At 36.3% G+C, this 133,893-nt stretch overlaps 1 protein-coding gene and 1 pseudogene across 1 annotated transcript; both read right to left on the minus strand.

Moving 5' to 3' along the window:
* Nucleotides 1-885: 885 nt before the first annotated feature.
* LOC105878174 (A disintegrin and metallopeptidase domain 3) lies at nt 886-119,595 on the minus strand. The gene is made up of 21 exons (XM_075997194.1): nt 119,460-119,595; nt 118,944-119,026; nt 113,802-113,857; nt 96,383-96,461; nt 86,739-86,815; nt 86,085-86,262; nt 64,415-64,480; nt 60,448-60,519; nt 60,054-60,220; nt 58,821-58,902; nt 51,741-51,877; nt 48,959-49,145; nt 40,579-40,677; nt 37,800-37,995; nt 37,216-37,303; nt 36,764-36,944; nt 19,438-19,524; nt 17,612-17,726; nt 4,995-5,151; nt 3,623-3,673; nt 886-1,056 (listed from the first exon to the last, which is right to left on the minus strand). Exons 1-20 carry the CDS (start codon nt 119,512-119,514, stop codon nt 3,631-3,633), a joined length of 2,205 nt encoding a protein of 734 aa, XP_075853309.1. The 5' UTR covers nt 119,515-119,595; the 3' UTR covers nt 886-1,056; nt 3,623-3,630.
* Nucleotides 26,076-27,102, minus strand: LOC105878173 (insulin-like growth factor 2 mRNA-binding protein 3 pseudogene; annotated as a pseudogene).
* Nucleotides 119,596-133,893: the final 14,298 nt, after the last annotated feature.

Consider the following 133,893-nt stretch of genomic DNA (forward strand, 5'->3'; position numbering starts at 1 on the left):
AGTCCTATTCTGGACATTTCATGAAAATGAATAACACATGGTCATTGTAACTGGATTTGTTCACTTACCATAATGGTTTCTAGTTCCATCCATTTCATAGCATTTTCAGTGATTCATTTCTGTTTATGGCTGCTATTCAATTGTTTGGATATACCACATTTTCTTATCTATTTGTCCCTTGATAGACATTTCGAAAAAGAAACTCTGGGCCTCTATGGTGCGGTTCTTCTACTCTTGTTCCATGAGAATATTTTTTTTTTCGATGGGGGCTCTGTAGGTCCAAAACAGACTCCAGACGGGCTGATGTTTCCCTGACCCATGTGTAATCTTTGAGATGTGTAGAAGTGCATCCATCCCAGCAAGAGGGAGATGGGAAGACAGAGACAGAAGTAAGAAAATCAAGCCTAGAACACATCAGCTTCACTTAAGATAGTGCTGCAACTTTGAGTTTCCCCAAAAGACAAATAAATATTCTATATATCAGTTTATATATGGCCAAGAAAACATATATACCTGACAGAACAGGCATATATGACCAGAAATTCAGTTTGATCGATTTCCTTAAGATAAAATAGATGCCAGGGACTATCTGGGGGCCCTGGGAATGGACTTATCTAGAAATTCTTCCTCTCAATATTCCCAAGCCCAGGACAGGCAGGGCAGGGGAAACAGGAGCGACTGGGTATGTGCAGGCTGCCGGTGTCTTCTGCTGAGCCGGGAGCAGTCAGCGTGGCCATGGGCACCTGTGAGCAGACAGCAGCAGTGGATAATGGAAGGTTTTCAGCTTGGGATGTAACAAAAATTCTGAGGTTAAAAGAAGCAAAGCTGCTTATTTCACACTAAAAGATCATGGTGGGTAGAAGAATGGATAGACACAAGCTTGCATATTTTCAGTCATAGGATTTTATTTTAGCTCGTGAAAATGAAAGCTTTTCGCCACAACAAAAGGAAAGCAACACAGGTTTTTTTCCATTCTTGGATGGGGCCACTTTACAGTGAGTTTCTTGGTGATATCCTTTCTCCATCTTATGGCTTTTCAATACTATCATTTAATTGCTATTGTAGAAGAAATATAGAAAAATTAAAATGCTAAATTTTCATCATTAATAAAAGCTATCTGCATTTACTATGCAACTACAGGTATGACACTTAATTTACATAATAAGACATTGTTTATACTGTTGCTATCTGTGACTGTGATCTGGGAAATTTGTTATTCTAAGTTTGTATTTCATGAGTAGTTTAAGATAGCTACTTTAAATGGAAATATTACAAATTGATGTTTATACGTTTAATTTGCACAGTCTTGAAACTTCATATGAGCAAACGAAAACCACGGAAAGGAAAGAGAAGAACAGAACAATATAAATATGTGGAAGAAATAGAAAACAGTTAATACTAATTGTGTATTTCTATCTGCAGAGGAAGAGCACTTTCAAAAACGCTCTGTGCATTTCCTACATACCCATGTCAAATTCAAACTCATTCTTCACTCCCCTCCGCTTCTTCACCTCCACCCAAATTAGTTCTTTTCCTACTATACTGTATGTCCTTGGTAAAATCTGTCACTATTCATTCTGCCCAAAAGTTGAGGTCTTTGTAGATCTCTCTTTCACTGTAATGTAAATACATCCACCCAGTCACCACTCCAGTCGATTCTACCTCTGTCATTTCTCTCAGAACATTTTTGTGCTTTTCCTCTCATCCATCCCTGCCCTCATCATACCTTTCCTGTGCATTTAATAGTATCTTAGCTGTGTCACTAGTCTCCAGTTCTGACAAAATCCATTTTCCCTACTTTATCCCAGTGAAATTTGTAAAATACAAGCCATATGGAACCAGATGTCTCTTACCACCTCAAAAATATTATGTCCTTCATATAGAAGAACATTTAAACTCCTTATCACGGCATATCAGACACTTGTCTTGGCTGATGCTAACCTATGCAGATTTTATCTCTCAATATTTATAAACTTAGGATGAATTTTAAAAACTGTTAAGAGATGAACCTTGGAAACAGAGAGGCCTAGTTTTACATTTTCAGTCTTGCTCTCTTCCTGCTTTATATCAATAATCATATTATTTAAGTACTTTTTTTACACTCTACATCCAAACTGTCAATGTATTCAGTTGGTTAGCCTTCAATTTATGCAGAAAACAATCCTTACCACCCCTGACTGTCTCATGGATATTGCAGTAGTTTCTCCATTCAAGGGTATCTATCTGCACTTCTACTCTGGCCATCATACAGACTATTTTCAACAAATTAGCCTTTTGAAGTATAAGTCATGTGCTGGGAATCTGAACTATGCCACGATGCCTCCCTTTCACTCGGAGTAAATGACAAATGGTCTCCAAGAGCTCCAAGACGCTAGGTGAGTTCTGACCTCATCACAGCTGCAGCCCTCTTGCTAATTTGGCTCAAGACAAACTGACATTCCTGGTGTCACTCAAGCATTCCAGACTTAAATTTGCATTAGAGCAGTAATGTGTTTGGAAAGGTAATGCCCAGATATATCTGAAATATATCTGAAAGAATGATAGTTCTTTCAGGTACATGCCCGTGTAAGATGAAGTTGACTTGCAGCTGGAATTGAAAAGCTCTATCTTTACCTCTGGGAAATCCTGGATGTTGCTTTTGTTTTTTTGTTTTTTTACAGGATAAGGGAAATGCAATTCATAATAGGCTTCTTAAAATTTAAAATAAGGATTTTGGGGACTTTGGGTCTTTCTCATCCCCAGTGCTTAATGACAGATGAGGAAATGGAGACCCATTGACTTAACTATAAATCAAAGACAGATAAGGAGGAATGGCAGATAAGTAATTGGATGAACTTTTGATGTTACTCTTGGTTGGATTTTTAATTTTTCCATTTGCTCCCAGTGATATAGGCCTTATTTCTTCACACATGTGAACTACAACTTTGAACCATATTTACGGATGCCTATTGTATTCCATATTATAATAAAGAATTGTCTCTCTGCCTTGAAGGGAGGATGCATTTAACATTTTGTCTGATATTTAATACGTACTTAATCAATGTAAATTCCGTTCTATATCCCCAGTCATACATCAGGCTCTGTGTGTTAAGACTGTGACATTCTTAAAAGTTTAAACTCTGGATGCAACCAGTTGCATTAAGTTAAACCCCAATTCCAAAACTCATAAAAATTCTATGCTCATGGGAAATCATTTAAATTCTTTATGTCTATTTCCTCATTTCTAAAACGAGGATAACAATACCCATGGAGTCTTAATGAGGAAGAATATAAATGTGAAGAGATACTGTGTGTAAATCTACCAATTAGAACCACTGGAACCTTAAATGAGTGAGCAGGAGGTATGATCATTCATAGATATTTTAAGAAAATATTTACAATTCATTTAAGGTCATTTCTTATTACAAAAATTCTGCTCAGTAAGGTTCTGGCAAATATTACTTAACATTAAATATTTCTCAAGCATAAAACAAAGTTAACATCAAGTACTTCAATGCGATATTAACAAATGGACTCAGGATGAGGAAATATGGCCATGATAGTTTCTTATAGTGAAGTATTATTAAACAAACTACTTCACGAATTATGTCATTTTAATAATAATTTAATTCTTTCAATTCACCTTTAACTCTATGACTGACTGCTGTTACTATTGCTGACTTCTGAGAAAGATCTGTAAAAAATAGATAGCATTAGGAAACAATACAATCTTAAGGCAAATGAAGACAAATTTAAACAAGATAGATTTGTGCTAATTAATCAATTAATATGTATGAAGTGAACAAGTGCAAGCAGAGCAGTCAATTTGGAGAGAATGGACAGAGATACAACGAGGTGTTATTCCTCACAAAGCCTTTGCGTGAAGACAGAATGACCTAGTTCCCAACCATCCCGTTCATTACCACCCTTTTGTGCATCAGCTCTATTTCATTTCTTATTCTTGCAGCCCTGAAAGCATGTATTGCTGTGAAATTTAGGCTGTCTTGACCAGATTTTGTAATTTTTGACTAATGATCCCTTAGTATAACATTTCTTCCCAAAGTCAGATTTATTTCTTGCAGTTGATCTTCCAAGATATCAACTGAAAGACATGTTCAGATATTTCCAGGATGTCTTAAGTAAGAGCACAGGAAGAGTCATGCTAGCTATCATTCAACATTCAATTAAGTCAATTTATAATAATTGGATGATTATGTAAATGTCTGCATAAATCACCCAGATTATTACTCTGAATTTAACTAGTTGCTGCTAACTTTTTGATAAATAAAAAAAACTAACCAGAGAAATAAAAGTGCTGATGAAAATTTTACATCAATGTCTTATTTCCATGAACATAAATGAGAAACAGAGAATCTCTCTCTCTCTCTTTTTAGCATAGAACAACACGATTCACTTACTTATTCTTACTTCTGCATTCTTATATCTCTCAATATTCACTGAGCAGCTTTTATTGGTTTTATGATAAGGAAAAAAGCTATGCAAGTACCTTAATTCTAATTTCAGAAATGCAGGAGCAATATTATGTTTGAAATATGGAGTATATTATCTGTGCTTTTCCCCTCATTCTGTGACATCTATTTTCTTACCTTCTACATATTCTAAGCATAATATCTGCCTCCATGACTATCTTTTTTTATCTCTTTGGCACAACTTATTGTCAATGCAAGGAAAATGGTGTTTCTTGGGAAGTCAACAGAACTTCTTAAAACATTTATAGAAAACTTAACTTTCTATGTGAAAGGCCCTGAGGATTTACTGAGTAGCTTTAATTGTTCTTGGCCTTGTAAGAATGATTAGGAAATCTAACTGCATGAAATGTGAAAGAAAAAAAAAAAAAGATTTGGCATATACTGAGATCTTCTTATTCAATATTTCTAAACATTAACCTAATCCATCTCAATATCCCTATTTGTAATATTCTGAATTACAGTCAAATTCTTCCCATAGATAATACATTTATAATATTAAGCATAAAAAGTAATAAGTTTACTTACCCCGTACTTGCAGTTTCTGCTCTATGCCAAAATTCCTTCATTTTTTTCCATTTAAGACCAATAATGGCAGTTAAAATGAGGAAAGGTAGAAAAACGTAGAAACTTATCAAAAGGCCATTTTTTTGAGGTCGTTTTACCAATAAGGGCATCTTTCTACCTGAAATATGAGAGTACTTTTTAGCTTTTTCAAAAATATGTATAAATCATACCACTAATTTGAATTATTAAAATTTCAATTTAAATAATATAGTCAGAAAATTAATACATTTGAATTTAAAAGTGTTTTTCAATCTTCTATGACTATACCCAAAGTGCATTATATATTTATGTCAACTCAATATCCTTATAAATATCATTGGCAATATATTGTCATTGACATAATAATACAATATCCTTACCATAATTTATCATCTCATCATAGATATTTAATCTTTACTTATATTATAATCTCTTTTAGTCTATCATATCCCCTTCTGTGGCCTGCATTACGTTCATTTATGTTGTTGTACAACCATCACAACCATCTAACTCCAGAACATTCTCCTCCTGCCAAGCCGAAACTTTCTATTCATTAAATATTAACTCACCATTTCCACCTCTCCCCAGAAGAACCACCCTCCTATAATAGTTTGATTTTATGCATTTGACCACTCTAAGCACCTCAAAATAAACAGAATCATAACCTATTTGTCTTGTTCTAACTGGCTTACTGAACTTTTCATAAGGTCTTCAGTTCATATCCACATTGTAGCATATGACAGAATTTTATCCATTCTTAAGAACGAACAATCTTCTATTATGTGTATATAACACATTTTGTTTTTCTATTTATCTGTTGATAAACATTTGGAATTTCCACACTTTGGCTATTGTGAATAATACTGCTATAAATACGGGAGTAAAAATATCTTCTCAAGTCCCTGCTTTCGATATTTCACGGAATATATCTAGATTGGAAATTCTGGATAATATACTAATTATATGTTTAATTTTTTGAGGATCCATCATGCTGTTTTCCACAAAAGCTAAACTATTTTACATTTCTACCAGCAATGCACAAGGGTTCCAATTTTTTCATATTCTGACCAACATTCGACATTCCATATGTTATGAAATTTTCTTTATAATAATGACCATCCTAATAAGTATTCATTGGCATTTCATTGTAGCTTTGACTTGCATCTCTCTAAGGATTTTGATGTGAGAAAATTATTTTTTTTCTTGTGCTCACTGGCCATCTCCACATCTTCTTTGGAGAAATGTCTATTCAACTCCTTCACCCATTTTTAATGTGATCATTTCTTTTTATGTTTTTGACTTGTTCTTTACATATTCTGGATATTAATCCCTCATAAGATACATTATTTCAAATATTTTCTCCCATTCCATGTATTGCCTTTTTACTAGGTTGATAGTTCTTGATGCACAGCAGTTTTTAATTATGATGAATCTTAATTTATCTATTTTTTTCTTTTGTTGACTGTGCTTTTGGTGTCATATCAAAGAAATCATTGCCAAATCCAATGTTACAATAATTTCCCCTTATATTTTCTGTCCTGAGAGTTTATTTAAGCTCTTACACTTAGATCACTGATCCATTTTGAGTTAATTTTACATGTGATATAATCAAGGATTCAACTTTATTCTATTACATATAAATATGCAGATATTTCAACACCATTTGTTAAAATGACTGACTTTCCCCCAATTAAGGCTGTAAGCATTCTTGTTAAAAATCATTAGACTATATAGGCAAGGATTTATTTCTAGGGCTCCTTTTCTTTATTCTATCAGAAAATTTAAATTCTCTTATTTTATTGCCCAAGATAATCTATTAACTATCAGAAAAGGTACAACAGTGTCCTGGGACAGCTTCTGTCTTTTTATTGTAGCTTTTGTAGAACACATTCAAAAATTCAGAATTTGTCTTTTATTGACCATAATAATATGAAGAACAATATTGATGGATTAAAACATTATATAACTATTAATCAGACAAATGCAAAGAAACATAAAACAGTAGCCTAGCCTGGAAGAGTGATTGTTTTAGTCTTTTCAGGGTGCCATAACAAAAATACTACAGACGCGGTGGCTTACAAACAACAGAAATTTCCCACAGTTCTGCAGGCTGAAAAATCCAAGATCAAGGCTCTGGCAGATTCATTCTATGATCTGGGTCTGCTTCCTGGTTCACAGGCAACCATCTTCTTGCTATAAACTCACATGGTGAAAAGGACAAGGGAAGGAAGTCTCTTTCATAAAAACACTGATCACATTTATGAGGGCTCTACCTTCATGACACAATCACCTTCCAAAAATGCCACTACCAAATACTATCACATTACAAATAAGATTACAATATATTGATCACGTAAATGAAATGTCAGACTACAAGTGTTTAGATGATATCCTAATTTTTTCCAAGTCAATGACTCAAAAGTATATTTCAAAAGACAAAATGGAGATATGGAATCCTCATCCAGTTAGTCACATAATAGGAAGGACTTCATCAAGCAATACTTTGTCACAAGCGCCTGAGACTTCCTGTATTATAAAGAAGACTTAGGATAACATCCTTTCATCTTCTACATTTGGACATGAACATTTATTTGATATGGTTCACAAGTAGAAAAATACTGAAGTTAAATACATATGCAAAGTCTATTGAAAGGATTTAAACACAGTAGGAGTAAAAAATTAAGATTACTTTAGTTGATGTTTATTAAGATATTTTAATTATAGTACAAAGAAGATAACATCAGGAAAATTGTTACCATCAAAATTGTGCTTTGAAGATATAAATGCACACAAAAAAAGAGAATCATAAGTAATAGTCAGTCCTGACTTATTAAAGATTTATTTCAAATACATCTGGTAATTATAGGAAAGATATGTACCAGATACACGTTTAACAGCAGGGAGTTGAATCAAAACACATAGGGCATTTTAGTTAGATATCCTTAAAAGCCTAGTAAAAATATAGGTTGAAAAAGTTGTGTTTTCCATTTTTAAGTTTATATAAAAATTTTTAATAAAGATTATTTTCACTATTTTTGATTCCTACTTCCTAAATTTATTTATTTATTTTTGAGGCAGAGTCTCACTCTGTTGCCCAGGCTAGAGTGAGTGCCATGGCATCAGCCTGGCTGACAGAAACCTCAAACTCCTGGGCTCAAGTGATCCTCCTGCCTCAGCCTCCCGAGTAGCTGGGACTACAGGCATGTGCCACCATGCCCAGCTAATTTTTTCTATATATTTTTAGTTGGCCTTTTAATTTCTTCCTATTTTTAGTAAAGACAGGTTCTCGCTCTTGCTCATGCTGGTTTCGAACTCCTGACCTTGAGCGATCCACCGGGATCGGCCTCCCAGAGTGCTAGGATTATAGGCGTGAACCACAGAGCCCAGCCACTAAATTTACAGAAAATATGATTTTTAAAATAAAAAAAATGATTTGGGGGCATACAAATTAGAGATAACTATTGAGGGTTAATTTCAGACAACGTAAACTTCAAGACAAAAACAAATGAAATATATTACAGAAATCATAAAAGCAACAATTCACCAGAAACGAATCTGAACTATACATGTGACAATTAGCAAATAATCAGAATGGAATGAAATACATATTGGCATACTAAAATGGAAAAACAAATATATACATAATTATGATTAGAGATTTTAAAAACTACTCTCTCAGTAATTGATAGAAGTGGAAAAACATTCGTTGGGTGAATTCCTTGAAAAATATAAACTACTTTAATACATTTAAGATGAAATCAGTAATATGAATTTCTACATGCTAATTAAAAAAATAAATCTGTATTTTAAAAGCCCTCCAAAAAGGAAATCTCCAGGCCCTCAGGAATTTACTGGAAATAGCTACCAAACATTTAAGGAAGAAATAATGCCAATTTTAAGCAATTGCTTAGAGAATATAGATGAGGAATATTGAAGAGGAATTCATTTTATAATACCAGTTCTAGTTGACAACAAAGCAGGACAAAGACAGTACCGGGAAGACAAAGAGACAGAGGGACAGTGAGGCAGGTGATATTTCTCAATAATACAGACACAAAAATCCTCAACAAAATATCAAATTTATTAAAGTATAAAACACAATAAATCATAATCAAGGAAAATTTATTCTAGATACTCAAGATTAGTTCAAAATTCAAAAATCGGTGTAATTGAACATATCAACAGACTAAGAGGCAAAATCATGTAATCAATTGACACCAAAAAACATTTGCAAAATTAACAATATTAATAACAAAATATATTAGAAATTAGGTATTAAAAAAATTTCCTCAAATTCATAAAGACTATCTACAAAATCCCTACAGCTAGCACAGTACTTAATGGTGAATAACTGAATTCTTTCTCCCTAAAATCAAAAGCAAGGTGAGATGTTAACTCCCCCAACTCTTACTCATCATAGGCCAAGAGGTTCTACCAAGAACAATAAAACTTTTTATTTTTATTTAAAAAATAAAATAAAATATAAAAGACATAGATATTGGAAAGGACGAAAGAAAATAATCTGTATTTGAAGATGACATGATTGCAATTGCCTACAGGGAAATCTCAAAGGATTTCCCAAAATTCTCAGAACTAAAAATGAATTCAATTATATTGCCGAATATAGAAAGACATGGAAAAAAAAATGTACATCTATATATTAACAATGAATAAATGGTGACCAAAACAAACAAAAAAGCCATAATATCATTATAATTGCTCTAAAGAAAATGAAATAACAAATAATTAAGTACATATACAGTACATATACAGTATATAGTGAGAATTACAAAGGTCTGATGAAAGAAATCAAAGCAGACTCAAATAAACACGGAGAAATACTGTGTTCATACATTGGATGATACAATACAAATTCTCCCTAAATTAATGTATATAAATAACAGCAAGACTATTTATAAATATAGTCATGCTATTCCTAAAATATATATAGAAAAGAAAGACTCTAGAATAGCCGCACAACATTGAAAAAAGAAGAAAGTGGCAGAAATCAATTTTCTTCAATGTTAAAGATTACCTTGAAGCTACAATAATCAAAGGAATGTGGTATGGGTATAGGGAGTGACATGCGGATCAATGAAACAGAACAAAGAACCAAATAAAATATCATAAAAAATATTGCCAATTAATTTCTGACAAAAGCCAGAAAGCAATTCAATAGATGGGTGATAGCTTTTTCAGAAAATGGTGCTGAAGTACATAACAAATTTAACTTTGAGTTGAAACCTCCCATCCTTTATAAAAGTTAACTTGAAATGCATTATGGGCTTAATGATGAAGCCTAAAATTACACTTTTTAGAAGTATTACAGCATACCATTGTCAGGTCCTATGACTGAAAAGAGTTCACATACTTGACACTATAAGCATGATTTAGAAAGTAAAATAGTAGACCGAAATAAAAATTGGAGCCTACTGAAGACAGCAGCCCAGAGACACCAGCTGACAGATAGTCTCAGAAAGAAGGAAAAGCTTTTTATTTTGAAAAAGATAAAACAAACAAATGGACAAGCATAGACTGGGTGTAATTCCGAGAGAACAAGTGCCAGAGCCTACAAGAGATTCCACTGGAAGAAGCTGCAGAGCAGGATAAGAAGGAGCAAGACATCAGCAGAGGTCAACGCCCTAGTGGCTTGGAGTCCAGTGAAACGGGCAGGTGGAGTGGTTTGTTTCTCTTTCCCTCACATCTCGAGCAGTCAATAGGCTCCCGAGCTACTGGAGAGCCTTTCTACCCTCACGAGCCCAACAGCTGCTGCTGCCAGTGAACTGGGATCTTCTTGAGGACAAAGCACCAGGCTGCCAACACCCTCAGGGGTGCATCCCGTCACCACAGACCTGAGGCTACAGTTGGTCACAGGTCCTAAAAACAACACTGCAGTTTGTTCCTTCTGGCAAGCACCACCTTACTTGCAGAGAGGTCAGTTTACATACACCTTACAGCGTTTGCTGGGGCAATCGTACAGAGTGTGGTTCATTCTTACAGACAGGAAACACTCACTGTCTCAGAAATTAAACTTGGCGTGCCAGTACAAGTCACACTGTTGAGAATACCACAGGTCGGGGAAAGAGAAAGCATGTCAAAAGCCTCCTTCCTCCCTCACCAAACAGAGACAGGCGATATGCCACACACACAGCTCACCAGTGCTACAGCCTGCAAACAACCAGAGACTGAGAAAACCACCACACTGAGGATATCTATAGTGAAGGCATCTACCTACAACCTAGACCACCATCAAAGCACTCACAAGCAAAAGCAAAGATTCTTACCCATCATATGCTACAGGAATGCCCTTATGAGTGAGGGGGGAAAGAGAAACCTCATCTAAACAAAAGAAAATCCAAAAATAAGAAGTGACAGCTGTTCCAGGTGAGAGGCAAAAACATCAAGGTACACTTACATAGGAAAACCCACCGAGCTAACTTCAGACTTCTGAGCCTTACAAGCCTAAAGGGATTGGGAACCCATATTCAGTCTTCTTAACCAGAGCAACTTCCACTTAGAGTCTGGTATTCTGCAAAACTAAGTTTGATATGTGATGGAGAAATAAAGACTTTTCCAGACAAGCAAACACTAAGAGAATTTGTCAAGATCAGACCTGCCCTGCAGGAAACATTGAGAACTGCATTATATATGGTTCAGGAAAATAGATACCCACCAGTGTGAAATGACCCAAAAGATGAAACTCAGAGTTCGTATAAAACAATACCATAACAGAATTGTAATTGGTGGGGACTTCAACATCCCACTGACAGAACTGGACAGCTTATCCAAGCAGAAAATAAAGAAAGAAACACTGGACTTGTTATAGAGGCCAATCTCACTGGGGTAGGTGATTGCGGTTTTGATTTGCATTTTTCTAATGATTAGAGATGTTGAGCACTTTTTTATATGTTTGCTGGCCATTATTCTGACTTCTTTTGAAAAGCTTCTATTCATTTACTTTGCCCATTTATTGATGGGGTTGAAAAATCCTAAAACAACAAATGCTGGCGAGGATGTGGAGAGACAGGAACACACTTACACTGCTGGTTGGACTGCAAACTAGTGCAACCTCTGTGGAAAAGAATTTGGAGATACCTTAAATAGCTAAAAATAGAGATACCATTCTATCCAGCAAGAACACTATTAGGCATCTACCCCAAAGAGCAAAAGATATTCTATACTAAAGACATCTGCACCCGAATGTTTATGGCAGCACAATTCACTATTGTAAGAACGTGGAAACAACCCAAGTGCCCATCAGTTCATGAGTGGATTATTAAAATTTAGTATATGTATACAATGGAATATTACTCAATTCTAAGAAATGAAAATGATCTAGCACCTCTTATATTTTCCTGGACTGAGCTTGAGCCATTATTCGAAGTGAGATATCACAAGATCGCAAGAATAGGCTCCACTTGTACTTGCTATCAAATTGGTCCTGACTGATTAACACTATGGTGCTCACATGGTAGTAACATTCTTCGGGGATTAGGGGATTGCGGGGAGTAAACTCACAACTAAAGGACTCGGTGAGCATTGTAGAGGGGAGGGGCATGCCTCTAACCCTTGCTTGGGTGAGGCAAAGACATAAAATGTAACCAAAATGTTTGTACTCTCATAATACTCAGAAATAAAAAAAGAAAAAGAAAAGAAAAGTAACATTGGACTTAAACGTGACTCTAGAATAAATAGGCCTAATAGACACAGAATATTTTATCCATAAACAGCTGAATATATTGTTCTTATCAGAACATAGAACATTCTCCAAGGTTGACCATATTTTAGGCTACAAAACATCTTTCAGAAATTCAAGAAAATAGAAATGATACTATGTATCGTCTCAGACCATAGTGGAATAAAACCAGAAATGAACGAAAAGAGAAACATTCAATTCTACAAAATCACTGACCTGCTTCTGGATGATTATTGCATGAATAATTAAATTAATATGGAACTCAAAAGATTCCTCTAACTGAATAACGAAGGGGATAGAAGCTATCAAAACTGTAGAATGCAGTAAAAGCAGTCCTAAGGGGAAAATTCATAGCCTTAAAGACCTATATCAAAAAGACAGCAAGGTCACATTTTAACAACGTAATGACACATTTCAAGGAACTAGAAAAGGAAGAGCAAAACCAACTGAAAGCCAGCAGAAGAAAAGAAATAACTAAGGTCAGAGCAGAACTAAACAAAAATAATACAAGGTGTCAATGAAACAAATAGTTGGTTCATTGAAAATATAAACAAAATGGATCAACCTCATCCTAGATTAGGCAGCAATAGAAAAGAAAGGACCCACATGAGCTCATTCAGAAATTAAATATAAGGTATTACACCTGATACAACAGAAAAAGAAAATATAATCTATAAATACTATGAAAATTTCTACACATATAAATTAGAAAAAATAGAGGAAACAGAGAAATTCCTGGAAACATACCATCTCCCAAGACAATGAGTAATAAATAGAATTCCTGAACAGATTAATAACAATCAGTGAGACTGAAGCAGTAATAAAAAATCTTCCAACAAAGAAAAGTCCCAGATCAGATGGATTCAGGGCTGAATTTTACCAGACTTCCAAAAAACAGCTGGTACACATACTGCAGAAATTATTGCATAACATTGAGAAGGAGGGAATGCTCCCTAAATTATTCTATAAACCAATATTACATTGATACCAAAACAAGGTGAGGACACAAGAAAATAAGAAAACAACAGGCCAGTACATTCTAAATTCCTAGAATATTACTATCAAATTGAATTCAAAAGCACATAAAAAAGTAATAATCCACCATGACCAAGTGGGCTTCATCACAGTGATACAAGGATGGTTCAACATACATAAATCAATAAATGTGTTTCTCCACATAAGAATAAGTGAAAACAAAGACCAGATGATTATCTCAATAGATGAAGAAAAATGATTTGTCAAAATTCAGCACCATTTCATGATAAAAAACCCTTCAGAAAACTAAGCATAGAAGGAACATATCCTGAAATTATAAAAGTCATGTATTACAATCCCACAGCCAACATCATATTGAATGGGAAAAGTTCAAAGCATTTCCACTAAGAACTGGAACAAGACAAGGGTACCCACTGTCACCACCTTGATTCAACATAATGCTGAACGTTCTAGCCTGAGCAATCAGACAAGAAAAAGAAATAAAGGGTGTCCAAAGAGGGGAAAAGAAGCTCAAACTGTAGTTTTTTGCTGACAACATGATCTTATATCCAGAAAACCACAAAGACAACTCCAAGAGACTCATGGAATTGATAATAAATTCAGCAATGCCTCAGTTACAGAATCAATGTACACAAGTCAATAGCATTCCTATATACCAGTAATAGTCAAGCCTAGAGTCAAAGAAAAGACTCAATGCCATTCACAATAGCTACAAAGAAAATAAACAACCTAGGAATATATTTAACCAAGGAGATGAAAGATCTCTATAAAGAGAACTATGAAACACTGAACAAAATTGCAGATGACACAAACAGATGGAATAATATATCATGCTCATGGATCAGTAGAAACAACATGGTTAAAATGTCTATACCATCCAAAATGACTTACAGATTCATGCAATCTCCATCAAAATACCAACATCATTTTTCACAGATCTAGAAAAAATAATTTCCAAATTATTTCCAAAATTACACTTTGTTTGGAACCTGAAAAGACCCCAGATAACAAAGCAACCTTAAGCAAAAGGAACAAATCTGGAGGCATCACCTTTCCAAACTTTAAACTCTACTGCAAGGCTATAGTAACGAGAGCAAGGTGCTAGCACAAAAATAGAGACATAGACCAACAGGAAAGAACTGAGAACCCAGATATAAAACCATCTACCTATAGCCAACTGATCTTTGACAAAGCAGACAATAATATACCCTAGGGAAAAGAAAACCTATTCAATAAATGGTGCTGGGAAAATTGGGTAGCCACATGCAGAAGAATAAAATAGGACCCCTATCTCTCACCACTCATAAAACTTAACTCAACATGGATAAAAGACTTAAATATAAGGCATGAAACCATAAAAATTCTGGGGGAAAATGTGGGAAAAAGTCTTCTTCTAGATATTGGCCTAGGCAATGAATTTACAAACAAAGAGCCAATGGCAATCACAGCAACAACCAAAGTAAATAAATGGGATTTACTTAAACTAAAAAGCTGCTGCACAGCCAAAGAAATAATTAACAGAGCAAATAGACAATCTGCATAATGGGAGAAAATATTCACAAGCTATGCCTCCAATGAAGGACTGATAACAAGAATTTACAAAGAATTCAAGCAAATCAGCAAGAAAAAATCAAACAACCTCATTAAAAAATGAGCAAAAGACATGAACAGAAGCTTTTCAAGAGAAGTTAGACAAATGGCCAATAAACATGAAAAAATGCTCAAAGTCACTAGTCACCAGGGAAATGCAAATAAAAATTATAATGAATTATTACCTTACCCCAGGCAGAATGGTTTTTATCAAAAAGTCCCCAAACAATAGATGCTGGCATGGATGCACAGAGAAAGGAAGGCTCATACACTGTTGGTGGAATTGCAAATTAGCATAACTTCTATGGAAAATGGTGTAGAGATTCACCAAAGAACTGAAAGTAGACCTACCAGATGATTCAGTGATCTCACTACTTCATATTAACCCAAAGGAAGCGAAGTCCTTTTCTCATGCATGTTAATGTTTATTGAAGGATAATTCACAATTGTAAAGATCAACCAAGATCACAATCAACCAAGATGCCCCTCAATTCATGCATGGATCAACAAAATCTGGTCTTTGTATACCATGGAATACCAGGTGACCATGAAGAAACATGGATTAAGACCTTTTGCAAAAAGTTGGATGGAATTGGAGACCATTATCCTAAGGAAAGTAACTACTGAATAGAAAAACAAACACTACATGCACTTTCTATTAAATTGAAACTGACAGATGAACACACATGTGCACAGAGGGAAGAAAAACTCAGTGGAAATCAAGCAGGGGAAAGGTGGTTAGAGGGAGTGGGCAAAAATCTACCTAACAGGTACAATGAACATTATCTTGGTGATGGGCACACTTACAATCCTGACTCAGCATAATAAATTTGATACACAGAACCAGAAACATTTGTACCCCTGTAATAATTTGAAATAAAATAAATAAATAAATTTTATAAAAAGAGAAATTTTGTTCTGAGAAAAAAAAAAAAAAACTACAGACTTGGACAAAATATATGCAAATCACACATCCAACAACACACATGTATCAATAATACATAAAATCTCTCCAAACTGTATATTTAAATGACACTTTCACTGAATAGGATATATAGCCAAATAGTCACATTAAAGGTACTCAAAATCATCATCCCTGATGAAGTGCAAATTAAAACTACAATGAGATATTAATATAGCTAATAGAATGGCAAAATTTAAAAATAGTGTTACCATGAATTGTTGGTGAATGTGCAAACACGTCGGTTATTCCTATATTATTTTTGAGAGTGTCAAATAGTATAGCCACCTGAAAATAGTTTGACTCTTGCTTTTAAAACTATATATAGCTTGCAATATGTCCCAGCAATTTCACTCTTGGGTATATATCCCAGAGAAGTAAAATTTTACTTTCATACAGAATCTTCTACATGAATATCATCACTGACTTATGTAGAATAGCTTAAAATTGGACACTGCCCAAATGAGTGAAGGTTAAATTACCCTTCTTTTAATTTATGTATGTATATATTTGTTTCAACTTAAACTAACTGAAACTTTACTTTTTTCAGTAACATCTACTATCAAAATACCCAAAATTCTAAATTGTGGGAGCAAGGAAACATATTCCAACAAACTTTCTGAGATATATTTTGTTCTTAACCTTCAAGCCTTTAGCTCCTGTGTCTCAAGCTGCTGTATTAATTTATTCATACATCTACAGTTAATTAGAAATATAATTGTTGCCTCAGTATATTTGACATACAAATCCATATCTCAAGTATTTATTCAGATATATAGTTCTAACTATAAAAATTATGTTTAGAAAATGCAAATATTTTATATTTGCTCATGACTTTTCACCAAATAAATATAAAAATAGTTCCACATACCATTAATATACTGTGGGTGTGGAAGATTTAATTGTTTTTCCCTTTTGATATTACAGTTAAATTCAGAGATTCCATTTGGCTGTGAACTATACAGCACATCATAATAGGCAATGTCCTTGCCATAGACAGATTACATAGTAAAACTATCACCTTTTCTATAAGTTAACTATGCCTATGTACAAAACTCTGAGTTATAAAAAGAAATATTCTGGAAACCATGGTTAAAATTAAGAGAGGAAGCTTTAAGCTTTTCACTTCTTGATTAGAATTAAAAGACACACAATTTTGGTTGGAAGTATGGCAGTCACCAACCACAATGGCTATTTAAATTTAAATTAAATAAAGTAAAATAAAGTTGAAATTTCAATTCTTTCATTGCACTATCCACACGTCAGGTGTTCAATAACTACATGGGACAGTGGGGATATAGACCATCTCTATGAAGGCAGAGAACTTTATTGGAACACACTGTTCTAAAGACTAACCTCCTGGAGACCAATTCCCATCATCTATGCTTCCTCCTGGTGATTGTGGGTCTAAATCACACTTTGGGGGAAAATATCCAGCATCACAATGACAATTAAGGACATCGTTGCAAATCTAAAACCAAAACAAAATGAAATAAGAACATTTTATATACAACATAAAAATTAAATGCATTATTTTGATTGTTAGTCAATGTAAATTATTAAAACATTATAATTTAGTATAATGAGTTTTTAATTTAATGTGGAAATAATTTTCAACATAAAAAGTAGTACAATAAATGTCCATGTAATATATTTTTAAATATCATAGAGACATTGTCTTATTTGTCTCTTTTATTTCCAAATAAAGGTAAATAACATCCTTGATTAAATTCAAATGTCTTCTAATAGAAAGCATAGAGATTATGAAGCTAAAATATAGAATGATAATTTAGAATGATATTATTATTCTAAAATATAGAATGATAATAAAATATAGAATGATAATTGTGCTAGATTTAAAAATATAGCTGTGATAATAGCCAAACTTTTATGAAAATGAGAAAAAAGCCAAAAGTTAGAAGTTTGCTTAATGAGATTCACATAGCAAAATGTATGTGGAAGGTGAGAAAATTTGCATAATTGTGATGTGGCAAATGACTAGGAAAGGGCTAGTAGAGAATTCAGAAATAAGTTCATACATAAATAAGAAAGTACATTAAAAGTAAATAAGAAAGAAAAGAAATAAAAATATATTGCAAATAATAGGACATATTGGGAGAAAAAACTGTTTGAAGACACAGAGACATGTCGCTTTTTATCGAAATTACAACATAAAATAAGAATCATCAGAATGGTAGAAAACATTGGCCACAAAGTTAAAGCAAAAAGCATGCTTGGAAAAATCTACAAAGTTAACAAAATTTCTATAACCTAGTAGGTAAATTTATAATGGATAGACAAATAGAAATGCCAATGAAAAATATGACCATATATACTTAAAAACTGTCAAAAACTGTTAAAAATTATCAAATAAAATCAAATTCCTAATGGATTCAGCATGTTAGAAGAGAATAAAAAGACTAATAAACTAGTCTGGCTAGAATATAAGGAAATACACTTTTGTACATGATTGATGGGAGAACAAAATGGCATAATGTTTCTTGAAGCCAATATAATGCTTATGAAAATTCAAATAGTGCAAATATTTGGTCCAATCAGATTACATTGCTAATTATTTAAGAAATCAGATAAGTGTGCAAAGGTGAATTTACAGCAATGTCTACTTTACCACTATTCACAATAGTTAAAATCTAACATTATTTGAAAGGCCATCCAATAAATGACATTTCAAATATTGTATTTGTACTGTATGGGGACATAAATTGAAGCCTTTGAAGGATGAAACAGATCTGAATGTATAGAAAACTTTGATCCCAGAAAAATATTAGATTAAAAGCAATGTGTTTAATAGTTTGTGAATGTTTATAAATTTATACGTAAAATTATAAATAATATAAACATGTATGTATAAATGTATATGTATAATCCTTAATAAACTCATTTCCAAAATTTCACAATCTTAATCAAACATTATAATAATGTTTCACATTGCATATTTGTATAAAGTTCATAGTTATTTGCTCATGAAAACTCTAGCAATCTGATTGATTATAAACATAAATAATGTACATGTATAAATGATGAAATCTACTCTCCTCATTTAATGGCAATTTTCCAAATGAAATTTTCACAACAAATAATTGTGAACTTTATTACTATGGAAAATGTCATTGATGTGGATTAAAACATTTATACTTAAGAAGAGAGTAACAGTTACTTACCCCATGTCCTTGGCAATGGTTATTTGCATCACACAGTGTCCAATTCCTTAAATGTAAAACTTCTCGACATGAGCGCCCAATACAACCCTAAAATATTAAGTTAAAATAATAAGTTAAAATAAATAAAATAAAATATATAAAAATATAAAATATATATAAAAATAAAATAAATAAAAATATATAAGTTAAAATAATAAGTTAAAAAACAACAAAAGCAAAATGCAAAGTCAAAAGATGAGGAATAAAATTTGTAAAAAATTTATGCACACATACTTTTATGGAATAAACACAACAGATGAATCTGACTTTCATAACATCTCTTTATTTTTAATAAAAACATGGAGTCAAAATCAAAATAGTATGTTATTACTCAATAAAATGTGAAATGTTGCGAATGAGATACTATTTTTTCTTTTAAGAGAGCAGAGCTATACTTTTTTTGTTACAAATTGGTGCAGCAAAAAATAGCTAAATTGTATTAACAATTTGTAATTTCTAGGACCCATCTTAGCACTTTTTATGCATTTTATATTATATATTCCCATATACCCTGAGGAGATATTTTTATGTATTTTATGTATTTTGTATTTGCCTATTTTATGTATTTTGTATTTGAGAATAGTTAAGCTTACAATTTTATTTATTTATTTTTCTTTTTTTTTCCAAACAAGTCAGTTGTCTGAATTTTTTTTTTTTCTTTAGCTTACAATTTTAAAGTCATGTCATGAGTTATTGACATAGCAATTTTTCAAAGCAAGAACTGCTTTACTCATGAGTTCTCAGTTCTGTTCCACTGGGGTATGTCCCTGTTCTTGTGCCAGTGCTATGCTGTTTTAGTTACTATAGTCTTGTAGTATAGTTTAAAGTCATATAGCTATCTAATCTTTGACAAAGCAGACAAAAACATACACTGGGGAAAATAATCCTTATTCAATAAATGGTGGTGGGAAAACTGGATAACCACACATAGAAGACTGGAACAGGATCTGCACCTTTCACCTTTCACCAAAATCAACTAATGGTGGTTAACAGACTTAAACCTAGGGCGTGAAACTATAATAATTCTAGAAGAAAATATTGGAAAAACTCTTATATACATTGGCCTAGGCAAATAATTTATGAAGAAGACCCCAAAGTCAATCACAGCAACAACAAAAATAAATAAATGGAACCTGATCAAATTAAAAAGCTTCTGCAAAGCCAAAAAAACTATTATGAGAGCAAATAGAGAACCTACAGAATGGGAGAAAATATTCGCATGCTACATATCCGATAAAGGGCTGATAACTAGAACCTATATAGAATTCAAGAAAATCAGCAGGAAAAAAATCAAAGTACCATAACAAATGAGAATAAAGTATATTATTAATTAACACTGAAGACACAGAAGTATCCCCATTCAAATCCACAGAGTTGGCATACACAGAAAGCCCATATTTTCTAATAAATGAGAGTAAATGATAGTCAAAAAGATGTAATATGAAGATGAGAGATTTTAAAACTCTCTGGGATTATGAAATAAAATGGAAGGCCGCTGGTGGATGAAATGAACTGAGAAAGCTACCAAACTGAAGACAATGGCAAAGGAGAGAGCCTAGCTGATCAGCCTTACAATGCTCTGGAAGTGCTGCAGCCTCAGAGTCCTAATGAAAAACTGAGGAATAAGAATGAAAAAGCAGGAACGGGAAGGGTGGCCAAAATGTTGCATCATGCATGGAAATGTGTTCACAAAATCACAAATGGTTTGGGAGTAAAAAGTCATGCCAACTCAAAACTCCTACTGCACCAATGAGTAACAGCCAGATAAATTATCAGAATCATACTTTAAGGACACCAGAGTTCTTTGAATGCAATGAATATTGCATCATCTAAAGCTTTCTTTACCATGAATCTTAATTTTGTTCATTCCCCTGCCAACACAAATTTAAAAGCATATACTTGTGGCATGAATTTGTAGCATTCACTATACTTGTGTCAAACCTGAATGTTTGTGTTTATGTATAGTATTATAAAAGAATTAGATGAGATGATTAATGAGAAGTAGATCATAAAAATCATAAATTATGGCCTTCTTGGACAGAAAAAGAGGGTAAACTATTCATTTTTCACTATTTATAAGACTGACTACATAATATAAAAGCTGATCATTGCCCTGACTGTAAGAGAGTTCTTGAATTAGCCAGTTTGCAAGGTTTATGTCTGAGTCCATTTTTAACCCAATATAGCTAGGACTGAACTCCATATGCAAAGGGTTTCCATTCACAGCTACATTCAAACACTAGCCAAAACCCACATCAGAACTGGCTTCATCTTTTGTATGGTGGAGCCCAAAGTAAGCTGTGTGCACCGTACTATAGTCTTCACTTGGGAATCAATGTTCACTTACCAGATGCAGCAGTTTATACCTGTCATGTTTAATCCACTGCATGAGCAAGTGCTAATAAGTGTGTTAAATATTTCCAAGAATAGCTACAAAAATACACGTTTGTTTAACACCTTTCTATGATAGAGGAGGTATATACTATGGCCATCTTTTCTGTGGTATGTCTTTTAATTTTGTTCAATGTGGTAACAACTGCTTTAAAGAATGGTGTTTGAAATGTGTGTGCAAACTGATATATACAGAACTCTGGAGGTAACACAGGTGCCTGGCCATATTGTGTGAAAATACATTTGAACCTTTCCTGTTTATGCAAATACTTGCAAGTAGAGGTGCATAAACCAACTGAAGACCTTTAGGGGGTCATACTCCTTGTCTTTCCTCATTTTTAAAGGACTTTTCCCCCTCCATTTGGATGTGAGGGCGATCTGGCTGCCACATCTGTCACCCCACTGATCGCCAGGGTTGATTCCGCTGATCTGGCTGGCTGGGCGGGTGTCCCCTTCCTCCCTCACTGCTCCACGTGCCTCCCTCCCAAAGCTGTGCGCTCGATCAAAGAGGACGACCTTCCCCGCTAGAGGAGGACCGGTCCTCGGTCAAGGGTATATGAGTAGCTGCGCTCCCCTGCTAGAACCTCCAAACAAGTTCTCCATTTTTCTTTAAAAGCAGCAACCGAATTGTAGTCCAGGGTTTTGTGTCATGGATGAGAGACTGCTGATTGTGGGTAGGGGCTCCTCAATGTTTGACCAGTGAGTCGGTCCCACCCTCTTACACGTCTCAGCTTCTCTTTTGGGGGTCTAGTATTTCCAAGAAAGCTCAAAATGTGGAGTGATTAGCTCATACCTATGTCTCCTGTATGAGCCTTCTTTTAATTAATTTGTTGGAGGCTTTCTCTGTTTGGCCACTTACACCTCAATGAATCACCCCAGGCAACTCCCACTGAGGACCCTAGTTACCCAGGGGTGCCTTTCACCTGGGAAGAGAAAAATGCCCCTTTCTCTTCGGAGCTGAGGAACTCAATCTCTCACTTATCTACAAACAAGACAGTTTGGGTTCCTCTTTCACAAATGCACAGAAAAGCCAATTGAGATTAATTTTATTATGAAAATGTGACGGAGAAGACACTTCAGAATGTACCTCCAAATCTCAGTTAGGATCCCAAATAACAATTTCTAGGAAAAGAACCAGCTGAGAGTAAACCAACCATCAAACAAAAACGGGAGATCCAGAGCTCAGGAGGACTTATCAGTTCCCGACAAAGGAGAAGCTCAGAGTCGGAGGGCCCAAAAGGGTTGGGCCGGTAGCTGGCACCGAGTTCAGGCTACTCCTTCAGGGGTCCTGCGTCTTCTCTGAGCTCTATGTCTTGGCACCAATCTTGTCAAAGGAAAAGAAGCCAAACTCTGTAAAATAATTTAAAGAGGTTTATTCTGAGCCAAATTTGAGGACCATGACCTCGAGCCACACCCAAGAAGCCTTGAGCTAGTGGACTCGCTGTGGCTGGGTTACAATTTGGTTTTATACATTGCAGGGAGATAGGGGTTACAGGTAAAGTCATAAATCCATGCATGGGAGACATGCATTGGTTCGGTCTGAAAAGGTGGGCCATCTTGAAGTGGGGGCTAACAAAGGTTATGGGTGGGATTAAAGATTCTTTGACTTTCAATTGGTTAAAGACAAGAAGCCTTGTCTAAAGGCTTGGGATGTTTTAAGATAAGGAGGTCTGTTAATCAGAGACAAGGCACCAGGACATATATTTGTTGTGTAAATCTAGGACCTGCAGGTTAGTTGCATAGCCTTAGACCTGTGAATGAATTACAAAGGATATCTCCAAGAAGGGAGGGGGCATGATGAGGCATGTCTGACCTCCCTCCTGGTGGCAGGCAATTTAGTTTTAGGATATCCCCTTGGCCTGGAGGGGGTCCACTCAGTCAGCCGGTGGCAGTGGGGAGCAGGTGGGAAAGTCTTATGATTTTATTTTAGTTCATAAAACAACCAACTTCTCTGGTAGTATTAGCCTCTGCTTTTAATAAATTGTGAAAAGTTTCTCTCTACCTTTAGGTACCTGGCCTACGTATTATCTTATCAAGATAATTTCTTATGCTTTCAAGTTGTCTTTATCAATGTATTTGATTATGGGGGAAAATTGAGTCGTTTCTGTTAAATGTGTAAGGCGTTTTTTCTTTTTAACTATGTGCCTCTGTACTCACTTTTTAAATGTTTTAATTGTTGCTCTGGCTATGTGAACGGCATTATTTTATAATGACCTGTGATTCTGTTATAATTAAGTGTTATAAGCTTTTTTCTTTTAATGAAAAACTTTATTCTGCATCAAGGTATTGGGAAATGAAGCTGCATTTGGGGCACATTACAGAGGGGGGAATGATCCATATATGATGAGTACAGAACTCAATTATAGAATTATTCCTTAGCTAGTACCAAATTACCAATGCTTAAGTAAAAGTAAAATGATTTTCCACACTAAAAGGCCTGAAGTGAAATGACAGCATTGAAACCAGCAGATTTAAATGCAGCACCTTTGTTTTTAAAAAAATCAAATATTGGAAAAAATCAAATATTGAGGAAGAACTCTGGCCTTAAAACACATCTCACCTGAATTCCAACCAGAAAGCCAGTCTGTGATGTTTTTTAGCAATTCATTGTATGGAAAAAAATTATGACTGCTAAGCAAATCCAGTGACAAAAATGATAAAACTACAAAATAAGCTGGTTTTCGGAAAAAATTTCAAATAATTTCCAAAATGCCTAAATGATGTGATCTTCATAAAAATTTATCTAGTATGTGTAGAAATTCATCTTGAAATATGAAAGAGGTGAACTAATTTAAGAGTTATTATATATGCCCTTCAGATCAGTGTTAATGACTGTGACCATCCTACTAACAAATGCAACACAAAAACAATTCAGAGAGCAGCATGGCCTTGGAGACCACCCACACCCACACAATTGTACATAACGGGGCTTTGCCATCAAGTTAAGGAATGGACAAACAAGTTCAGTCTCAAAGGTCAGATGTTTTCACAGTCATTGAAATTATATTCCAAAAACTGTTTTCATGTATCCTCTACTTTTTGACTTACTTGCAAATAACTGGTTGCAGAGTACACAGAAATCCTACTACATTTTATGTAATATTTTGGGTGGACTTCCCTTTATCATTGCTTAAAAATCTTCAAAATAGCCTAGTGAGGCTCATGTCAGTGCTGGGCATGTGAAGATGCAGCCCTTTGTTGCCTTCAAACACTGTCATACCCTCTCTGACTGTCCCGTTGGTCTTCACAAAGCAGTTGCTTTCGGAGTCTGCTCTAAGTGGAGACCATCTGGTCTGAAGTGTATTGGCAAACTAAGCATCCTGTAAGACAAGCTGAATCTTGCTTTTTCCCAATCTGTTTAAAGTCTTGCATCTCTTCACTGATGCACTTTCTTGGGGTAGTGATAGTCAAAAGCACAAAGCATTTATGCACTCAGTCATGTAGCTAAACAAAAACCCCGAAATCTCCTAAAGCCATTTAAACCAGCTGTTCGAAATCCTCCTGCCACCACTTTGCTCTGTTAGCGCCATTGAAAACTTTCCCAACTATAAATGAAAGAATAAATGGTATCGCTGCTTTCCAAATATAGGCACTGCTCCATATCCTTGGACATTGATTGGATCTTTCAACTAATAACGGTGTTGAAAGCCTCAAAAAACCTGAAATTAATTTTCTAGCTTAAGTGTCAGCCGCCAGAAGTAAACTTCTTTCTCAATTATTTGCCTGTTAGCTGATAGGTGCTAAATTTTAAATTTATTTTTTAAAAAAGTTGGACTTTCATCTTTATAAAGTATATAAAATTTTCAAAAAAAGGAACAATTTTGCTTTTCATTGTATTACTGAATACCTGAGGTGGCTGAGTACAGATCCACGTTTAATACCCCTGCCGACATCATTCAGCACTTCTCTTGGGGGAAAAATAAAGTGTTAGATAAAAATAAAACTGAGAACAGTTTTTCTATGCTTATGGCTTAACATTTAAGTTCCTGTGATCATTATTGTGATCCAATTTTACCAATTGGATTTAGGAGAAATCTATTTATATCTGAGGAATTTACTGAATGTGTCATTAAGCCAATTTCTTGCATTATGGGGGAATAGTAAGAGAAATTAAAATATTTGTTATGTTGGGAGACTACAAAGGGAAGTGCAGAGCGCTCCTCTCTTTCCCTCCCCTCCCCCCCCTTTATTTAAAGCTGGGTGTCATACATTTCAGAGAGCATAAAGTATACATTCTCACAGAGACAGGAGTTCAAAAGTTGCCTGGTCCTTAGGAACAACTGGCTAGGCAAAAACTTGCACATGTGATTCTGGATAGGGGTGAGCGCCCGTCTGTTGGTTAAGCAATCTGTGCTTGGTTTGGCATCTGCCTCTGTGGAGGGCTGTTTCCTGAGCTTTTACTTCCACCTTGGCTGGGGTAGTCCACTTTGCAGAGCCTCCTGCTGTTGGTGCTGCCTTACCTGAGTCAGAATTTCCTAAATTTTTCCCTGGGCAACCTGGCAAGCATGGAAGTGACCAGTTATTTTGACAGCCCCTTGGCCAATCTCATCAGGCGTCTGGTCTCCAGGGACAACAGCTTCTGCGCCTGACAAACATTCATCGTTCTGCCTCCTGTTCCCATAACTCTGCCAGCAGCAAAGGACGGTGCTCTGATGTGAGCTTCAAGTTCCACTTCTTTTTAGGACTAACAAGCTCTTCTTCTTTAATTTTCCCATAAATTCTTCCCTGAGCCTTGAACTGAGCCTCTGGCGGTCCGGTGATGATCACCATCCTCACTTTTGCACCTGGCACTTCTGCTGGGGCAATACTGACCGACGCCCCTGCAAAGCGAGAGCGCTGTTCCACGTGCCGGCCCTGCTTGCCCGTGACACCTCGATGGGCAGGGCCCTGCTTGCCCATGACGGCCCCGACAGGCAGGGCCCTGCTTGCCCATGATGGCCTGATGGGCAAGGCCCTTCTTGTCCGTGACACCTCAATGGGCAGGGCCCTGCTTGCCCATGGTGGCCCTGACGGGCAGGGTGCTGCTTGCCCATGGTGGCCCCGACAGGCAGCGCCCTGCTTGCACATGACGGCCCCGACGAGCAGGGCCGTGCTTGCCCATGGTGGCCCCAACGGGCAGTGCCCTGCTTGCCCATGGTGGCCCCGATGGGCAGGGCCCTGCTTGCACATGACTACCTGATGGGCAGGGCCGTGCTTGCCCATGACGCCCCTACGGGCAGGGCCCTGCTTGCCCATGGTGGCCTCGACGGACAGGGCCCTGCTAGCCCGTGACGCCCCAAGGGGCAGGGCCGGGATAAACAGGCGGACCTCTCCACCAGGAAGGGTCCCGACCTGGAGTTTTGGCGCCCTTGAAGACACTTTCTAGGTCCGAGAGGGCAGCGTTCTCGCTGAGGTTTCCGATGCACAATCTGTTCATGGTGCAGATGGGTAGTTTAAAATAAAAAGAAAATTAACAAGAAAAAGGAAAAATTAAAACCACCCAAGGTGATGGATGGACCCGGAGAGTTTTGTTCCACTCGTCTTCTGGCATTGAAAACACACAAACCCAGTAAGAACCGAGCGCTAGGACGAGGAGCTAAAAATCAGACTGGAGGGTGCATGTCCTTTTTTCTAGATACTTAAAAAAAAAAAAAGAACAAAAGAAAAGAAAAAGCCTAGCTACAACCCAGACGCATCAGAGAGTCTTCCTAACCTTAAGTGTTATAAGCTTTTTGAAATCTCTGGCAAAATTCTTTAAAATCAAATTCTAAATTAAGTCTTTTGACCTCAAACTAACTTTAGGAATTTCCCAGGTGAGGACTTAGAAACCCTAAAGGATGTATTTTTTACCTTGTAAAAGAGAGATATTAAAATAATTAAACTTGTTTGATATGTTAAATTATATGGGAATAATTGACAAATGTTTAAAAATAAATGATGGTTAATCTTCTTTAAATTATATTCATGTAGATATGTTGTTGGTGGTAGAGTCCTAATTTATAGAAGTCTGATGATCCTGGTATGACGTCATCAGTCATTATCCTAGTTGCTACTTTAAAATGCTGTATGTAATAGAAATAAAGTTTCTTGTCAATTCTATCACTATTATGATGAACTCTTATCAAATTTATAGATACAGCTATTCTAAGGTTTTGATATCTATAGTTCTTAATACTTCTCTAAAAGTATTTGTAATGTGCTACAGTCCAAAGTTCTTCTAAGGGAAAAGACCCTGACAAGTACTCTTGGATACAGGTTGCTGATAACTTTTAGATCAGTGGACTAAGTTAAAATGTCCAGAACCCTAATATATAAAATGATGGAATCATGGAACTACTATCCAAGATAAAGTAAAATAAGCATTAATTACATAAGGCTAAATTAGCTGATAAAAGAAGAATTATGGGTGTTCACGACTTTCATTGGAAACATAGCTCGTTTATTATTATAATATTTTGTTTTCCGGATTTTAAGAAAACCATTTTTCTCTTTTAAGCTACCTATAGTAGCTTAATTACAATAATTTAGTAAGCAGAATTAAGGCACAGTTTCCCCTCAATATCTGTGGGTAATTGGTTCCTTCAGAGTCCATTGATGCTCAAGTCTTTTACATAAAATGGTATATTATTTGCAAGTAACCAATACACACCTTCTTGTATACTTTAAATCATGTCTATATACTTATAATACCTTATACAATGTCGATGCTAGGTAAATAGTTGTCAGACAATATTCCCTTAGGGAATAATGAAAATTTTAAAAGCATATACATATTCAGTACAGATACAACCATCTACTTTTTTCCTCTATATTTTTTATCCAAAGTTAGTTAAACATATAGATGTGGAACCCACCCATGAATGTGGAGGACTGACTTTATTTATTTTGCCTGTTCAGACCAAAATTTAGAAAGCTACTTATGCAAATTGTTATTTGTGGTCAATAGTTTTTTGAATATGTTCAATAAGAGTCTGCTCTCTTTGTAGTAAGATACAGTTAGAAACAGTGGCTATACTACCAATCTCTGATGAGGATGCCATATATTAAACTATTTATAGGTACTGCAGACAAAGTCTGAAATCTGCCTTTGTTTGGCTTTCTAGCCTCAAGAAATTTTAAAATCTGAGATCCCTATGTGGTCAAACACTATTCTTTATGCACTTAGGTAAAGAAATCAAATTTGAAACAAATAAACTTATATTGCAAAGAAATCAGTCTTGCTCTGGTTATCACTGGTAGAATTCTAGATGACTACAGGGAGAAAAAATGTTTCTAAACAAAAACCAGAGTATAACACTGTGCACTTGTTCAGTTCTTAAGATTTGTGACTGAGGTGTGGGCCACTCATAGAGTTCACCAAAATGCCCAATGCCATAACCAGGGACATTCAAAGTGTAAACCAGAATAAAAAGTTGCCAAATTCATGGTGTGGACAGCTTTTCCCAAAAAACCAGAACCAGACTCCTTGTCATAATGAGAGTCTCCCTCTCTTAATTTTTCCTTGCTTGTGGTTAATTTTTCACCTGGCAGAGTAACGGTATAGTTAGAATTTCACAATCAGTAGCTTCTGTGAGTACCTTGTCAAAATGTTAAAGCTGTCATGCCAAGCCTAGGTCTACACATCAGTTAAAAAAGCTCCTTGATCGACTCAGTATGTGACTTTAACAGCATCCCTAACACAAATGTTGCTCACTCTCTGCTTTAACTCAACCCAGTCATGGGATGCTAGATGATAAAATAGCTCTGGATCATCTACTGGATAAATAACAAATGTCTATGCCATCAGTAATACAACATGCTGTACTTAGATAAACTCCTATGTGGAAATTGAGATCTACAGTTTCACAAAATAAGAAAACAAGCCACAGGGCTACAGCCAGTCGCACCTAGTTCCCCATGGTTATTTTGACTTGTTTACTTGGATAACCTTAGGCTTGGGCTCTGGATTCAGAACCATTATACAAAAGGGATTTATTATACTCCTTTCTGTTCTGTTTTGTATCAATTCCTTTAAACTTTGTACCTGTTGCCTGCCAATAATCTACAGAAGTATATATCCTAATAGAATAATGTTCGCTCAGTGGTTTAAGATGCTAGCCAACATCTATAAAACAGACAAACTTGAATCTAACAGTGGACTCTGGGTAGATCTACCCTGAACCATTGCTTCTAAACCTCCTGTTGCTAAAATGTGGCTAAAAGGGTTTGTTTTTTTTTTTTTTTTTTTCAGGAAATTAGAGTACAAACATTTTGGTTACATTTTATATCTTTGTCTCTCCCTAGTGAGGGTTAGAGGCATGCTCCTCCCCTGCACAATGCTCACCCTGTCCTTTAGTTGTGAATCTACCCCCCCAACCCCCTAATCCCTGGAGAACACCACCACCATGTGAGCACCATAGTGTTAATCAGTCAGTACCAATTTGATGGCGAGTCCATGTGGAGCCCATTCGTCCGATCTTGTGTCACCTCACTTTGGATAAAGGGCTCAAGCTCAATCCAGGAAAAATATAAGCACTGCTAGATCACTGTTGTTTCTTATAATTGAGTAATATTCCGTTCCTTGTCACTTCCCTTCCACACTGGACCAGACCAACAACTGGGACAAGTCTGTCCGGTACTGAGGAAAAATCAAAACCTAGTAACAAAATGGTTTATCAGTGATAACTTTGTGGAGGAAGATCTTGATCAAAATGCAATGTGAAAGTTGTCAAAATAAAAAATGTGGTCATTTGTTTCAAATCTTAACCAAAAAAAAATTTTTTTTTTAAAACAAAGCCAGGAGGTTGTGAAGGAGGACCCTCATGCAAACATGTCTATGATAAAAAGTATTACAAGATACCCTGAAGGGCTCTTACGCACGTATGCCTGTAAGCAAAACTTTTGCCAAAGGCTTTTCAAAGTGCACCTTGCTACAGGAGTCACAAGAACAGCTAGCCCGAGGTGCAAGAAAACTTGCCTGATACATTGTCTCAAATAACAAACTAATGTTGATTCTTGAAATAAACTCTTTTAACCATTGTTCTCTTTAACTCAAAACAACTTACTTACATACACTGTTTTTTGTTTTGTTTTGTTTTGTTTTTGCTTCCCCTTGCCTCAATCTCCTCGAATGTACCCACGGTTGTTACAGCACACTCATTCCTCATCGCAATGCTTCTGCTTATCGCTCATTCTTGTAAAAATTCACTGTTTTTGAAGAATATCACTTATTATTTAGGTTGATCTGGTTTTATTTCAATTGCCAGTGTAAAAGTGTTTTTCTTGTACATAAGATACTTTTTCAGACTCATTACTTCAAAGATTCCTTTCCTTTGTCCTTAATTTTTAGAAATGTCATTATGGTACATCCCACTGTGAATTTCAATGGGTTCATCCTATATAGGTTTTGCTTGGCTTCTCAAATCCGTAGTAGGCTTTGCCTTTTTGCCAAATTTGGAAAATATCCACAATATTACTTTTCAAATAATTTCTCATTCTTAAACTTTTTCTCCTATTCCTCCAGGATGAAAATTTCATAAACATCATATCTTTTTGTTATAATCCCATGTCACTAAAGGTTTATTTTTTCTATATTGTCACTGTTGCTGAAATTTGTTTCTTATAGTCTATTCATAACTGCTGCTTCACTGATTCTGTTGTCTGTTCTTAATTCTTCTCCTGAGCCCATTATTGAGTACTACATTTTGATTGCTGTAATTTTTACTTTTAAATTTTCTGATTGGTTCTCTATATCTTCTATTTCTTTGCTGCTGAAACTTCCTATTGCTTTATCAGTTTCAAGCATGTGTGACTGCTCATTGAAACATGTTAACGATGACTGTTTTAAATTCTTGAAGGATAATTTTGACATCTGTGCCATCTCAGTATTGATATTTGTTAGTTGTCCTTTCTCATTAAAGTTGCTATTTTGGGGGTTCTTGATAGAAAGAGTGACTCTGATTGAAACCTAGACATTTTGATTATTGTGTTATGAGACTCTGAATCTTGTGAAACCTTTCTTTTAACAGTACTCCTCTGTTAAAACTCTGGCAGGAAATCAAGGGACACTGCCTCATTATTGCCAAGTATAATTGGAAGTACAGTTTCCATTAGTACCTGGGGTGGGAGGGGCTCCCAAATACTGCTCAGGTGAGGGAAGGACAGGCCCTCCACTAGGTTTCTGCTAATGGCACCCTGGCAGGATTGGATGTGAGGCAAATTTTTTCTGTGTAATTTGGTAGAAGTAGAGCAGTTATAGTTTAAACATGTACTATATTGCTAGACTCTTCCTTTGCCTAGAGAAGGAGGGATTTCCTTGAGGATTTCTTTTTGTCTGTGCCACTTGGCTTTTCTCAATTGCTGGCTTCTCTGACACCCAGTTTGGGACATAGGAGGCAAAACAAAAAAAATAACTCACTGCTGTGTTGTTTTTGGTGTTTCAAAGTCCCCAACTGGTTTGCCTTTTTCTCTTTACTTTTCAGTCTTCTCAGGTTTTTTTTTTTTTTTTACATAATGTTCAGGGATTTTTAGTTGCATATCATGAAAGGAATAAGAAAAAGTATGCCTAGTCCATTTGTCTGGAACCTCAACTCTTTATTTGCTGGTTTGTAATCATAATATAATGCATTTACTAATATTTTCCTTGCAACTCATTGTATGTCTATTTAAAAAAAATCTTTGAGCATATCACTTACTTCACTTAAGTTTTCTTTGAAAATATTTATTAAAGCATTATGATCTGCAATTCTTCTGAAATAATATTTTGTATTTTAGTCTATAGGTCAGTTAACTGCTCCTTGTACTAATGGTGCACTTTCTTAAATTCTTTTATTTTACAGTAGTCCTTGATATTTAGTGGAGTGAATTTCCAGCTTCCATTTTCTTCTTTGAAATTGCATTGGCCATTTTGTATGAAAAGGAAAAATACAAAATGGCCAATTATATTATTATATGAACTAATATATCTCTAAATATATATAATATTTATTATATATTATTATATAATATATAATACTAATATATATACTATATATATACTGGTCAAGTATATATATTAGTATATATATACTATAATATATATACTAATATAATAATATATAATAAATATTATATATATTTAGAGAGAGAGTCTTGTTCTGTTGCTGAGGCTGGAGAACAGTGGTTGGATTATAGGTCAGTATAACCTTGAACTCCTTGGCTCAAGGGATCGTCCCACCTCAGCCTCCCAAAGTGCTCGGATTGATTAGAGGTATGAACCACTGCACCTGGTCCCTTATGAATTTTTTAAAATCTGCATGCCAGCATCCTCCCGATATAAAAAGAAATTTAAAACCTCCTGAGAATTTAAATTTGACAACATGTTCACAAATTAAATTTGAGAACACTGACATATTTACAATATTGAGTCTCCAATTAATGAGTAGAGTTCATTCCTTCATTTACATAAGCCTTTTTGATTCTCTAATGTTTCACAGTTGTCAGTGTGAAAGCTATCTTGCATGTGTTTTATTAGATCTTCCCAGGTTTTAAATACTCTCGAATGCTATTTATGCTGCATGACTTGATCCCAGGGCTTCTTCTGAAAAGCTTTAATTTTTACTTTTCATAAATCAATAATGATTGAGCCTTAAAACCACAGAGTTGCTGCAATCTTTTGTTGGGGAGTTTCAGCAAGACAACTTGACCCAAGGATATGATCTATGCTTTAGTAGAAATTGCAACCCATAGAATTTCCACGTATCCATACAATCCAAAGAGTAGAAATGCATGTTTGGCAAGTTGTGCTCTGTTTTTACACTTAACATAATATTACAAATATACTTCTGTTACAGTAGGAGACTAAGAGACAGGGCTGAGACCACATGCAGGGGCTTGAGGATCAGGTACAGGTATTAAAGTAAACAACTCTTAAGCAGAAGCCAACTAGACGGGCTGATAACCTTAGACAAGAACCGGTTTTGATTGGCTTGTCAGCTACCTCTGCCACCTTACGTGAACTTTGGCTACTTACAGTATCATTTACACTGTGGTTTTAAGATTTCTGCACACTTGAAATCAATACAGCAGTTCCAAAACAACCATGCGCAATATAAAAGTGGGAGGGAATCCAATTCTTGGAATTACTACACAAATTCTTAGTAAAAGCCAACCCCTTGGCCTTGAATATTCCTCCACTTAATCAATATGACCACAAAAGATCTAAAGCCACCTCCTCTCTGTACAGCTGCTCTTTTGGACCATGTGCACTCTCTTCTCTGAGAGTGTACTTTGACTTTCAATAAAATATGTCACTTGCTTGGCTTAGGATGTGCATCCTGAAATTATTTTTCCAACTAACATCAAGAACTTGGAGAAACCTCCACTCAGAGGCTGGAAATGCTTCCAACTCATTAAAAAGTCTTTGCAAATGTCATTTTAAAGAGAAATATTGTATTCCATATTGGATATACTATAATTCATCTGATCAACCATAGTAAATTGGCATTTACTGTGCCTTGATTTTTTTCTCTACTATAACTCATAATTGTTCTATGCTAATGTATATATTAATATCTGAAAATCAATTTAATATTATTATATTATAAACAGATAAAAATATATAATACTATATTTGACTCCCTACACATTTCTAAATCATCTTCCAGAAAGTATATGCTTAATTTTACTTGGTTGGGGATGATATTAATAAGATACACTTCTCAACATCATATATCATTTTTAATGCCAAATTGACAAGACAAAGGCAATATCTGGATATTAATTTACTTTGTGTTTATTTAATCACAAATTAGGTGACAAGTTTTCATATTCCTTAGTCATATGTACTGTTTTATAAAATTTTTCTTTGCATACACACATATATGCTAACACACAAGTTTATGTGTGTTAGCATATATGCACAATCAGTGGATGTTTTCTCTGACATCAATTAATTCTCTAATATCAACTTGGCATCCAAAAAATAAATTCAATTCTAACACTATCTATCTGCATGGAGGTAGCAGCATGCTATACTTTGAATATTTAATCACCCAAACCTCATGTTGAAATTTGATCCCCAAAGTTGGAGGAAGTAGGTCTGATTGGCCATGGGGGTGGATCTCTCATGATTGGTTTGGTGCTGCCCTTGGTTAATGAGTGTGTTCTCTTCACACTCTGCTAGTTCCCACTTGGATTGCTTGTTTAAAAAGGAGCCCGGTACCTCCCTCCCTGCCTCTTTCTTACTTTCTCTCTCTTGCCATGGGATCTCTGCACAGACCAGCTCCTCTTCATCTTCTCCCATCAATGAAGGGGGCATGAGGCCCTCTCCAGAAGCAGATGCTGGTGTCATGTTTTTTGTGCAGTTTGAAGAAACATGAGCCACATAAACCTCTTTTCAAGTTACCCTGCCTCAGGTAGTCCTTCATAGCAAAACAAAAACTGACTAAGTCACACCACATCCCACAAGTTAAAAAGCTCAGACTCTAACGACTATCCACACCACAGATGCCAATAGCAAGTCACAGGTAAGCCAGACGTCTGACGGACCAGGTATGAATTGGGGGTTCCCATCACTCCCTCCACAAGGCAATAAATTGTGAAAAGGGCTTATAGAACTCAGGGAAGCACTTTACTTATGTTTACCAGTTTATTATAAAGGATGTAACTCAAGAACAGTTAAATGGATAAGACACAAAGGATAAGGTATTAGAGGAGGGGAAAAGACTTTCCATGCTTTGTGCTTTTGGAGAAAGTATTAACGGAGTAGGTTAATCAGCAAATAAATGAGTCATTTTAATTATAACCAATTAGTCTTCTTTGTCAACTACTGGTCTAACTGTCCATATTAAAATAGTGTAGAGCCACAAGGTATAAATAGTTATCAAAGTCTGATTTTTATAAAAATATAGTATATAGCCAAGAGTTAACCAGCCATTGTGCCCTAACTTCCTTGCTCTGTCATTGGTTACACTTAATGGCACTATCCTCCCTGACAGGCACAAGACTTGTGACTCCCACCACACGTCTATAGATAACACTGCTGTCAGAAATCCCAAGACTTGAGATTCTATAGATAACATTGCTGTTGAAAATGCCCCAAGACTTCAGATTCTATAGATAACATTGCTATTGTAAATCTTAAGACTGGTCTTTGAGGTGTTTTTTCAGACTCTGCATCCTGGAGACCCTAAAGATGCCAACCAGACCTGTAGACAGGCATGAGAACGGAGCCAACAGCCCTGAAACCCTCTACACAGGAACCCTTCAGACTGAGAAGATAATTTCTGTGCGTCCCAACCCTGTGAGCTCATCCCCTATCAATCAGCAGACCAAATTCCCTTGCCCTTTGCTGATCAAGCTAAAAACTTGAAAACTCTTTCTCTCAAATTCTTGGAGAAATGAATTTCAGAAATTACTCCATCTCCTTGCCTGGCACCTTGCAAAATACTACTCTCCACTGCAGCACCTGCTGTCCCAGTGTGTTGGCTTTCACTGGGCCAGGGGCCCAGCAGGGCAGTAATGCTATGAAACTAAATACTTGGCTCTTTTTCTGGTTATATTAAACGTTCTTATTATTCAGGTTGTTCTGACATTTTTCGGTGTATTATTTTATTCTTTTAGTTCCTGGTCCACACAAATTATTTGAAGACCAGACCCTGGTCTAACAAGGAGGCTTAGATTCTCTAGTGGTGAAAAACAAGTTTAAATACCTATAGTAAAAATTCTAATAAAACTAATAAATAGTAAAGCAAGAGTTCCTTTAACCAACAGAAATTGTGATCTTTGTATTTTAATATCATGCTGGAGTAACCAAAATTTATAGCTAAAAGAAGGTAAGATCTCTCTCTCTCTCTCTCTCTCTCTCTCTCTCTCTCTCTCTCTGTCTGTCTGTCTGTCTGTCTCCAGACACTCACATACAAATCCACCACACATAGTTTCACATAAAAATTATATTTACCTTGTATGGACCACAAAAAGTACCAGATTTCATATAGGTCTCATCACTTCTTGAAGAATTTCTTAAATGTGCAGACAAACATACAAAGCCTTCAATATAAGTATATTGCACATCATGGTCAATGATTGGTACTATCTGTGAATGTGACCAGTGACAAACCATTTTTCCACAAAAGACATGTCTGGAACGATGAGGTACAAAAAATTATCCATTTTTCACTAGGCACACAATGTGTTAGGTAAACAACAATTCAAAATATGAGGATAATTCAAAATACCACTCAGATAATAAACACTAAAGCTATTCAGAACGTATACTGTCTTATGGACGACAAGATATAAATCCATCTGTATATAATGGGGCTATCTCCCATTTGTAATGAGTGTGCTCTGTAGTACATACACAACCCATACACATGCATTCAGGAAAGGTATAATTTCCTAAATACCCACCTGAAACTACAACGTCCACCACAGTTTCCAAATTTGTCATTTTGAAAATTCACTTCTTCTATACACAGTCGAGGACCTCCTTTAGCAACTGAAAACATAAGGATTTCCAATTATTAATAGTAAAAAATATTAGAAAAGCTTTAAAAAGTGTGGCAAATCAGTATAGAGACATCCAGACAACAATGCCAACTCAATGTCATCAGCTAAAAATTTTTGATGTCATCTACCTGACACACAAAAAAAGAAACACTAAAAACTACCCACTTGAAAACAGAAAAAAATTGTATTATCATGCAGATATTATTGATAAATAAAACAATATTTTACTCTGTTATCTACTATTCAAATAATCTATTCTCTTTCCATCAAACACCTGAGATTTATCTGATGTCCTATTATTTGTATCCTGTACTTATTAGACCCATGTTACCTCTTGACAACATTCAAAGCTGTTTTGGTTTGCAATTTTTTTCCAAATTTGAACGTAAAAGATGACATTTTTTAGTATGGCTATAGGGTGGATTACTGACTTTAGAATAACTACAACTTAAAAATGAAGCCCAGAGAAAAGGTAAAACTATTACATTTTCCAAATAAGTTTGAACACTGTAAATCTGAATCTCGGCATATTCCTTTATAGCAATAGGCGCTCTTTTCATTGCAGAATTCCCAATCAGCAGCATGGCGATCATTTACACAAAACTCAGATGTTCCATTGCAATATTCTGGTAAATCACACAGATCTCTTTTTTTCCTACATAAATGTCCTTTATCATATATCTGTGAGACAAAGAAAATCAAATATGTATCTATTTCACTCTCAGTAAAATTTTCCTCCACTACCAAGAATGAAGGTAGGTGTTAAAAATGAATCTCTCTACTCTTCTGAAATATTGTACACTATGTACTACACAAAGCTAAAGAGCCACGATGACTTGTATATATCACATATTGAGAATCATCAGCTAAAAAGCAAAGATACCTAAGAAATACAATAGAAATTCTGTAGAGACTCTTTGAAACAAAGATGTAACTAAACATGAAGCCAGATTAATCTTCACCTTAAGCTTCTTAAGTCTGTGTTTGCTTTTCTTTGCTTGGCTGCTCATCATCAAGTTACAACTGATGGATACACACTTGGTATTATGTCATTCAAATTGAAGTTTTTTTGTTTTGTTTTTTTTTTCCAAATTACCGATGGGAATATCTAAGTAATGGTTAGAAACATGTTAATCAATTTAAGGGTTAGCAAAACAGCTGATTAAACTGTGTTTTGTGTACTTGCACTTGGAGTTGTGCCTACCGAAGCTAAATATGTATAAGAAAAATAATTGAATCAAATCTCTAAATTTTAGACAAGCTTTGGTAGAAATTGGTTGATTTGAAAGTAGACCAAAAAGAAAATTGGAACCTTTTACACTCACGGTAAATAAAAATGAGAGCAGAGTATAAGACACTTGTGAGTCTTTGAATGACAACAAAAGTCAAATTCTATGCCATAATTCATGAGAAAATTAATGTGAACTAACATAGTACAATTTAGCTATGATCTCTTAGGCTCTCCCTGGCAACTTGTTCTGTGATTTTTAATTATACTAAACAAAGCAATTATCTCTGTTTTAACAAACTACCCTTTAGGATGTAGACAAAGGGCAGTGGATTGTTTAGAAAATTCTTAATACTCAATCCCAGTGTTTAGAGACAAAAGCCAAAACCAGAGCTCTGGTTAAGGGAAATGCAGCAGGTCTACTGCTATGAAGTACTAACCCTACAGTGGCCTTTACATTCCTGCAACTTGAAAACAAACGATCACTGGCTTTAATTATTAGTCCATAGAGTAGAAAAGAGCACCTTGTCAAAGCTACACATCAGTATTTGACATGCTATATATTGCTGAATATTGATCCCTTCTTATAATATATTCAAAATGAGAATTTTAAATAGTTTTGTCTCTTTATCTAAACATTGCATGCCAAATGTGTGTGGTTTTCTTGTTTTATAATATTTTATAAGTTATTTAAACCTTAAATAGCTACATTCTGTCATTACAAAAGTAATTCATACCACCCAAATAATTTGGAATTGCTATTGAATGTAAAAACCAGATGGGTCTCCAAAAGTGATTAAAACCACACAGTGAAAAGCAGAGATAAGAAGGTTGAAAGAGACCTAAGGATATCCCATGAATCTTGAAATCAACTATATTTGAATTAGATTTGTTACTTACCAACACAATAGGTAATCAACTTGAAAACAAATACAATAGTATAAATAATAGAATATAGGTTTAATACCTAAACCTTTAGGGAACAATGAAACTTCCTATATTAAAATAATGAAAATCCATGAGGTAATCCATGATTTCTGTAAAAGTATAGATAGATCCAGAAGTTAACCCACCATTGTCCCCAAAGCTCCTCACTGCTGCAACAGCTCAGTGAATAATGGCATGTCTTCTTCCTGATGGGTGCATGATGTGTGACATCCCCAACTGCTTCTATAGATGGCATTGTTACTGTAAGGCCTGAGACTGGTCTTTGAGGTATTTTTCAGACTCTGCACTCGAGGGGACACACTGATGTCAGTCAGACCATGGACAGGTAAGCAAGAGAGCAAATGGACCCCCAGAAGTTCAGGTGACCACCACAAGCACCTGGATTCCCAGGCACAGAAGAGCCCCACGGTTCTCACAGCCCCCGAGCCCAGTTTAGGGAGATGCCTGGAGTCCAGGAGGTCGCACTGCTCTAGAGAGGAAACCCATGCTGGATCCCTCACTCTCCCTCACACACAGCTGCTAGGGCATAACACCATTTTGAGAACAGGGTCCCCACCACCGTGCAGGGACCCGTGGACAGGCTGAGAATGGATCCCACAAACCTGGAGACCGCTATCTAGGAAATGTCCCAACTGAGAAGGTGATTTCCGCTTCCCAAAGCTACAAGTTCATCCTTAGCCAATCAGCAGACACAATTCTCTAGCCTTTTGTTTGCCAAACCACCTCTAAAAAATCTTAGCCCTCAAATTCTCAAGGACACGGATTTGAGAAATCACTCCCATCTTCTCGCTGGGCGCATTGCAAAATAACACTCTTTCTCCACTGCAATCCCTGCTGTCTCAGTATACTGGCCTTTACCGGGCGGTGGGCAGGGCACCTGGCTGGGCTGTAACGATACAGATATCCTCTGAAACCATGCTCTACAAAATATTTGAGATATAAAATAAATGTTCATATGCTATTAGGAAGTAGGCCCCAAACTAAAAGCTGACCACAGATAATATATAAAGTAAAATATTTGAAAGATGAAAATGAAAAAGACAACAAACATTTATTTACAAAAATAATGTAATATTTTGAAATCTTACCTTGCAAGTGTTTACATTACAGCACAGCCCAGAGCCACACTCTGCACGTTTCTTTAGAGTGCAAAGTTTAGGATTACAGCATTTTTTATGGGTGCATTTCTAAAAGCAAATATAATAATATTAAGCACTTTTAATCAAATGAATAATTTTATTTCCTTTCAAAATGTACTGAGTATGTTTCTATCTTAATTACAATCACAGCACGACTTTTGATTTTTTTATTTATTTTATAACACTTTATTTAAACTTCAGATATTTTTCCTATAGGAAAAAAAGGTGATGATAATGAAATTACTCACAATTTCATGCTGAAGAATTTGACCTATTAAAAATTTAATGCAATTTCAGTCCTAATTTTATTTATAAAAACATGTACTGCAAATTTGTATATTTTTATTTATTATGTGATAGATTTTTTTCATATAAATTGAGTCTTACTAAGGCATCATTTGGGGAATAAATAACAATGTATGAATATGAAAAAAATAGAGGTTTCTTAATATTACCAACAGTTTATTATTATAAATGAGATTTCAAAGAAAAAATTTTCAAACAAGGAGACTGAAAAGAGGGGTTCCATGCTGACCTGGTCCACAAAGGACAAAAATTACAAGTAGATGACCGCATTAGGGTAGCAGAACAGAGCGATGCAAAACACCTGGCTGGGTGTGCTCAGGGAAAACAGGGAATCCATATCATGGGGAAAAGGTGAGCAAGAGAGCAAATGGACCCCCAGACTTTCACGTGACCACCACAAGCACCTGGATTCCCAGGCACAGAAGAGCCCCGCGGTTCTCACAGTCCCCCGAGCCCAGTATAGGGAGATGCCTGGAGTCCATGAGGTTGTACTGTTCTAGAGAGGAAACCCATGCTGGATCCCTCACTCTCCCTCACACACAGCTGCTATGGCATAAGACCATTTTGAAAACAGAGTCCCCACCACTGTGTACCAAGTTCTGGTACCCAGTAGCCCCTGCATCCCCACAACCCTTGGGCCTAGCCGCCATCCCGCCATGTCTGCAGGAAAGGCTGCAACAACATGACCCCACTTCGACCCAGTGGAACAGTCATAATCCTGGCCCCCCAAGCTTATGCAGCACTCTGTACTCCAGGCAAAAGGCAGTCTAGCACATTCAGGATATAGCCTCCAAGCCCAGGAGAGCCAACTTCGTTCTCTCCAGGGCCTCAGAGCTGGCTGCATGGCACCCAGCATACTGGCAATTTCATCCCTTTGACCACTGGAACTTCCATGCACCATGTATGCCCCTAAAAACCAAGGACTAGACTGCCTGGCAAGTGCCCCTGGCAATGCTGCCTCCATGACCACAAAGCAAGACCACTATACCCAGTGCCTGCCCTCCCAAAGGGCCTGATTACTAGCTCAGTTTTGGGGCTTCAGCTTAAAAATATCCACACCAATGCATTCAAAAATACTGACAATGTGGACCACCGAGGCACTCAAGACAACCAAAGAAATCAAACAGAGACTACACCATGGTGCCCAACCAGAACCAAAGATAAATCACCCTGCCCAGCTGACACTGAAGGACACACCTACAGGAAAAGGTTTTTCGCTGTGAAAACTATTCTATAAAATTGGAAAAGGTGATTGTTCCACCAGATGTGCAGATATCAACATAGGAAAAATAGAAACATGAAAAAGCGAAGATACATGACACCCCAAAATAAACACAATCATTCTCCAGTAACAGTGTTCCTCCCAAATCCATGAAATGTCTGAAAAAGTATTGATATAAAGGTAATTAATTCATCAGGGTTCAAAAAAATACTGATAGGTAATTCACAAAATCAGCAAAATAATTCAAGACAAGAAATTACTATTGAAAAGTGGGGTGTTGCTGATAACAAATGCCTAAGAATGTGGAAGTGGCTTTGAAACTGGGTAATGGGTAGTGGCTGGGAGAGTTGGGAGAAGCAGGATAGAGGGCTAGATTCCGGTGAGGGCTTGGAATAGAAAAATACTGGGGAAAGTGTGGTACTCCTTAGAGATTAGTTAAGTAGTTAAGACTGGAATGCTGGCAGAAATACGGCAGTAAAGTCTATTCTCACGAGGTTTCAGATGTAACGGAGGGAAAGGTATTGGAAACTATGGTAAAGGATATCCTTGTTATAAACCAGCCAATGACTTGGCTGACCTGTGACCATGCCTGGAGGCTTTGTGGAAGAGTTAACTTGAGAGTGATGAACTAGGGTGTCTGGCAGAAGAAATTTCTAAGCAGCAAAATGCTCAGGTTTCTGTGTGTTTACTTCTAACTGCTTGTGGTGAACTGCTAGAGAAAAGGGAAACAGTGGAAAAAATTTGGAAAATTCATAGCCTAGCCATGTAGTAGAGAATGAAAGAGCATTTTCAGGAAAGGACACCAAGGATGTACCCAGAAACTTGTTTAAGAGACTACCACAGACAGAAGGAAGCCAGGTGCTATTCCTCAAGAAGTTGGAAGACCCAAAAGCATTTTAGAGATATCAGAGGCTTTGCCTCCCATCGCAGGCCCAGAAGCCTAGGAGGGCAGAATGGTTTCAGAAGACACACTGGAGTGCTCTTCATGGGCTCACTGACCAAGGTTGCCTCAGGACACTGCTCCCAGCATTCCAGCACAGTGCTCCCAAGCTTTGCTCAAGCAGCCTCAGGTACAGCTCCCGCCAGAAGGTGCAAGTCATAAACCTTGGCAGCATCCACATGGCTCTAATTCTGCAGGCTTGCAGAAAGCAAGAACTGTAGAGGCTTGGTCGCGTCCACTCATATTTCAAAGGATGAAAAGCCTGGAGGCCCAGGTACAGACTTGTTGCAGGGGAGAAGCCACCAGAGAGAGTCCCCACTAGAGCAAAGCCTAGTGGGACTGTGAGAGTGGCACCACCACTGAGAGCCCATAATTGTAAAGCCACCAGCATGCAATGCCAGCCTGGGAGAGCTGGATGAATTGAGCCCAGCCAAACCATGGGGTGGGGCTGCCCAAGGCCTTGGACCCACGCGTGCACCTGTGTGTAAAAGACACTGGACATGCAGTCAAAGCAGATTATTCGGGAGTCTGAATACCTCATGTTAGCTCTCTTGGGTTTCAGACTTGCTTGCAGCCTGTTATCCCTTTCTTCTTGCTTATTTCTCCCATTTAAAATGGGAATATTTACCTATGCTCATAAGTAGATAATTTGCTTTGACTTTACAGGCTCATAGATGAGACTTTAGGCCCACGCATGCATCAGTAGATGGGAGATATTCTGAGATGGCACAAGACATACAAGAATTAAACTGTCAAACTACATAGGGATGAACCTAGCTTTTGGTTTAGTTTGATGTAATGAAGGACAGAAAAGGGTAAAGAGATTGCTACAAACACTATTCATGCTGATCACACGGCCATGGGACAAGAGCAACCATGGCAGGTGAAGAAGGTAAACCTTAGACTCTAGGAGGTCAAGAGTAGAAGGTGAGAAAATTAAAACTCTTTGCTCTCACTTACAGGACAGTTGGCCCAGCCCTGTCAACTCTGAATGATCATCTTGTCTCAGACTATCCCCACTACCCTTACTCTGTGCACTGAATACTCATTCTATCAGGAAACCTCAACCTGAGACCTGGTAACATTAGAGGTAGACAGCTTCTACCCAAGATAAAGTTCCGAACACTGATGTGATTTCCTCTAGCCACATTTTATCAGATTTGGAGGTCTCTGCTATTGCCTAAGGAAGAATAAAACTCTCCTGTGTACTTGTCTCAAGCCCATAGCTATTGCTCTGAATTGTATGGCTTCCTGGATCTGCCATCTCGCTACCCTCCTGACAAAACCATTAGCTGTTACTTTCAATACTTCAGAAGATAGATTCCCACCTGTCTCTTCTGGTACTTAAATTCCCCTCCCATTAACAATCCCTATCTTCAATTTAATAAGAATTGGACCTTGACTTCATATCACCAAAATGTTGCTGCTGAAATAGCCACAAAAGTCTTGGCAGAAATAAGTTTAACCAAAGTAGGCCAATGTATTGAATGTAGGCTTCTACGATACTCAAATTGTTATTCTCCTCAGAAAAACTGCAGCCTGCTTGGCAGGAAACATTTAAATCTGTTAAAGGAGTTTGTTAACCTCCAGGGACCAAGAGTCAACTCAGTCATTTTCTATTTCTGCGGTAACAAATTACCACAAAGTTAGTGGCTTACAACCACTAAATGTATTTTTTATAGTTCTAGACAAGAGACTTACTACACTACAATCATGTATTGGAAGTTTTGCATTCCTTTGAAGGGTCTAGAGAGAATCTGTTCCCCTGCCTTTCCAGCTTCGAGAGACCACCTGCACTCCCTGGCTCATGGACCCTTTCTCCATCTTTAAATCCAGCAGTACAGAATCTTTAAATATCATTGTCACATCTCCTCTAACTCTGACCCTTTTGCATCAGGCTAGTAAGAACCCTTAGGATTACACTGGGCCCACCTGGATAACAAAGAATAATCATTTTCTCTCAAAGTATTTTACTTGGTCACACATTTAAAGTCCCTTTTGCCACATCAGACAACATCCTCAGAAGTTATGGGGCTGGGCACGGTCACTCGTGCCTCTAGTCCCAGCCACCCCAGAGGCAGAAGCAAGAGAAGCATATGAGCCCAGCAGCTCAGCTTGGGCAGAGGAAGAAAAAAAAAGTCAACCCTCAAAACTGCAGTCTCTTATTCACTTTCATTTGATATGCGAAAGGATGTATTAATCCTAAATTAGTTAGAAGGACATGGAAATTAATTTTAGACTAACGTATAACCCTTTTATTAAAAAATAACAATATATTAGAACATTTTAATTCATGTAAAAGAAAAAAAAATTAAAAAAAAAATAACAATATGCACTGTATGGAGGAAGGGCACACTTGTAGCTCTGGGCTGGACAAGACAAAGGCATTATATGTATCCCAAAAATGTTTTTACCCCATAATGCTCTGAAATTTAAAAAATAAATATAAAATTTTGAGAAATTAAAAAAATAAGAACCAGCATGAAGGTGGGACAGCTTTTGAGAACAAAGTTGTTGTTTAAGAAAGAATAAACTACTTTCTCACTGTTGAATAAATACACCAGAATTCTGAAAAAAAAAATAATAAAAGGTGTTATGATAAGTAGGACATGGGTAACTTTGGGGATTATTCCATCGACCACATTTTACTATCTGGTCCCCAGTGATTCATGTCCATCTCATATGCAAAGTACGTGCATTCCACCCCAACATCCACAGAGTCAAAACTCTCCACTGCATTAACTCCAAGGTGCGGATCTGCTGACTCATCCCTTGGAGGGAAGGAGCAGTTGGGCCTGCAATTGGTCTCTTTTCCTCCTGAATCTTGCTTCAGTTTGTCTGACTCCTAGGCCTGCTGCATATGTGTTCACCTCCATGACAAAGGCCCTGCAAATGTGTGAGCTAATTCCTATAATCTTTGTCTTTCTCTCTCTCTCAATATATGATAAATGTATATCTGTATGTGTATGTGCACATATCTTTAAATATCATTGTCACGTCAATCTAGATATTAACACATATAGATATTAAAAACAGCAAAATTACACAAATAATTTTATATATAGATTACATGCTAAAATAACACTAAATTGCATATATTAAGCAAAACTATATTATTTACATTAATTTCACCTGTTTCTTTTACCTTTATAAAATGTTGGTGCTATAAAATGTAAAATACCACTGTGCTTAACATTATATTATTATTGATAGCACTGGTTAGTGTAACAGAAGTCAGCAAGGCTGAGAAATTCAAGATGAAAATATAAAAATCTGGAGTATTTTTATATCCTATCAACAAAGGGAAAATTTTTTAAATGATATGATTTATAGTAGAATCAAAGTATCGAAAACATAGCAATAAAAATTTAAAAATATATCAGTGCAAGATCTTTACACTGAACATTAAAAGATACTGCTCAGAAAAAAGTTAGATATAAATAAATGGAGATGTACACTTCTAATTTATCTAACCTCAAATTTATCTTAAGATTCAATGCAATGTCTTTCAGGAAATCAGTCTTCTTTTGTGGTAGATACCAAAAAGACAAATTGGAAATTTACAATAAAATGCAAAGGGCCAAAAATACTCAAGACAGCCATGAACTAGAAAAGCAGTGCTGGGTAATATAGAATACCTTAGCCCACAAATTGATGGAAATGTGGAAATGTATACTTATGAAGATCATCAATATTGGTACAAGACGAGGCAAAACAGAAAAATTCACAAATGTTCACTAGATAACAAAAATTATGATTCAGTGTAATAAGGGAAGGACACACTATGAATTATTGTGAATATTTGATATCCTTATATATATATATATATATATACAAAAATAAATTACAGATTGATTGCATAGCTAAATGTAAATGAGAAAAAAGATATAAAATATTTTTAGAGAAACACATATGTGAACATATTTGTGACATACTGAGCAACACATATGTGCTGTCTGTTGCTGCACAGCAAATATTTAGTGGCTTAAAACACCAAGAGTCATTTATTATTTTATGTTTTCTTTGGGTCAGGAATGCAGGTCTGCTTGGAGGAGGAATGGCCAACTGTGGTTTATGGTCTCCCACAGAGCAGTTTCAAGACAAACCTCTCCTGGTTCTGCGTGTTGGTCAATTTACAAATCACACTTTGCTCTAATAAACTGCTATATTTAATTTGTCAAATTATTCTTTCAGCAAATGGATATGTTTTTAAAAAAGGACTAAATGGAAATTTTAAGGATAGAAAATATTTGAATGAAAAATTCACTAGCTCTCTTAACAAAAGAAAATTTAGTGGTTTTTGATTTATAACAATCAAATATATCTATATCGAAGCACAGAGAGAAGACTAAAAAAAGAAAAGAACTTCATGAAGGAAAGAGAAAAGCTTTCACCAGTTATACAAAGACATAACACTGACATAATAAACAGATTTTTCTATGAAAGTGCATTAATTTTTAAATAAAAATATTGTTTATAACAGAAATTATATTGAAGAAAGTGTGAAGATATGGAAGACATTTAGCATATTAATGATCAGCATAAGGGATATATAAAGAATACAAAGGAAAAGCAAATACGTAATAGATGGAAGTACAAATCAAGTACACAAACATTTCACAGCAAAGAAAACTTAGATGGCTAGTAAAACTATGAAGATATAATTAATTTTAGTAGTAACTGAGGAAAGTCCAATTGAAAGCACAATGAGATATCATTCTGTACATATACAATCGGCAAAAATTACAGTATGCCAATGCCACATGCTAAATAGAGTATGAAATAAACAAAACCATCAGAAGTGTAAATTAGCACAACTATTTTTGAAAAAAACTGGCCATTATTCAGGCATTATTCACCTACTTGATAATCCAGAAATGCCTTATCTAGATGTGGCATCTAGATATAGATGATGTGTACGCACACAATGCTTATAGACAGGAGACATTTGTGTACATCGGGATTTAAGTGCAAAACATAACAAAACTCTTTAGAAGGAGAGAAAAAAGCCTACGAACACTCTAAGTGGCCATAAATAGTAAAGATCAGTAATTGTATATACATAATGGATTACAACACAAAAAAGTGAATACATGAGCTACACTTACACAAAATAACATAGATATTATCAGTCGTATAGGGGATGTAAACTTAGTCTAATAAAATTATGTTACATTTTTTAAATGTTCTAAAATTGAAAGCTAATAAAAATTATGATAAAATTATGAAATTTATTATTAAATGAAAAATTCTAGTTAAGATTTAATTCTAGGAGAGAAGAAAGTGTGAGGAATTACAAAGAGTTGGGCCATGCACGTATCATTCTTGAGTCACGTGTATTATCATGAATGATAATGAACCAAGGATTATGATTAATCTAATTGTTTAGAAGCAAGTGAAAATAAATGATGCCTTGAACCACAGAGGCAAAGACTGAAATTAGGAGATAAGGAAATAAATGACAACACACATTAAATAACTTAATGAACCAATGCAATCACTTTTGAAGAATTCAAGAGATTAGGATGATGGTTATATTATTAATGCTACTGATACATATGGTAGTAAAAAGTGATATCACTATTAATGGTTAGATGATGAAAAAATCTCTTTCTTTAATGTCTGACACTCTTATCCAGGTGTTGAACTCTACAAATGTTTTAAATTCAGGCTGAGTTGTTATCACATGGCCACATCTCTCCATCTTAAATATTTGATAAAATGGTGCAGCATTTTTAAAAAGTCCTCTCCTTTTATATCATATCTGTATCTATAGACTCCATGAGAAACAAATAGACATAAAACAAAACACAACAAACAAAAAACACATCTGTGAATTAACTACAAAGTTTCTCACTCACCTCTTCTGTGCCACAATCACATTCCTCTCCTGATTCCACAACTGAATTGCCACAAGTTGCACTTTGTTTTGGGGAAATCACTCTTGAAATTGTTTCATTCTGAAGACACTCAAGTTCAGACTGCGAAATTATCTGTTTAAATTCATCCATGCTGCAACTGCTAAAAAGCTTTACACCATGCAATAGTCTAAAATTAAATTATATTCCTCAGATAAATGGAATAAAAGTATCAAAGTAACACTCTTAAATAAAATGCTATGAATTCTGACCTACTTCACTTAGAGAAGAGCCAAAGGAGTGCAGAGTGATTTTACTTTTAATATATGTTATAAAGAAAAGAAATAAGTCTATTTCTATTGTAATTTGATACAATAGACATCTAGAAAGTAGAGACAGTGTAAAGTGGCAAAATACTTAACATTTGGGGCACAATAAGCCTCATTCCAGTATAATATTATACTGTCAATGTTATCATTATTATAACAAGCTCCAATAATCATTAAGAAAATAGAACATAGTATAACATTTATGTGGAAAACTTCAAGGAGATGATTGTGTTAATGAAAAGTCATGATTATTCTTTGTTAACAGAATTTACCAAATAAATTATTTCAACATTGAAGTATATAAAGTGTAAAAGCTCTAGATTCCCTTTTTTAACTTTTAACTTTTTGTATTTCTTTACTTTTAAGAAAGTACTGTTTAATGAGTTTTTGTGTAATTTTGAAATGATCTCGAATTTTTAAAAATGACACAAATATAGTGCAAAAGTAAGTTTTGCTTCCTGAAAAGTTAAGGGTAAAATGGTAACATAATATAATGATAACTGTAAATACTTTAACATGTAAATTTTCCACAGAAATAAATTATTCTACATAAGCACTCTTTCTTCTTCAAAAGCAGGAAAAAAATCATATATTACTAGTATCTAATCCTCAGACTCTATTCAAATTATCACAATCCTGGCATTTGATAGCAAAAAGATTCAGTTCAGTATCAAGCATTATTGCATTTAGTTCTCATGTCTTCTTAGTTTAGTTGCCCAAATTTTTGTTAGCTTTAATGACCATGAAAAGTTCTATAATTATAGGCCAATTATCTTGTAGAATGTCCCTGAATTCAGGTTTATGAAATACTTCCTTATGGTTAGATTTAGTTTATGTATTTTGGCAGCATCATCACAAGATCATAGCTATGTTTGTCTCATTGCAACTTGAAACGTGGCACACAATTTCAATATGTCATATTACTGATTCAATATGTCATATTACTGATAAAAACGTATCAGTTGATTAAGGTGTGTCCACAAGTCTTCATTGTTAAATTACTTATTTTTTATCATTTAATAATTGCATAGAGAGAAGTACTTTGGTTTTATGTAAATATTCTATTCCTTAATTACACTTCCAATCTATATATTCATGTATTTATATTAATATGAAATCATATTTTTTATTTTGCTTAGTGGGTTATAATCCATTACTACCATTATTACTTTTGGCATTCAAAATGTCCCAGATTTGGCAAGTGAAAATCCCTTCAAGCCAGCTTTTATGTCCCTTCCACAAATTCTGTCCATACTTCTCTGAACTTCTCTTATTTTCTTACACAAGATGTTCCAGGCTCATTTGTATTTTCTCTGCCTTAGCCTGGAATCAATCATTTCTCCAAGGTTTCCCTGTTCATTTTATTAAAAAAGAGTATTTTAAAAACATGATCTGGGTGACACATGTGCTCATTGTTTGCAGATTTTTTAGGACAGAGACCAAGGACACAAGAACATATTAGGATGACTCCAAACATTATCTTAAGCCACCTCTTTTCACCCAATATAAGTACTTGCAAAGTTAACTGTTCGACATTTTTATTTCCCATCCACATGCTGATGGCTTGCACATTTTAGATCTCTAGTCCTCTGAGGCTGAGACCTATATAACTAACTCTCCCTTAACTCCAATCCATTACTCAGAATATCTCTGATTTAATGCTTACAATCTATCTTCAAGATTTCCCCCTATTTTTCTACTTTCCTAAAATATTGTCCTTTTTCAATATTTGTTATTAACTTGTGATTTCCAAAAACATATGAATAATTCTTGACATCCTCTTTCTCAATCTTAATGAACTTACGTAGATTAGTATGAAAATCATCTCTCAAATATTAGTATATTGTAGATCCCTCTGATTCATTTCACAAGATAAATTTTTATTACCCATACTTTGTAAGTTTATTAAAATGTTTTTGTATTGATAACATTTATTATATAATCCAAGCCCTCACATCATGAATGCATGATCATGATCATTCTTACATTTTCTATATTACTTTCTTTCCCTTACTAATGGCTTTTAAGCCTATTGCATTTTATTTTCTTTTTCCTATGCCCAAAATAATCTTTTTAGTCCCAATTTTTTCTTACATTTCTAAATTTGTTGCCCCCCCCCCACCTACAAATCTTTTTCTAGGTCTGTTGAGCTTTTCAGACTTCTTGCTACACAGGTATCGTTTCACTTGCTGACACTGAGAAGTTTTTCAACAAATCCAAGACTTCTGTAAACCTTATAAAGTTATTAGTATCCACTTTCTCTCTATCTAATAATATTGAGTATAGTACAATATAGTTCATTCTCTGCAACATTCCACACTCATACACTTTAATGTTTTAAGTAATCATATTTGTAGCCAATAAAATATTTTTACTCATTATACTGCAAGAAATTATACATCAAGGAATAAGACAAATCTGTAGGAAGAGAAGATTTGATAAAAACTACATCTTACATTGCTTCCGGACTCATTATGCATGTAGCTCCTTGACAGTAACAATTGTAGATGTTATCATATGTTAATCCCAGATTAATTCCAAGCAACTGTACCAGAACCACTGAAAAGGCCTCTAAGGTTATTCTCTTTGAATACTAAATAGAAAAAACAAGCACACAAAATAGAATTATTGCCTAGATTATTTCTTCACCCTTATGATCTTGTCAACCACTTTTGGCTTTACTACCTAAAATGAAAATGAAAATTTTAAAAATTGCTATACCAAAGCTAGTCATTTTCTTAGAAATAAGCATTTTTTAAAACAACAGGTAAAAGGTGTTATTCTTTTTAAGCAATAATATTTTGATCTAAATGGCATGGACATATAATAAAATCAGATTAATTGAATATATGTTTTACATCTTAACACACCATTAAATTAAATTCCAATGAGCTTGAGAAAACATTTTGAGAAGTAGAATCATTATTTTAGTAACTATATTATTTCTCAAGTGAACACTGGGGAAAAACATACATTTTCTGAAAAATTGAAATGGCAGCCAGTTTTGACTTCAGACGTAGTTTGAGAAAAGTGAAATTAATTTTTTTCTAAAAGCATAATAGTATAATACTTTGTAACATTTCTACATGCCCTCAAAAACCAATGATCATTTTACCATCTCTATAGTTTTTCCCATTTCTGAACACCATGTAGTTAAAATAATATGAGTACAGTATGTAGTTTTTCATATTGACTTCTTTCACCTAGAAGTATACATTTGGGTTTTCTTCATGTCTTATTGTGGCTTAATAGTTCATTATTTAAATCACTGGATAATATTCCCTCGTATGGATGTACTAGTTTGCTTATCCACTCACTTATTAAAGGACATCTTAGTTATTTCTAATCTGTAGCAATTATAAAAAAAGGCCACTAGAAACATTTACATGCATGTTTTTGTGTGGATATAAGTTTTCAATTCATTTAGGTAAATATCAAGAAGGATGACTGCCATATCACAGGGCAAACGTAAATTGAGTAGCATAAGAAATTGCCAAACATGCATCCAAAGTGGCTGTACCATTTTGTAATCTCGTCAACAATGAGTAAGCATTTCTGTTGCTCCAAATCCTCACAATTTGGTGTTGTCAGTGTTTTGGACTCCAGTAATATGTTGAATAGGAATAGTGAGCTACATTCTTGCCTCATTCCTGATCTTAGCAATAAGGCATTATTTTCTCAAAATATGCATGGTGTTAACTGTTTATTTTTTGTAGATGTTCTTTATCAAGTTGAAGAATTTTCATTATATTCCAAGTTTGCTAGGAGGTTTTATAACGATAAGCTTGGATTTTGTGTTCTGCATCTACTAATAGAATCATATAATTGTTCGTCTATTAATATAATGGATTATATTCTTTGATTTCCATAGTATAAACTAACTTTATACATCTGGAATAAATTCCATGTATAAATATCAACAAGGAGATAGAAACTGAAAAAAAAATCAAAGAAATTCTGTAGCTAAAAAATTCAATAAATGACTGAAAAATTCACTAGAGGAATTCTAAAGCACATTTGATCTGGCATAAGATGAAATTAGTGAACCTGAAGACAGATAACTTGAAACCGTCATGTTGGAAGGAATAAATAATGAAATAAATGAAGAGAGCGTATGGTCTTATGGGTCACCATTAAGCAGAGCAATATATGCATAATGGGAGTCCTGGAAGGTGAAGAGAGAGAGCAAAGGGCATAGACTTGAGAACATAATGGCCAAAAACTTTGGAGATATAAAAAAGGAAATGGACAAATTGAATCAAGAAATTCAATGAACTTTAATGAGGATAAAACCCAATAGGCCCTCATGGACACATAGTACAATCAAACTGTCATAAGTCAAAGACAATGAGAGAAATTTAAAAGCATCAAGGAAAAAGTAACTTGTCACATGTAAGAGAGCTCTCATAGGACTATCGGTGGATATTTCAGAAGAAACCTTGCAGAAAGAAAGGAATGGGGTGATATATTCAAAGTATTGAAATAAATAAACAATCAAGAATTCTGTATGTAGCAAAGGAAATCTGTCATTCAAAATTGATAAAGAAATTAAGAATTTTTCAGATCAATGCCACCTGTAGGTGTTCAGGACCAGTAGACTTCATCAACATGAAATTCTAACAGAGTCTTTCAAATTGAAAAGAAAGAACACTATGTAGCAATACAAAGTCATATGAAAATTATAAAGTTCTCTGATAACTGTAAGTATGTGAACAAAGTATCATAATTTTGATGCATTAATTCACTTTTAAATCTTGTATAGAATGTTTAAAAAAGAAAAGGAAATACTTAGGCTGTCTGAAAGTTCTAAAAAATAAAAAACATAAAATGAATAAAAAATAAAAATCCTAAAATGTTATACACTGAGTGTTCAATATAAAACATTTATTTTGTAACATAGATAACATAATACTTGGGGTACAGCTATAAAGAGTAAGAGTCTCTGTATGCAAGTGAAGTTGTTATGCATCTAAAATAGACTGTTATAACTTTAAGATACTCTATGTCATTGCAATGGTAACCATACACACCAAAATCTATAGAATATATACACAAGAAAAAGATAAGCACATCAAAATATGTGACCATGAAACATCAATGCAACACAGAAGGCTGCAAGAGAGGAAAGGAGGAATAAATATACAGGATATACAGAAAACAATTAACGAAATAGCAATAGTAAGTTTTTCCCTAGCCCTAATTATATCAAATATAAATGGATTAAACTTTCTGAATAAATGCACAAGTTGGCTAAATGGATAAAAAAAAAAAATCAAAAACCAGCATCAAATATATGCTAACTACAAGAGAATCACTTTACTTATAAAAGCAGGTGGGAGGGGGAAGAGGAGATGGGTATATACTTAAATAAAGAGTTCAATGAGTGCGATGCACACCACCTGGGGGATAGACACGTTTGAAGCTGTGGCTCAAGGGGCAAGGGAGGCAGGGGCAATATATGTAACCTTGTTAAGGTTACATTATGAGGTTAAGGTTATACCCCCACAATATGATGAAATAAACAAACAAACAAACAAAACCACAAATTGCTTAAAAGGGAAGGATTGGAAAGAAATATTCCCTGAAAATAGTAACCAAAAGAAAGTGAGGGTGGCTATACTGACTGCAAGTCAAAAAGTTGAAAGCATTAAAAGAGACAAAGAAGGAATATATTTGTATCTATTCTATGTCAATTCACCAAGAAAGTACAATTATAAATATTTATGTACCAAATATTGGAACTCCTAGATATATGATGAAAAGTTGACAAAAACTTAAGGAAGAACTAAATAGCAACAAAATAATGGCAGGAGATTTCAATCCTCCACTTTTAGTAACTGATATAACCAGATGGAAGGTAAACAAGTAAATATAGGACTTGAATAACAGGACAGGCCAAATGGATATAACAGATATATACACAACATTCTATAGAGCAATAGCAGGATACATAATTTTTTTTCATGCCCATATGGAACATTCTCCAGCACAGACCACCTTTTATGCCACAAAAAAAGTCTTAACAATTTTTAAAATAATTGAAATTATGCCAAGGATTTTCTCCAGTCTGTATGAAATGCAATTAGAAATTACTTAAAGAAGAAAAACCTGACTATCCACAAATCTGTGAGAATTTAAAAATACAATATTAAACAATAAATGAGTCAAAGAAGTCACAATAGAAAGCACCTTGAGAGAAATTAAAATGAAAACAATGTATACCCAAACTTGAGGGATCCATAAAAAACAGTGCTAAGAGGAAAGTTTACATGTGTAATACACACATCAAAACTATGTAACAAAAAATCTCAAATCACAACCGAACTTTACACCACAAGGAACTAGGAAAATGGAGAAGAAACTAAACCTGAGCAAGCAGAAATAAATAAATAAATAATAAAAATTAAAGCAGAAATAAGTTAAATAGAAAATAGAAATTCAATAGAAAAAAGTAAAGATTTGGTTCTTTAAAAAGTTCCTTAATGAATATTGATGCAAAATTCTCTAGCAAAAACTAGCCAAGCAAATCTAATAGCACCTTAACATGAAAACACACCATGACCAAATGGGATTGATTCCTAGAACACAAGGATTGCTCAACATAGGCAAATCAATGTAATGCACCATTTCAACAGAATGAAGAAAAATTCACACGACCATCTCAATTAAGGAAGAATATGAATTTCACATGATTCAGCACCTTTTCATTATAAAAATATTCAACAAACTAGAAATAAAGCAAATTACCTCAACATCATAAGGGACATATAGCAAAAGCCTACAGCTAACATTATACTCAATGATGAAACCCTGATAATTTTTCCTCTAAGAGCAGGAACAGGACAGGATGCTCACTGTCGCCATTTCTACCCAACTTAATGTTGGAAAACCTAGCCACAGCAATTAAGCAAGAAAAAAAAAAAAAAAAAAAAAAAGGAGGGGGACAGTAATAAGTTAAAGGCCTCCAAATTAGAAATGATCTTCATTAAAATTATCTCTGTTCCAGGTGGCATGATCTTATCTGTAGAAAACCTCAAGATTCCATATGGAATAAACTGCTAAACTTATAAATTCAGCAAAATTGTAATATATAAAATCAACACATAATAATAGAATGTGTTTCTATACATTAAAAATGAATAATCCAAAAATGAATCAAGAAAACAATTATAATTCCTAGGATATCAAAAAGGATGAAATACTTAGAAATAAATCTAACAAAGGTGGTGAGAAGCCCTGTACACTGAACATTGTGAAACTCTGACAGAAGAAATTACAGAAGATGTAAATAAATGGAAGAACATCTTACATACATGGGTTAGAACACTTAATATCAAAAGATTTCATTACTACCGAAAGCAAACTGCAAGTTTATCTAAATATCTACTATAAATCATGAGAATATTTTTGCAGAAATATTAAAAAAAATATTCAAAATTTATATGGAATCTTAAGGGACTACAAACAGCCATGATGATTTTAGAAAAGAAGAAAAAGTTTGGAGAAGTCATATTTCCTGGTTTCAAATCAAAGTTACAGTAATCAAAACAATGTGTTACTGGCATTAATAAAAACATAAATATGTGTGGAATAGAATATAGAGCCTAGAAATAATTCCTCATATATACAGTCAAATGATATACAACAAAGGTGCCAAGACCATTCAATGAGAAAAGAACAGGCTTCTTAAAGGTGTTGGGAAAACTAGATAGCCACATGGAAAAGTATAAAGTTAGACCCTTATCTCACACCATATAAAAATATTAACTCAAAATGTATTAAATACAAGGAAGAGACCCATAATATAAACCTCCTAGAAGAAAACATTAGAGAACATGTTCATTGACATTGATTTGAACAAGATTTCTTAGAAATGATTTCACAAGCACAGGGAAAAATAAAGGAATATTAGACAAATGAGAATACATTAAGAACTTTTCTGCTTCAAATTACACTACAGAATGTAAAGGCAACCTATAGAATAGAATAGAAGAAAATATTTGCAAATCATATATCTGATAAGGGGTAATATCTAGTGTGTAAATAACTCCTACAACCCAATAACAACAAACAAACCAAATAACCCAATTAAAAAATGGGCAAAGGACTTGAGGAGCATTTTTCCAAATATACGTGCAAAATGCCAACAAGCATATGAAAAGATGTTTGACATCACAAAATATCATAGAAATACAAATCAAATAACAATGAGATATGACCTCGCTTCCATTAGAATGAATGACTGCTATTAAACAAACAAACAGAAAATACTAGTGTTGGTAAGAATGTGGAAAATAAGATGGGAAACGTTGGTAGGATTATAAAATGGCACAACCACTATGGAAATCAGTATGGCCATTCTTCGAAAAAAAAAAAAAAGAAATGGTCTACCATATGATATACCAGTACCACTTCTGGGTATATTCTATGGCTTAAATGTTTGGTTGGCTAGAATGTTCATCTCCTTTAAAATTCACGTTGAAATTTAATATTTAATGTGTTAGTGGTGAGAGGTGGGACCTTTATGAGGTGATTTGGTCATGAGGACTCTTCCCTCATGAATGGATTAATATATTCATGGATTAATGGGTTAATGGGTTACCAAGGGAGTGGGAATGGTGGCTTTATAAGAAGAGGAAGAGAGACCTGAGCTAGCACACTCAGCCACCTCAGCAAGCAGTGCTGCCATAACCTTGCAGAGAGTCCCTATCAACAACAAGGCCCTCACCAGATGAGGCCCATAGGTTTTGAACTTCTCAGCCTCCATGACCATAAAACATAAATTTTCTTTTTTAGAAATTACCTAGTTTTTATAATTAGTAGTTTATAATTACCTAGTTTTGGGTATTCTGTTATAAGCAACAGAAAACCAACTGCGGCAGTACATATCCAAAAGAAATGAAATCAGAATCTCAGTGTTCATTGCAGCAGTATACACAATAACCTAGATATGTAAATAACTAAATGCCATCGTCAGATGAATGGGTAAAGAAAATATTGTATATACTTACAATGGAATATGTTTTAGCCACAACTGGAAGAAATTCTTGTCACATTAGGTACAACATAGATGAACCTTGAGGGCATCATGTTATGTAAAATAAGCCAGTCATAGAAAGACTAATACTGTATGATTCCACTTATAAAGGAATCTGAATTTATCAAATTAATGTGAACAGAAAGTTGAATAGTGGTAACCTGGGACAGACGTGGAGTGATTTAACAGGTGTGGAGTTTCAGTTTTTCAAGATGAAACATTCTTGAGATATGTTTCATAACAATGTGAATATATTTACTACTACTGAACTGTACACTTGAAAATGATTGGTAAGTTTTATGTAATAGTTTTTCCCCTACAATAACAAAACACTTTGAAAATTATACTATTTGAGTTATAAAATCTAAAAAAAGGGACCATTTTGATAAAGATCTGTATAAACAATATTAGAGATCCATCATATGTATTTTTGATCATTGAAATGAATATTAACTTTCAAAACTTTGTTATTACTAAAGAGATGGGAAGAAATGCATACCAGAGCCACTCCTGCTGCAAACTTGGGATCACACGCCATTCCATGATAAGTTGCTCCCACATGAATAAGATGGTCCCTATAACTAAATAATACAATTTTTCTTATGGATACATACATTTTAAAAAGGTAATAACAGCATTTTATGAATTGGATTCCTATATAAAGTTATGCTTTCTTTGAAACATGAATATCACATAAACTATCTTATACTTTCAATCATTTATGATTGTTGTAATATCCTATAATTCACAGAAAGTTAAGTTCTAAAGGCTGTTCAAAAGTATGTGAGACAAAGTCTACAATGCCTAATCCTTTCAAAAATTAATAATCACCATTGTAATCACTAGATGGATATAATTCTAAGATATACAACTGAAGATTGTTTATTGCCATGAATTTTAGGTAGTGATCCAATTCTAAAAATATATGAAGTGCACTGAATTGGAAAACAGGGAGAGAAGGAGAGAACGTATGCAGCTGATTCATTAAGAAAAAGGGAGATATGATGTAGAAACTGTCCTCTCACATTTTAGTCCCACCTTAATGTCGCTCTGGAATCCCAGAAGCTCTTTGGACTCCTCAGAGGATATCAATAAATTTATAAATAGATTCCATATTGCTTAAGATCTTTAAATTTGTGTTTTCAATTTTTGCATACAAATTAATCAAACTATTAAAATAAAAATCTGTATAAAGACTCTTGAAAGATGCAGAGCAAGTAGATAAATAGCCACCTCACAGGTCACTGCAGAAATATCATGAGGTAACTAACTACAGGGAGAACAAAGTGGTCGATTTCGGTTATTTATTAATTTTACGTTTTGTGCTATAACCAGCAGTCCATGCAATTATGGCGTTCTGTGAACCAATTTGCATGCGATGCAATATTAAAATGACAGTTACAATTGTTTACCTCTGAGAAAATCTTTACAACCATAGAGGTGTTCCATGTTTAGCGCAAGGCTAAACATGGTGACCTGGGGCAGACGTGGAGTGATTTAACAAGGCTAACATTCTGTAGCTCTTGCATTTCCATAAGAGTGTACTCTGAGAATAATGGCCTACTATGATTTAATAATTGTCTTACATCATTATAAGACTTTTATATTTTCTATTTTGCCCAAAGAATATTCACATATCTGTAAATATTATGCATAATTTGTATACAATTTTGATAGCTAATACATCAAATAATTTGGTGAAAGGCTTCATCGGCGTGAATATAGTGCTTACATTAATAAGTATGCCATATCACGGAACCTCTGGAAGGAAAATTTTTGTTTCCAAGACAAAAATCTTTGTAGTAATTCATCAACATCCCCACTTGTTGAAATTTTACTTTGATCTGACCACACCTCCAAAGAAGATAGCATAATTGTCATTTTAAGCTGGGAAAACATCTGAAAACAGAAGATACATGTTACACAAGTTTGGGTAACCATAAATATAACCAGTATGCCTCAATACATAATGCTAATATACTTAATTTACTATTTTTTGGAGATAAATCCATTGGTGGATTAAACTAGTTAGTTGGACTACACTTTTTATAAAAGTGTAAATGCTATTTATGCAACGTTACTGCATTAATGGATATGTTGCCTACATAAGTATGAAACATACTTACAGTGTTGATGAAACCAAAGATTTGGGTAACTTTCTCAACTGCAATTGCCACTTCAGAGCCCATATAGTCATACTGAAAGACAAATTTTGTTTCTTTATCACTAGTGAAAATTACTAAACTATTATATTTAAATGGATTTAAATATAAAAGTTAGAATAATTTAGTACTCAACTGAAGAGGCCAAAGTAGAATTAAGATATATCATATGCTAAAGTTTAGACATGAACCTAGAGATTTTATAAATTAGTCAATAAAATTAAAATAAGATGGTTGTGATTATTTTCCTCTTTACAGATCTAGAAATTAAAGAGTCAAAGTCTTGAGGTACCAAGGGTGCATAACAAACAAGGAAAAGAACCAGAACTCAAATCTAACTAGCTAAACTACTAAGTCTATTATTTCTATTATAGTATGCTGTCATTATTTGTCTTCATCCTAATAAAACAACATGACTATGAAAGCATACCTCATTTTATTGCACTTCACCTTATTGAAGCAGATATTTCCTTTTCTTTTCTTTTTTTTTTTACAAATTGAAGGTTTGTGGCAATAATGCACCAAACAAGTCTACTGGCGCTATTTTTCCAACATTGTGTTCTTACTTCATGTCTCTGTGCCAAATTTTGGTAATTCTTGAAATATTTTAAAATGTGTTATTGTTATTTTATCTGTTACGGCAATCTGTCACCAGTGATCTTTGATGTTACTATTGTGGTTATTTTTGTTTGCCAGGAAATGTGTCCATATAAGATGGCAAATTATAGCATTTAATCTATAAATGCTGTGTGGTTTCTAACTGGTCATTCCTGTTTCTCTTGCTCTCACTGGAAGGAAGCACTGTTAAAATTAGGCCAATTAATCACCTTACAATGGCCACTAAGTGTTCAAATGAAGGGTAGAATGGCATGACTGTTGCTTTAATTCAATGTCGAAAACTGAGATAGGCTAACAGCTAGGCCTTGCACCCAGCAGTTAGCCAAGCTGTGAATACGAAACAAAAGTTCTTGAAGGAAATGTATGTATTTATTTATTTTCTATTTAAGAATATTACGAGGGTACAAACGTTTTGGTTACATAAATTGCTTTTGTACCGTTTGAGTCAAAGACACAAGTGTGTCCATCCCCCAGATAGTGTGCATTGTACCCATTAAGTGTGAATTTACCCATCCCCTCCCCCCTACCTGCTTGATTTCCAGTGAAATGTTATTTCCCTATGTGCACAGAAGTGTTGAGCGATTAGTTCTGATTTAATAGTGAGTACGTGTGGTGTTTGTTTTTCTGTTCTTGTGATACTTCACTTGAAAGAATAGGCTCTAGTTTCATCCAGGTTAATACAAGAGGTATTAGTTCACCATTTTTGAAAGCTGAGTCATGCTCCACGGTATACATATAAAGTGCTACTCCAGTGAACACATGAATGACAAGAAAGTGAAACAGCCTTATGGATGATTAGAGAACGTGTTAGTGGTTTACATAAAAGATCAAACCAGTCACAACATTTCCAGTAAGCCAAAGTCTAATCCAAAGTAAGGCCCTAACTGTCTTAAATTCTATGAAGATTAAGAGGACTGAGGAAGCTGCAGAAGAAAAGTTAGAAGCTAGGAGAGGTTGGTTCATGAAAAAGTGGTGCTTGGGATCTTCAGTAATGCCCAGTAAGTCTCAGAAGATTCCTTATAGAAAATAAAATGCAATGGATGAAAATAAAATGCAATGGATAGAGTTCCACTCTGATATAGACAAAAGAGATTTATTCTTCTAACTCTTTGAAGTCCATATCTTTAGAGACAGTTTTGCACATTGTTGGTATTTCTCTTTATGTAACATTCTGCAGTAAACCACACTGTATATTTAAATGATGTAGCATGTATGGTATGAGTGAAAGTTCTTCTTTGCAAAGCTAAATATATAAAAATCATACAAAAACATAATACAAAAATATCATATAAACAAACCCAAATACATCAATAATCATAAGACCAAACACTATCCAAACAGACAATAAAAAATCCATTATATGCACACTAATTTTTTTTCAGAAAACATAATTTATAAGGACACAAAAATACTGAATCAAAAGATGAAAAGATATCATGTAGTTTCAGGAAAATAATAGACAAAGCATATATTAAATTCTGTAATAGTTATATGAATTTAGTAGTTATGTTGATAAGAATAAATCTTGGAACACAAAAAGAACAGGATTATCACAATACACTGATAAAATATTCAATTATTAGAAAGATGGAGAGTTTCTAAAGTTGCATATAACAAATAACAAGACTATAAAATATATAAAACAAGATTTAACAAAACGATAAATAGAATATAATATTGAGATATTTCACAAAGGTATCTTAATAACTAAGATTGAGTAGACAAATTAACAGTAAGGGTAGGCAAGATTTTAAAAACCTAAGCAAATTTGGATATAATATATGTATATAGAAGCTTGTCTACAAATATGAGAATACATATTTTTTCAAACACAAATAAAAGTTCTATATAAATTGACCCAGATTAGGTCATAAAACAGTTCTTTGAATATAAAACACAGTATCACTTAGATCACGTTATCTAACCACAGTGAAATTAATTTAGAGTGGAAGCGACAAAAGTATTTTAACAACACTATTTTTACTGAGATGGACAATTCTGTTGTGGTTGAAGAGATAATGGTCTTATTCTAGGTAAATACACACCACAGTATTTTACAGTTAAGCTCCATGATGCGATTTACAACTTACTTTCTAATTCAAATGGAGACAGCACAAGTGATATGGGATAGAATATTAACAATAAATGTGGGTAAAGAGAATAAAAGTGGTATTGTATTGTTCTCCTTCTTGTGACTTTTCTGAACATTTGAAATTATTTCCAAATTAAATGTTTAAAAAGTGAGGATGAAATAAAGACAATTTCAGTTGAACAAAATCCGGAGAGAATTCAGCAGGCTAAACAAAAATATCATAAATTAAGACCTATTAGAAGGAATGAAAAGCTTTGTAAATGGCAAATACATGGCGAAAAATGAAACTTTTAAAATGTTATTAATTTCATTAAAAATAACTGAATATTTCATTTCACATCATTTATTCTACAGTTCACAACACATGGGGAAGTAAAATATGACACTGTTATAATCACTGATTAAATTTAAATAGAATTTTGCTGTTATGAGGCTCTTATAATATTTATAAAGTTGTATAACATTAATTTCATATCACGAGATATTAAAAACACTTACTAGAACATGAGAGAGACCACTGAGGCTGGGGACTAGAAACAGTGGTACAGCAGAAAAAAAAAGTGTTGGCGATAAAAAGAAATTCTAAAACTAAACCAATTATGCAAGAGTAGGAAAGAGAAAAAAAGGAGTCAATAATTAATAGGGCATAGGCACACTAATACCAATTACTGAATCTATATCCATAGTTATCAATACTGTTGACAAAAATAAAATCAAAATCAACTAAACATTCTAGTGAATGATTCTTCCTAGTTTTCAATACAGAACTTCCATCATGAAAACTAAGCAATTATCAAACATAAAATTATCTTATAAATAATAATATTTAGTAACAAGAATATCCATTTGAGTAGTTAATAAAATAGTTTTGTTAAAATGGAGATAGATTTACTGAAGAGTTGCATCAAGAATTGGGGTGGATCCAGAAGTATCTAAAACTAGTTATAATCCAGTAGATTACAGTGTAGTAGTACCTTTCCATATTAAGTTATACATTAATGCTAAAGTCCTATACTAATTTGGAAAACTGAAACACTAGTGTTTATTTCCTTATGTCAGTGTAAAGGCAATTCACAACATTTCTTTCTGTCCTGCAAGACTAAGACATATTTTAATCAGAATAAAATATATCTGAATTGAAAATAATAGACGTTTCATATTCATATTCCCCCTGAATTTAAACACAAATGAAGATGCAATAAATATATTAATATCACATACCATGGATTTATCCACAATAACATGTACTTTCATAGTTCTTTTCAATAATGCATCGCCTGAAATTTTCTGTGAAATAGAAAAAATGAATTAAGTAAAATATTTTTAAAAATTTATATAATAATTATCATGGACGATATATGCATACATACATACATATATACACACATTCATGGAGTAGATATAGAATATATATATACACACATATAAAAATATATATACGGAGAGAGATACAGAAACAGATATGCAAATATAGACATAGGTAGTAAGAAAATGAGAGGATTGGAGACCACCGAAGAGGTGAGAGGCCAAATAAAAATTTTAGGAGCTTTTTAATTTGATCAGGTCCTCTATACTTATTTTTGTCGTTGCTATGATTGTCTTTGGGATCTCCTTCATCCTTTTTTTCCCTAGACAGATGTCTATAAATAAGTGTTTTCCAATATTTTCTTCTAGATTTCTTATAGTCTCATTCCTTAGGTTTAAGTCAGTTATCAACTGAGAGTTGAATTTTGTGAGAAGTGAGAGGTGCAGATCCTGTTTCAGTCTTCTACATGTGGCTATCCAATTTTCCCAGCACCATTTATTGAATAAGGATTCTTTTCCACTGTGAATGTTTTTGTCTTCTTTGCAAAAGATTAGATGGCTATAAGAGGATGGTTTTATATCTGGGTTTTCAGTTGTGTTACATTGCTCTATGTCTCTGTTTTTGTGCTAATGATATGCTGTTTTAGTTACTGTAGCCTTGCACTATAGCTTGAAGTCTGGTAAATTGATGGCTCCCAATTTGTTCTTTTTGCTTAAGATTGCCTTTGCTATACAGGCCTTCTCCGGTTCCATATGAAGCATAGAATTATTGTTTTCTAGATCTGCAAAAAATGACGTTGGTATTTTAATAAGGATTTAATAGGGATTGTGTTGAATCACTTTGGGTAATACAGACATTTTAACAATGTTGATTCTGCCAATATATGAGCATGGTATGGTTTTCCATCTGTTTACGTCCTCTGCTATTTCCTTCCTCAGTGTTTTGTAATTCTCCCCATAGGGGTCTTTCACCTCCTTAGTTAAATAGATTCCTAGGTATTTTACTTTCTTCATTGCTAGTGTGAAGGGTATTGAGACTTTGATTTAGTTTTCAGTGTGACTGTTGTTGGCATATAGGAATGCTACTGAGTTGCGTATATTGATTTTGTAACCTGCAATTTGCTGAATTTATCAATTCCAGCAGTCTCACGGCAGAATCTTTGGAGTTTTCTAGATCTAAGATCATATCATCAGCAAAGGGCGATAGTTTGACCTCTTCTGCCCCCATTTGAATGCCTTTAATTTCCTTCTCTTCTCTTATTGCTCTGGCTAGGACTTCCAGCACTATGTTGAACAGCAGCGATAACAGAGGGCAACCTTGTCTGATTCCAGACAAGGGAATGCTTTCAATTTCCCCCTGCTCAGTATGATGTTGGCTGTGGGTTTCTCATATATGGCTATTATCATTTTTAGGTTTAAGTCCAGTCTATGCCTATTTTGTTAAGTGTTGTTATCTAAAAGGGTGCTGAATTTTGTCAAATGCTTTTTCTGAATCTACTGAAAGGATTATATGGTATTAGTTTTTGCTTTTATTTACGTGGTGAATTACATTTATAGATTTGTGTGTGTTGAACCATCCTTGCATCCCTGGGATGAAGCCCATATGGTTGTATTGGATTTTTTTTTTTTTTGATAAGCACCTAAATTTGGTTTGCTAGGATTTCATTGAGAATTTTTGCATCTATATTCATAAGGGATATTGGTCTGTTGAGTGCGTTCTGGGTTTTGGTATCAGGGTGATGTTGGCTTCAGAAAACAAATGGGGAGGATTCCTAAGCTTCTGCACAGCCAAGGAAACTATCATGAGATCAAACAGACAACTTACAAAATAGCAGACATTATTTGCATGCTGATTCTAGTTATCAGCTCTCTATTGAACTAGAATCTCTATAGAATTCAGGAAAATCAGCAAGAAAAAACCAACCCCATTGCAAAATGGGTAAAGGCCATGAACAGACACTTTTCAAAAGGAGACAAACTACTGGCCAACAAACATATGAACAAATGCTCAACATCTCTAATCATAAGGGAAATGAAAATCAAAACCACAATGAGATATCACTTATCTTCAGTGAGAACTGCCTTTATCAAAAACTCACAAAACAATAAATTTTGGTGTGGATGCATGGAGATAGGAACACTCATTCACTGCTGGTGGGACTGGAAACTAGTACAACTTCTATGGAAAGTAATATGGAGATACCTCAAAGAGCTACAAGTGGAACTACCATTTGATCCAGCAATCTCATTACTGGCTCTACCCAAAGGGAAAAAAAAAAAAAAGACATTCTATAAAAAAGAAACCTGCACTCGAATGTTTATAGCATTACAATTTACAATTGCAAAGATGTGGAAACAATCCAAGTGCCCATCAATACATGAGTGGATTAATAAAATGTAGTATATGTCTACCATGAAGTTCTACTCAACCACAAAAACAATGGTGGTCTAGCACCTCTTGTATTATCTTGGATAGATCTGGAGCCCATTCTACTAAGTGAAGTGTCATAAGACTATAAAATTAAGCATCACATGTGTCGGGGTAGTTTAGAAATGTTAGAGTGATCTAGGGATATTGCTGGCGTTGAACCTCTGCAGATGTGACAGTCTGCATGCATGTGGCTGTTTCCTAAATGGTAAGGACATTCGAAGAGCAGGATGAATTGAAAACAGTTTCTCTCCTGGGCAGAAAACTGTTCCAGGACTGCAATTAGGAGCGTCCAACCTGCTGGAAAACTAGCCTGGCCGCAATCCCAAATTTATGTTCTTGTTTAGTTTTAGGCTAGAAATAGCTTTGCTGAGATTATGTATACTCAGATATTTTAATCTTTATAAGTAATCCTTAAAGTTTGCCTGTGGGATATCTTTAGAACATGTAACCTCTATGGAAATCTTTAGAACTTGTTTGCCTGTGGGATATCTTTAGAACATGTAATCTTTATGGAAATCTTTAGAACTTGTTTGCCTGTGGTATTGTTTGCTTTTATGATTTAGAATGATCTTTTGTTCTTGAAATGAATAAATATGAGTGAGGAATTATTAAATATGAGTGAGGAATTATAAATATGAGCGAGGAATCTTGGGACTCTTGGTCTGGAAAGCCTTGAGTCCTCAGACCCCACTCTTTCTCCTCTATTGTCTCTCTTTTCTTATTCCCGAGGGCACTCTGTTATCAGCCCTGGTGGCTGGGAAATTCCCGGCACACATGTACTCACCATCTAATTGGTATTGATTGATCAACACTTATGTGCACACATAGTAATAACATTGATCAGGTGTCAGGCAGGTGGGGGGAAGGAAGCAATGGGTATATTCACACCTAATGGGTGCGGTGTTGCACTGTCTGGGGTATGGACGCACTTGTAGCTCTGACTTGCGGCCAACAAGGGCAACACATTTAACCTAAACATTTGTGCCCCCATAATATGACAAAATAATACAATAAAATAAATAATTTAAAGAAAAAAATTAGGAGCAGACTAGCAGCATGTTTCTTTATATTGTTGATAATTGGTATCCTCAAAAGGTACTGAAATGAGGGAGAATGCTCTGCTTCCTTCGTTTCATTCTGTGTACCCTGTAAGATACCACTTCCCCACCAACCTTCAACCTAAACAAACCTTCATAAATATTCCCCCCAAATGATGCCTCTATGTTCATATTTTTGCACTTGAATTTTTCTATTAACTTTATTGAGGTTTACATTCAACAAAATGTGTCTATTTAAAAATATAATCTTACATCATTTATAATTTATGCACTCACGTCATCATTTCTACAATTAAGATAAAGAAATTCCCAACACAGTCTTTCATGTCAATAGATCACATGGCTCAAGAGATGATCTACTTTCTCTCACTATAGGTTAATCTGCTCTAAAATATCATATAAATGAAAAAAATATTCTATGTACTCTTTCACATCTAGTTTTTTTCCTCACTCAGCATTTATCCATGTTGTTGTGATTATATGTATTTCATTAGTTTTTATTGCTAACTAGTGTGCCACTTTAGAGGTATATAACAATTTATTTACACGTTAACCTACTGATGGGTCATTTGAACTATTTTCATATTTTAGCTATTATAACTAAAGCTGTTCTTAATACCTATGTAAAGAATTTTTATGTATGTATATATAATATATATATTTGTCCAGTTATATACATATATTCTATATATTTCAATTTTCTTGGCAAATGCTTACAGCTAGAAAAACTAAGTCATATATTAATTGTGGGTTTGTAAAGTAGTACAAAAGGGCCAAATTATTCTCAAATTTGTTGGGTCATTCGGCATTCTCACCAAGAATTAATGAGTTCTAATTGCTCCATATCCTTGCTTATATTTAGTACTGTCAGTCTTTTTCATTTTATCAATTTCTGTTGGTCTGTATTGCTAGCTCACTGAGGTTTTATGTGTATTTTCTGATGACTAATAGTGTTGAACATCTATCTTTTCAAATACTAATGGCCCAGTAATTTGGTTTCTCCTAAGGTTCCTACTAGAAATTTTATTTAAATTGTATTTAGCTTTGACATTGAAGTCGATGTCTTAGTTCAATATTTTTTCATTAAGGGTCATATTGATAGCCAATTCTTCTTACATTATTTGCTGGGAAAAAAATAACAAAAAACATCCTTTAGTCTTTCAAAGTCCTTGACACATTTGTAAAAATTCAATTGACCCATAACCTGTGGTTCTACTTCTGACCTCTCTATTCTGTTTCACTGTTCTATATGTCTATCCTTATGTCAAAAACACATAAGTAGCTGTGTAACAGGGTAAGCAAACTATGCTACTTTGTGTTATGATGACTAGTTTGAAGTCCTTTTTGTTTGTTTACTTTGTTTTTATTATTTTGAAGTCTTGAGTTTTCATTATCAGTCTTTTATCCTTTATCAGTCAGGGTTCCTCTGAGAAACAGAATCAATAGGTGTGCATATACAGAGAAGACAATCTATTATAAGGAATTGAAAGCTCATTGATAATTAACTTGGCTAGTCCAAAATATGCACTTTGGAGATGAAGGAAGAGCCAATGCTACAGTTCAAGTCCAAAACCTGGAGACATAGAAGGAGCCAATTTTGCAGTTCTAGTTTAAGCCCAAAGACTTAACTCCTCAAGAGTTCTGTCTTACTCATGAGAGAGTCAGTCTTTTTGTTCTATTCAGGCTTCAACTGACTAGATGAGACACACCTGCATTAAGGATGGCAACCTGCTTTGTTCAGAGTCCAGTAATGTTAATCACATCCAAAAACTCTCACAAAAACACTCAGGGTAATGTTTGACCAACTATGTGGGCACTGAAGCATAGCCAAGTTGACGCACAAAATTATTTGCAGGTTTTTCTGCCATCATTTTCACATCATTGCTCTCTCCACTTCATTTTTTTTTCTCCATTTCCTTTAACCTGACTTTAATGTTACAGATTGGGGTTTTAGCACAGTGTCTTTTCTGTTATCCACCAGTTCTATTATGTCTTCCATCCTTAAAACAGTTTTATCTTTCTCTTACAGTTATCTGAGCAGTATAAGGGAACTTTTAAGAGACTCCATAGGGGTAGACAATTGAAGAACTAAAGAGTATATCTCTGGAATCATATCATCTGGGTTTGAATTTTAATGTCACCACTTACTATATAATTTCCTAGAATAACAAATTAAACTCTCTAAACTTCTGTTTCCTGATCTGAAAAAGGGGGATAATAGTATTAATTTCTAGACTTATTGAAAGAATTGGAATAGCAGAATATACATAAAGCTCTCAGAACACTATGTGGCCTCCATGAAGCAATCTGTGAATATATAATACTGGCAACATTGTTAAGTTACGCAGGTTAGATTTAGTGTTTTCCTATCTTACATTTTGTACTTATATTCATTCACATGCCCCATGATCATTCCTTTTTCACTATTTCTATCATAGAAGAAGTTCCTTCAAATCAAACCTTTGTTGAACAAAGTGTGGGGACCACTGACTTTTATTTTACTTCTAAGAAATGACCTATTATCCAAGAATGACTTTTGCTCCCTCTCTCACAGAAAAGATATTACTCAAAGGCAGCTGTACTGGCTCAATTGTATCAAGATAGCGCCATACACACTCTTTTCACACTCTTTTCCTCTTCACTACCTATCTGACCAGAATCAAATGGGGATTTTAGGGGCCCTAGGTAAAACTGTGGAAGGGAAACAACCAGGAGAATTCAGCTGGTTGTTTCCAGCTGAAGGAGAATTCTCCTTGGACTTTTCATAAGCAAGATATTCACCTATGTTAAACCACTGAGATTTGGGATGATTTTTGCTTCAAAATCTAGTGCCATTTGATGTAATAATAATGATTTTCATAAAGAATATGGTTTGAAAACAACTGTTTACACAGGTTTTTTTATTTTATTGAAACTCCACTGTATTTGGTAACTATGTTTTGTGAATTTAGCTGTGATTGTAGCTGTCTACTATTTTTATTCAGGATGTTATTATGAACTTTTTTTTCCTGTTTATTGTGATTTCTTTGTTTTATATGCTACAAAATCATTTCACAATTGGGAAAAAAAGAAATGATTTTAAACAATATAATCTCAATTGTGTAGTCTGGCTGAGTACACAATTATGTAGTGAAAATTACTTTGCCTAATTCTAAGCAATTGTGGCATTGCCTTTCAATTTCCAGTTTTGCCATTAGGCGATTTCATGTCATTCTGTTACTTGCTCACATATAAGAAACCAAAGTTTTTATGTCAGTCCAGTAACTCAATCCCAAATAACTCTGAGAATTTTTCTTGGATTGTTTTGTGATTTATTCAACTTTATTTTCTCTGTTTATTCTTAATGGGGCTCCTATTATATCAATTATATTATGAATTTCATTTTCTCATCTCTCAAATATCCCTATTATTTGTCATTGTTCTTTAACTTATCAAATTTTATCTTGTAACCTTTTCTATTGAGTTTTTAAATTTTATTACATATTACTTATTTCCCCAAACATGTAAATCCGCTGAATTTTATTTTTAATGATACTTAGGTCTTATTTGGTGGATGAAATATTTTCTTATACCTCTGTGAGAATATTAATAATTATTTTGTTTTATTCTCTTTATAATCTTTGGTACCTCAAACTATAATTCTTTGGTATTTTCATGTCTCTGTCTTCCATCTTAAATTATTTCAACATGTGACTACTGCCCCTTCTTATTAATACTGAGAATTGAGCATTAAACATCTTATTCTAACATCTATAACTACATTTGAGGTTTATGGGTTGTGGTCCTCATAGAGGACAATTTGTTAGGGTTTTTTTTTTGAGTTAGGTGTTCCTCTAGTATCATTATGGTTAGGTGTTTTCGTTATGGCTGGCTTGATTCTCTCCTAGAGAAGGGTGTTCCAAAACAACTTCTTAGAAGTTACGTGCCTGGCTCCCAATATCTTGTGTGCCGTATTTAATTTAATCACAATAGTTACAGTATAGTGTGCCTTGCAATTGTGAGAAGCAACAGAACATTTGTGCCTGGTGTTACCATTTCAAAAACTCCTCCCCAGAGAAAATCACCTTTGATTTTCTGTCAGACTGCCACAGAGGTAGTTATTCAGGACAGGACAGTTTTCTAAATACTTATGCAACATATTTTAAATCAAATCTCCTGTTAGGTCCACTTTCATACCCACTTCCTAAGGTATTTGGACAGGTAATCCCAGCATTGTCTTTATTTCAAAATACTAAAGGGGTACAAATGTTTTTGTGAACATGGGCACTGTATATAATGCTTAAGTCCAAGTGAAGTATCTCAGGAATGGGAAAACACCACAGGTACTCACTAATACTTGGAGGCTAAACGATCTGAGACATTTTTGAGTGGCCCTATAGCACATTTCCAATTTCCTAAAGCCTATTCCAATTGCCAGTCTAGAATTAAGCTTTTCAGGGACTAAGTCAGCTATTCTGTCTTCTATTTAATTCCCAGTGTTCTTACTCTTTTCCTGCTCTGTTTGTCTTTATATGTTTACACCATTTAAAAAAAATCTCTTATTCTCCTTTTAGTAAAGTTTAAGGAAGGAGTAGGCAAAGTGGATTTGTTCAATATGTTTTCAACAGATAAGTTCTTGATTGTTTCTAATTTACTTTATGGTTCAATTTTTCAACTCTACTTATAGGAGATATAAAATTCACAAATACATATGAATACCTAATTATCTCCATTTCTGATTTGAAATCTTTGGTTTACTCATAGTTTCTAAAATTTTTGTCTTTATCGACTTTATTTCACTATTGCATTTTGTTTTGTAACAAAATTTTCCATAATTGCTTCTGATTGCCTTGCTTCACTACATTAGGAAATGTAGTAAGAAAATATTAATATTTGTGGTGATACTAAGTAATTTCCATGTATAAGCTTATTTAATTTTTTTATAATAAATATCAGTTTGGTAAAATTTTATTTTACCAAATATAATGATTGTATAATTTTCCATAGTACAAAATTATACAATTTCTAATCTATAAAAAGACAATATATAATTTCCTAGAATAATAAATTAAACTCTCTAAACTTCTGTTTCCTGATCTGAAAAAGGGGGATAATAGTATTAATTCCTAGACTTGTTGAAAGAATTGGAATAACAGAATATATATAAAGCTCTCAATTATAATCTGTAATTGTCTTTTTATAGATTAGAAATTGTATAATATTGTCTTTTTATAGATTAGAAAAGATAAGTACTTTGGAAGGTTATGTATTCATCTAAGTTCCTGTGACTACAGACAGAAAGACCTGGAATTAAAATCCAGGCAATGTGGAATGCAAATTATCTCTTCTAACCATTCTCTTATTGCTGATTCCATAAAGGAGATGGTTTCAGTGAGGTGTTTCTTTATTTATCTTTCCTGAAGCATGTCTACCCTTTCAGATATTTCCTCTGTTATGGAGGAGCATTCATGAAATCCTTAAAAGTTTTTTTCAGTTTACTTTCTGTAATACTGTTCGATGTCCGTTGTGAACATGTCTTCAACTGTGTTTAATGTGGTATCACATTATGCAAATAGTTAACAAAGAGCTGGCATAAAGTTTCAGATCACTTTTTAGTTTTATTAACAGGGAAGTATTGTTTCTATATATGATTACATTTTATCACTTTCCTTTCTAAAAGGTCAGCTTTGTTCAAATGTTTTCATATCAATATCTTTGCCAAAATAGAAGCAGAGTAAAGGAATAGTGCCATGGAGTTTGTTACATATCAAATTCAAGTTTCATTCATTGTCGGTTTGTTGCTTCCCCCCTTTGATGTGAGATCCAGTATCAATGAGAATGTGTGAACAAAAATTTATTTAACCAACGATGACCAAACATAAAGTTGTAAAGATGATCAAATGTAAAGTCTAAAGGGAGAAGTCAGGATACACAGGAAAATCCTTTGGAATTATGCCTACCATTAGATGCAATTATTTATAAGAAAAGTGTGATTGTTTAAAAATACCAAACATTCATATAGTTCATTTATTCATCTCAAGAAACATATAAATAAGCTAAATATGACATAATTTTATGAAAGACCATTGAAATGTGAACAAAGTTGGTGTTATGGGTGCTGACCCCCACTCAGTTGAATTTCTGAGTATAACTTTTGGCTCCCTCAAGTTGGCTAGTCCAACTTGTGAGCTAACTGCTCACAGCCTACTGCTCACCTGAAGCCCTATGGATAACATAAACAGTCAATTAATACATATTTTTATGTCATGTGCACTATATACTTTATTCTTACAATAAAGTAAACTAGAGAAAAGAAACTGTTATTAAGAAAGTCATAAGGAAGAAAACGTATTTACTATTCACTAAGTGGAAGTGCTTTATCATAAAGGCCTTCATCTCAGTGACCTTCACATCGAGTAGTCCAAAGACAGGGGGAAAGAAGAGGGGTTGGTCTTGCTGTCTCAGAGGTGGCAGAGGTGGAGGAGGTGGAAGGGGAGGCAGCAGAGGCAGGCATGCTCAGTGTAAATTTTATTTTTGAAAAATCAACATATAATGAATCTGCAATTCAATACCATTTTGTCAAATGGTTCACTGTATATACATTTAAGTGTATAGCAATGTAGGAAAACGTATAAAAGCATATATATCAAAATGATAAAAAGGCATTCTGCATCAGCATGTAGCTCTAGAAAATGGTATTTCAGTCCATCCTATTTTAAATGTTCTTTATATATGCATATATTTCATACTTTAATAGAAATGTTAACCAATATTTAATTTAAAAAATTATAAATATATGGCAGCATAGAGAGGGAAGCAAAGGAGCTAGTCAAATTGGAATGAATCCAGGAGACTGTCTCCATTACGGGGCAAAGGTAAGTGAGAGATCCCTGCAGTTCACATTCTCATTGCAGACATCCCATCCTCAGTCTCACTTATAGGAGAGCCCCTCAGCCCTTGCAGGCCCTGAGCCTAGTATAAGAAGCTTCCTGGAGTCCATATGACTGCATGAAATCACAAAGATAAACAATAAGAGAGGAAGAAAGCAACAAATGATATCTATAAAATATTCAAAAATGTTTGAAAAATGACAAGCTTTCACTTATCAATAATAACCTTGCATGTAAACTGTTTAAATTCCCCAATTAAACGATATAGACTAGAAACAGAGGGGGTTATGGTTCAAGATGGCTGACTACAGACATTGGACTCTCTCCCTCTCTAGAAAGAAGAATGAAAATTGCAAGTAGGTAACTGTAGCTCAAATAGAATATCAAGTGGAGAACACTGCAGTCCAGCAGAGAATGCACATGGAAAACCTGAGGCACAGAAGGAGAAGGAAGCAAGAAGACCCAACTCAGCAGAGATTGGCAGGAGCCCAGAGGGACTTGGTATTATGGATAAAGTGTAAGTGAAAGAGCTTTGGTAGTACATGTCCTTGTGATCCCAAACGTGAGAGAGCTGTTCTACCTGCGTGAACACTGACACCAGTGTGGGCAATGATTTGGACACCCATGGAGGGCATTGCACTGGAGTAGAAACTCACACTGAGCCATTCACCTCCCACCCCAGATCTGAGCAGCTGTGGAAGGAAGCCATCCTGGGACCATGCTGGCCTGGGACTGCATCCTGCCCTGGGAAGAACAGCTCCTGTATCTTCACACCCCAGAAGCTCCCGCTGACATACCCAGTTTCTACGCAGAGGCCTGCAGTAGCACAGTAATGGCTGGACCCAAAGGTGCTGTGGGATCCCCAGTACTCTATCCCACAGGGAGTACAACCCCTGAGAAAGGACAGTTCAGAACATCAGAAAGATGAGTCTGGAAAGAAAGGAAACCAAAGAACATGCTTTCCAGAGGCTGAGAGCTCCCTGCCTATGGTTGTGAAAGTGGCACTGACCCCTGAAGTGGCACAGACTCTCAATTCTGCCTGACCAGCAGAGAGTGACATCCCCTCCACTAGTAAAGCAGCCTCTGTGTGAGAAAGGGTGGGGCTAGCAGTCCGCTCCTTGAGCTGTCTTCCTTTTCTGGGAGGAGCCTACCTTCCCTGCAGGCAATTCCTGGACACAAATAGATCTTCCCTGCTGGGATATTTCAGCTAAAGCTACCAGCCATTCTGGCATCCCAGCACACAGGGGTTTGAGCTTTCTCCCCCAGCTCTGCTGCAGCCAGCCCAGGAAGAGATCTGGGAATCCAGGTGGTTTTGTGCGCCCCAAGGACAAAAATACACCTCCTCCACTGAGGTACAGTGGGGTGAACAGTGCTTGACCCCAACTGCCTGCCTCAACTGAGAGAAGCCTGACCTACCTGGAGGCAAATCTGTGATACAACTACCCTCCCTCACCTGAGCATTTCAGCCACAGATCACAGAGTTTATGGTAGCCCACCTCATTGTGAGTTGATCTGAAGCCACCAGCCCAGCTGTAGCCAGGCCAGGGTGGCAGTTGAGAATCTGGGTGTTTATATGCTCCCGAAGAACAGAAACCACTGTGAGTGATGAAAGAGGGAAGCAAAAGCAGTTTCTGTGCTGTGTCTCACAGCTCCCTGTCTCTACTAATCTCATCAAGAGGGGCCTGACCATCCTGTGTCAGGATCACAGTGCATCTGCTCACAGCAACCTGCTGCTAAGTGATCTTTGGGTCAACAATGAAATCAAAATGGAAATCAAAAGATTTTTAAATTGAATAACAACAATGACGCAAGTTACCAAAAAGCAATGCTAAGGGAGAAATTTATAGCACTGAATGCCTACATCACAAAGATAGGAAGAACACAAATTAGCATCCTAATGTTACATATCAAGAAACTATAAAAACAAGAACAAACCAAACCCAAAGCTAATAGAAAACAAGAAATAACAAAGATCATAGCAGAACTAAATGAACTTAAAACAAATAAAAAATACCCAAGATCAATGAAAAAACATTAGCTTTTAGAAAGGATAAACAAAATCAATAGACCACTAACTAGATTAACCAAGAAAAGAGAGAGGATTCACATAAGCTCAATCAGAACTTTAATAAAAGATACATTACAACTGATACCACAAAAATGCAGAAGATCATCAGAGACTACTATGGAAACCTCTATGCACACAAAGTAGAAAATCTAGAGGAAATGGATAAATTCCTGGGAACACACAAACTCCCAAGCTTGAATCAGAAAGATACGGAAATCCTGAACCAGGAGTAGGTAGTGAAATTGGATCAGTAATGAAAAATATTCCAACTAAAAAAAATCTCAGGACCAGATGAATTCACAGTTACATTCTACCAGACCTACAAAGAAGAAGTGATACCAATCCTCCAGAAACTATTACAAAAGATAGGGAAGGAGATAATTCTCCCTAACTCAACAAAGCCAGTATCACTTTGGTGACAAAGCCAGAAAGGATACAACAAAAAATAAAAAACGATAGACCGATATTCTCAGTGAACATAAATGCAAAAATTCTTTAAAAAATACTAGCAAATCAAACCAAAAGCACACCAAAAACATAATTTTTCATGATCAAGAAGGTTCCATCCAGGGATGTAAGGCTCGTTCAACATTTGCAAATCAATAAGTGTGATTCACCACATAAACACCATAATCATCTCAACAGATGCACAAAGAGCATTGGACAGAATCCCACATCCCTTCATGATAAAAACCCCAAACAAACGAGGCATAGAAGGAACATACCTTAAGATAATAAAAATCCACTAAAAGAAACCCCACAGCCACCAGCATACTGAACATGGAAAAAAAGATGAAAGCATCCTCCCTAGAAATGGAATAATACAAGGGTACCCACTTTCATCACTTTTCTTCAACATAATATTGGAAGCCCTAGTCAGAGCAACCAGGCAAGGGAAAGAAATAAAGGGCATCTAAATTGGAAAAGAGGAAGTCAAACTGTTATCTGTTTGCTGACGATATAAACTTATACTTGGAAAACCCTAAGGACTCCTCCAAAAGACTCATAGAATTGAAAAGTGAATTCCATAAAGTCACAGTATACAAAAATCAACGTATACAAATCAGTAGCATTTCTACACACTGATAACAACCAACCTGAGAATCAAATCAAGAATTCAATTCCATTTATAATAGCTGCAAAAAAATAATCCCTTGGAATATACTTAACCAAGAAGGTGTGAGATCTCTACTAGAATACAAAACACTGATGGAAGAAATATTAGATGACACAAACAAATAATAAAGCATCCCATCATCATGGATTGGAAGAATCAATAATGTTACAATGTCCATACTGCCCAAATTAATCTAAAAATACAATGAAATTTATATCAAAATATTAATATCATTTTCCAAAGAATTAAAAAAAAGAACCCTAAAATTCATATGGAATCAAAAAAAAAGCACTAATAGCCAAAGAATTCATAAGCAAAAGTAACAAATTTGGAGGCATCACATTATACATCTTCAAATTATACTGCCAGGCCTTAGTAACACAAACAGCATAATACTGTTAAAAAAACAATGGACACATAGAACAGAATGGAGAACCAAGAAATAAAGCTAAATACATACAACCAACTGATCTTCAACAAAGCAGACAAATACATACACTGGGGAAGACACCCTATTCAATAAATGGTGCTGGGATACTTGGATAGCCTTGTGCAGAAGAATAAAACTGAATCATTATCTCTCACCATACACAAAAATTAACACAAGATGGATTAAAGACTTAAATGTAAGACCTGAAACCCTAAAAATATTAAAGGAAAATCTAGAAAAAAATTAGCCCTGACATTGGCCTACATAAAACAAAAAAAACATACATATATATATATAATTACATATATATATAATTACATATATATAATTACATATATATATATATACACATATATATATATATATATATATTAAGATCTCCAAAAGCAAATAAAACAAAAATAAATACATGGGTCATGGGTCATGGATCTGGGCAAAGTTTTTTGGGTAAGACCTCAAAAGTGCAGTCAGCAAAAAGTAGACAAATAAGATGACATCAATCTAAAAAGTTTCTTCATAGCAAAGGAAACAATCAACACAATTAAAAGTTAACCTAAAGAATGGGATAAAATATTTTCAACTATCCATACAACAAAGAATAACCAGAATATATAAGTAATTCAAACAACTCAACAGCACATTTTATTAATCCATTCTTGGATTGATGGGCACTTGGGCTGTTTCCACAGCCTTGCGATTATGAATTGTGCTGCTATAAACATTCGAATGCATGTGTCTTTTTTTGTAGAGTGTCATTGGATCTTTTGGGTAGATGCCCAGCAATGGGATTGCTGGATCAAATGGTAGATTCACTTGTATCACTTTAAGGTATCTCCATATTGCTTTCCACAGAGGTTGAACTAGTTTGCAGTCCCACCAGCAGTGTAGGAGTGCTCCTCTCTCTCCACATCCACGCCAGCATTTGTTATTTGGAGACTTTTTGAGAAAGGCCATTCTCACTGGAGTTAAGTGATATCTCATTGCAGTTTTGATTTGCATTTCCCTGATGATTAGAGATGATGAGCATTTTTTCATATGTTTGTTGGCCATTCTTCTGTCTGCTTTAGAAAAGTTTCTGTTCAAGTCCTTTGCCCACTTTTTAATAGGGTTATTTGATTTTTTCTTACTGATTGTCATGAGTTCTAAGTATATTCTAGTTATCAGCCCTTTATCGGATGCGTAGGATGCAAAAATTTTCTCCCATTCTGTAGGTTGTCGGTTTACTTTCATGAATGTTTCTTTGGCTGTGCAGAAGCTTAACAGTACTATCTCTGGAAAATGGGGCTTCACACAAATTCTAGCTTTTTTTTTAATTTCAAAGTATTACATGGATACAAATATTTTGGGTTCATGGATCACTAATATAATGTCTGAGTCATGGTAATAAATGTGCCCATTGCACTGATAGTATTCATTCTATCTGATAGGAAGATTTTCATGTGTCCCCTACTTTCTCCTTCCCTGAACTGATTGATTTCCATTGAATGCTACTTCCCTCTATGCACATGTGTGCTTATCAGTTAGTTTCAATTTCATAGCAAGTACATGTGGTGTTTCCTTTTAAATTACTTATATACTTAGGCCAGTGGTCTCCATTTTCATACAAATTGTTGCAAAAGGCATTAAATCATCCTTCTTAATCGTTCAATAGTATTCCATAGTGTACATATACCACATTGTGTTAATCCACTCATGAATTGATGGGCATTTGGGCTGATTCTACGTCTTTACAACTGTGAATTGTACTGTGGTAAACATTTGAGTGCAGGTGTTTTTTTGATAAAATGAATTATTTTCCTTTGGGTAAATACCCAGTCATGGGATTGCTGGACAAAATGGTAGGTTGACTTTTGTTTTTTGGGGAAACTCCATACTGCTTCCCCTACAGGTTGAACTAATTTGCAGTCCTACCAATAGTGTATAAGTATTGCTTTTTCTCTGTATCAACACCAGCAACATCCAGCATCTATTATTTTTGGACTTTTTAATAAAGGCCATTCTGACTGGGATAAGGTGATGATATCTCATTATGGTTTTCATTTTAATTTACCTGATGATTAGTGACATCGAGCATTTTCCCAAATGTTTATTGGCCATTTGTCTAAATTCTTTTGAAAAGTTTCTGTTCATGTTTTTACCCACTTTTTAATGGAGCTGTTTGATTTCTTTTTCTTGCTGATTTGTTTGAGTTCATTGTAGATTCTGGTTATTAGTCTTTTATCAGATGTATAGCTTGCAAATATTTTCTACCATTCTGTAGGTTGTCTATTTGCTGTGTTAATTATTTCCTTGGCTGTGCAGAAGCTTTTTAATTTAATCAATTCCCATTTATTTATTTTTATTGTTGCTGTGATTGCTTTTGGGTTCTTCTTCACAAATTCTTTGCCTAAGCCAATATCTACAAGAGTTTTTCTGACATTTTCTCCTAGAAGTCTTAAGGTTTCAAGTCTTACATTAAGGTCTTTATTCATTTTGGATTAATTTTTCTAAGTGGTGAAAGACACGGATCCTGTTTCATTCTACTAAATGTGGCTATCCAATTTGCCCAGCACCATTTATTGAATAGGGCTTCTTTTCCTCAGTGTGCATTTTTGTCTGATTTGCACAACTCAGTTGGCTGCATTTGGATCATTTTATAACTGTTCTGTTCCATTGGTCTATGCCTCTATTTTTGTGCCAATAGGAAGCTTATTTAGTTACTATACCCGGGTAGTATAAAGTCTGGTAATATGATGCTTTCTGATTTGTTTGTTTTTCTTAAGATTGCTTTGGTTATTTGGCCTGTTTTCTGGTTCCACAGGAAGTATAGAATTTTTTTTTTCTAGATGTGTGAAATATAACATTGGTATTTTGATAGGGATTGCATTGAATCTATAAATCACTTTGGACTGTATGGACATTTTAACAATGTTGATTTTGCTGATACATGAGCATGATATATTTTTCCACTTCTGGAAAGTGGAAATCCACATCTGTGATTTCTTTCTTCAGTGTTCTGTCGTTCTCTTTATAGAGTTTTTTACCTCCTTAGTTAAGTATATTCCTCGGTTTTTTATTTTCTTTATAGTAATTGGAATGGTATTTAGTCTTTGGTTTAAGTCCCAGCTTAAATGTTATTTGGTATATAGTAATACTACTGATTTGTGTAGATTGATTTTGTACCCAGAAACATTGCCCAGTCCACTTATAAATTCCAGGAGTCTCTTGGTAGAATCTTGGGGTTTTCTAGGCATGAGAACATATCAAGAGTTTGATCTCTTCTTTCCTAATCTGGATACCATTAACTTATTTTGCTTGCATGGTTGCTCTGGCTAGGACGTCTCACACTTTGTTGAATAGAAGGGACAGTGGATATCCTTGTTTTCTTCCAGTTTTTGGTGGGAATGCTTTCAACTTTTTCCTATCAGTGTGATGCTGGCTGTGGGTTTGTCATATATGGCTTTTATAATTTTGAGAAATGCTCCTTCTAAGCCCAGGTTTTTCAGAATTTTTAACATAAAGGCGTGCTGAATTTTGTCATATGCTTTTTCTACATCTATTAAGACGATAATATGACCTTTGTTCTTGTTTCTGTTTATGTGGTTAAGTACATTTATTGATTTATGTTGTTGAACCATCCTTGTATCCCTGGGATGAGGCCCACTTGCTCATGGATAATTTTTTTTTAATATGCTATTGAATTTGGTTTCATAGTATGTTATTGAAGATTTTGGTATGTATATTCTTAAGAGATATTGGTCTGTAGTGTTCTTTTTTGTTGTGTCCTTTCCTTGATTTGGAATCAAGGGGATACTGGTGTCATAGAATGCTTTGGGAAGGATTCCCTCCCTCTCAATGTTATGAAATAATTTCTGCACCACGGGTATCAGCTCTTCTTTGTAGGTCTGGGAAAATTCAGCAGTGAATCCACCTGGTTTGGGACTTTATTGTTGCTGGGAGATTTTTTTTTTATTGCTGCTTCAATCTAATTGCTTGTTAGTTCTTTTTTTCTTATTTCAGCATATTACAGGGGTACAAACGCTTAGGTTACATATATTGCTTTTGCACCACCTAAGTAAGAGCTTTAAGCATGTCCATCCCCCGTACGGTGTGTACTGCACCCATTAGGTGTAAATATACCCATTCCCTCCTCTCCCCTCTAACCTGCCTGACACCCAATAAATGTTACTACTATATGTACACTTAAGTGTTGGTCAGTTAAGTCAGTTAATATCAATTTGATAGTGAGTACATATGGTGCTTGTTTTTCTATTCTTGTGATACTTCAACGAATGGGTTCCAATTCTATTCAGGATAATACAAGAAGTGCTAGATCAGCACTGTTTTTTGTTTTTTGTGTGTGGTTGAATAGCACTCCATGGTATACATATACCACATTTTATTAATCCACTTATGTATTGATGGGCACTTGGGTTGTTTCCACATCTTTGTAATTGTAAATTGTGCTGCTATAAACATTTTAGTGCAGATGTCTTTTTCATAGAATGTCTTTTCTTCCTTTGGGTAGATGCCTGGTAATAGGATTGCGTGGGCAAATGGGAGTTCTACCTGTAGCTCTTTGCGGTATCTCCATATTACTTTCCACAGAGGTTGTACTACTTTGCAGTCCCACAAGCAGTATAAGTCATGAAACTATAAGAATTCTAGAAGGAAATGTTGGAAAAACTTCCTTCCACTTTTAGTGGGAATGTTTTCAACTTTTTCCCATCAATGCTATGCTGGCTGTGAGTTTGTCACATACAGCTTTTATAATTTTCAGATATGTTCTTTCTAAGCCTAGCTTTTTGAGAGTTTTTATCACATTGGCCTAGGGAAAGAATTTATGAAGAGGACCTCAAAGGCAATCACAGCAATAACAAAAGTAAATAAATGGGACCTAATCAAATTAAAAAGCTTCTGCACAGCCAAGGAAACTATCATGAGAGCAAACAGACAACTTACAGAAGGGGAGAAAATATTCGAATGCTACACATCAGAAAAAGGGCTCATAACCAGAATCTATATAGAATTCAGGAAAATCAGCAAGAAATTCAAGAGTTCTTTTTCTTATTGATTGAGCCTTTGGAGTTGTGTGTTTCCAGAAATTTGTCCATGTCTTCCACATTTTCAATCCATGTGCATAGAGAATTTCACAGTATTCACAAATGATATTTTGTATTTCTCTGATATCAGTTGTAATATTAATGCCTCCCTTTTCATTTATATATGAACTTTTTTGAGTCCTCTCTCTTCTATTCCTGATTAATCTAGCCAGAGGTCTATCAATTTTGTTTCTCTTTTCAAAGAACCAAGTTTTTGTTTTGTTAATCTTCTGTATAATTTTCTTATTTTCAATTTCATTTAGTTCTGCTCTGATCTTAGTTATATCTTTTGTTTGGCTGCCTTTGGACTTGGTTTGCTCTTCCTTTTCTTATTCTTTGAGAGTGTCATTAGTCTGTGAATTTGTAATCTTTTGGTCTTCTTTTTGTAGGCATTTAAAGCTATTGATTGCCCCCTTAGGTCTACTTTTCCTGTATCCCACAAATGTTGATAATGTGTGTCCTCTTTGTCATTCTGTTTGAGGAATCTTAATTTCCCTCTTAATTTCATAGTTGATCAAATAATCATTAAGAAGCATGTGGTTTAATTTCCATGACTTTGTGCAGAATCAACTATTTCTCTTGGAGTTGATTTCCAGTTTTATTCCACTGTGGTCTGAGAAGATACATGGCATGATTTCAATTTTTTAAGTTTTCTGAGCCATATTTTGTACCCTAAAATATGATCAATCTTAGAGAATGTTCCAGGTACTAAAGAGTAGAATGTATATTCAGTGGTTTCTTGGTAAAAATATAAATGTCTCTTAGGCCCAATTGCTGTATAGTCCCATTTAAGTCCAAGATTTCTTTTTTATTTTCTGCTTAGATAATTGGTCCAGTTCCATCAGTGGGGTGTTGAGGTCCCCGGCAATTACAATGTTGCTGTTTATGTACTTAGATCTGGTAAGGTTTGCTTTATGAATCCAGGTGCTCCTGTGGTAGGTGTATAAATATTTAGGATTGTTATGTTTTCTTGTTGAATTGCTCCCTTTACCATCATATAATGACCATCTTTGTCTTTCTTTACCATGGTTGATGTAAAGCCAATTTTATCTCACACAAGAATGTCTACACCTGCTTTCTTTTGGTTTCGTTTTTCATGGATTTTTGGTGTTCCTGGATCAGAAATCCATTTATGGATTTCATGGATTTGGGCTCATGGTGTGAGCCCCAATCACTTCATCTCTCGGCCTTTAGTCTGTCAGTGTCCTTGTTGGTTAGATGTGTCACCTGGAGACAGCAGATACTTGACCTGTATTTTTAAAATCCATTTAGCCAGCCTACATCTCTTGAGTGGGGAATTCAAACCAAATTAACGTTGATTGATAGAATTTGTATCTGGGATGGCTGTTCTGTTCATCCTGTAGGATAGTACGTTGTTGATTTTTCTTACCTCTTGTACTGTTGCTTTATCTGAGCTCTGGGCTTTAAGTTTTGGGTGGTTTTAAAATGGACAGTAACTATTGTGCTGATCCATGTGTATCGTGTTGCCACTGTGCCTGGGCTCATGGGGGTGGGATAATCTCCAAGAAACTTCATAGCCCGGTGGCCACGGAATGCTTGTGGAAGGGTGAGAGAAATTCCCCCTTTACCCTTACACCGGGCTCAGAGACTCTCTGGGTTTGATCTGCGGTGGCATCTTTTCCCTTTATCTTCTCACTTCTCTGCTTCATAATTTTCCTCTATGAGATCCCTGGCAAGCTCTGGTATGTCTCCCTATAATCTACACCTGTTCTGCATCTCTTTTCCTCTACCGTATATCAGAATTCCTAACTTCCACCCAGGACTGTCTGGCAAGCTGTCTCCAGTCAGTCATCTTGTCTCCCCTCTGGCATATTATCTTGTCTCTTTTTCACTTTTAAATTCTCTACCAAAATAATCCCCTTTTTTAACCAAAAAAAAAAAAAATGTATTGGCAAAGAAAATGCTTATGCAGTAACGTGAACAAATTTGGAAAAATTTTATAAATAGGATGTAAATTTGGTATAAAACAACTATATAAATATATGTGTGTGTATAAAAATCCTTGCAACTAGAGAAACATCAGGATTTTGATGTTAAAATTGTCTATAACTATTATATTTTCTTAATTTTATCTGAAGAAACAAAAATATATTTAAAACAAGTATTCTACAACTGAATTTTTTTTATTTTTTCCCTTTTGTTATCATATTATGGGGATACAAATATTGTTAGGGATACATATATTGCCCTTGCCACCACCGCCACCACCACCACCACCCACCCCCCGCCGTGCCAGAGCATCAAGCATGTCCAGTCCAACCCCCAGGTGGTGCTCACTGCACCCATTATCTAAGTATACATCCTACCCCTCCTCTCCTTCCCACCTGCCCACCACTCAATAAAAGTTTTTTTGTGTGTGTGACATTTTGGTTACATTGTATATCTTTGAAATTATTAATATAATGAATATCAGGTTAAATTTTTTCCAAATTTGTCAAATCTCAAAATTTCAATGTGAATAAGTTTATCAAAAGTAAGATAAAGGAAAAGCTCATAAAAAAGAATACTCACTTCTGAGTTGACAAGAATCCTGTAGGGTTGATCTACATCTTGGGTGACAGAGTACTTTTCTTGAAAGGAGAACTCATCAACTTTATTATTCATTATTTGGTAAAGTATATGTGCATATGTAGGTGATGATTCCAATGGTTCAATACCATAACTGATATTCTTTAACTGCAGCATTCCCCTAAATATTCCAACATAAAATAAATAAAAACATAATTGGTGTAGATGCCCCACTGAGAAATGTAAAAAAATGCTAAATAAAAACATTTTATAAAATTTGACAATAGTCATTGCACTCAATTATCTGGGAATCACCCATCGTTCTTGTATTAACTTTCAAACACAATTTTATGCTCATCGTTTGTCTATTATAGCAAGTAAGCATAGGTGTGGTTATAGTGTGGCCAAGAAACCTGAATACTCTTCATGCAAGTGGAAGCTTTTCTGCATGCATTTTTATGACTGCACCAGTGGGACACAGACAAAAAGAATAGGAAAATAGATAAGAGAAAGAGGAATAGGTAAAAAAAAAAAAAAAAAAAAAGCATATGATAAGAAACACAAGAGAGTCTATATTTCTTATTATTCACTCTATCCTTTTTGAAAATTATGGGCTCACACAAGATCTTAAGGTACATCTGTGGAATATGACATCACCTGAGTCCAGAACAAGTACTTAGTGTTGCAACTGACTTTGGAGTCTCTGCAGCATATCCTTGATAAAAGCAATGGCCCTGTTAAGAACACAGGAAGATACATTCATAAATAATTTGCAAATGAAATCCTAGCTTTTATCTTTACTTTCTTGATATTATCAGTCACATTTAGCGATTATAATAACATTATTCCTTAGGTAATCAATTTCTTTGTAATCTATCTGTAATCTCTTCCTCTAAATCCGTTCTGCCTAGGAATAATTATGACTATGATCCTCCCCTAAATAATTATTGCTACAATTTAAAATTTTTGACAAACAACTTTCTTATTTGTGTCTTTTCCTTTTCAGCCACATTTCCTGAGTATATAGTTTATAACTGCTAACGATATAATTAACACAGTACATTTGATTTTGACTATGAACATTCAGTTCTATGTTCTGGGTTACGCAGAAGTATTATTATAATTAACATTTCTTCATCTTGATATCATTTTAGTATATCTCTGTAGAGATAAGTGACCATCTTTAGTTCAAACCATCCTTCCCATCCATATCTATGGTGTTATTCTTTTCCAGGTTCTCCCCTAATATTTTTCAGTGATTTCTCCTTTTTGCTCTCTAAAGTCTAGTGATATATAGGGTTAGTCTTTTTTCTTATTCTATACTATGAAAACTCTAGTGTCATCATATTCTTCCCTATGGATATATCTATTATGTTATCTCCCAAACAGACACGTTCATCAGAGATCATTCACTTTTTTTTCCCCAAAACTACACATAACCCCTCTACCCAATCATTGACAATGGCATGACAAATCTACTCTCAGTGGCGGTCACCAGAACGCAGTTTGGCCAACTCATCTCATGTTGTACACAAAGTTGTTAGCATAGTGCCTGATACACCCACACCATCAGGGCTAGCTAATTGCAAGCAGGGAGATCCATACTCTGCTATATGTCAAACTACAGTAGCAGCCACCCAAACTTCCATTGGTGCCAGCAAAATATGTATCTACAAGCCCTTCACAAAAAGGCAGAAGGGAAACCAGACCACGATCCTCCCCAGCAGTACAGAGAAAACCAGACTCAACAATTTTGGCAGTGCACCTAGTGGGATAAAATGATCCTCATGTGATGTTTCTCAATACTCCTCACTCGCAGCTAGCCAGATAAGAGCTTTATCCACCCAGATGAATAGAGGTAGAAGGAAGTACACTGACGTCTAGTAGCCAGAGAACAGTCAAGGGAAATGGCCTCCATTCTATGGGTCTTTTATCAACCACCCTCACCTAGCAACCCACCTGGACCAGGGAAGTACCATCTACACCTTCAGCTGAATGACATAAGATACAACAGCAGCTTCAACAAATCAAAGAAAAGAGGGGATGGGTATATACGAACACAATGAGTGAGATGTACAGCGTTTGGGCGATGGTCACGCTTGAAGCTCTGACTCAAGGGTGGAGGCGGGGCATGGGCAATATACGTAACCTTAACATTTGTACCCCCATACGACGCTGAAAGTAAAAAAAAATGGAAAAAAAGTAAAAGATGCACAACACAATAATGTTGCAATTCCTAAGAAAGCTAAACTCTCATTGGAACAGTAGACTACATTAAAACTAAAATTAAGATGAATGTTTTCTAAAATGGAATATTAAATAAGGTCAAGAATCTGCTTCACTAAATGTCAAGGATACAATCAAAATCACTCTATACCAAGGACCGAAAAAAATCCAAGAATGTAAAAAAAAAAAAAAATCAACTGATGCCAATATTGAGATGAGTAATAGCATGAAACTAATCAAAAATGTTTAAAAGAAGCACTAATATAATTTCATTAATGAACAATTAAAAATTCTCTTGAAATAAATGAAAGAACAGAAAATCTCAGCCAAGAAAGAGGCCAAAAGGAAAGTTGATTGAAACTCCCAAAATTTCTTGCCCAGCTGAAGGGTAGGGAATTCTCTTGGATGAGACTTCTCCTTCCAGTCTACAAAGATAGGATGAGGTGTCCACTTTGTCTAATATGTAGATATCAACACAGAGGAATTGAGAAAATGATGAATCAGGCAAACATATTCCAATCATAATACATGATAAAGCTCCAGAAGCTTACTCTAATTAAGTTATATGATTAACCTGACAAAGAATTAAAAACAATTCCCATCAAGATGCTCCCTGAGATCAAGAGAACAACACATGAAAAAAGTAAAAATTTCAACAAAAGAAAATATATATTTAAAAAGTACCAGGTAGAAATTATGGAGCTAAGGAATGCAATAACTGAATTGAAAATTTAGTAAAAGATTTCAAAGGAAGATTAGATCAAGTAGGGAATAGCTCAACCTACTTGAAGCAAGTCACTTGACATAATTAATAAGAGAATAAAAATTCTAAAACACAAAAAAGTGTGAAAAAGTTTGAGGAACTTATAGAACACCATCAAGTGGTCCAAGATACAAATTAAAGAAATTTCAGAAAAAGCAGAGGGAAAAGGCCAGAAAGTTCTTTCAAATACATAATGGTAAAACCTTCTCAAAACTGGGGAAGGAAATTGATATACATACCCCAAAAGCCCAAAGACATCAAATAAGATAAATTTCAAGATATCCACACCTAGACACATCTTAATTAAATTTTAAAAAGTCAAAAACAAAGAGAACTTGAAAAGTACAAAAGAATAACAACTTGTCACATACAAAGGAAATTTCACAGAATTATGAGCAGATTATTTTTTTCAGGAGAAACCTTAGAGGCCAGCAGGGAGTGGGATGATATATCAAAAGCGCTGAAAGAAAAACAAAAGCCAAATAAGAATACTACACAAAGGAAAACCATTCTTTTTATTATTATTTCAGCATAATAAGGGGGTACAAATATTAAGATTACATACATTGGTATTGCGTTTCCTCCCCCCTCAAGTCAGAGCTTCAAGCATGTCCATGCCCCCGACAATCCACAATGCACTTGTAATGTATATAAACCCATCCCCTCCCCCTCCCACTTGCCTGACACCCAACAAATGGTTTTTTGTTTTTTTTTAACATTTTGATTAGATTTTATAATTTTGCCTTTACTTAGCAAAGGTTAGGGTTATGCCCTTCCCCTCCACATTGTTCGGCATATCTCTCAGATGTCGATCTATCCCCCCACCCCCCTGAATCTCTGATGAACACCACCCCACTTTGAGCACCATATTGAAAATTGGTCAGTACCACTGTGATGGCAAGTACATATGGAGCCCATCCCTCTGATCTTGTGTCACCTCACTTTGGATAATGGGCTCAAGCTCAATCCAGGATAACATAAGCAGTGTTAGCTCGCTCTCATTTCTTAGAATTGAGTAATATTTCATTGTAAACATATCAAATTTTAATTTTCCCATGTGAATTGATGGGCACTTGGGTTATTTCCACGTCCTTGCAAGAGTGAATTGTGCTGCCAAAAACATTCGGGTGCAGATGTCTTTATAATACAATGATTTATGCTCTTTTGGGTAGATGCCTAATAATGCTATTGCTGGGTCAAATGGTATTTCTATTTTTAGCTGTTTGAGGTATCTTCAAATTCTTTTCCACAATGGTTGCACTAATTTGCAGTCCCACCAGCAGTGTAAGAGTGTTCCTGTCTGTCCGCATCCTCACCAGCATTTATTGCTTTGGGATTTCTTGATACGGGCCAATTTCACTGGGGTTAGATGATATCTCATTGTGGTTTTGATTTGCATTTCTCTAAAGATTAGAGATGTTGAGCATTTTTTGGGTATGTTTTCTGGCCATTATTCTGTGTTCTTTGGAAAAGTTTCTGTTCATTTCTGTTGCCCATTTCTTGATGGGGTTGTTTGATTTTTTTCTTGTTAAATCCTTTGTGTTCTAGATAGATTCTTATTATCAGGCCTTTATCAGAAGAGTAGAAAGAAAATGTTTTCTTCCATTCTGTAGGTTGCCTATTCGCTCTAATGATGGTTTCTTTGGTTGTGCAGAAGCTTTTCAATTTGATCAGATCCCATTTGTTTATTTTTATTGCTGCAGTGATGGCTTTGGGAGTCTTCTTCAAAAATTCTTTGTCTCGGCCAATGTCTGAGAGGGTTTCCTCAACATCTTCTTCTAGGATTCTTAGGGTTTCATGCCTTAGGTTTAAGTCTGTTATCCATTTTGAGTGAATTTTTGTGAGAGGTTAAAGGTAGGAATCCTGATTCATTCTTCTGCATGTAGATATCCAGTTTTCCCAGCACCATTTATTGAAGATAGATTCTTTTCCCCAATGTATATTTTTGTTTGCTTTATCAAAGATTAAGTTACCATATGCAGATGGGTTCATGTCTGGAATCTCAGACCAATTCCAAACATCAATGCTTCTGTTCTTATGCCAGGACTAGGCTGATTTAATTATTATTGCTTTATAGTACAGCTTCAAGTCAGGAAGATTGATGCCTCACAATTTGTTCTTTTTTCTTAAGATTGCTTTGGCTATACACGGTTTTTTCTGGTTCCATACAAAGCGAAGAATTATTTTTGCTAGATCTGTGAAGAATGATGGTGGCGTTTTGATGGGAATTGCATTAATTCTATAGATAACTTTAGGTAATACTGACATTTTAACGACATTGATTCTACCAATTGATTCTACCAATCCATGAATCCATGTTTTTTCTGTCTGTTTACATCTTCTACAATCTCTTTTTTTAGTGTTTCATAGTTCTCCTTGTATAAGCCTTTTGTATCTTTCGTTAGATATATTCCTACCAAAACCAGGAAAGGATGCAACAAAACAAGACAATTACAAACCAATATGCCTCATGAATATAGATGCAAAATCCACAACAAAATTCTAGCAAACATGATTCAGCAGCACATCAAAAAAAATAATTCACCAGGACCAGGTGGGCTTTATCCCAGGGATGCACGGCTGGTTTAACATACACAAGTCTATAAATGCAATTCGCCTTATAAATAAAAACAAGAACAAAGACCATATGATTGTCTCAATAGATGAAGAGACAGCATTTGACAGAGTCCAACACAACTTTATGATAAAAACTCTGAACAAAATAGGCATAGGCAGTTCTTATATTTAAATTATCAAATCCATTTATGACAAACCCACAGCCAATATCATATTGAATGGGGAAAAAGTGAAACCATTCCCACTTCGAACCGGAACTAGACAAAGATGCCCACTATCTCCTCTTTTATTCAACATAGTACTCGAAGTTCTAGCTATAGCAGTCATGCAAGAGAGGGATATTAAGGGCATCCAAGTGGGTGCAGATGAGATCAAACTCTTGCTTTTCGCAGATGATATGATATTATACCTAGAAAAACCCCATGGAGTCCTCCAAGAGACTCCTAGATTTGATAAATGAATTCGGTAAAGTCTCAGGTTACAAAATCAACATACACAAATCAGAGGCATTTATATATGCCAAGAACCCTCAAGCCGAAGCTCACATCAAAAATGCAATTCCCTTTACTATAGCCCCAAACAAAATTAAATATCTAGGAATATATGTAGCAAAACCATTCTTTAAAAAATGTTGAAGTCTCTGGCTATTATGGTGTTCATCATTTTGTTTAGATCAAGTAGAATTTGCTGTATGAATCTGGGTGCACCTAAGTTGGGTGCATACATAAATGATAAAATACACTAGTATGTACATATGTTATATGCATTCATAACGTACCTAACTTTTTCTTAATTGTTTTGATATTTCCAGGCTATGAAGTTCACTTGCAAGTTTTTTCTCTAATTGTTACAAAGCTCAAAATGTTTAAAAAATATATCTACTGAAAAAAAATTCATGTATATGTAGACCTGCGCAATTCAAACTCATGTTGTTTAATGGTCAAATGTACAACATATTATTCTGGGATGCAAGCAAAACAGCGATGAGAGGAAAATTGTACTCCTAAAATGCTTAAAATAGAAAAGAGAAAATAGCACAAGTCAATAATATGACTTCTTCCTTGAACAAACTAGAAAAAGACCAAAATAAATCCAAACCAAGTATGAAGGGAAGAAGTAACAAACATGAGAGAAAAAAATCAATGAAATTAAAAACAGAAAAAATAGAGAAAATTAAGGCAAAACCTATTTTGTTGATAAATTTAATAAAGCTGAAAACCTTCAGCAAGATGACAAAGTTAAAAAGAGATAACACAGAAATCATCAATGTCAGGGATGAAACAGCAGCACAGCTTATGTTTTCATTAAAAGGAAAATATAGAGATACTATGAACAAATTTATATCCATAAATTAACCAACTGACATGAAATTAGAAAAAATATCTTCAAAAATAACAAACCACCAAAGTAACACAAATGAAACATAAACTGAATATTTGTATATCCATTAAATAAATGTAATAGGCAATTAAAAAGCTCCCTACCACACACACAATTCCCCCAGGCCCAGGTGATTTTACTGAACAATTTTACAAAATAGGTTGAGAATTGACGCATATTTACACATCTTCCAGAAAACAGAAGAGGCAATAATCCCCAAAATATATATATATTTGTATGTGTGTGTGTGTATATATATATATATATGTATATATATATATATATGCTGATGTGTGTGCATACACACTAAAACTATTACCCACATGCATATATACACTAAAACTATTACACATTCAGTCAAAGAATGAACCTTGATGCAAACATCACATCTTATACAAAATTATCTGAAAATAGATACAGAATTAAATGTGAGACATACAACTTTTAGAAAACAAACAGGAAATCTTCAGGAACTAGTGCTATGTAGAGTTCTTAGATTCGACACCAAAACAACCCTTCAAACAAAGGAAAAATTGCTAAATTAGCCCTCATCAAAATAAAAAATTTCTGATCATTGAGAGACCATACAAAAAGAATGAAAAGAAAAATCATAGACTGGGATAAAATATTTGCAAACCACATGTTTGTCAAAGGACAAGTTAAATATAGAAAACCCCCAAAACAATAGTAAAAACACAAACTCCAATTAGAAAAAGAGCAAAAGCCATTAAGAGACATGTCACCAAAGGTGACGCATAAGCACATGAAAATATAATCTGCCCGTCTAGTGATTAGGAAAAAGACAATCAAAACCATATATACCCATAATTATATGTATACCATGGAGTACTACTCAGCTTTAAGAAACAATGGTGATATGGCACCTCTTGTATTTTCCTGGCTAGAGCTGGACACATTCTACTAAGTGAAGTATCTCAAGAAAGGAAAAACAAGCACCACATGTACTCACCAGAAAATTGGTATTAACAAGTCAACATCTAAGTGGACATATAGGAATAACATGTACCGGGTGTTGGGCAGCCGGGAGGGGGGAGGAGGGGATGGGTATATACAAACATAATGAGTGAGATGTGCAACGTTTGGGGGATGGTCACGCTTGAAGCTCTGACTCGAGGGGAGAGGGGGGCATGGGCAATATACGTAATCTTAACATTTGTACCCCCATAATATGCTGAAATTTAAAAAATCACATATACCATAATAATTTGAAATAAAAAAATAAAAAAAACCACTTTGCTAAATTGTTGAAAAAAAACCACATGAGATGTCACTACATAACTATAAGGATGGCTAGGATAATTGTTTTTATATAGTGATAACAACAAATGGTGGCAAGGATGCAGAAAATCTGTACCTCTCATATATTGCTGGTGAGAATACAAAGTGGTATAATACAAATGCTCTGAAAAATGACTTGGTATTTTTCTTTAAAAAGTAAATATAGATTTACTTATGACCTGCCAATCACATTCCTGGCATGTATTCCATGGAAGTAAAAGTTTATATTCACACTGTACATGAATGATCATAAAAAGATTATTTTTAATAGTCAAACACTGCAATAACCAAGACATCTCTTAACAGATGAGGTGCTCCTTTCATCCTAATATATTGAACCAGTTGGTGGGAGGATACCTAAACCTGGTGTTTCTTTGTGGGCAAGTGGTTGTTTAGGAATTCAATTTTTAAATAGATATCAAGTGATTGAAATTGTTTATTTGTTTCCTTCTCTCAATTTTGATAAATTGCCTTTCCAAATAATCCACTTAATCTAAATTAACAAATTCATTGGCATAAAGAGTTCATAATATTCTAAATTATCATTTTATTTTCTATGTGACTAATAACATTGCCTTTTATCCCTAATATTGACAGGATTTTCTGTTTTTGTTGTAGATAAGACTTACTGGGGGTTATGAATTTTATTAGTTCTTTTAAAGAACTAAATTTTGCTTTTTTTTGTCTCTTCTTTTACTTTTTAATATATCATTAATGTCTGTCCTTCTCTGAATTATTTTCTTCCTCTACTATTTTTTTCTTATATAGTATTGCATTCTGTAGTCCAAAGCTATCTCCTTAATCCTCTCAATGTTGGCGTTCAGGCAATGGAATAAAAGTGCAAAGTTCTAAGAGTAGCCCTTTCTCCAGACCTTGATCCTTTCTCCAAGGATTTGCCTTTGTGGTCTTCACTGAATGCCTTACCTGAATACCAAGGTCACCGGCCAATGCATTGGCTGACAATCCAACATCTCTAAACAATGAAAGACCTTTAGTATCTCCTTTTTACTCAAAACCCTTCAGTAGAGTCCTGCCCAGCAAATGTGCAGCCTTATTTATAGTCAAGCAGAGAAGGAAAAACACAGAGAAAACAGATCTGAGAGTGAGAGCCCCCTTCATCTCTGGTACTATGTCATGGAAGTTACAAATGCTCCAGCAATCCTAGACTCCAAACTCTTAGAGTTCTACTTGGATCTATCCCCCTAAGCTATGGTCCAGACATTATGCCCAATCTGAGAGCCCAAAGTTAATGGGAAACTCATTTTCTGTGCTTTCTTTCTCTCAGGGACAAAATTCTTTATCTGCCTATTGTCAGATGTCTCAGAACAGCTGCCTCACATGTTTTTCTGCTTTCTATTTGTAACATGGTAGGGAGGGCAAATCCTTTACTAATTACTATATTTTTAATTCTATTATTTCTCAATTTCAATATAGCGATAAAATACGATCAATCATTGGCATTTGTCTCTTCTCAATCATGTGTTCTGCCAAAATATTTATTAGATATTAATAAATATATATTTATAAATATATTTAAATATATCAATATTTATTAATATCTTACAGGGTAAAATTAACTTTCCCACATAATTAAAAAAATTTCTTGACTCCTACCTGCCTTTTGAAGACAATTCAAAGTCTGATGTTTTGCACGTGACCCTATTCACATTCCATACACAATCTGCTTGTGCTAAATGATCTCACCAGTTCCCTAAGGTCTTTCTAGAAAGTAATTTCTTTACTGCTTAGGTCCTCTGATAATGTCAATTGAAACTTCTCAGCATGTCTTAGCTCCTTCACCCACTTTTTTATCCCTCACATTTTTACTAATACATTAAAATAGTTTAGATGTCCTTTCTGGATACGTGATACCTGAGTTAAGACTTAAAAAGTAGTTGTTCCAGTCAATGTGCTTTCAATAGTGATTGCCACATTACATTTCGGTTTGTGATCTGTTTGCTCAATAATTCTGTGGACTATAAGACATTAATTTGCTCTCTAACGGTGGTACCTTAACCACATAAAAATGTAAAATTTGGCAGAAACTAAAACTTACTTTTGTAAATGAAGAATCTGGATACATTGCTCCCGATTTGTTGTATAAATACACGAGGAAACGTGGGTGTAAAAATGACCTAGTTCAATCAAAATAATGAAAGCTTATTGTAATTATATCATTAATAAAAATAACTTGGAACAATAAAATTTCACAAAATTTACTTTCATTTTTCAAGCAAAAATATCCAAAACCTAAATAGACTTACCTCTTCATTATTTGGCTGCATTCTGATAGCATATGTGCATATTTTAACATAAGAAAAATAATAACCTGTATAACCCAGAAACAGTATGGATGCTTTAATGAATTCAAAATGACCAACTGACAAACACAGAGTTATTTTTGGAATTAGCCAGGGCTTCCATATTTCAACCACAGTTTTCTTTTAAATTCAACTGTCAATAATTTCATGGCATAAACACCTTAGTTAATATTTGCTAACATATAGCAATAGATTGGTTGCATTAAGTAGTTTTCATGAAGTTATACTCTGTTACAAACAACTCCAAAACTGGCTTAAAACTTTACTGGCTTAAAACAACAGTGTGTCGTCCACGACTTTACTAATGATTTAGCTCTATGCTAACACATTAGGGTGATTACAGTTAACAATAATTTATTGTATATTTCAAAAAAACTAGAAGAGTAAATTTGGAATGTTCTCAACACAAAGAAGTGAAAACTATTATAGGTGATGAATATCCCAATTACCCAATTTGATCATTACACATTGTATGCCTATATCAAAATATCACCGGTACCTTATAAATATGTGCAACTATTCTAATATTATGCATCTATAAAAATAAAATAAAGAAGAAAAAAGAATGAATAAATAAAATGATAAAGGAAATAATCTCTTGAAAGAAATGAAGGACTAATGACATATCAGGGAGGATTAATGAAACACCCCTATGACACACACATACACACACACAAACATGCATAAATGCAAGAACAAAAAATCATGTACTAAAAAAAGCATTTAAGATAAACTATATAGAACTTTAAAAGCATTAAAAAGGACTCACAAATTCTACACATCACTAAGATATTATTTAATTATGAGAACATAAGGGATATTTGAAAATAGGCACAGAGTGACAAAGCATGTAATCCATGTATTCTATCTGAAGGAATAATCTGAAAATTCTAAATAAGCAATATCTGGGACAGCATACAAATTTAGAATATAACAGACAATAAAATGAAGCAACTGTAAACAATAAAACTAGCACTGGAAAGACTTGTAAAATGCAACACAGTTGTTAAGTAAAGAAACCGAAAGCACTGAATTTGTATCTTAAGTGTAAAAACTATTTTTAAAAATTCTATCTATAGGATTCCTATGTTACAAATTCAAAATGTGAGAGACATAAAAGAGGAAAGCCAAATCCATAAAATTAAACACGAATATAATAACTTATATGAAAATTTAAGTTTTGTAGTAATAAGACAGTCAATAATCTGGGCAGCATATTTGTAACACAGAGAACAGATAACAGGTTAATAAAATGGTAAACAAAAATGCCCATGAGTTAATAATGGAAAGAATAAAGGAAAGAAAAACAAAGATGCATCATAGATTGAAAACAAAGAACTGAAAATAAATGAATAACAGTAAATCCAAAGATAAAACAAAAGCTTAAGAAAGGCAATTCAATTAGAATGGTTAGTAAACATTTGAAAAGATATTACCTTTTACTAATAACCGGCAAAATGCACATTAAAACAACTGTAAAATAACAGTTTTTCATCTATTAGTTCACAACAATGAGTGAAAATACTCATTTTGTCAAGAGTAGAGAACAGAAACATTCTGAATTCTTGGTGACAGTAAAATTGGCATAAATTTTTTGAAGTAAATAATTTGCAGCATACAACAAACTTGAGTGTTTTCTTAGTTACAGTCTATCAATTTCACAGGCACTAAGAATTCACAGTCAAGGTTATCCAGAAAAGGCTTTTCTTGCTGTTGTTAGTAAATAAAATCAATGAAATAAATGAAATATACATAGAAAACTATAAATAAGGGATAAATATAATTAATGAGGTTTAATTGTAAACTAATGAATTAAATTAATATGTAGCCATATGTAGTGAATTAATGATAGCTACAACTACACATAAATAAATGAACTCATTTTGTGCATATCAGTAAAAATGAATCTCAACAATATTATGCAAAATACTGCATAAAAACCAACCACAAAACCATAACAATATAAAATAAAAGTATTTATTGCTCACAACTTCTAGGTCATGTGAGGGTGGGCTGCTCAGTAGTTCTGCTAATAATGGCCAGGCTTGCCTAATCATCTGGAAGTCAGCTGGATGCTGGCTGATCAAGGATGGTATGAATAGGGAACCCTGGCTGTGCTCCATGTGTGTCTATCTTACAGCCAGCTAGCTCAAGTATATTTTTGTGGGGATGGCAGACAAAACAAGATGGCCATCAGAAAAGCACAAGAGTTTCTTCAAGCCTCTATTTAAGCCAGCTAACATCTCTTTGCTTAGATATCAATGTAAATTACAAAGCACAGGATAGACTACATAATTTGTGGGGCCCAAGGTAAAGTAAAAATGCAGGACTCTTTATTAAAAATTGTTAATAATCTCAAGGCAGTAAGAATAGAAAGTAAACTAGGAGTAGGGTCATGCTAACCATGGTATCCTCTAGGACAGTACACACATAAACTGGCCTTGCACAGATAAACTCAAATCCAAGGGCTAGGGTTGAGGAGCTTGGGGGAAGACGTGTTAGGTCATTAAATACGGGATGAAGAGTCAGGTATGTTATTATCAACGTGCTGGGACTGAGAGTGTTGGAGCTGCCATTAGCAATCCCATAGTCATGGCTGATGTGTCAAGTTGTCTGATCCTGATGACAACTATTTGACATGTGAGTGGCTGCTGGAAAGCATTTACAACTCTTGAGAAAATATGATGCAACAGAGAGTTAAATGCTATGACTACAAGAAAAATAATGGCCACAAATTGAAAATTTTTCCAGAGCAAAAATTCCCAGGAGCCAACATTTAACCAATTGGATAAATCACAGCAGGAAGTAGTCCCTATCTGAGGAAAGATTCCATGTGTTCTCTAAGATCCTTAAATTTTGGCAACAATTCCTGATTTGTCAATACAGAAAAAACACTTGTCATCTATTTGGGCACAAGATCCTCACTGTTGAGCAGTTAAAGTATCAAGAACTCTTCTATACTTCAGACTAATACTGAGGCCACAATATTTATTTCTGATTGTACTGGTTGAAGAGAATGTAAAGTGTCATTAAGACTTTTTTCAAGAGTTGCTGAAAGATTAACAAGTGATTTTTATAATTTACAGACTCTGAAAAAAGTCTCTTACAAAAGAAAACAACCCAGAGTTCTTCGTATGATTGAGTTTAGAAGACAAGGAGAGGTTCATTTGTAATTACTGTTATATGAATAACATATGAATGAAGATATCTTTTTGATATAATGGTTTATTTTCCTTAGGGTAGATATGCAGTAGTATGATTCCTAGGTAAAATTGTAATTTTATTTTTAGTTCTTTGAGAAATCTCCATAGCATTTTCTATAGAAGTTGTACTAATTTACATTCCAACTAACAATGTAGAAGAATTCCCTTTTCTTTACATCCTTGCTAAATTGTTTCTTTTTATTTATTTATTTATTTATTTATTTACTTTTTTATAGTTTTTTACTTTTTTTACTTTTAAATAACCATTCTTACTGATATAAGATGATATCTAATTGGGGTTTGAATCTGTAGTTTTCTGATGATTTAGTGATGTGGAGCATTTTTCAGTTGTTTGTTGGCCATTTGTGTGTCTCCTTTAGAAAACTGTCAATTTATGTCCTTTGTCCACTGATTTTTAATTTCAACATATTATGGGGGTACAAATGTTTAGGTTATGTAGATTACCTTTGCCCCCCTCCCCGAGTCAGAGCTTCAAGCATGCCCATCCCCTAGACGGTGCACATCACACTCATTATGTACGTATATACCCATCTCTTCCTCCCCTCTCCCAACTGCCCAACGCCCAATGAATGTCATCCCTATATGTGCACTTAGGTGTTGAACAGTTAAAAACAATTGGATAGTGAGTACATGTGGTGCTTATTTTTTCATTCTTGGGATACTTCACTTAGTAGAATGGGTTCCAGCTCTATTACCGTTGATATTTGGTTCTTTTTGTTGAGTTGTTTGAGTTCCTTGTAAATTATGGATATCAATTATTCCCGTGACATTCATAGCATGTAAATATTTTCTCCCATTCTGCTGTCTGTTCACTGTTTTTCTTTCTTTTGCTATACAGAAACTCTTTAGTTTAAGTTTCATTTGCCTATTTTCATTGTTGTTGCTTGTGCTAGTATAAAAATAGACACATAGATCAAGGGACTAGAACAGAGAACCTAGAAGTAAACCATATGTCTACAGCCAACTGGTATTTCACAAAGTCAACAAAAACATACACAGGGGAAAGGACATCCTTTCCAATAAATGGTGCTGGGAAAATATGGATTGCCATATGCAGAAGAACAAAACTGGACCTCTATCTTTCATTATATTCAAAAAGCAGTTTAGGAAGAATTAGAGACTTAAGTGTAAGACCTGAAACTATAAAAATATTAGAAGAAAACCAAGTGAAAACTTCTGGACATTAGTCCTGGCAAAGAATTCACGACTATAACCTCAAAATTACATGTATTCTTTTAGATACCAATTATTTTTGTTCCAATTCAGGTATGTAACATTGTTAGTTCAATAAGTTTTCATAAATAATTTATAGAGATCATTCAAATTCTCATAAGTAATTTTATATATTTCATTCAAATTGTGCATTTTAATAATTTCAGTGATAGCTGACTTGGCACAGAAGTCTGCTAATACACTCCATTGGTATTCAGGTTCAATTCTAAGAGAATGAGCTTCAATTTTAATAATAACACACTGTGCAGATAGCAGAATAGCATCAAGAAGTTCACCATTTGGGATCCATTTTTATTGGGGGTCCAACTAGATACGAGAACCCCTAATCATTTTCATACCATGTCAAGATCATGGAATACTCCAAGAGCATATCTACTGTCTGTATAATTAACTGATTTGTCTTTAGCTATATTACAGGCTCTAATGAGAGTTTATAACTCTGCAGGTTGTACTGATAGAAATTTGGAAGAATTCCCTTTTTTTATTAATTCACACTGAATAATTAATGCATCCTGCTTGGTATTTCCTTCTGTATTTTTGGCATAAGACCCATTTAAAAAAGTATCAATTTGGGATTCTCTAAAGCAGTTTCCTGTAAGTAAATGTGAGGCATCAGCAGTTGTGATACCACATTCTTTGCCATCCTCAGGCAGAGGCAGTAAAATGGCAAATTTAAGCAGATTACAGCCATTGAGATGGAGAATAGAAGGTGACAGGAGATCAATTTTGTAACATGTCATTATTCTGCTTGCTGAAAAATGTTGGGTCTAATAAGAATTTATTAATTTTTTGATAGCATGTGGAACTTGAAATTAAAGTCCATTTGTTAATACTAGTTGAGATAAAGTTTCTACTAATTTAGCTGTTGCTGACACTGTTTTTAAACAATTTGGATATGTTTTGGCCCCTGGATCCGATTGAAAGTTATGATAAGCAATGATGCTATGTCTTCCTTCATGTTTTTGAGTAAGGATTCCCAAAGCCTGATTATCACATTGGCGAAAAAGTACAACAAAAGACTTTTGTAAGCCCTAAAGCTGGAAGGTTGTTGTGACGTCAGGGTTTTGTTTTGTTGTTGTTGTCGTCGTTGTTTTTGATTGAACAGTTGTTCATGACTATCTTCCCATAACACAGGCCCTGGGACAGAGTTTTTTGTAAATTCACATAAGTGAGATGCCAGCAAATAAAAAGTCGGGACCCAAGACCTACAGTCTCTGACAAGTCCCAGGAAACCTCTTAATTGTCTCTTAGGTGTGGGTACAGGGAAACCTTGGAATTTCTTTTCTATTTCAGGTGAGAGCAAGGTTTCTTTGCAGTAAGATTATGTTTTAATTTATAGAATTTTTCTCTAGAAAACAGAAGTTTTTTCACAGAGGCCTGTGGTCCTTGTAAGCCAGCTGCTATAAAAGATCAATTGGATCTATTTCAAAGTCTTCTTCAGTAGGAGAACATAACATCAAATCACTGACATACTGAATAAAAGTGGAATTTCTAGGAGACTGTAAAGTTGACAGGTCTTGATGTAATGCTTGAGAGAAATAAAATGGGGCTTCAGTGAAACCCTCTGGCATCACAGCCCAGGTGTATTGTTGATTTTTCCAAGTAGAAGCAGACAAGTATTATCTCTTCTTGTTAACTGGCATACCAAAGACATCAGAGTAGAGATCCACACTGTGAACAATTTAGATTCTGTAGGCACATTCAAAACAAAGTGCTAACATTTGGAAACACAGGGAATCTTGGTATTACAATTTTATTTATTGCATAAAAGTCTTAACTCTTCAACATCATCTATTTGGTTATTCCACAGGGAGGATTGGAGTGTTACAGTTACTAGTGCAAGGAATTATAAGTCTTTGTTTTATTGTTGTGTTTAATTGGTGAAGATCCTTGAATTGCCTCACATTTTCTGAGGTATTTAGACCATGGTTTAGGATAGTGTATTTGGAATTTTACCAGTTCAACATTTTCAATTTTCCCTATGTGAGCTGAGGAAGAAGCATAAACAAATTTGGGTACTTCAGAAAGTTCAGGGGTTGTATATGTTTCAATATTATGAATTTCTGCTTAAAGGTAACAGAGCAGTTCAGATGTAGGAGAGTCAGGAAATTCTAAGATTATTTCTCCCTTTGAAGAGAACGCTGTATGTTTTCTAAATTTAAAAACCAATTCTCATCCCAGTAAATTTACTAAGTGGTTCAGAGTAGAAAGGAATGCTTTTCTCAGAATAGTCCAAGCACTATTTCAACTGGCTCAGACATGGGGAGCCTTTGAACTTGACTTGAAACTTTCAAAAATATTTTCTTTACTCCACAGGATATTTTGGGTTATTAGGGTGGGGTTTACAGTGAATAAAGTGGCCCTGGTAGCCACCAACACTATACAGCACTCCACATTAATTTTGATCTTTGTTTCCTCATTTTTGTTTACAAGTATTATGGGAAGTAACTTATAGAGAATCCCTCAGAACCTCGTTAGTGTTGATTGTTGTCTCAAGAGTCAAGCCCTTGAGGATTCTGTCTAATGGGAAAATAGTCTGGGCCAAAAGGGGTAAGTTCATTAGGGGTCTGAGTTAAATGACTGGTGCAAGAGAGAACAATTTTATTCCGATCGCCTGACTTTTCACAATGATGGCAGACAACTAGTGGCACAGGGTTTCCATGTTTAGGATATCTTGATTTTAAGTTATACTATGACTCAGAAAGTCTTCATGTTCTTTGACCCTAAGGCTATGGTAGCTACAAACACATGAACATATTAGCCTTTTTTTTTTTTTTTTTTTTATTTCGGCATATTTTGGGGGTACAGATTTTAAGGTTTCAATAAATGCCCTTTCCCCTCTCCCCTCACAAGTCTGAGTTTCCAGCATGACCATCCCTCAGATGGTGGAAATGTCACTCATTATGTATGTATACACCCGCCCCCCTCTCCCCTTCCCCCTCCCCAATACCCTATTACTGTAGTACCTATGTGTCCCCTTAGGTGCTACTCAGTTCATACCAGTTTGCTGGTGAGTATATGTGGTTCTTGTTTTTCCATTCTTGGGATACTTCACTTAGTAGTATGGGTTCTAGCTCTAACCAGGAAAATATTAAGATGTGCTATATCACCATTGTTTCTTAGACCTGAATAGTACTCCATGGTATACATATACCACATTTTATTAATCGATTCTTGGATTGATGGGCACTTGGGCTGTTTCCACAGCCTTGCAATTATGAATTGTGCTGCTATAAACATTCGAGTGCAGGTGTCTTTTTTGTAGAGTGTCATTGGATCTTTTGGGTAGATGCCCAGCAATGGGATTGCTGGATCAAATGGTAGATTCACTTGTATCACTTTAAGGTAAATCCATATTGCTTTCCACAGAGGTTGAACTAGTTTGCAGTCCCACCAGCAGTGTAGGAGTGCTCCTCTCTCTCCACATCCACGCCAGCATTTGTTATCTGGAGACTTTTTGATAAAGGCCATTCTCACTGGAGTTAAGTGATATCTCATTGTAGTTTTGATTTGCATTTCCCTGATGATTAGAGATGATGAGTATTTTTTCATATGTTTGTTGGCCATTCTTCTGTCTGCTTTAGAAAAGTTGCTGTTCAAGTCCTTTGCCCACTTTTTAATAGGGTTATTTGATTTTTTCTTACTGATTTTCATAAGTTCTAAGTATATTCTAATTATTAGCCCTTTATCGAATACGTAGGACGCAAAAATTTTCTCCCATTCTGTAGGTTGTCTGTTTACTTTCATGACTGTTTCTTTCGCTGTGCAGAAGCTTTGGACTTTCATCATGTCCCATTTATTTATTTTTGTTGCTGCTTTGATTGCCTTTGGGGACTTCTTCAGAAACTCTTTGCATAGGCCGATTTCTAGGAGAGTGTTTCCAATATTTTCCTCTAGAATTCTAATAGTTTCATACCTTAGGTTTAATCTGTTATCCAGCGTGAGTTTATTTTTGTGAGAGGTGAAAGGTGTGGGTCCTGCTTTAGCCTTTTACAAGTGGCTATCCAGTTTTCCCAGCACCATGTATTGAAAAGGGATTCTTTTCCCCTGCGTATGTGTTTGTCTGCTTTGTCAAAGATTAGATGGCTATATGAAGATGGTTTTATATCAGGATTCTCACATCTGTTCCACTGGTCAATAATCCTATTTTTGTGCCAATACCAGATTGTTTTAATTACTACAGCTTTGTAGTATAGTTTGATATCTGGCATATTAATACCTCCCATTTTGTTTTTGTTGCCTAGAATTGCTCTTGATATTCGGGGTCTTTTTTGGTTGCATACAAAGCGTAAAATTATTTTCTCTATATCTGTGAAGAATGCTGATGGGACTTTAATATATATTACGTTAAATCTGTAGATCAGTTTGGGTAGTATAGTCATTTTAATGATGTTGAGTCTCCCGATCCATGAGCATGGAATGGATTTCCATCTGTTTACATCCTCTGCTATTTCCTTCCTCAGTGTTTCATAGTTCTCCCTGTAGAGGTCTTTTACCTCCTTGGTTAAGTATATTCCTAGGTACTTTAATTTCTTTGTTGCTATTGTGAAGGGTATTGAGTCTTTAATTTGGTTCTCAATTTGATTGTTGTTGGCGTATACGAATGCCTCTGATTTCTGTGTATTGATTTTGTATCCTGAGACTTTACTAAATTCATTTATCATTTCCAGAAGTTTCTTGGTTGATTCTTTGGGGTTTTCTAAATATAATATCATATCATCAGCAAAGAGTGAACGTTTGATCACTTCTGCCCCTATTTGGATACCTTTAATTCCACTTTCCTGTCTGATTGCTGTAGCCAGGACTTCCAACACTATGTTGAATAGAAGTGGAGATAGTGGGCAGCCTTGTCTGGTTCCAGTTCTAAGTGGGAATGCTTTCAGTTTTTCCCGATTCAGTATCATGTTGACTATGGGTCTGTCATATATGGCTTGTATCATTTTTAGGTATGTCCCTTCTATGCCGATTTTCTTAAGTGTTCACATCATTAAAGGGTGTTGAATTTTGTCAAAAGCTTTTTCTGCATCTATTGAGAGAATCATGTGGTCTTTGTTTTTGCTTCTGTTTATGTGGTGAATTGCATTTATAAATTTACGTATGTTGAACCATCCTGCATCCCTGGGATGAAGCCCACTTGGTCATGATGGATTATTTTTTTGATAAGCGTCTGGATTCGGTTAGCTAAGATTTTGTTGAAAATTTTTGCATCTATATTCATTAGGGATATTGGTCTGTAGCTTTCTGTTTTTGTTGCATCCTTTCCTGGTTTTGGTATCAGAGTAATATTCGGCTCATAATAGGTGTCAGGGATGTTTCCATTCTTCTCGATGTTGTTAAATAGTTTCTGTAAGATAGGTAGTAGTTCTTCTTTGTAAGTGTGGTAAAATTTGGGTGTGAAGCCACCTGGACCAGGACTTTTCTTTTTAGGGAGATTTTTAACTGCTGTTTCTATTTCAGCTGTCGAGATTGGTCTGTTCAGGGAATCTATTTCTTCCTGGTTGAGCCTAGGGAGGCTGTGTGTTTCTAGAAATTTGTCCATTTCCTCCACATTTTCCAGTTTGTGTGAATAAATATTTTTGTAGTACTCATAAATTATATCTTGTATCTCTTTGGGATCAGTTGTGATATCTAGTTTTTTGTTCTTGATGGAGTTTATTAGAGATTTCTCTTTTCTGCTTTTGTTAGCTTAGCCAGTGGCGTGTCAATTTTGTTTATTTTTTCAAAGAACCACCTTTTTGTTTTGTTAATCTCCTGAATAGCTTCCCTGTTTTCAATTTCATTTAGTTCTTATTTGATCTTGTTGATTTCACTCCTTCTGCTGGGTTTGGGGCTGGTCTGTTCTTCTTTTTCCAGCTCTTTGAGTCGTTTCATTAGATTGTCTGTGATCTTTTTGACTTTTGGTTATAGGCATTTATGGAGATAAAGTTTCCTCTCAGAACTGCTTTAGCTGTGTCCCATAGGACTTGATAATTGTCTCTCCATTATTATTTTCTTCATAGAATTTTTTTATTTCCGTCTTGATTTCTTCATTTATGAAGTAATCATTTAGTAGGATGTTGTTTAGTTTCCACGTTTTTGTGTAGAAATGTGAGTTTCTGTTAATGTTGATTTCTACCTTTATTCCACTGTGATCTGAGGAGATACATTCTATGATTTCTATTTTTTTAAATTTCTTGAGGTTTACTTTGTGTCCTAGGATATGGTCAATCTTAGAGAATGTCCGGTGAGCTGATGAGAAGAACGTATATTCACTGGATTTTGGGTAGAATGTTCTGTAAATGTCAGTCAGTCCCAATTGTTCTATAATTTTATTTAAGTCCCTTAGTTTTTGTTAATTTTCTGATTGGAGGATCTGTCTTGTGCCGTAAGTGGGGTGTTGAAATCTCCGGTGATTATGGTATTGCTATTAATCAATTTGTTTAGATCCAGTAAGGTTTGCTTTATGAAACTGGGTGCACCTAACTTGGGTGCATATATATTTAAAATTGTAATCTCTTCTTGTTGAACTGCGTCCTTCACCATCATATAATGACCTTCTTTGTCTTTTACTACTTTAGTTGGTTTAAAAACTAAATCGAAATTAGAACTGCCACACAAGCCTTCTTTTGGCTACCACTTGCCTGGAATACTGATCTCCACCCTTTTACTTTTAGTCTATATGCATCCTTGCAGGTTAGATGTGTTTCCTGAAGACAGCATATACTTGGCCTGTATTTTCTTATCCATTCAGCCAGCCTATGTCTCTTGAGTGGAGAGTTTATGCCATTCACGTTTATTGAGAGAAGTTATAGGTAAGATAGATTACTGTTCATTCTGTTGGGTTGGATGTTGTTGCTTTGATTTCTCTTTTGATCCATAGAGATATCTGGCCTTTAATCTTTGGGTGTTGGTTTTTTTTATATTCGTGAGTTTCTATTATGGTGTTCCGTGTGTAACACTGTTTTGAGTACTTCTTGTAGGGCTGGTCTTGTCTTGGTGAATTCTCTGAGGCTTTGCTTGTCTGGGAATGTCTTAATTTCTCCTTCATATACGAAGCTTAGTTTTGCAGGGAATAAGATTCTAGGCTGGGCATTGTTTTGTTTCAGAAGAGTGAGAATGGGGCCCCAGTCTCTCCTTGCTTTTAAAGTCTCATTAGAGAAGTCTGGTGTCATTCGAATTGGCTTTCCCTTGTAAGTTACTTGCTTCTTTCTTTTTACAACTCTTAGAAGGGCCTCTTTAGTTGATATCTTGGTCAGTCTGATGACTGCATGACGTGACGTCTTCCTGTTTGCATTGAATCTCCCAGGGGTCCTCTGGGCTTCTTGAACTTGTATATCGAGATTTTGAGCAAGGTCTGGGAAATTTTCCTCTATTATATCTTCAAAAAGCTTGTCCAGCCCTTGACTGTTGTCTTTCTCCCCTTCTGCTAACCCTATGACCCTCACGTTAGGTTTTTTCACATAATCTCACAGCTCTTGTAGGCTTTGCTCTTTTCTCTTGTTTCTCTGCTCTATCTCTGTGACTGATTTATTTAATTGGAAGGTGTTATCTTCAATCTCTGAAATTCTTTCTTCTGTTTGATCTACCCTGTTCTTGAGACTTTCCACAGTATTTTGTAATTCCCTGAGTTGATTCCTCATCTCCAGGACTTCGGTTAAAGATTTCTTCACTGTGTCGATCTCCTTAGTGAACCTTTGTTCCATATCCTGGAGGCTTTTTGTAGTTTCTTTGTGTTGATTATTGAGTTGTTGTTGCAGGTCGGTGAGTGTTCTTATGATCCACATATTCGAAATTCCTCTTCTGTCATTTTGGTTGCCAGGTTTTGGTTGTTGTCTGTTTCTAAGGGGCTGGTGCTCCTCTTTGGGGGTGTGTTTTCCATTTGTTTCTTCATATTTCTGGAGTTCCTTTGCTGATTTCTTCCCATTTTGCTCAGTTGTTGTTTCTTTCCTTTAGGTTTTCGTTTGGGTATTCATACGTCTTGTTTAGTTTCTGACCCAGTAGGTGGTGTTGCTCATTGGCGGCAGCGTCGCTGGGCTGGTGACTGCAGGTCTCTCTACCTGCTGGGGAGCCAGCAGTCCAAGATGTAGTGGAGGGGAAACAGCCAATTACCATACCCTTCCCGCTGGTCTCCGGGCTGCTCCGGCGTCCTTCCGTCTTCTGCCCCCTTAATTACACAGGTGGAGATAGATGGCAGGAACTGGAGCAGTTCCTATCTCAGCTCCACCCCCAAGGCGGGGCTAGAAACTTTGGAACCGAAGGCCCAGCTCCAAGTCACCAGAGTGTGTGGGTTGTAAGGTCTCTCTGTCTTGTATTCACCAAAGGCAGCCACCTACTAGGCTTGTTCCTGCACAGGCAAACTCCAGGGCCTGGACACAGAGCGCAGGAGACCTGTGCAGGGAGAGACTGACCAGAAGCAGGCAGGCAGTCAATGGGACCCACCTATCCCTGTCTTTTGTCTCTTTAATTCCACAGGTGGAGATAAGCGGCAGGAATGAGAAGAGTTCCTATCTCAGCTCAGCCCCCAAGGCGGGGACAGAGACTTTGGAACCACAAGACACTGGAGCAAGGTGGATGTAAAGTCTCTCTGCCTTATAGCCACTAAGGGCAGTCTCTCACGAGGCTCAGCCCTGCCCAGGCGGGCTCCACACTCTGGACACAGAGCGCAGGAGACCTGTGCAGGGAGAGACTGACCAGAAGCAGGCAGGATGTCAATGGGACCTATCCCTGTCTTTTGTCTCTTTAATTCCACAGGTGGAGATAAGTGGCAGGAATGAGAACAGTTCCTATCTCAGCTCTGCCCCCAAGGCGGGGACAGAGACTTTGGAGCCGAACACTCAGTCACAAGACACAAGACGGTGGTAGACATAAAGTCTCTCGGCCTTATAGCCGCTAAGGGCAGCTTCCTTCTAGAATAGGCCCTGCCCAGGTGGGTTCCGCACTCTGGACACAGAGCGCGGGAGACCTGTGCAGAGATATTGTCCTGCAGCCAGACCCACCAGGCCCCGTGTTCTGTCTCTTTAATTCCACAGGTGGAGATAAGCGGCAGGAACGGGAGCACTTTCTATCTCGGCTCCGCCCCCAAGGCGGGGATACAAACTTTGAAGCCAAAGGCCTAGCCCCAAATCCCCCGGTGTGGGGGTCGTAAAATATCTCTGCCTTATAACCACTAACAGCTGCCTCCTGCAAGGCCCAGCTCTTCCCAGGCGGGCTCCACACTCTGGGCACAGAGCGGGAGAACTGGGCAGGGTGAGACTGACCAAAAGCGGTCAGGCAGGCAGTCTATGGGACCTACCTATCGCTGACTTTGGTCCTTTTAATTACACCGGTGGAGATAAGTGGCAGGAATGAGAACGGTTTCTATCTCAGCTCCGCCCCCAAGGCTGGGACAGAGACTTTGGAGCCCAGGGCGGGGCTCCAGGTTGCAGGAGAGTGTGGAATGCAATGTTTCTCTGCCTTAAATCCGCCAAGGGCAATCTCCCCTGTAGCACTGCCCCGTCCTGGCAGGGTCCACCTTCTGAGCACAGAGTCAGTGCCACTTGTGCAGCAAATGACGGTCCAATATCAAATTGGTGGAGTAGTGGCACGTACCGGTGCTCTCTCTGCGCCTCCTCTCCAAACCCCGAGCCCAAGTCAGCGCTGGAATGCAGGGGCGGGAGTGGTGCAGGAGGGGCAGAGGGAGGGCGTCCTAATGGATCAAGGAGTCTAACTTAGTGCAATCTGACCTCTCAGTGCTATCCCAAACCTCCTCTATATCCAAAGTCAAAGCCTCCTTCTGTGTAAACTCCCCTTGACCTTGACCTGGGAGTGTTCTGCAGGGAGATGCCGGAGCCGGCTCTGGTTCCTGCTGCGCGGACCCTCCCCCACCTTAAACTGCGGCTGCTGTGCGCTCTGGCGACTCAGCGCGTTCCCTGCTCTAGTCTCCTCTCCACACGGTTTAGTCCCGCGCTGCCACTTCTCACCAACTTCAGGCACCTCCTGGCCTACGTGGAAGTGGAGTTCGGTGTGGGAGGGGGTGTTTCTCAGCACAGGGTAGGGCTAGCGCCACTGCCAGCTGGCAGCAGCTTAAGCTGCGCCTCGCTCCCTCCCTGATGTGTGCCTCCGAATCCCCCAGTTTTGCGGAAGAATGATCGGTTCACCTTTGCTTTAGGCTGCAAATGGTCATATCCCTCCGTTTCCTCTTGAATGTCTGCAGGCTTGGGAAGCTGGTCTCCTGGAAGTACAGATCACTCGAGTGTGGCTATCCGCTTTCTTCACTTTTCACTCTGGGAGCAGAGAGCCAGGAGGGCACCCCTACTCCGCCATTTTTTTCTCCTAGCCTTTTGATTACTTTCTTTCAGACCCTCATATTTTTTCTTTTCTAAAGTTCTCTCAAAGTATCCATCCATGATCACCAATTCAGCCATATCAGCGACTTCCCATCCAGTTGTATACTTTTATTTAATTAGGTCAACAAGCTCTGGCTGAAGCCCATGAATGAATAAGGCTAAAAGGCCTATTTCCATTTCTGGCAGAAAATATTCCATGGTATATTTTCAGTATGAAGTGCTTTAACAAATGAAATTTCCAATCTAGACCTATAGTCAAAAACTAATTTATCTTTTTTTCTGTTTGCATAATTGAATAAACGACCAATCAGTTTTCTTGTAGAAAGAAAATAGGAATAGCTTCTAAAAGTTCTTTAGTTGTTTTTCTGGCATCTTTTGGGCCATCCCAAAAGATACAGCTTTTGAAGGGTCAGCAATACTTTCTGTAGACGTATCCCCCTGCAGTGGCCATACATTTACTTGCTTCCCGGGGTCCCTAATGTCATGTGTATCAACTGATACAGCTCAGGAAGCCCGGGGTCATATATATGCTCATATGAGGATTCTAAATGTTTCAGAATATATTCATGGAATTTCTCTATTTGGAAATTCTTTTGCTATGGCTCTGAGTTCATATTTTGGCCACAGAATAAAGTAACACCCATATCTGGCTGTTCTGAGAGCCTAAGTTTGTAAGTCATCAGGTTAACTTCCTTCTTCTCATTGTCCCCAGGGTGAAAAAGCATTTGAGCAAAAGGATTGGCAGTTTTCAGGCCAGGATGGTGACTGAGCAAATGGGATGGGCTCAGAAGTATTGAGTAGGGGAGGACTAAAAATGTTAACAGTCAGCATCACATCAGTCACCACTTATCTTTTCTTAGCTTTCCCTTCAATCTGCCGTGTAAGTTTTTCATTTACTTTATTAGCCTTTTGTAAGGAGTCTTTTAGAAAGGCAGTTTTGAAATGATTATCTTTTAGAAGCCACTGTATGCCAATAAAAAAATGCATCCCATTGTTTCTGAGGTGTTCAGGACTCCTTTGTTTTCAATGTGTTCCTTATATGAACAATTTAATCTAGATTAAAATTTCCCCACTGTGGCCACTACAAATTCTAAATCATCTCTGACGAGGTACACCCATTTCTGTAGAAAGGCTTAGGTTCTCAGTCCATAATTCTAAACCCAGAATTAGCTAGAGTTCCAGACAGAGAAGTTGAGACTCCTTAGATACTAATGAGCCCATAATACCCTTCCTTTTAAATTTCACCTACCTTTGGCCTCCAGCTGGACTTCAGTCTATAGCAAACTGCAGTGCAGCCTCTGGACCCTAACCTGGGTTCCAGACCTACTCTGGAAGCAAGTACACTGTAATGGACCTAGTCTAGGTCCTGTTAAATCCCAATCCAACCTCTGGGTCCAATCTGGAATAAAATTACTGAAATTCAACACAGGACTCAAATTGCAGAGATCAGCAATCCAGTAGGGACTTACCCAGCGGCCACCAAATGCAGGGAGAAAAATGTGAAAACAATGGGCCCAGCAAGTATATTTCACCTGGCACTGAGATGCTCACTGGGGCCACGGGGTGTCTCCTTCAGAACCCACTTGTCTGACACTAAGTTGTTGAAAGAGGAATTGGAGGCACAATAAAAATTTATGGATTTCATTTCTGGAAATGGCAATTTATGAATTGGAAGCCATGAAACTAAAAGAGGTTTAGGGCTCCAATGAGAAAGCATTAGGCGGAGGATTTATCTGGTGAATACAAAACTATAACAAAGAAATTATTTCATTGGTCAAAGATATAAAAAATGTTTCCTGTTTTGGTTTACCTTGTTGGAAAGTCCCTGGTGAGTTGGCTGCCTTTGATTGAATGAGATTCCCCTTTGTTTTTCTCTAACACAAGCATTTTCTGGAAATGACCTAAGTCACATTTCACTTATGTTTGCCATTTAAGCAAGGTTAAAGGTAGCTGGTTTTAAGACCAAGCTGGTGTTGTTTGCTCAGGGATTTTTCAGGCCTGGTCTACATTTTAACTTGTCTTTAACATGTGGAATATCAAGTAAAATGCTTAAAATCATATAAATACACAAAATGACATGTGCAGATATCAAAAATATTGAACCTGTACAAATAAAAATTATACTCTTAAATGCTACATTTATGGTTGTATTTTATGGAGTTAAATAATTTCATTTGTCTGACATGAATTAATATTTACATCATTAATTAGAATATAGCTAGATTACCCAATTTAAAATGACAACTTGAAATTCAAGTCTAAGATGAAACTCAGAGAAAACAGAACATGTTAAATAAATATATTTATTCTCCTCTTTAAGCTCAATTTAGGGCAGTATTGTAAAAATTTAAGATACACTAAAAATAACTGAACTTAAAAAAATGGCCACTTACTGTTTTTCAAGATGGAAAGTGTATGTTTTCCCTTCAATTTTGATGAGATAAGTGATCTGTAACAAAGTATTCAGAGAGAATATAATTGTTAGAAATTCTAACTTCTTTTTTTTTTATTTTGAATATCAAATATTTTCCAACAAATGAAATTCTAACTTCTTAAAAGTAAAAGCCTATAATTCTTTGAAATGTATATACTTTTTCATATAAATGTAATTATATCTTGCATATATCAAAATTGGATGTATGACAGAATTACTCAATTATATTTAAATAAAATCAAGAAGTCTAAATCTGTTTCAAATCTAAGACCATTAGTCATTAGCATTTATTAACTATCATAATGAGACAGGAATTTAAAAGGAAGATTACATTTAGAAATGCTGAATACTACTAGCAGAAACTTGAATTTTGTTATCTTGTTCTACTTTGCAGTTTCCAGCACAAATAAATTGAAATCAAATAATGCAGCGCAGGTTCCCTAAGCTAAGAATACAAGAATGATCCCCTAGTCACCAGAAATGCTACCCAGAGATAATCCTTGTCTCCCTGATCCCTCTGAGAACTGCCTCAGCTAAACAGGGTCATCTCATGCAAAGCCACAACTTCCTGTGACAGCTCACATTTAAGTAGAAGTCCTCCCACGTAGTGACGTTTTGCTGTTACAAATAGATTTAGTACAGTGATACCTTCATGATAAATTGGTCCCTCTATCAATAATAAAGGTCCCTCTTATTTCTAGAAGAACTTTTTAAGGCATTTTTATTTAATCCAACTTTATTGGGATATCACTGACATATAAAATTTGTATGTACCCCTAAAGTGTACTTGATGCATACGATATAACGACACATATAAACTGTGTCTGCTTGTCTCACGTAGCATAATGTCCTCTAATGTCATCACTTAGAAAGAATTAAGATTCTGGAAATAAATCCATAAAAATGTCTTTTTCTCAACAGAGGTGCCTATTTAGTTAAATAGAGAAAAAGGAAGGTATTTTCTGTAAATGGAGTTAGGTCAATAGATACTTGTATGAGAATAAATAAAGTCATAGAAGTATGCCTGTGCCTTGTGCATTAATAAAATTTAGAGACGATCACACACACACAAATATTGAAACCAAGATTATGAAGTTTTTCACAGACAATACACTAAAATATTTCCATGTCCTTGAGTTGGCAAATAATTCTTAAATAGATTGAAAATGGCTATAAAGTAAATATTTGATTAAATGGATAACATCAAAATTAAAAACTACTGTTCATTATAAGGCACCATCAAGAAACTTAAGACAATCCCTACAAGGGAGAGTGATATTTGTAATTCATATCCGACTGGCCCATAAATATTCAACAAGTCACTCATCATCACTATTCATCCTGGGATGCAAAATAATCCAAGAAAGATAGAGAAAAATAAAATAAACACATTGTCAACAATCAAAGATTGAGAATACCAAGTATTATAAAAAAAATGAAACAACTAAAACTCTCATGCACTGCTAATGGAAAGGTAAAAGAGTATAATAATAACCACACTAAGAAACAATTTACCAGATTTCTACATTTCTGCTCTTACTGTATAAATCAGATTTCCCTACTAGATATATGCTCATGAAAGCACACAGCAATGAAATATTTGTTTCTTTATAGCAGATTTATTTGTAATGTTTACAAACTGTAGACGATTATCTAACAAGAGGTTAAAAATCAATTTTTAAGATACCATACAATTACTAAATGTATGAAACACCTGAAACCTGAGACAACACAGACAAATCACAAGAATAGTAGGTTGAATGAAGAAGCCATACACACAAAGAAGTGCTACCGGTACTGTATGATCTCTTTCATCTGAAGTTAGAGTTGGATATAGCAGAAAAAGGCAACAGAAGTTTCTGAGGAGTATGATCTGAGATAGTGCAAACAGGAGTTCAGACATGAAAAGAAATTTCAGATTTGTGCCTTTTGATAAAATTATACACATTTCTCTAATAATATAATCTGCAATGGGAGTGAGGGATAGGATTTCAGTAAGGTTTCACTTTTTAAAATAAGATATGAGGCCGGGCGCGGTGGCTCACGCTTGTAATCCTAGCACTCTGGGACGCCGAGGCGGGCAGATTGCTCAAGGCCAGGAGTTCAAAACCAGCCTGAGCGAGACCCCGTCTCTACTATAAAAAAATAGAAAGAAACTAATTGCCAACTAATATATATATATAAAAATTAGCCGGGCATGGTGGCTCGTGCCTGTAGTCCCAGCTACTCGGGAGGCTGAGACAGGAGGATCGCTTGAGCCCAGGAGTTTGAGGTTGCTGTGAGCTAGGCTGATGCCACGGCACTCACTCTAGCCTAGGCAAGAAAGCTAGACTCTGTCTCAAAAAAAATAAATAAATAAAATAAAATAAAATAAGATATGAGTATTATTAATACTGTTTATTTCAACTTATGTAAGCTTTGTTAAGATATACTTTCATAAATTTAAGTATTTTCCTTAAATTATAATTTATAGGCATATTTTCATCATTATATTTATTGTTTAGTATATGTTTTCATTTCAAATATTACATATTTTCCTTCTTTTTTCTTTAGTCTGTCTCACTGAATATGTTATTAATATGTTATTTCCATTATTTAAATATTTTTAGTCATAAGTTATGACCATAACTCAAATTTCTGCAGGTAACTGATTAATTCTTGTCCTTTATCTATGGTATAATATCCATTATTATTTATGATTTCTTCTTCAACCCATAGAATGTACGGAACTGCATCTGCAAATTTCCAAATGAATTTTCCCATCTTTTGTTAAATTTTACCTTAATAGAATTGTTACCAGATAATGAATTTTATACTATCTGTATTTGATTTTTAATTTTCTCTCTTTGCTATCATCAACATTTTGTTCAATGTTTTACATATTCTCAAGAAAAGTGCACTTTATTTACAGTGGAGATTGAGCTGAATTACAACTGGATTAGAAAAACTCTATCTTTATTTCTGGGGGTGCATATAAGTCTGGATGTTGTTGACTCTTGGCCAAGACAAAAGTAGTGAGATTTTTAGTGGGCTTTTTAGGGGACAAAACTACCCTAGCCAAGTTAACTTCTTCAATGTTTGTCTATTTTCACAAGGCTGGCTTGGCTACTCCAAGAGTCAATGAAACCTTCTAGGTGAGTTCCCCAAAGCCAAAATTCTTCCCACACATCTCATTGGTAAAAGCCAGAGACTCAGCAAGTTCCAGGAGCAAAAAGATAGGGCTCACAGAGATCTCACTGTGGATGTTTTTTTATGTTTTTTGGTTGCTGATGCTTTCCTGAATTCTCTTCTTGTTACACTATATGCATTGTCATCAAATAGAAGCCTTAAATGTGTGATACTCTGTAGACTCCAGTGAGATCCCCAAAATACCAGAGCTAGAGAAAACAATGCAATGCATTCAGCTCATTGGGTTCACATTCCATATGTGTCCATTGACTAACATATTTATTTTTGTTCATATTTCTTTATCAGTATTTTTATGATTTTCCAACCAGCATTTGAGCAAAACATTCTAAGATTGCACTGCAAAAATGGATCTGATGATTTCTCCCTCTCGTGCTACCAGTTTTAGCATTATATATGCTGAGGGTATTTTATTAAATTCATGAAAATTTATAATTGTTAGATTTTCCTAGTGAGCTAAATATTTTATCATTACATAATACTGCTTACCTTTATCCCTCAAAATTGTGTGTGTGTACTATCTGCTGTTGTTTTTCTGATGTTACCATGGATAATCATCTTTTTTCTTGGTTAGCATTTTCCAACTATACAGTATGAATTCCAAGACATTTTAAACTCTAAATACTTATGGTTTGTTGTAGTATCTTTATAAATACATAATCATTAGACTTTTTTTGGTACCAGAGAGTTAGACAGACCACACAGACTATAAAACTTGCCTTAGTGTCTGAGAGTTTTTCAGTTGACATTTCAATATTCTTTTCAGACCTTCCTACTAAAATTAAATCTATACTTCTTCCTTCCTCAAAATACAATGTCCTAACCAAAACTGGTAAAACTTAGTAAAAGAGAAGTCAAAATCAATAAGAAATGAACAAAAAAAAAAATTCAAATAGTTAATATAGAACACATAAAGGCACAGCATCTTTAAAACTTGACCAAAATATACTCTAAGGGGACATTCACTAGGATGCTCACATTAGCAGAGATAAAAAGATTGAACAAAGTCTGGTGAGGTATCAAGAATATATGCATCATCATTGTTTGCTAGTTAGAGTCATATGCAATGCAACTTTTCCAAAAGACATTTTGTAATATATACTCAAAAAATTTACAGGCTTGCCCAGTGATCTTATAAAAAAAACATGATCCAGGAATGTTTATGAAACTATCCACATGCCAAAAATTTGATAAAATATGGTATTACATGTATATGACATAACAGGCAGTTATATGAAAATGAAAGAGCTATATTTATCATCTTAAAAGTAAATCCAACTTTATAAATAAATGAAAAAGAAAATAACACTCATATATGATCATTAAAATATATGTGAACATGTGTGTGCATTCTAAATATTCACATATTCAGCTCTTCTATATTTGGAGCCTGATGTGGACATTGACTTCATTTACAACTCTCTGTACTAATCTAAATTTAATTTTATCATGTACACACCTTATTATTTTAATCAGATTAAAATGGCATTACTTCCATTTTTACAAAGGATTTATACATACATTTATATGCAAATTTAGGCATGGAGATATTTTCATATACTGCCATTTTAAAATAATATTACTTGGTAAATATTAGTATGACCTTAATATATAAAAATACACATTTAAATGTACATGTTTTCTAAAAGGGTCCAATAAACCATATATAAAATTTTGTTACAGGAATTTGGGGCATTTTTTCTGAGTCTCTGTTTTAAAATAGTTATACGTCATTCAGGTATTGAGAAATGAAAAAAAAAATCAAACATTTGCTCTCATTCAGGCCAAACAGCTCTTCAGCACAGTAAATTAGAACAACAAATGAAATTTCACAAAGGGATACTACTGAATTAGGACCATGTAGTTAAGCAAGAATAAAACATCTATAATATTTTTAAAGTGGCTTCTTAATTACATGCATTCCTGAAACATCGCCATCACTGGTGTTTGTCTCAATCTTCTGTGGCACTGTAATTTGCAGAAACTGTGTTTCAGAATCTGTAGTAAGGAAAAACCTGTGTGAGAGCCTTCCAGGCGAACAGCAGCATCCTCATACTTCACCTGTGCTCTTCATCTCACATCACTCTTTACATTTCCAACACACTCATACACGTACACACATCAAAAAAATAAAAATAAAGTACTCTGTCCAATCCCAGGGAGAGTCTCCCGTGTAAGCGGGGGCTGGAGGTTTCCGACCCCACCCAGTGTCCCTCCTTCCCCCACCTCCCCAGGGGACAGCAGGCCTCAGCTGCGAGGTCCAGCAGCAAGAAACAGCTGCCCCTGCTCTGCCCTCCTGCGGCTCTGCAGCTGGGGCGGGCCTGCGCCCTCTCCCCTCCCCGACAGACCAGCCGGCCGGCCGAGCTTCTGGGACAAGGAGGGCACCCCGAGCGGGAAGGGCGGCCCTGGCCCTGGCAGGTGCGGCACTCACGCTGGCCGGAGCTCAGCCGGCCCAGGCCTGCGAGGACCAGCAGCAGGGACAGCATGGCGACGACGCCGCTGGTCTTCGCAGGGTGGTGGCCGTTGGGGGTGGAACAGCTGCAGCTCAAGGTCACAGGTCCCCGGATTCTCCCCTTGGCGGGGGAGGGGCAAAGGGAGATGGAGGCGCAGGACGGGGGTGGGGTGGGGGGTGGGTAACAGAAGCCCCTCAGGGATGCCCCCCAATCCCCCCCAGATTGCTGCACTTGCAGAGGCCTGCCAGACCCTGTGCTACCCGCCCTGTAGCTTTGTTTTCCAAAAAGTTAAAATTTAAAAGGTATTCAGAGGTCACATAACGGTTATAAAGCACATTTACCTCCTCTAGGCCATAGGCTGGTGAAGCTCTCGGTAATATCAACATTTGATTACATCGTTTTCTGGTACAGTGGCTGAATTACTGCAGCAAAGGAGACCCGAAAAAAGAAACTCACAATATGTGTAGTGGCAGCCAATTGCAGCCATATCTACTTCTAGTTTTCTACTGTAAGTCTCAGGTCAAAACACACACATACAGTAAAAAAATAAATAAATAATACATAAATTTCTTGGAAAACTAAAGATTCCAAATAAAATGGTAAGTCTAAATATGTGTATGTTTTACTACTCTAGTATTGATTTATAACAAATATCATTCAAACAAAAATCACAAGTAGGTAATTATTCTGTAAACAAACAATCAAATCTATAACCCCTGCTCTTTGGAAGACTGATGCAGGAGGATCACATGAGGCCAGGAGTTTGAGGCTGCAGTTAGCTATGATCTTGCCCTCTAGCCTGGCTAACAGAGAGAGATCCTGTCTAAAAAAAGAAAATAAAAATCCAGCGCCAAATCCAAATACATTTATGTATTCGCTTTTGTACACTTTGGTTTCTTAGAAAAACCTCTGCCTTAGTTATTCCTTAGGGACACTAAATGAAAAGCTAGACATAAATTTTTCCTGAGTCTGGGTGCATTTCTTTGTTCTCTTGCTGCATAAAAAATTGTCACAAACATAGTAGCTCAAGGTGATACACATTTATTATTATATCTTGCAGTTTGTGTGGGTAGAATTCATATTCAACAGAAAATCAATATAAACAAGGCCATCAATAACAAAGATATTGAGACTTCCAGATAAGGCTATTAAAACAGCTATTATAACTGAATGATTTAAAAGAAATTATGATCACAGTCGAGACTTAGAAAGAATCAAAATACCAAGTTGAAATTTTAGAGCTAAGAAATAGACTATCTCTATTGAAAATTTCATTGGCCGTACATAAGAATATCTAAGACAATACAGAAATAAAATCAATAAACTTGATAATAAGGCAATGAGACTATCTAAATAGAAAACATAAAGAAAAAAATGGCTGATAAAAATATACAAAGAAACAGGAACATGTGGAACAATATAAAGAAATCTATCATATATGTAAACAAAAGTCCCAGAAAGAGAGCAGAGAAATATTTAAAGGAATAATAACAGCTAATTTTTTCCGAGTTTGGTGAAAATTGTATTCTAGAAAACATTAAGATTGCCAAGAAGAATATATACAGACAGGCTACATATACACCGATCCTAACTACATCAAGACTAAACAATTAAATAAAATGTGCTAAAAAGTAAATCATGAAAGCAGCTAGAAAAAATATATATAACTATTTTCAAAGAATAATAATGATAGTCTGAGACATCTCACCAGAAAATATGCAGGAAAAAGATGAAAAATTGATGACTTTCAAGTGAGGAAAGAAAAAATAAATCAGAAAAATAAATCCTAAGTGCAGAGATCAACCAGAAAACTACACAAAAAGAATTTTCAAAAGACTTTCTTTAGGAAGAAGGAAAAGAATATCAGTGAAAAGCATAGAAAGAAATGTTAAATACTTTGAAAAGTACATAATATTACTCATTTTAAATCTAAGGATAATTAATTTTATAAATGGAAAGACAATATCTTCTGGAGTTTTTTCATAAGAAGAAAGTTAATATATGACAATAGCAGAAAGAATATGAGAAAGCAAACAGAATTATATTGTTTTAAAGTTCTATATTATGTAAGTTGTATTATATTGAGTATAAATATAAGTTAAAGACCTATATGGTAAAACCGTGATCAATCACAGAACAGAAAGGAAAATGGAGCTCCAAAGGGCTATTAATGAACACTAGACAATTCAAAAGAAGTAAAAAAAGAAAAAAATACAATAGAAAGAATGTAGATTACTAGGGTGTATTTTTTAAATATCAAAAAGATAGATATAAACCCAAACATAGCAATACCTACACTAAATGTAGCAATTCTAAACATGCAGATAATAAAATTGAGTCATGTCAGCAAGACTATGGACAGAATAGTGTTATAGTCGAGATCTGCAGGGCCGTGGGACAGAGAGACAGAGTCACCGAGGCTGTATTATCAAAAGGAGTTTTATTGTCTAGCTGGAGCTAGGGTTCCAGCCCCCAGAGTGCCAGCGCAGTGGCCTCTTCTTTCAGCAGGGACCTCCTCTTGTGTGCTAGTGAGCCTTTTATACCTAAGTTGTTTACACACTGGTCATGAATCCCCCACCACAGTGATTCTTATTTCATCCTGCCCCTGATAGGCTCCAACCTGTTCCGGGTCCTAGCTGAGAGACTCCGGTTTCCGCGTTCTTTGTCTTTCTCCTCTGCATCCCATAATGTACTCATAATGCCTTGCAGTTAGCAAGCAAGCAGTAAACAGAAGCTGGAAGGTGTCCATTGTCCTAATAGCCCAGTATCTTACAGTAGGTAGCCAGTTTTCTCCTTCCCCTACAGTGATAATGACTTAACAATATTATATGTAAAAATTATCTTTGAGAAATCTATTATAGAAACAAATCAAGAGTTTCCTTACCAAAAGAAAAGTGCAACCAAGAAGAATCTCATCAAATCAGGTAGAAAACCTTCTGCCATTTACTTGCTGTAGCCCCTCCTCCAAAACAGCACAGCATGTTCATGCCATAACTCCCAACTCTCCGCTTCTGTGGAGGGAAATATAAAAGTAAATTTTCTGGGGATTCCCCAAGGAAGTGGTGGTTTCTGTCTTACATGAATCCAAACTTTTATTGGAATAGGTACCATGTGGGGCCAATGAGAACAAAGGATAACAAATGGCTTAATCTAGCACAAGTGAGACTGTAGTACCAACAACAGACAGGAGGCAGAGCGCCTGTTGCATGTCTTGCTACAAAAACACAAAAGACCCAGTATCACTGAGAGACAGCAGGCAGCCTCTAAGTAGAAACTGGTAAACCTCAAGAAGGCGATCACTCACACAAACAAAGAAGTCACATTTGAGAGTTGAAAGGTTTCAAGAATGTCAAGCTGCGCTGATTAGTGAAGTTTATAGATATATAATATATATACACATATATGTATGTATTATATTATATATATATATCAATTACTTTAAACTGCTTTAGGAAAACTATTTTTATTTTATTGTGAATTCCAAATACAATTACACACATTTTTAAAAATATAGTTGCTCAGTAGTAGAACACAATCACGATGGGTTCCAATGTTGGATGCCAAAATAGATTTAATGGATTTTATTGTTTTACTTACTCGTATTTCTGCAATTGCTCCTTCAACATGAAGAAAATTTCTCATGGTTAACGTATGTTGATCCCATCATTCTAATCACATGGAAATCTAAATCCCTATATCATGACTTCCAGTTTATAGCTACATCAGTAATCAAGAAAATGCAGTCATGCGGCACATGACATTTCAGTCAACAGTGGACCTCATACACAATAGTGGTTGCATAAAATTATAATAGAGCTGCCCTATACAGATGTGCCATTTTTAAACATTTTAATATCATATTTTTCCATACCTTTTCTATGTTTACATACACAAATACTTAGCATTATTATACAATTGCCTACAGTATTCAGGCCAGTAACATGCTTCACGAGTTTGTAGCCTAGGAGCAATAAATAGGCCATACGATAGAGCCTAGCTGTGTAGCAGGCTATGTCATCTAGGCTTGTGTAAGTGCACTCTGTGACGTTTGCACAACGATGAAATCACCTAATTACACGTTTCTCAGAGTATCCCTGTTGTTCAGCAACACCTGACTATGCTGTCTTCAATTTAATTGCTTTTTGATATAGCAGCTAAGAATTTTTCCCAACTTCTTTTTCCAGTTAATGTTTATTTATTGCAATATAGTTTTCAACATAGTTGGGTAAATGTGACATTTTTAGGTATCCTTTTCTTTTCTCTTTTTTTCCCCCTTCTTTTTTTGGTCATCACTCCTAAGTGTTATGCTTCTGGATCAATTTTCCATGTCTAAATTTTACTCAAGATAAATTTTTCTATCATTTAGGTCACTGACAAATTTTTACAATTGGCAGGCTGGACCACTGCCACACAGATTTTGTATTGATTTTATTTCCTACCAGTGTGAATGCTGGGAGGTATATAATATTTCTTAAAAATTGTGAACAAGTAAGTATGTAAGAGGAGATAGAGAGTTGAAAGGTATGAGTTAGGTGTTAACAGTAAAGATGTAGGAACAGGAAGATCAAAATGTCCTAACAAATAAAATACAACAGTCAAAATATTTTGCTTTGCAAGTGACTAAAAATTAGTACGGCTTGGCATACTACAAAAATAAATAAAAATTGCCTTAAAATTTTAAATTACGAATCAAACATTCTTAACCGTTTACTTTCTCTGAAACTACACTATCCATTTGATCTTATCTACCATAGAACTACGACATGCAGGACTAATCCTTCAGATTCTGCAATGAGAACAGGCTTGTATATATATTTTTTTCCCTCAACATCAGTCTCAACCAAGAACGGGTTCTTATCCTGGATCCCATAGCAGGGTCTAAACTTTTAATTTCTCGTATGTGTCCACACACTCCTTCTTGTTCCCAGGTTTCACGATACTATCAATGGCACATTGAAAACGACCAAGGCACAAACAAACCGAAAACTTACACATTTAGGGTCTACAGGGCTTATCCGGGTCCTTTTCAGAATCACCCAGGCTTGCTCTCCTCAGGACTCTGAGGAGAAACTCAGGCGGTGCCCCACCCCCACCCGCACCCCCCTCCATCCCATCCCCCTGCGCGCCCTGAGGGGCGGCCTCAGCTGGTGACACCCTGGTCTTGGGAGGGCGACGCGGTGGCGGGAGGCGCCAGACGGAGAGAGGGGTGAGGTCTCAGAGCGACAGGGAACTGTTCCCCAGGAAGAGCCCCGGGCTCAGAAGCAGGAGGCTGCGGCGGACTGACCGGGGCGGAGCTGCGGCAGAGCGATCCCGGCGAGCAGAGCGAGGACGAGGAACATGCTCGGCTACCGGCAGAGGGCGCAGCCCAGGCTGAGGGCGGTTGGTGACTGCGCAGGCGCGCGGTGGCCCTCCCGCGGGTTGGCGCGCTGCCCTGGCGGCCACAAGTGAGGGCGGCCTCTAGCGGCCGGGCGACTTCCACAGGCGACGCGAGCGTGCGGGCTTGCACAAACTGGTTTGCTGTGGAGAAGTTTAAATTGTTTGAACCCCTCAGTAGTGAGACCAGAAGTAAATAGGCTCCGTCGCCTTTCTAGTGAGGGTCTTGGTAATGTTTTTCTCCACATTTTCATGGCAGGTTTTAGTTAACTGTGGTGGAAGTCAAAGAGGAAAACAGAAATGACAGCCATCATTACTAGCAATTTCCTACGTGCTACTGCTGACTTAATGGTTTATTAACTTTGCAAACAAAGAAAAATCAAGAAAATGGCACTTTTTTAAAAGCCAGTACAATGTCAGCATTATTCACAACAGCCAAGATGGGGAAACAACTGAAGTGGCCACCAAAGGATGAATAAATAAAGAAAATATAGTACATTAGGTTATTAAGTATGGAATGTCTAATGTCCTTAAGTACAAAGTTTGACAGTTGCTATCTCTGACATTTCACCTTGACACTTTCACACTTCTTTTTTTATTGTAAAGATACATCCTCATTCTTTCAAACACCTGTTTAGCTTGTGATTCTCTTTCAAAAAAAAGTTTTAGAGCAATTTTTCTTTAACCATGGATAAGTCAAACATTCATGTTATTTTTGAATATGAGTTCCATCGTGGAACCAACACAGCACAGACAGCTCTAAATATCATATCAACAAAATGTTTGGGAAGGATGTGGCTAATGAACGCAGTACATTGATGGTTTAAAAAGTGCCATTCTGGTTATTTTAATCTTGAAAATGAGCCATGTGGGTGACCTGAGACCAAGGTGGACAAACTCATCCACTTTTTCTAGGTTAAAATACATATCTGGCCACCACGTGCCTGGTGGAGCTGTTTTAGAGGTCTGATTATAGACCTCGTGGGTCTCTAAGTTAGTTATTTTCCACGTAAGATTATAGGGCATGTGGGGATTTGAGTCAGTGGCTATAGCTATAGAGACCCTTTCCAGGAGCAAGATGCCCATAAACAGCCTATGTAGCAACCGTAAAAGCTTACCAGGGCACATATTTGCAGTTTAGTCCAGTCCTTGGGAGCCACAACCCCGAGTCCAAGTCCCCAAAGGATGGCCAGCAGTCTGAAGAGGATTTGAGTCAGCAGTCCCATCTAACCCCTTTCCCCAGCAGAGCTCTGGCTTGTCTGCGGCTGTCACTCGGGTCAGTCTGGACTTTAACGGGTTTCTCAGGACTGCTGTTGCCTTCCACTTGTCCTGCTGCCACTCCTGGTCGTCCTCACTGGCGGGTCTCACATGGGAGTGGTGTATCTAAGTTGCCACTCTGTCAACCGTGAGTGCAGCGGGGGTAACAGGAATTATTTGAAAGGGTATTTTTTATTTAGGGTCTAGGGTTTTACTGTTAGGCCATTTTACCCACACCCAATCCCCTGGCTGATGATTGTGATGAGGCTGTTTATTACTTTCGCTCCTTGGCCCAGTTGTCTGGTAGATGGCCTGGAGGGCCGGCCATACTTGGCTGTGGACACGTTGCAGAGCTTGTACAGCCTGCAGTACCTCTCTAGGGTGCTCCGGAAGAGCCTCAGAGCTCATCCTGGGGATTACAGGTAGAGGGGTCCCATACATAATGTCAAAGGGGGTTAAGCCCAGACGGTAAGGGGTGTTCTGGGCTTGCAACAGGGCGAAGGGAAGGAGGGTCACCCAGGCCCAGCCAGTCTCTAGAACCAATTTAGTTAAGGTTGCTTTTAAGGTTCTGTTCATTTTTTTTTTTTTTCACCTGCCCTGAGCTCTGGGGATTATATGTACAATGTAACTTTCAATCCGCCCCCAGTGCCGGGGCCAGCCCTTGACTGACCTGACTTGTGAAGGCTGGCCCATTGTCAGACCCTATGCTCTCCGGCAGCCTGTATCTGGGAACTATTGTTTCCAATTTTTTTTTGCTACTATTAAGGCAGTCTCTCCTTTAGTAGGAAAAGCTTTTACCCACCCTGAGAAAGTGTCTACCATGACCAACAAATACCTGTACCCATATTTTGGGGGTCTTACCTCTGTGAAGTCTATTTTCCAAATAATCCTGGTTGCCTCCTCCACTCCCTGGTACCTGCATGGGTCCCTCTGATCCTCCCCAGCTGCATGACCTGGCAGACACGGCAGTTCCGGACAGTGTCTTCTGCTATCTTTTTTTGTGATTTGAATCTGAGTTGTGCAGTGTCCAGCTGCTGTAGCATCTATTTTTTTCCCTGAGATGTGTTGTCTGGTGGAAGTGTCCTAGTAGGTGGTTCCCCAGGGCTTCATGGACTACTAGACAGTGCTGTCCATCTTGGAACAGTCGTCCTTACTCTGTAACCAGCAGTTTTTCTTTGGCCTAGTTCATGTCTGTGCTGGAATAATCTAGTTGGGGGAGGGGGGCATCTTTCCCATCCCAGGAGGCGGCAAGCACAAATGTAGAACATCTGTTAGTGCCGGTCCCCCCCCCCCCAGCCCTTTTTGCCTCAGCGGCTGCAGCCTGGTTGCCCTGGGCTTTTAGAGAGTCCCCCTTCTGGTGTCCCGGAATGTGGACTACCGCCCCTGCTTTTGGCAACAAAATGGCTTTTAGCAGCTGAAATATTTTAGGCTTATGCTTGATTTTTCTGCCCTCCACTGTGATGAAACCTCTCTCTCTATAGAGGGCCCCATGTATGTGTACTGTCCCGAAGGCATAGTGACTGTCGGTGTATACTGTCAGCCTCTTTCCTTGGGCCCAGCGGAGGGCTTCTGTCAATGCTACCAGTTCCGCCTTCTGGGCTGATGTCCCCTGTGGAAGGCGTGTTGCCCAGATAAGATTGCCTTGCTCATCTACTATGGCCGCCGCCGCTTACCTGTGTCCGTCCCGGAAGAAGCTGCTCCCATCGGTGAACCAGGTCAGGTTGCTGTTTGGAAGAGGGTGGTCTTTTAGGTCTTTCCGGGCCATCTGGGTCTCAGCTAGGATTTCGAGGCAGCTATAGTCCGGCGTTTTGGCCTTGGGATCCGGCAGGAGCATGGCTGGGTTCAGGATGGCAGGAGTCTGGAACTCAATGCGAGGAGTGTCCAACAGAAGCCCCTGGTAGTGAGTCAGCCTCGAGTTTGTAATCCATTGTCCTGGCGGCTGCTTCAGGATCCCCTCTATGGCGTGAGGCGTGGTAATCTGCAAATGCTGACCCAGGGTGAGCTTATCGGCGTCTTTGACCAGTCAGGCAGTAGCTGAGATGATTCGCAGGCAAGCAGGCCTTCCCGCGCTATGGGATCTAGCTTTTTTGACAGGTACGCCACTGGCTGCCTCCAAGGTCCTATTGCCTGCATGAGCAGTCCCTAGGCTAGTCCCTTCTTCTCATCTATAAACAGGTGGAACTCTTTTGTGGGGTCAGAGAGCACCAGGGCTGGGGCCTCTAACATAGCTGTTCTCAAGGCTCGAAAGTCACCCTCCATTTGCACTGTCTATTTCCACGCTTGCCCTGCCTTGCACCCTTCATACAAGGGCTGAGCCTTCTCTGAGAACCCCGGAATCCAGAGGCGGCAGTACCCCACTGACCCCAGGAACTCCTGCATTTTCCAACATGAGGTCGGGGTGGGTATCCCTAGCACAGTCTGTTTCATTGCCTCGGTTAGCCACCTTTGGCCTCCCTTGATCTTATAGCCCAGATAGGTAACTTCATCTTTGCAAATTCGGGCCATTTTAGCACTAGCTCGATATCCCATTTCACCCAGTGCCTCGAGTAGGTCTTTGGTGCCCTCCAGGCAGGTCTGAGGGTTTAGTGCAGCTAGTAGCAAATCATCCACATACTGCAGCAGGGTCACCTCTTGGTGGTTGCCACGGTACTCTCCCAAGTTGTCATGGAGGGCCTCCTTGAACAAAGTGGGTGAGTTATTGAACCCCTGGGGAAGCCCTGTCCATGTCAACTGCCCCTGGATTCCCCTCTCCTCATCCTGTCACTCAAAGGCAAATATTTTTTGGCTGCACCGGGCCACGGCTAGGCTGAAAAAGGTATCCTTTAAATCTAGGACAGTGTACCAAATCCCCGTTGGAAGAAAGGAGCTTAGTAGGGTGTAGGGGTTTGGAACTGTAGAGTGGATGTCTAGGGCACGTGCATTGACCTTCCTGAGGTCCTGCACAGGCCGATAATCCTTTCCATCGATTTCTTTACTGGTAACAAAGGAGTATTCCAGGATGACTGGCACCTTCGGCGAATCCCGGTACAGCCCCTTTGAATGTGGGGCACTATTCCCACTCTGGCCTCCTGGGGCATGGGGTATAGCCTAACTCGAGCTGGCTCAGCCCTTGGTTTTAACTCAATATAGAGAGGTGGCCGATGCTTTGCCCACCCTGCACCCCGCTTCAGCCCAGGCTTTGGGAAATTCATGGAGCTAGTGCTCCATGTCCTTTTCTGCCCCATCACGGCCAGGTACAGTCTATACTCATCTGCCTTTGTCAAGGTCAACATTCGAGTGACCCGGGGGCTGCTAATAAGATTGCCTTTATCATCAGTTATTACTATTCCTTTTTCTTCAAAGTAAATATGGACCTTTAATTCTGTGAGTATGTCTCTCCCCAATAATGGGGTGGGGCACTCTGGAATGACCTTGAAAGCATGACTCACTTCCCCTGAGCTTAAGTCCAACTTTCGTCAGGTAGTCCAAGGGTAGGGGTTGGTTCCAGTTGCCCACTGCACCCAGCTAGTCTTGTTAGACAGTTTTCCAGTGGTCTCAGTAATCACTGAATGTTCTGTCCCCATGTCTACCAGGAAGCTGACTGGACTCCCGTCCACTTGTAAAGTTACCCTGGGCTTGGGGAGGAGAAACAAACCCCGTCCCCCCTATTTATCCTTTACTTGCCCCAGCAACACAACCTTCTCAGAGGATCCAGCTCTATATTCCCCCCTTCTTTTGGGGGCAGTCCCTAGCCCAGTGTCCATGCTCCTTGCAATTGATGCACAGATCCTTGCCTAGCCTCTCCCTCCAGGGTCACTCTCGGCCTCTTGCCCCTAGCTGACCTCCTCCCGTAGCTGCGAGTAGGATCTTGGCCATGTCTCTGTTTGCTTTACATGCTTCACCTGCCTGGAACTCCCTTTCCTCTAGCCTCATCCTTTATAACTTTTCCTCAGGGATCTCTCTATTGTTGTAAACTTTCTCTGCCACTTCCAGGAAGTCTTGCAGAGTTTTGTCACATAACCTATCTATCTTCTGCACCTTACGCCTGGTGTCTGGGGCTGCCTGGTTAACAAAGGCCATCATATCAGCTGCCTTGCTCCCTTCTGCAGTAGGATCTATGGGAGTATACTGCTGAAAAGCCTCCATGATCCTCTCTAGATATGTGGATGGGCTCTCCTCTGGCCCCTGACGAACAACTCCTACCTTAACAAAAGTGGTTGGCTTCCGTGCTGATGCCCAGAGACCGGCCATCAGAGTCTGGCGGTAGACCTGGACACACTCCCTACCTTCAACATCATTGTAATCCCAGGGAGGCCGTTCAATAGGAAAGGTCTGGTTGATGACCCGGGGATTGACGGTGGGTCTGCTGTCCTCTCCTGGAACCAGCTTTCGTGCTTCCACTTGGATCCTCTCTCTCTCTTCAGTTATAAAAAATACCTTAAGCAACTGTTGACAGTCATCCCAAGTGGGCTGGTGAGTGAAGAGGACAGAGTCTAAAAGGTTAATTAAATCCCTCAGACTTTCAGAAAAATTTGCATTTTGGGATTTCCAATTGTAGAGGTCACTAGTGGAGAAGGGCCAGTACTGGTATGCCTGCTTCCCATCTGGTCCAGTGGGTCCCGCTGCTCTCAGGGGGAGTGCCCTCATAAGCTCCGGATCTGGAGTCCGTCCAGTCCGCTGGTCCCCCTGTTGCTGGTTCTGCATCCCCCAGGGCCATGGGAGCCACATGGGCCACCCCAGCATTATAGAGCGGGGGCGCATTCCACTCCAAGTCTGTTAAAACTGGGTACAGATTGGAGCATGGCAACATAGGGGTTGTGCCAACATAGGGCGGCCCAGCGGGTCATGGGTCCTGCCAGTATCCCGCCCTTCTTCACTCCCTTGGTGACCAAGATTTTAGCCTTTTCCTTAGGGGCAGGCAGGAGTGTCCTTAGCCAGGGTGGTGGGTCCTGGACCAAATCCTGCCAGATCACAATGTAAGGAATTTGGTCGGGATGGCCGTGGTGGCCAAACGCCACCCTTTTACCTTTTCAATGAGGGAGGTGTCAAAGGAACCCTCCTTGGGCCATCCCACCCCAAACGTGGGCCACTCCGCCTCACAAAGGGTGATAAACTTCCTCTTTTTAACCTCCAAGGACAGGTCCTGTGCCCTCGTCCTCACATCCTTAAAGTGACTCACGAGGATAGACAACGACATCGTCAGGGTTTGTTCCATTCCTGAAAAGAAGAAATCCTAGACACAAAACAAACTGACTGGCACAATCGCACAGGTGACACGAGTAATCGAGGAACAAACAACAAAATGAGCAGACGAACGGACAACAGTGAACAAACGGAAAACAATGACCCACCTAGTCTGGACCTAACTCCCTGGTCCCCTTCTGACTGAGCCTCAACCTCCAAGGTCAGCTGTGGGGTTTCCAAGGAGGCCAGAGGACTTCTCTGTCTGGCCCCAACCGGGAGACCCGCTGGCCCATCCGCCTAGGTCCTATGCCAGTCTGCTAGTCGGGGGTTCCGAGCTTTTCACTCCTTCCTCTGCTCTGAGCTCTATCCAGCGGTCTGTGGGAAATCCAGGACAAGCCCCCAAATGTTAGAGCCGGAATCTGCAGGGCCGCAGGACAGAGAGACACAGTCACCGAGGCTGCAATTACCAAAAGGAGTTTTATTGTCTAGCTCGAGCTAGGGTCCAAGCCCAAGAGCACGGGCCCTATGTTTGGGCAGGGACACCCCGCCCCGCCCCGTGTGCGAGTGAGACTTTATACCTAAATTGTTTATGTCCTGATCATGGGTCTGCCCTCTACAGTGATTTGTGGGCCGCCGCTGGTCATACATCTGCCCTCTACATTGATTTGTGGGCCCCTGCCGGTCATGCATCTGCTCAGCCTCTTACTTCATCCTGCCCCTGATAGACTCTAACCTGTTCCGGGTCCTAGCCCAGAGACTCTGGTTTCAGTGTTTTTTTCTCTGCATCCCATAATGCACCCATAATGCCCTGCGGTTAGCAAGCAAGCAGTAAACATAAGCCGGAAGGCATCCGTTATCCTAATAGCCCAGTATCTTACATTATAAAATACCATTAGCATCATCAGAAAATAAAATGGGTTTCACACTGTTATTGCTTTGGACATAATAAAAAATATTTAAAAAATTGAAAATTTTGAAGATTTATATAAAATGGACAAGTTTTTGAAAAACTTCAAATGACAAAAGTGGCACAAGAATAAACAGAATTCATAAATAGTCCTACTACTATTGAAGAAACTGTATTTTAATTGTATTTTCACATATAAAAAAGTTCAAATGTATCTCACAATAAATTCCACCAGACATATGAGAATAACACCAATATATCAAACAAACAAACCCCCCCCCCAAAAAAAAAAAAAAACTACTATAGGTTTCCAGTTTCCAGTGTGGCATATGTGCAGCTTTGAAGTAATCACTACCCATCCTTATAACAATAAAAAAGCCAAAGAAACTGAAAACCAGAAACCCTTTCTAGAGCCATCAGAGAATTGAGGGTACAAGGAAAACTGCTATCCCCAAAACTGGAGAGACAGACTGGCAGATACAGAAAATCAGAACTTACCAGAGCAGAAATCCACAAACAGAAACATTTTCAGGAACCACTAGATTAGGACAACAAACTGAAATTCATGAATTGCTGGAGACTAGTGTGAACAAGTTTAAGAATGAAAACATCCACAGGGGCTCAGTCATAGGGAGGGGCTTACACTTTTATGAATTTTACGTCCTGGAGTCCTATCAAGTTCTCATAGTGAAGATCAGAGAAAAGTAGCCATTTTGAAATATGCCCAAAGCATTGACTTTCCTAACTTACTTTCCATGAAAAGAAATTATTTCACCACAATCTAAATGACCGGAGTTTTAGCAGAGTCTAACTAACTTGAAGAAAGACAAATACCCAACCCTAGCATGTTCTCTAGCCTTTGATTAGGGGCAGGATATACCCATCTAACCTAAGTTTACTCAAACATTCCACATGGAGTAAGAGAAATACTGAACTCAATTGTGTACCTTGCTTACATTACTAGATTATAATCCACTAGAGTTATTATCAGTAGATCTAAGCAGTGGCTAAGAAGCTGTGGGGCTGAGGAGGGCAGCAAGGCAAGAGGAGAGAGGACACCACAGTGGAAGAAAGAGCATGCAACCACCTCCTTGAACTTTCTACCAAATATGCACATGTCCAAAACCTAACTCCTCTTCTATTCTACCTCTCCCCCAAATCTTCTTTTACTCCAGTATTCCCTATTGCCAGCATGAATTGTGTTAACAGTTACAAAAATAAACTCTGGTCTGGACTAAAACTTGGACCTTCTAGGTACTAGAGTGCACCTGGGCAACTAATAGATCAGACATTATTATTAAAATGAGGCAGGACATTGATCATAATGGCCTCAAATAAGTTAGTGGCAATCAGGATGAGGTATAGGTGGTGGAATCATCCTAATTTGTATTTTTGAAACAGTTTTATTGAGATATAATTCACATACCAGACAATTTACCCATTTAAAGTATGCAATCGAATGTTTTTTTAGTATGTCCACACATATGTGCAAACATTATAAAATTTTAATCAGTTTCGTAATTTCAAAAAGAAACTCCCTACCTTTTAGCCATCAACCTCTCTCCTACGTGGTTCTTCAACCCCTACATTCTCTCCTAGCCCTAAACAACCATGAAACTAATTCTCGTCTTCAGAGATAGTCCTATTCTGGACATTTCATGAAAATGAATAACACATGGTCATTGTAACTGGATTTGTTCACTTACCATAAT

Source organism: Microcebus murinus, chromosome 24 (assembly GCF_040939455.1).
Source record: "Microcebus murinus isolate Inina chromosome 24, M.murinus_Inina_mat1.0, whole genome shotgun sequence".
In the NCBI taxonomy this organism is placed as follows: domain Eukaryota; kingdom Metazoa; phylum Chordata; class Mammalia; order Primates; family Cheirogaleidae; genus Microcebus; species Microcebus murinus.

Bases quoted from the DNA above. Each gene is read 5' to 3' on its own strand.
- LOC105878174 (XM_075997194.1), bottom strand. From the start codon at position 119,514: ATGCTGTCCCTGCTGCTGGTCCTCGCAGGCCTGGGCCGGCTGAGCTCC. The intron at 113,858-118,943 runs GTAATTAAGAAG...ACTTTGTTACAG, and splicing joins GCGATGTTTCAGGAATGCAT to ATCACTTATCTCATCAAAAT. The intron at 37,996-40,578 runs GTAAGATTTCAA...TTTGTCTCACAG, and splicing joins GTAATGTAAACACTTGCAAG to ATATATGATAAAGGACATTT.